Raw genomic sequence first — 144,179 nt, forward strand, 5'->3', positions numbered from 1 at the left:
ATGATACTACTCGTCATTACACAACTCCTACCAGGTATTACTCATACCAGGCCTCTTTATTGCCGAAACGAAAGAGAATTTGTCATTTGACGTAAATGTGAAGGGTTGTATGGGAAACTATGAGCAGAAACAGTAGCATTACAAATGGGTTCAGAGGGATCAGCTTCGTTTTATTAACGGAATTCCATTTCTACTTCAGTACAATGTGAGCATAAATTCCGTTAGCATTTTTGGTTTCGAAAAGTAGCCAATCGAGGGTTCCAACCAAGGACTTCCGGTTCAGTCGCTCGCCTCGTGCCTCCCTCATTCACCCACAGCATTTTCTCTCCGACTGCAAGGGAGGGCGCGAGCGAACGGAGTTTTTTGAGGGGGCGAGTGTGTGAGAGGGAGGGAGGTTAGAGTGTGGGGAAGAAGGGGTGTGAAGAGGGGTCCGGTGGATGGAAGGAGGTGGAGGGATGAGGAGGAGCCGGGGGAAGGAGGCGAGGGAAGGAGACGCGAGCGGGCTAGGAAGGGGGAGTTGGGAATCGAGCGGATTTCAGCCATTAGCATTCGCTTCCGTCGAAAGAAAGCAAGGAGTCCTCCCACCCTCCCGTTCCAATTTTCACGCATACCGACTCACGCAGTCTCCCACTCTCTTCTTTCTAGCTGTCAGTCGCCTACGACCCATACGGAAAGAGAAACGACACCGGCCGGCATGCGAATGCAAGTGCGTCATTTCATTAGACCACTTGCAGACGCCCTGGAAGACGCTAGCAGTCGTCCAACGCATTCAGCGAGGACTTCGCCTGATTGGATTCACCGTCGATTCAACGAATTTAATCTGATGAGGATTCTATGTCAAAGTAACTTGTAAACTGGTAGACATATTTTCACGCGCCTAGTTTGGAATTAACGGATTACTTCGCCTGATAATCCCCCTATTACCACTTATTATAGCTCTAAAATATCACCTCAACGATTAACCAGTCTATAGCTACAAATAGAAATGTATATTTACTCATTACTCGGTGAGCTGTCAAAAGCATGCATGGCGGGGGGTGATGGGGTATCAGCCTTATATACAGAAATATTAGTTCGTGCATTCGTAAATATATGTATCAGCTCATTTTGAATGCACTCATGAACATACACACCGACATGCGCACATTCACAAACTTTATGAATTAGGGCTGCTGGTTCACATAAGCGATACCAGGAACGAAGGAAAAATAGACGTTATTAGTTGTAATCAATTCCTCACATCACTCATATAACATTTGGAGAATTTAGTTTGTATATTAGGCGCCCCAAATGTGTTAAGTAGATTTGCTCTTGCGCAAAACTTGTATGTTCACTCGCTTAAGCAATGAAAAAAATAATTGGGATTTTTTTGTGTATTTTAACGGTAATTTATAGTTGTAATAAAGATTTATCCAAGCATAGTTAATCGGCGTTAATTACTCAGTACGGGATTGTATGATCCAAGGAACATAACGATAAAATAACTTAGAGGCGATTGTGTTGGCATTACAATTATTGTAACAATTCTCATTCTTCCATGACCTTAGGTTATTAATTTGGCATCTACATTAAAATATTAAATATATATATATATGTATATATATACTCATTTATATAGAAACAGATATAAGGAAAAGGGATAGGAACACACATAAAGGACAAACTCAGGAGAAGTGGGGAAGGGGGAATCAGGCAGGTCACGAGTGAAAAAATATTTCCTGTTTAAATGGAAAGATCCGGAGTTCAAATCCCGGTCTAGGAAATATTTTTTCACTCGTGATCTGCCTGATTCCGCCTTCCCCACTTCTCCTGAGTTTGTCCTTTATATGTGTTCCTATCCCTTTTCCTTATATCTGTTTCTATATAAATGAGAATTTGTTCGCCGTTTCGCGGGATTTCGTGCTTGAAAAAAAATATATATATACATATATATATACATATATATATATACATATATATATACATATATATATATATATATATATATATATATATATATATATATATATATATATATATATATATATACACGTGCATACTCTAAATCAGTTAATCCACAAGTAATGGAGCTGCTATGAATCGAGACGCGTTTCTATTAGTTGAGGTTTAAATTTAATTGCTCACACCGCAAGAAAACAATGTGTCACAAATACTAGGCCCAGGAGAAATAACCATTGTGCCCAAAATTTCGTGCGGAATAATATTAATATAGAATCACATTCGTATCGTATCTTTTTGACACGATTAAGACCAGTGTAAATGTTTGTTTGAATTTGTGAAAGTTTGCCAAAAAGTGAATCTGGAAAAGTTGATGAAGTTATTAGAAAAATTGGCAAAAATAAATCTTACTAAGAGATAAGGAAAGTGAACTAAGAAGTACACGCATAGCCTGAAGTATTAGTACCTGCCCTAACATTGACACCCGATATGACAAAATCGTCTGGGCGATAAGGTCAGTTGACGGAAAATAATTTTAACCAAATATGCACGTCTAATATTAATACAAAATTTAAAAAAAATTAACACACGTTATTTAAAAAAAAACGAACCATGGTTTCGATTCAAAGTGTTATTATCATTATTGATTTGCTTTTCATTTTGTAATAAAATGGAAATCCATAATAATCGTCAAGTGATGCCGAAGGCAATGCCCTACGTTCTATTATGTACTCATTAGTTTCAGTCTTCAACTAATGCTTAGAATCTGATGTATCATGGACGTGTGACTGTTTTTTTATGAACACTTCCTTCGATTACTTTGAACAGATGCCGTTACTTCTGACGGAACGCTTGTTGACTTTCTTCTGATCCCAAAAGAGTGCATAGTTTGAGTGAAAGCGACAGTCGAGTTCTATAGAATTTGCCCCTGACCCAACACCTAGGACTTCGCAATCACTTCGGCAGGAAAATATGCCCGAACTATGTCGAACGAAGCATCTCTCTTCTGAAGAACTATTGACGCACAAAGAAAGGTCTGTTGAGCAACAGATAAGCATTTGGAAATTATTCCGGTGACGCGATGGAAATCGATGTGCGAGGGAAGTTTCGCCGATACTCCTTCGTGAAAGCGCTTCCCGAGAGCAGGAGTGGGCGACACTTCTCTCCGCCCATGTTAGGGGACTGACTAAGATGGGGGTCGTGGGAATGCCGTGACCTCTGACCGAGACGAATGCACTCGCCACCCTTCCTCCCCAAGGGCGGTCGCTTATTTTCGCATGATCCCGGACCATTTGACCATCGGGATGCACCTCCGTCTGCAGGACGGACGAGACGGCGGATAAAGTGGTCGCTCGAGGTTTCGATTCGGTATCGTAAAACCTCGATCGACGCCCGGTGGTGCTCAAACCCGTATTTTTCACCTCAGCTTCGTGTGATGGTAAGTGGAAGAAAGTGAAAGAGGCGGAGGGATGAGATGGTTACCATATATAGTGTCTCGGGTTCAGGTTGTCGGAAGGAAAGTAAAAAAAAAGAACCGTAAAACCCCACTCTCTCTTTCCGAGGCTTCTTTTCACAAACCCCCACAACACCCCGCTTCCCCCTTCCTCTCTATCTCTCCCAACCACCAACCGAACCCTCCCACGACCGCGTGAAACAAGAGCGAAGAATTGAAGAAGGGGTGGTGGGTGAGTGAAAGATTATAATGGAGAGGTGAGTCTGGTTGCTTATTCCGGGAGGGGGGATTGGGTAGGAGGAACTTTCTCCATTCGGCGGGCGTCGGGTGTGGGTGTTCGATGGAGAGGTCCTCAACTCTTGTGTGGGATGGACGGATTTATGTGCCCGGACAGCTTTCACGTCGGGCCGCTACGAAGGTCGGGGCGCCACACTAGCGTGGGTAACCCTCCCCCCCCCCCTCACAAGCCCTGCCTCTCCCTTTCTCTCCGTCTCACTCCCGACCCATGCGCGTATGAGTGCCCTCATTGAAGTCAATAGAACGCGATGAGGAAGAGTTGAAAGGGGATTTGAAAGGTTAGTTGGGGAGGAGGTGGGAAGGAGAGGATATGCACCGCGGTGTGGGGGAGGGGTTGGGAGGATGGCGGGGGAGGAGGGTGGGGGGAACGAACCGAGGGGGAGGGTGTGGCGGAGAGGACGACGGGAATTGTGAAGAGCGTCGCACTGCCGGCTCGAACATCACACATGCACGGGACTGGACTACACTCGTCAGCATGAGAATCATGTGGATCTCGTTTGATCACGAAACTGCGTGTCCTGGCATCAGGTCCACGAAATGAAAGTGCGGAACCCATCCAATGTTTGGAGGGTCTTTGAAAGTGTAGGAAATACAACATTTTCATAATATTGGTATTTTCCTATGGCTAAAAATAACACCCATTTAGAAGGAAGAAGTTGATACACTGCCACGCATTTTCAATCCTGCATGGGAAAAATATTCGTAATCTCCCATTCGCTTCGAATGCATGAGCGAACAAAAATCACTCTTTTCTAAAGCTGCTGGAGGCTGATTTCTCCAAATTATGCTCTGATAAAATATTTCTCTCTTGAACTTCCGTTATTCAAAAACCTCTCACTTCGATTTCTCATGTTTCCGGGTCATTAGCTTCCGAATATTTTTGTCCTTTTTATCTCTGCGAAAGTAGGGATTGAAACTAATGGCGCGTGTTATTTTGCTGCGAGAAATATTTTTAAATGAGCTTAATTTATCCGTATTTTGCGTCGAGAACGCCGAATCTTCATCAACATCATTCGCAAAAGTATACGTGATGCGTAGTGTTTTCTAAACTGACTATATATTATGTATGATAACGAAGGAAAGAGTCATATTTTCCACAGATACAAATAAATTAAATGTATCAATTTTATACTATGCATATAGTACTGGCAGGAGAAATTTGTAATGAAAACGTCTGAAAAAGACAAAGCAATAATTGATTGAACAGAAAAGATGAAGTGATTTGTATGACCTGTGATAACTACCATCATTTCTCTACTTATGAATTACTACTTTCTCTACCTTATGAATATCTGATATGAATTCATAAGTTGCAAAAGTTTTCAATCAACTTGATTCAAATGAAAAAAAAGTTGTTGAGCATACATATTACCTTTCGTACTGTATCTGCAGTATCTCTTTAACATGCAGGGGATAAATTAAAAGTACATCATATTTAATACAAAAAAACATTTATTCATATTTTGAAATATGCGCGTAAAAATAACGCCCATGCAGACAATCAACAAACAATAAAACATGGTGGGTGGATACCCAAACTTAAAAATAATCAAGTTTCAACAAAACGACAAGCGGAGAAACGATTAAACACACAAAAGACTACTTTGTACTCAGTGACAAAATCGGTAAGATATATACAAGTTGCAGCGACGCGTTATTAAACGGCGGATAACGAGTGTTAGGTCGTGAACGATGAGTTCCGGAAATAATTTCTCTGAGGAGAGATTGAGCAAAGCGAGTGTCATTTTCATCTTTCAGAAAATTATCCGGGGTACTTATTTTGCTTCGATGATCGATCTGTTTTTCTCACGCGGGAAAAACGACCCTCTTTTTTACTCTGATCTACTTTTTTTTGGCTTAATTGACTGGTACAAAACATTCTGTAATATTTTCCTTCTTCCGCCAAATTGAGTAATTTTGGGAGCCCGAATAAGCAGGAGAACACAAGAAAAAACCTTTTTTCAGTCGAAGGATCGTAATTTTAGCCGTGAAAATGACGGAGAATTTTCTTTCGCGGGCAAAGACTCGTGATCGAGCAAAAATAAATCTCCGCATTCGCATAGAGAGATGTACCTAATTATCAAAAGTCCTTTCAATTTCCTCGAGGAAAGGAAATATTCGTTACGGACGACTAGTCCGTCACTGTGAGGCTTGCAATGGTAACTGCTGCTCCGCCGCGGCGGGCTCTAAGGGGGACGATGCTACGGGCCCCGGCCACGCCACAACTCCCGAAGACTCCTGCTGCTCAAGCGACCTTTGTATCCTGAAGTACCCTTCATTTGGCTGCTGTTGACTCTGCTGGGGCTGCTGGTCGGGCAAAACTGACTGCTGCTGCTGAGCGGCATCGGGGAAGGCCCAACTCCTCCTCCTCCCGTCGGGAACGAGCGGCAGGGGAGGAGTCAGGTGCTCGTTGGGCGTCGCTACTGTCTGCTCGCTGCCGGCTGCGGCAGAATCTCCCGCGGCAGCTGCGTCCTTTCGATCCCAGCCGTGCTCCTCATGATGGGGATGGTGGTGGATCTCCTCCGACGGTGGGGGATGGTCCTTCTGGATCAAGATCCACTCCGAAATCCAGACGGGCTTCCAGATCTTTTTCCACGCGGGAACCCAGATCTTCTTCCATGCCGGAACCCAGATTTGCTTCCACGCTTCCTTCCAGGCCAACTTCTTGTCCTTGACCCAGACCAGTTTGGAAGCAGGCTTCCAGATCTTCTTCCAGTACGGTTTCCAGATCAGCTTCTTCTTCCAGAGGCCGTGCGAAGTGTATTCCCAGCCTGCGTGATCAACACCGTGGGATTTCTCTCCGGGGACCCAGACCTTGACCAGAACGGGTTTCCAAAGCTGCTTGTAATCAACCTTCCAGATCTCTTTCCAAATGGGTTTCCAGACTTCCTTCCAGATGGGCTTCCAGATCTTCTTCCATGCTGGTTTCCAGATCAGTTTCTTGGCTGGCTTCCAGATCTTTTGCCAATCTGGTTTCCAGATGAGCTTCTTCTTCCAGTAGCCTTCTGGTTCATGATGATGGTGGTGGTCATCGTAGTGGTCATCGACATATCCTACACGGGATTGGATCTGTTTGTCATTCTGCGATTCTGCAGGCTGCTGGTCGGCATCAGACTGAGCTTGCTGGGCACCTGGCTGAACTGCAGTCAGCCTTTGAGAAGAAAAGATGTAATTACTTGCAATTATTTACTCGCAATGGTTTACAGAGATTCCAGAATATGGTAAAAGCTTTCATTATTTTGGCTTTGCTCAATAAGTGTTAGTTGAATATTGCCTTAATATGCAGGAAATATATGATTCTCATTAGATATTTGCAACTAGAATTGTAGATATGTTGTTTGCCTAAAAGGAGTTTATTTATAATTCTGCAATAAATTATAGTGCGGAATTATTAAAATTTCCCTCGTATGAGCATTTGTATGTTTAGCCAAACATTTTCCAAGAGTCTAGCCTAGTGTCTCTTTCTAATTGGCAGCAGTTGGACAAAAAGTTATTAAACTAATTCCTAAAGAACAGAATGACTGTCCAAACCATGAAAAATGTTTCAATTATGTGGAAAACCATGAATAATATAATGGACACATATAATATGCGGCATAAAATACTGAAGTCATAGTAATTAAAAATATTATGTCGTTCATAATGAAAAACAAAATGAATTTTGATTTATTGTTTGATGCTACCTTTACGTTCAGTAATGTATTGTTAATCGATCAGTTCAACCTTCACCTTTCGATCTAATAAAATTTGTGAACAGAATGTGGAATTGGATTGGTGCGGTGCCCAGAGTTCCAACATCCTGCTTAGAGAGGACGGCATAAAATATTTTAATTAACATTCCAATATATGCTCTTTTGGGTGCATTTTGGAAAGCATTTCAACTGCAGTAGATACTGCCGGTCTGTAGTGATGGGTTTGTCGTAAAGCAGGTTTATCCATGTGATGCATTTCTCTACGAGTACGCTAATTCAGACAAAGGATTTACCTCCAGCCTTCATACGTTCATTATAATCCTGCCTATTTTAAATATTCGTCTGTTCTTAGCATCAGTACTCAGATGCGTCACATAAAAATGCAAAATCTCTGGATGTAATCAACAACATTGAGTACATGAAACAGGTGATAAAACAGAATAGCTCTGGCTGACTACATAAACATTGTACTTAGTAGTGTTTTTTATTTCCCTGTAGAATATTTTTGCACCGAGGTTAGATATATAGTTATCCTATTTATAATGTGAATTTCCTGAAACGATATCACTTATTCAAAATTTTTGCGAAATTGGGAAGGCGTTTGAATTAGTAAATTGAATAAATTACGAGCTTGCGGAATTAGACAAGCCCAAGTAAAAGCAGAAGCTTTATTAATCAGCAACTATAAGTTGAATAGATAGGGTGTTGCATTGAACGAATGATTTATATCGGTCAATTTAGGTCTACCGTAGATCCAAGTGTTCGTGAAACATCCGATAAATTAAATGCAAATTGCATAGGACGTCTGCATAGAACGATTAAGATAACAATTGTGAATACCACAGAAGCATAAAATCCACCTTGAATCTTCAAACTCGCACAACATAAGAAAAATATGAGACTATTTTCTAATTCCTTTCATGGTTGATATATGCTAACAACGAAAGCCTATCTTATCTATTTAAATTCTATTCTTAGTTACATTGGCGTTATAACATGATGACGTTCTGTTATGGTTACATGGTTTACATTAAGGTTAAACAGTGAGAAATTTTCAGCTGATTCCTTCATCTACTTGCGTGTACGAAGAAAATACACATAAAGGTATTGGTTTATGTGCTGTTCTATCATATTCAGTATTAAGTAAGTTTAGCGTCAAGTTATAGCCTAACCATTGAACAATATTTATATTTTTAGCAAATGAGTGTTTTTGGATTTAAAATTTACTGCAATGCAACTTTTCTCCAAGAATCTTTCTTGGAGTAAATTGAATTCTTGAAGGATGGAAAAATAGACTTTGCGTCATTTTACATATTTATATCACATATAAAGTTAACTTTGTGCATACCGAGATTACACATAATTTCTCAAATTAATAAATTATCAATTTTAAATTCAATTCGTGGAAACCCTTTTCCAATCAAACGTGAGTATTCCAAGTCACATTTAAGCCACAGTAATTCTTATCAACTATTATGCCACATCTAGTTTGAAGGAATTATAGATATGAAAGAGCAAACGTCTAATACACAATGCCTATGAAATTCATTATAACAATAGAATTTGACTTAATGTGAATATGTTTTAATTATAGCGATAGAATTTTTAAAAATCGAACTATCTTTTAATACTTATAGTAATGAATTTCTGTAGGACAAAAGGAAGGAATGCTTGGGTTACCAAATAAGGTAAACAGTTAGTAAAATAACAAATTAATGAGAAAAAATTGGAAGAAAAGTATCAAAGGTTTCAAGAACGTCGGCAATCAGTAGGCCAACTGCCCAACTGAGGATAAGGTCAAGAGATGAAAGGAAAAATAAATTTATACTTACTGCGACTGTGGATCTAACGCGTAGCTCACGACGAAGGCACATAATAACACCCCAAGGGTAACCTGAAATAAAACACGTGAATCAAATTAGTCTGAGGGAAACGATTCTCTTGAAAGGTAAGCATTTTTAACAACTTAAAAATCTCTAATTATTGCAGGGCTTGATTAAAAATGAATAAAATATTAGTGTTGTGGGTGACTTATTCCAAAATTGATTGAGGGGAAGAAAAGATACGGGAAAAACTGGATCAAAGAAATTCAGCAAAAGTGTGAATTTCTTATGGCAAAAGTCGGGAACTGGATATAAAGTAATTTCTTGTGACGAGAAAATCATTGACATACAAAGAGAAGTCGCTCTAAGCTACATTTGCAGTGTTCAAATATTATTTTGCGACATTTTTCGGTCGAGTAAAGACGCGGAGACTTCAACGCCCGAAATATGAATTCATTCGTGACCTTGATCTCTCGGGAGTTTGTGCCCTCTATCCGTGCACGCCAAACCGGTTTAACCTTGACCGTTCAACCGATGCTGCCCTCGGGCACGTACGAGAGTGGAATGAAATGCAGAATAATTATGCCCTCGCGAAGTTACTCCTTATGAGGTGAAAGCTGGAAGGGCTTATTCATTGCCAGTGCAATTAATGGGGAAAAGAAGGAAAGATCCCTCGTTAATGGGAACCGGGAAATCAAAAAAGAGGAGAATGGAAAAAACACAACCTGCCCCGAAAAAGTAGCACGGCCTAATTCCTTGGCTCGTGGAGTCGGATCATGGAGATATTCCTAATTTGCGGCTTGGTGGAAATAATTTAGATGGATGGCACGGTTTGAGGAAATGAGAAGACGAGCTAACTCGGTAATGTGTATTATTGGGCTTACTATTTCGACGCGCGAAATTGGATGAAAGAATTCTGAAAGAAAATATGCATGTGCTGGTCAAAAAAACTGCCTACTTATACGTAAGTGCCTGTTTACTCAAATCTCTAACTCAAAATATTGTCATTACAACAATTGCAATTACCTTAAAATTTGAAGGTACATTTTGAACGTCATTACTGTTCAAGCCAAAACGCTCCAAATTATTACAAAGAGAGTATTTAATTTTATATTTTTCAAGTTAAATTGCAAGTATTAGGACCTCTCAGTACGACCAAAAACCTGCTTTTGCATGAATGACAATTGTGCTTCTGCATGAAATGACAACTGAAAGTGTATTAAAATATAAGTGGCTAAAGAACATCGAAAATTTAAAAAAAAATTTTATTCACTTAATCCTTTGGAGGACAGCTAACGGAAATGAAATCAAATGAAGGAGGGACATTAAATGCAAGACACATCAGGTTCGGCCTTGGGAAATTGTATTTTGAGGGATCAGAATAAACTTGCTGTACTTAATTGAGGTATTTGGTGCCACAATAACGGTTTGTGGAATCTGCAGAGATTTTTCTGATTTCTGACAGGCATTTGTTTAAAATATTCTCAAATAAAGAAAGATAATGTAATGAATGGGAACTTATTAAGCGGAAAAGACCAATTTACAAAGATCCAGAAACCTTTACTATGAAAAATCCCTGTGTACTCTATGTTCTGTAATGAAAAATGGAAAAGTGTAAACAAATTGATCTGAGTGTTCTGATCGTAAGCAAAGAGTCAGTGAAAAAGTGTCAATCTCGCTTTACACAAGATCAGAACCCCATATCCGTGTATACTCATGGTCGATCGGCCGTCGGCAGTCATTTGTCAATGTCCTTGTAGCCACCGTCCCGCAGTAGACTTCACCCTCAAACCCTCGGCCAGGGTGTCCAGTGATACCTGTCTGCAAAACGAATCATTTGAGTGAGAGCATAGTTTATCTGTGGCGGTAATGAAAGTAAAAGGCCAACCAAATGACGGCCTACGTAGGTCGCAGCTTGAACTGGGATTGAAACCAATAATTGCATCCCACCAAACTCGATCACACGTCCAACGGAACCATCCCGGCAAACAAATCAGCATCAGCGAGATATTTTGAAAAAAAACAACTGAATCTGAGAGACTATCACGGAGAAAAAAAATAACATTGGGCAGTGAAATGCGCCAAAGAGTCGAGGAAGAAGGACTCTTCCTCGTCCAAGTCCGGGCAGTGAGTCACTAGGTTAAAGTCCAGTGGGTTAACGTCCCGAGGGGTGGGGCGCGTAAGCGGGTGCTTGGGTTGTAATAAAATCCGTGTGTGTCGTCGGGTCCGCTGCGGAAATAAATAAACCTTCCACTGACCAAGAGGCGGTTGGTCCTCATGGCTGTCTTCTCCGGTTAGGACTTCCCCCGGATGGGTTTCTTCTTCACTTCAGGGGATCACTCCACTGACTGTGCCCTCCGTGGCCACCGAGCCGTGGTTATATAGGACGGCGGACGCCGTGGATGTTCTCAAGGGGGAGAGCAAGCAGGAAGGGAGTGGGAGAGTGGGCGGTGGTGCGGTTCCACCTTCCTTCGGATGGTGGTGGCTGCAGGAGAGAGGGAGAAAAGGGAGGGACACGGAGGAACGGCACTCCTGGAGAGGGGAGAGAGACAGAAGGAGAGAAGAGGGAGGGGCGTAGGATTTTGAATCAGGAAAGTAAACCCGGGTTGAAAGAAGGGGTAAGAGAGGGAGGACAACGAGCAGGGTGAGGGAGTGTGTGAACGAGTGGGGTAATATTTCGAGGGGGTTCCGAAGGTGTAAAGGGACGACGCGCGCACTTTCCCTCGCCGACTTCCACTCGCGAGAGATCCGCGAGTGGATCCCCTTCCAGGAGCACGCCCACCGGCGCCACGGGGTCCGCCGTTGAAGAGAGTGGCTCTCGTGGTGTGGGAGGAAGGGAGGAAGAAGGCCTGGGGTGGGAGAAAAAGGATCAGGTGGGGTGAGGCGCGAAAGGGGAAAGGGTGGATGGGGATTCCCTCTCCTCCTTAGATGGCGTCCCCGGCCCACCACGGCAACACCACCCACCCGCCTGGAGTCGCCGCGGCGTGCTGCAGAGGCGAAAACTTTCTTCGTCAGTCGGGGTGGGAGAGATGTTGGGAGGGGGAAGAGGGGAGAAGAGGAGAGAGGGAGTGAGGAATGGGAGAAAGAGAGACAGAGGGAGACGAAGAGTGAGAGCGATCGTGTGGGAAGCGGAGGTGGGAAAAGAGGGGAGGAAGGGGTGGTGGATATTTGAATTACAGGGGTGGGACTGGGGGGCACCAAAGAGGGAGGAAAGTGACAGCACGGGCGATCTCATCATCCCACACGAACCTCGCGGAGCGTGACGACAACCCAGGATTGTGTGGGAGGGAAGATTTGGGAACCGATCCCCCCCCCGCCCCCGAACGGTTATTTTCTCCCTGCTTGCCTTACCACCTCCTCCCGACTTCTGAAAAGAACTTTCACATGGGCGGTGAATTTTTTTCGCCATGTAGACGTGAGAGGAAGGCGCGAAGAAGGGTAGATATAACGGTCGTGCTTTTAGGGACAAGGACGGGAGTTTGGAAGGGGAGGACTCCCCAACTATTACGCGTATTCGGTGGAGGTGAAAGAGAGAGGAAGAGAGTGCGCGGGGGAGGAGGATGTTATTCCACGTTTTTGACGCTGTGATGAAAAAAAGTTGGGTTTGCTAGGCGGGAGGTTTGAGGTGCGTTTGTCATGGGAGAGGAATTGTGGGATGGGAGGCGAGGTCTCCCTCGACCATCGCGCCGCCGAAATAACAAATGAGTGGAGGGAAGGAGGTATTACGGAAATTGGGGTGGAGGCTTCGCGCACGTCTTCGCTCGCACTCTGTTTGTTTATTTTTTCCCTTCAAGTTTCCGCCTCCTCCCACACCCTTCCATGGGCCAGTTGCGTCACGGGGGCGTAAAATTGACCATAACTTATTCCTTAAGGGTCTACGGCGCGGGTGGATAATATACGTGAGCTGCCGATGGACGCGTAAAACCGAGCGCTCCTTTCTGTTTTGATGCAATAGGCGAAAACATATGCCAGATTTGCTTCATTCTTTTCAAAGTCCGTGCGGATTTCAAAGTCAGTACGGATTGGATGGTGAGGTCGTTGCGTTCTCAGATGAATACTTGATACGACAAGAATGTGATTTGTTTCCCACTTGGGTTCAATTCACCTACTTTCCTCACAATTTGGCTCAAGTTGTATTCCAAATTATGATATTCGCATTTAAAACTATTAAAAATTACGTGATCACATTCGTAGTCGTTAAGCAATCACTTCTTGGTATTAAAAAATTGACGATTAACATTGAAGCCTACCACAGGCAATGTAGCGGTTTCCCACCATTAAGTACCAGGATTAAGTTGATAACCAAATGTAGCTTATCCGTTCATTTGCTCGTTCATATCGTAAGAGCGTGATACGATTGCGGCTAAGACTCTTATTTTAGGAGATAAAATATGATTTATACCGAAAATATACTGTTATCATAAATTATTTTCAGTGGGTTGCGGTAGTCCAGGGGTAGAGCGTTAGACTACTGACCCGGGTGAGGGCCCGGGTTCGATTCCCAGGCAAGCCTCTATGGGCACCTGCAGCTCCACCCAAGCTATATGATTTTTCGGGTACCAGATCTCCCAGGGAGACCATGAGCGGCACAAGGAAAGGAACTGGCCCCCCTACCCTGATGTGTGAACTTCACACACCGTCGGGCTTAGTACTGGGTGAACTCTACCATCACCTACCAAACCGACCTTCTAGTTGGTAACTGTGTTTATGGTTTATATTATTTTCAATGATGTTTAAATGAATAGCTGGTGTGTCAATCAGGAAATATACGTCAATTCGCATAGTAGTCAATGTATAGTCGTTCGTTAATGACGAGGATCATTTCAAAATATGGTCTTTGAGATTGCATGTGCTCTAATTGGAGCTCGTGATATATAGATATGGAGACGAATCGAGAAAATACGTAAGCTGTACAGAGTGATAGACTACAAACATAGTTCAAAACGTGGCACCAGAAGAAACGAAATTGTTATGTGAAATACAAAGAACAATGAGCAAGTGACTGGAGGAAATATTGAGCGGTACGTTAGCGATATATTGAGTGGGATATTATGGGCAGTAACAGGAGCTTGAATATTTGATATATAGGGAAGAGAAGGGTTTTAGGATGGCATGAAGATAGGAAGAAGATACGAAGAACTGAAGAAGTAAATAACTTTGAACAGAAAAGGAAGTCTCCATATTATATACACGTAGTTATAAATTTGTCAGAAGTCGTAAAAACGTATCCTTAACAAGTAGATTAACTTTGAATGAACTCTTTGTAAAATTGATATGGGACTACTCACTTGCATAATATTAATGGTAGCCCATTCTTTTATGTGTCGTCGAGGTGACAATGATTTGGATTTTCTCTCACGGTGGAATGCTATGAATCACGGTGGACATTCAGCTCCCGGTGTTCAGTTTTTACTCAAAAATACGCATGCGCTCGTCAATGTGAAATCTCGGAGGATCGGATAAAACTAAAGACTTTATGGGTCAGCTCTCTTAGAGTTTGGATTGAATCGGTGAAATAAATATGCATTCATCCCCAACAATTCCACCGATTTCCTCCTATGGCAGGAGTGGGATAGAAAAATTTCACCGCATCTGGGAGAGTCAAAGGCTTGCATAGGGACAGACGGGTAAAAGTGAGAGGAAGTCAGTCCATACATGTCGAGGGGGAGACGGGGAGGGGGCATCCAGGGTGCTAGGGCGAGGAAAGGTTGACATGGAAAGTGAAGACGGAGGAGGAGGGAAGCGTTGTCGACGGCGAACGCGCGTGAGGGATGAAGTTCCGTCTTGCGGAAGAAAGCTTTTTCCGGTTGAAGCTGGGGGGATGGTGGTGTTGGACGTCTTCCCTTAGGACCCCGTTCTCCATGGGGCACATCCTTCCTCCCCATCCCTCTTCTGTGACTCTCCGATGTGCCTCGAGAGAAGGCCGACTGACTGCGGAGGTGGGTCTGGGGGAGGAGGGGGAAGAAATAAGAGGTCGCCGGGGTTAAGCGCTCTTTCTTTCTTGGGATGAACTCACCCCCATACCCCCCCCTCCCATGGATGAACGGGGAAAGCCGTTTAGTGGGGTGGAGATGCCGACGTTCTCGAGTTCGTGTCGGGGCGAGTGGGTGGGAGAGGAGAATGTGGATGCTCTTTCTCCCGCCCCGGTTGGAGCGCCGCTTTTCCACCCCCGTTGTGCAGACCACCCGCCTCCCCCCTTTCCCCTCCGCCCCCATGAGCCACCGTTGGTACGCGAATGCAATCGACGAACAGAGGAAAGTATGATATATCATCAAGTAGGGTTATTTTATCATCCACTCCAGAATGAAAAATGCATTAACTCTTTTTACATCTGGTACGGATTTCAAATGAAGAGATAAAATATGCGGAGAAACGGAAAATATGGATCATGATTAGGGAAAGATCAACCGGATGGATTGGACACACCTTAAGACAATGGATATTCTGGGAACCTATCATAATGGTTCCCCGAAGAAGACCAAAGGTTAATTACGTAGGGCAAAAAATATGATTGTTGGACGGCAGGCCTATCAGGGAGTCAGTATTATACAGGGAAGAAAGGAGGGGTGCTATCAACTAACCTTGGAGTTGAAATGCTAATTATGACACTTGCTATGATAGTAAGTATCGAGAAATTCAAAAAACTATTTATCTCTCTGAAACCATACTAAATTATTAAATCGTTTTATGACTGAGACCTTTTTAAATTAAATGAAATGCTCTAAGAATTAATATGTCTAAGTAAAAACACAATTATGGAAATAGTTGAAAAATATATACTTTAATTTATTGAAATTTGGTCGCATGTAACCTTTTTCATTTCCTAACCACAAAAGTTTAAAAGTAATGCTTATGTTTTAAAAGTAATTTTAAGGCCCAATGAAGGTTAAGGGCATGGGAAGGGCTGGAGCTGGGAATAAAAGTCGTCGGCGGAGTAATTAAGCAAATTAAATTTATAGATGATCTAGCAATACTGAGTCAAGGGGCCAAGGGACTGCAGTTTTTATCGAGTGCTTTCCAGGACCAATGCAACAGGCATGGGTACAATTAATTTCAAGGAAAAAGTGATGAGCCTATTGAGAAATAGAGGAGCTAAGTTAAATATTAAAGAGGGAGGGAAGAAACATGAGCAGGTGGAGCGATTCACGTATTTAGGCAGGAGTTTAGAGGAAAACGGGGATTTGAGTGGGGAATATAAAAGACGATTTGCGTTATAATAAGATACATTTGCAAGTAGAAAAGAATTAATGCCGGGTACGCTGAGCTAAGATGTGGAAAAAATATTAGTGAAGACTAAGTAGTATTTTATGGATTAGTGTAGATTGGAAGCTTTGAAATGGGATTGTGGTGGAAATGGGAAAAATAATTTGGAAGGAGAGTATAACAAACGCTGAGAAAGAAAATAAGGTGGGAGAAGAGAACAAGTTTTTCGTGGAAATCCGAAAAAAGGCGGAAAAATTGGATGGGAAATATTGTTAGAGAGATATATGCTGAAGGCCGTGACAGAATGGAAAACATTGGAAAAGCGGTGTAGTGGAAGGAAGACAACTGTCTTTTTACACAGCATGAAGCCTAGTAGTAGAACATCTTGATTGATTGATTGTGGGCCATTAGAGTCTCCCCAAATCCTGGGACTTTAAGTGAGTACAAGATCAAAACATGAGTTTCATATAATTGTAAAAATAAAAGCAATAAATCCAAATTGAGGGATTACAGGATAATTTACAAAAATACTAATTAGATGTAGACTAGCATATAAAAGTGGTGAAAGTGTGTATATTCAATTCGTCAATTTCCAAGGAATTTTATTCATCTATATATCTACGTAGAGCCATCACCTTTGACTCCTATGATTTAGAAATATTAAGACTTGAGTGCGGAATACATGTGGATGGAGCAGTGATTTGGTGGATTATGTTTGGTCAAACAATAACTATAGGATAGGATAGGATTAATACATTATGTTAGTATAAAGGTGAACCACCAGAGTAATGAGATTTCTCAATAGGCAGGAAGAATAAGATAAATATTAAAGCCAGAAGAAATCAATTAGAGCAGATGGAATATTTCATGAACTTAAGCAATATTTAGGAAGCCACTTAGGTAAGGTTTTGCATTATACACACTATAAAGAAGCGTTTGAGAGGAGAAGATGTGATAACGAAATGTACGCTTACTAAATACCTGAAACCGGACCCGAGACCGGATCATTGAGGCAAGAGGATGAGTGCTAATTAGATAATTTGAACGTTTAAGTGGGAAGGAAAATTGAAAAAAATATGCAGATAGAGAGGAAGACTAACGGCGAAGTTATGAATATGTTTGGTGAAGAGAGGAATTTGTTGGATGAATGGTAGAAAAAGTGGGCGGATGAGATATTGAGTGGTTGTGGAATTCTAAAAGTCAAAAGCAGGAAAAAGGAAGGAAGAGAGTAATCCTTTTGGACGATATGAATGGGGATAGGAGGTATGTAAAGATAAAGATCAGCAGTGGAAGAGAGAGTAGTGAAGGAAACCGTCCAATTGAATCAAATACGGCCGTGGGAATAGATAACATCCATCCTGAACTATTTAAGTGTTTACAGAAAGGCGGACGGGAGAGATTTTATGGGCTAATTCGTCGAATTTATAACAGAGGAATTTGTCCGGAAAATTTCGTGTGATGAGTGTTAGTTTCTATCCAAAAAAGGGAAAGGTGGCCGTATATGGGGACCCCAGGACGATAAGTCTGATTTTCCACGCAACTTAAATGATTCTAAGAGCCATCATTAAAAGAATTAGAGTAGGGAAATAAATGCTTGGGGGATGATCAATCTGAGTTCAGGAAGGGGAGAGGCACGTGTGTTGCATTGCAGTAGTAAGTTCACTACGAGAGGAGAGGAATATAGAATAAAATCAGGATGTATAATACTGTTTCGTAGATTTCAAAAAGGCCTTTGATGGAGTGACTTGGGTAGAATTAATGAATGTATGGTAGAAAATCCCTCCCGTGGACTACAACCTTGACGTGGTGGAAGGACTTGTATGTTCCGATGACTCCTAGAGCTCTACTGGCGGGAGCAATGATAATTGTTTCTGGTAGGGTCACCCATGCAATACAGGTCGAAGGTTAAGAGCCAGACCAAAGGTAGTCTGCGCAGCGTCTGTTCCTTAGTGAAGCGGCTGTAAAGGCGTCTGACCCCAGTGGGGCGGCCAGTAAGATGGTGTCACGTTAAAAACACTATTGAGGAAGGCAACGGGAAACCACAATTATCATTCCCATGATTTAAATGATGGACAATACAGGGATTTTGAGTCCTGGCAACTACGGGGCTCGGCCCAATCGGCCGTGTGTCGTGCCCGGCAGCGGGGGAGGCAAGGCTTCCGCGGTCGTCATCTAACTAAAACCTTGAAAAGAAAAACCGACATCAGCAGAACAGAAGATGCAGAAAAAAAACCGAATTAGAGTGAATTGGAACTTCGAATGTGAGGACAGTGTTGAGAAAAGGAAAATTAGAGAAAATTAAGCGAGAGATGGAAAGGAGAAATAAAGATATTTTAGGTCTATGCGAGGAAATAAGTAATTGGTATGGATTAAAGATCATTGGAAATAAAACAAAAGTTATGGCATTTTCGAGCAAGGGGAAAGCTACATTAAACGTTCAAATAAGAGGGCAAAAACTGGAGCAGATAGAAGAGTTTACCTATCTTGGAGGTAACTAGGACCAAGTTGGCCACATACTTGTACAGTACAAAGAACATAAGATGAAGTAATGTGTTCGGCAAAGGAGCTTTCACATGGAGGAGGTAATAGATGACAGAGACGTTGAGGAAGGATGTTAAGAAAGGATTAATGAAGCCTTTGAAATGGGGCGTGGTTTTGTACGGTGCAGAAACACGGTCGCTGAAGCAAGATTATAGAATTGGATTGGAGGATTTTGAAATGTAGGAGCAGAAGGAAGGGTGGAACAGATAAAATAGATGGATAGATGGAATGAAAATCCAACGAATAAGTATTGGGCATGGTGGAGGAGGAGAGAGCTTTGTTGGGAGAACTCCAAAGAAAGCAGGATGATGGAAGGTGAGTATTTTGAATAATAATGGAATGCTGAATACGGTAATAGAGGGGGGAAAGTTAGGTAAACGAGGTATGGGAAGGAAAAGGATAGGCAAAAATTGCAATTAAATTAGTGTAGATTGTTTGATGGTGTCTATTTAGACGAAGCTAAGAAATGTGGAGATAACCAATCTGCCTCCATCCGAAACCTAATAGATAGATTGCTTATGATAATATCAACAATCACAGGATGATGGATGTGCATTTTGAAAACGTGATCGAATAGTGTGAATTGATTAACTGAACCACTCCCTGAACAAAGAGAAGGAAATGAGTCAAGAATGATTCTGGAAGGGTATGGTAGGTGAGGTTTTTGACTCTAAGAATGTGGATCGCGGCAACAAATGTCGTTCTGGAAAAATCCAAGGAATGTGGCGAATGCTCGAATAAAAGTAGCTCAGAGCAATCTGGCTTCGGATTGAATGGAGTCGTCTTTATATCGAAGTTTCCAAATATCTCCGGTGTGTTCATTTCACCTTTCCTTTAGCTAAGCCAAAAACAACCCCGAAGGAACATAAAATACAATTTAACAGCTTGTGAACAGTTTAAAAGGTGTGTTGATAATCCATTAAAGAGTAAAGGGCTAGTAGTAACATAAAGCACGAAACATACCTTATAATAAAAATTTGTTCTCTCTCTACCTATTTTTTTAAAGTTTGTTTCCAATTGCAGGTTTATCTGCCAATTACATTTTCATTAAAAAACCTGTATGATGAAGCACTTGATTAGAGCGTTTTTAATTGAGATATGCTAGCCTAAATTCAGTACACTACTTATTTAGGTGAAAATTTGGCCAATCCATTCATAATATGAAAAACTTTGACAATATTTCATTTTTCTTGGTTGGAAAGAACACTCGAAAGCTTACACTAATTTAATTACTGAATAAATTCTTTTATCAGAAAAACCTTTTTTGAAATTTTGCAGAGAAACTTATTATCCCGTTTTTATTTTTCCTTGAACTTCATTTTCATCAATCTTTTTAATAAACCCTTCATATATAACTCTTAAAACAGTGTTAAATATACATTTATAATTAGGTATGAGATGATGGAACATTGCCATGGCAACATAAAAGAAGTCTTTCACCCACATGTTTTAACTGCGACCTAAACTCCTATTTTCAATAAACATATTTTTAAATGCAATGTGGAAGCTTTAGTTTAAAAATGATGTGGCATATCAAAATTATAAGCTATTGACTAAAATTAAACTTATCAATTTGTTCACGCTGGACTCTTTAATCAACAGAACCGTACTAACTCTTACTTTATAGATCGTGTCGTGTTTGGCTTTGAATCCTCACGGTGGTCTGAGCTGATCTTATGACGACAACTTAATTACAGAAAATGTTCCTCTTATTCAAGTGAGAGACAACTCACTCAGTACACCTCAGGCTGTCAGTCATAAGCTATGCAGATGGAAGGAATGTGTAGTGGGGAAAAAGTCGGCGGGTAGAGGAATGTTATGTCGCCCTACTAGCGTGTCCCCTCCTGCGGAGACTCAACTAATTTGGAGTCACAATGAAAGTGAGACCGTTGCAGCTCTTGGCAGCCAGGAGTGTCACACCCAGTACGGACGTAGTACACGCAAACACGCCATTGCCACCAACAAACAGTGATCCGAATTTCAAGCGCGCACGCGAGAGCGAGAGAGGGAGGCAAATTGAGAAAATAACTCTTATTTTTTTATACATTGATTGTGCCCTCGGAGGGCTTTTGTCTCTTTCAGAGTGAGGTTTCACGGCGAGAAAAGTAGTCGGCAAAAACCTTTTCAAATGATGTCAATGCTTTGGAAACCCGAAAAGAAAGAAATCTAGAAAAGAGGCCGAGTGACAGTGTAAATGAAGGGTGGTAACTTTACGTCGAATTTTCTCCCTAATCGAGTTTTTTGTTCTCACATATTCATGTTTACATACTCATAAATTAGTTATTTAAATGTCATATATGAATTATCTAGTCTTCCTTTCTTCTTTATTCAGCAGAAAGTACGAAGTAACTGGAATTATGAAATACGGTAGTTTAAGTATGGCATAGGCGTGTGTGCTAAACGCTAAAAAGTGTTTGAGTGTAACATGTAAGAAAACGCACAACAGAAGAAGGAAAGTCATGTAGAAAATGTAATCTATTGCTTTGTTGTAATATAATCGGAGCTTTTATTATCTTCAAGATAATATTTATTTTCCTGTTAGGAATTGATTTACGAGTTCTTCTTATATTTCACAATTGTAAAAAGAAAAAAAAGTGAAGTCATTTGGACAATAAGAAAAGGATATAACGCTGTGATTCATATTATGGTTCCAGAAAACTATTTGAGAAATATCATCCGATTTTGATATATATGTCTTTAGAAGAAATCAGCGTAAGAAAAGAAATAACAGGATTGACCGGCAACAAGATAGATGAAGCCAATAAAATATCGGATTGATAATTCATGATGATGAAGAAAGCAGAGCTTTCAGGGAGGAAGGGAAGAGAAACGGCGCTGCATAGGACAGAGTATACGTCAACTAAAAGCCTTTGGATGGAAAGACTAATGATGGCTATGTTACTTAGATGTGTTTGCAGCTAAGTCACAAGCGTGTTCAGCTGAGCTTTTCATCGGCTGCTGAGTGTGAAGACGGAGGCATAACCCTTCGTGGGGGGCCTCAGAGGGGAGCCGTTCAGTTCCCCGGTGGCTAGTAGATGAACTGGTTTCACCGCCCCCGGGAAGGTCGCAATGCCCGTGCCTGCCCCTGGCTCTAGGTGAAAAAACTATTAATAATGGAGTGGAGGAGTAGAGTGGGCGGGGGATGGGAAGCAGAGGGATTCACAACGACGACGTCGCAACAAAGCCGGGAGATTTGAACGTGCGACCTACTTTCAAGGAAGGATACCCTTGCAGTTCTCGTCCCCAGCGGACTATCTTCAGACATTTTTTACGGAGCAATCCGTCGATATGTACGATTTGCGGTGGACTTTCCTTCGTGACAATGAGGAAAACAAATCACCCCACGGAACGTGACATTGAAATGTCGACCCTACAAATCGAATGGGGATTCTGAAAATTTTACCTAGGTGAGTTATTTACCGAATATTTTTATAATTGCGTTTTCCATGCAAACCCTTCCGCCATTCTTAAAAAATAAAACGTTGTTAAAATGGGCTTTTGGGGACGATACTGGTATTGTCAGTAAAAAATATTACAAACTTGAAGGAAAATCCTGGTTTTTTTAAAACTAATATTTACTGGATAAACATTGAATTTTCGTTTTTGTGAATAACTATACATGACTTCCTATGTTATCTCGAGTGTTATCAACTATCAAAATCTCAATATATTTGGATTTCTCGTAGTGAAGGGGAAAACGACCTTGACTACATAGGCACGTGTGGAAAATAGTCAACTGAGTGCGTTTATTAGTCTCAAGTTTAGCTGACCACTGATTATTAGCTGACGAAGAAATATAATATTTTATAATCGAATAAGGAAAAAAGTTCATTTTAGGAATACATTTAAATATGTAGTAATGGCATGTAATTTGTTAATTAACTTAAACAAATAAAAAAGTATTGATCTATTTCTTCCCTAAAACTTAGCCTTACTTCTAAGAAACCATGAGCTAGTTTCACAATATACAATCAGTATAATCGTATTTTTTTCTACCTTTTTGGAACATAAGTGTTATCGTTAATCAATGATCACCTAACCATACAAATGGAACATTGATGATTTTACAAATGTGGTGCCACCGAAGAATGATGTAAATGAAATGGACAGGTAAAGTAACAAATAAAGAAATACTTCGAATGGGGGTAGGATACATAAAAGGATACACCGGAGTCAGTCAGATACATAACAAGAAGAGAGGAAATAATTGAGCACATCCTTAGGCAGGATATATTACTGAAGACCATAACCGAAGAACACTAAGAGGGGATGAACAAGATATGAAGGCCAGGGGTCTCCTGTAATTTCTCCCCTTCTAAGTTTGCTTCGTGGTCTTTAGGTGACTAGGACACCTTCCATCGCCTACGAGCAGTTGGTGAGGGGGAACGTCAGTTCTGGAAGCCACGAGGGAACGAAGAGAGTGTGGATGACATTATACGAATGTAGAGCCGTAACTTACCAATCATTCGAGTGATAGTCCGTGACAATGATGACTGTAACTGTCAGCCTAAGGCTGAATAAATTTAATTTGGCTGATAATAAATCAACTTTTTAAGTTTTACAAATGAAAAATTATTAAAAGCCCCATCGTGCTACGGTATAAGGGATCATGTAAATACTATTAGAGAAATCAACACATAAATCTGTACCTGAAATGAGCAGTAGAAATAAAAGCTTTTAAAAGCCAATTTTCCCACGAAAGATAAAGGGTCAGAATAACTGGCAAAAATATCACTAAGGAAAATTTTTTAATGATAAGTAGCTTAGTGTGTGTGGAATTATTTTTTCTCTCTTTAATTGCTCTTCTTATTAACAGTGCATCTATCATGCATGGAGAAGAATTTTACCCATAGATATCTAAATGCGTTGATTTGCTGGAAATATTGTTACCATCATTGGGATTTTTTAAAATTTCTTTTAACGACAAGAATATCAGTAACTTTGAATATTGATGTTCCATGCGCGCCGTAGAATCACCACCTATGACATACCCTCTCGATGGCTTACAGCATACGATTTATATGCAATTAAAGACGTAGGTGAAGACCAAACCACCTTACACGGACCTCATTTCCTCCAGCGCTGCGTGGGAGGGGACTTTTGGTCTGTCGCCCTGGAGTGAGCACATCTCAATCCCTATCCGTCGACATAGACGAAGGCTCTCCAGGGGCGGACTAGGATCAAAAGAAAGGCATCGTAGGCACCCCTCTGCGGCGGAAAGAAAGCTCTCCCTGAGAAGGATCGAACAACACAACTATTCCCAGAAGGACGAAGAAAGGAATGCGCGGCGGTGGAGGGGATCGCGATCATGTGTGGGGTTCGCCAAAGTCGGGGGAGGAGGGAAGGAGGAACGCCATGCTTTGGAACGAAGGAATGGTTGAGGAGGGTGAGAGGAGGCGGGCGATGAAACGGGGGAGTAGGTTCGTTTTTTTTTTGTAACAGTCGGCGTGTTGGACGATACAATGAGTCGGTCAGCGGTCGGGGAGAAGTGGTGCTTTACGTGGCGGGAGTGGGTGATGGGAGATTGAGAGGAAAGAGCGATGGCCGGGGACGAGTCGGAGCGACGGGTGGGGTGGGAGGTGGTGGAGGAGGAGAAAGGTGCGTGCCGCACGCGGGGGACGTGATGCCACAGACGGGAGGGTGAATGAAGAAGTCACGAAGGCAAACCTTCTTCACGAGCTTCCCCTCTCCCCTTTTCCCTCAAGACTTCTCACCAACTCCTTTTGAGCCCAAGTTTGTAAGCAGCCTCTTGACCGTTTGGCTCGTCTTTATACGAGACTACAATAACTGTAATCTTCTCAAACAACAGACTTTAGAAAACTCACATTTTTCCCAAAGAGTGCCACCAGTGAGTTCTCATCGCTGTAGTTTGCACCGAAATACTACGATGATGGGTTTCCAGGGGAGAATGAAGATAATACGGATGAAAGGAGACACACATGAAGGATACTTCAATGATCAGGTGAATAAATGGATCCGTGGGAAATAATTCTAATGACGAAAAGGTCTGACGTCAAGTAAGGATTTGGGCCACGCATGAGAATTCTCGATGAAATGACATGAAGTAGATGGAAACGAGTAAGAGAAGGATGAGCAAGTACGAACACCAAGAATGATAAAGGCTTTTAAATTTCAATGGAAAATATTTTGATTTACGCAATTTCTATTAAAAGAAACAAAAGAATTGCGAAATGATAAGTGGTTGGATTTAATGAAAGATGGCATAAAATAAAATAAATCCAATTTATATCAATATCACACGAGTTTATTTAATGTGTGTTTCGATACGCGATCCGATTGAACCCCAGAGGAGAATCCCAAATGTCACCCAAAGAGTCATGTGGGTCTGTGAGACATCAAGAGGACCGAAATATATTTTCAATTAGAAGAACAGAGTAACCTCAATTAGTGGTGTAGGCAATTGATGCAATCAATCTGTCTCGGATGGACTAAGGCCACACCTGTGTAAATATTATACAAGGAACCAACCACTCAAGTTTTTTCCACACAAAACTTTTATTTGTTACCGACCTTGGTCTAACAGTAATCCGCTAATGTATGAAAAGGCGGTCAAAATAAGTTTGTGTGAAAAAATCAAGTAAATGATAAACTCGTATTTCATAGTGTGCCTGATTAAAACTTTGTAATATGGAATCGGTTGGCCATCTGCTGAGACACGAGGGGTTGAAATATACAGTACTGGAAGACGTCATAGAAGAAAAAAAACATAGATATATGTGAAATAGATAAGGAAGGTATTGTATGCAGCAGGTTTTCTGGACTAAAGATGGCAGAGGACAAAGGAGAGCTGTCGCTAATCAATCTGAATTAAAAACTGAACTTCTGAAGATTTTGATTTTACTAAAACGCTCATCACTGATTTGATTAGGGTAAAATTCATATGGGTTACCATGCAATACTTTTGGCGACGTGGTGTTTAAAAATCCACGGCAGATTTCTCCGTTATACTTCCCAAAGGGACATCAAAAACCAAAATCATTTACACGAAATTTTACCAATGCTTCCCCGGTTGAAGTCGGTCCCTAGGATTGATGTGATAGAGTTTTAGCGAACGAATCCAATCGAGAAAACGCGAAGACAACTTTGATGGGTTCCTCCCTGTCCCGAAGGCCTGTTTGATGGTTTCGTTCATGCCCAGAAGGCCTGCTCTCCCGAACTAATTCATTCGAGGAAATTTGAATAATGCTTTGAAGAGTTTCTCCCCATGGCCTGCTTCCTCCCGTTGCTGCTCCGACTTCTTTCTTTCGGTGCAAGAGGCGATGGCCCTCCCTCGTAGCAAGAGGTGCCCGAGGTGGAGGCGTGATCGTGCCGACTAAATGACTCGGCGTCGATTGCGAAACGTTTTCCACTCGGACGGTGGAGGAGAAAGAGACTTCCCGCAGCGGAACCCACCCGGAAGGAAGGAAGGAAGAAGGCGAGGAGGTGAGGTAAGGCGTCACAAGGCAATGGGGAGCACATTTGGAGCCAAAAGAGATAACGTACCGACGTGAAACCCAGTTGATTTCTCCACCCTACTGACGACAGGCAGTGAACGGGACGGAAGGAAGGTTGAGTGAGGTTCTCGAGGCATCTTGATGCCCCTTCAGAATCTTTGATTTAGTGAAGTGCCTTATGATTAAATGAAAGCGCTATCTGAAGCGTAAAAGTCTGGGGAAGCTGTCTACCGAGGCGTCTTTCGCTTTTGGTCAGCATTCCGGTAAAGGTTATGACATATGTAGGTTGACACGACGAAGTTATTAATACTTATCGGAACAAGGATAGTATATGAAAATATATCCTATATCCTGTTATCTCAGCAATATCTTATCCGGTGGAAAGGAATAAAGAAACCCGAGGATAATCGAATTCGGAATAGAGTTGTGGGAGAAATTATCACATACTGCTTACACTTCTGGCGATGATAATAAAAATTTTGATGGTTTCGTCCACGCGTCACAGTATTCACTCTCCTCAGAAGATGTATTAAACCGCTCGGAAGACAACTTAATTAAGAGAGTACTTAAGTACCTGAACTTTGTTCAACTAGAATAATGGACTTCCCAAGCAACCTGATTCGAGTCAATGATCAATCTATAAAATGCTTAAGAGACTTTTGTGAAGAGAAAACAAATGAATCCTTTTGTCTCTTACACACGTACCCGCCCCGTTCCTCGGAATAGCCCGTTTCAACCTCATTTTAAATCTTCCAGGCTTGTCTAGCATCTTATGCCCTGCTTTCGGAAGATGTATTTGACTTCGTGCTCCAAGGTTTTTATTCAGAATACGAGGTTTTTACTATCGTATCCGTTGCCAGGTAAGAGTTTTTAGAAATTATCGTGACCGACAAAACATTCAAAACCAATCCGTCTCACAAGCAAAACCATTCCAACGAAGAAGTCACACGTCTAATTCTATATATTTCTTTCTCCAATAATTAATTACAACAGCTGTGACTTTCTCACACCTATGATGAGCATTACAGCGAGGATATGCGTATATATTGTTAATAACAAATATTTATAAGGATTTGATAGAGAAGCGGAACGTTTTTCGTCGTTACATATTATTTAGCCCGGAACTTGGAAAGGGTCAAAAAATCGTTGTTTTTCTCTGTCAGTCTAATTTTCGTACAACAATATTGATATGAAATACCTTTTAACTACTATTGCATAAAAATGTTTCAAGAATTACTAGCATAACTATATTTTTAATGAGACAATTTAAGAGTTTAATGAGCATTGTTCATACATTATCGGCACCACCTCTGTCTTGAGTACCTATTACTACGCATTAAATACTAAATTTTTTAAAAAATTTACTTCGATTTTTTCAAGCCACAACAAATATTCTATCTCATTATTATTGTAATTAAGCTATTTAATGATTTTCAGATAATTTTGTGGGACTGAATGACGCGCAGTTTCCCCAATGAGGTAATTTGCAAAGCCCAAGGAATTCCACCATTCATGGCTCATTTTAACTTTCTACGCTAAAGTAGCATGCCAAATAACCTGAAGGTTTTAAGCTGGACATTTGAAATGGATCCTAGGCACCTTACCTGCCGAGCTTCGTCGTAATTCACAAGGAAAACGTGATCTTGGTCACTTATGACACTTGGAAAGCGAGTTTTTTTTCATCCGCAGCTGTGCTTTCTCTCGTCGCTTGCCATCACGCTTATCCCAAAGTGGAGGTAACATAACGGTTTCCGCCTCAGAATTTCGTTGAAGGGTCGTTCGCATACTTTACATTGCCGAGGACGCAAATTATTGGGTAATTCATCCAAGTTATCGCGAGGAAGGATGTGCAAATCTCCGAATTTTTGACGGCCATTTTAATCCCAGAGTACGGCAGTTTCTCAATAGCTGAATTAATCACTTCTCATGGGCAATACCTCAGTGAAAAGCTAGTGCAAAGCACTGTTGCCAGGGCGCTAAACTTATCTCGGGTGTGGGTATAGTTTGAAATTATTGTATAATGTACTCGATTGCACGTGTACCCCAATGACGTGGCAATGACCCAATTCTTTCCAGGTGTAGAAAGAATTTGTAACGAAGTTTCAACTGCATTACTCTTCCCACTCGTGTCATTAATTATTTCCTCAAGCACAGGAAAAAGTCTATTACTGAAGATGAGACAGTAAATGTTGGCAGCCTATCTGTCTCTGTCACATCTCGAGTACAGGTGTCGCTTCCCTGTTTTCTTACACACCTTTTCTAGCCCTTATTCATTCCTCAACTTATTTATCCTCCTATTCCTCTGTGACAGTGTATAAGGTGTCACTTCACGGAAAGATTTAATGTTTGTGGATATTATAAATAGAATATATTTTCCATAGTAATAATTTTAGCACTTATAATCGAGGTATAAATTTCTTAAAATTGTTCTAAGATCTGATGGAGGAGATCCCTCGTTTAGAAATAAAGTTCAAATTTTTGGCTGTATGATTTGCTCGGGATTTTCTGCCATACATTCGACAAGTATTCAAATATCTCATCGTTTCGCTCTTCCACAATGCGACATCATCGTGTCGACGTTCTGGCAGCATTGCATCCTTAAAATATTAAACAGCGGAAATACTAATCGATACGAAAACCTTCCATCAAAGATTATTTCTTAAGTTGTTTTTTGTGTTTGAATAAGTTAACGCAATATAGCAAAAAACGTAACAAGAGGAGATAATACTCAGCAAAACGCAACCCAACGTGCTGGAACTCAACATAGGCACCATCTGCCAAATACGTTTGCTCCTCCACTTTTCACTTTCTACTGTTTATACAATGGGTAATCGTGCCATTTGAACTACGGCACTAGAAAATATAAAAAATCCTTTTCTGAATTTTGATTCACGACTTAGTATTTCGTAGCCAAGCAATGGGTCTTGACTTTTTTGGATGCTGTGTAATTATGCAGGTAAGTAATTAATTTTTTTTCGGGGCAAGCCACAGGATTGTCGTAATTTTGAATCAGGACGAAGATGATAAAATTGCGTTCGTTCATATCCCAATGGAATAGTTACGGACATACGTCATTAATCGGGTAATGAACTATCCCACCTCGGAGGTAAACGTCATGCAGATTTACACCGGAAGAGAGTGAGGTGTGAATAATCAATTACTATGGGTACAATGCCGCGATACATTCGTTCCCGGAGAAGCGTGGGTATAAGAGCCAAGAATGAGTAGCATCACGTGCGATTGATATCGGAAATCACAGGGAGCACTTGTGAATCGTTTCCAGGAGGCAGGTTGCGCAATTGAACGCGGAGAAAGCAGCTAACAGTCAATTCAGTCCGTGTGGCGACGAGCATCAGGGTTCCTCAAGGTTTTTCGTCTCCTTCCCAGAGACGATTGGTATGCGATGGGTGCTCACTGTTGCTCGCGGAATATAATGGCTCAGAGGAGAGAGAAAAGGGAAAGGTGAAACTCCTAATCCGAAACACACGAAATATCTGATTGATATCGAAACATTCGGATTGCAGCCATGCAGATATTTGAGTTTGTCCACGTATCAGCATCTGTCGAATCATAAAAATGAATCTCGCCCATAGTATTCCCAGAGGAAACATATAAATGGAACACGGCGACGCATCGAAAAGACAAATTGTGGATAAATATTGACCTTGGCGGCTACGTGACTGTCTGATAGGATGCGCTTAAGTCATTGATGGCGAGTGGAAACGGAATCCTGGACTCATTTCACGGAAAACGTTAATGAACACATGATTTACGCACAGGATACTGATGCAACATATACTCTTTGGACCGTGAGAAACGAGATAGTTGGAGATATTTCAGAACTATACGAAGAGCCCTTAGTTTTTATTTTTAATTGCTCTTCTTAGTTGATATTTACAGCAAGTACAGTTCAACGAGTGTCGACCCTCGGTCGCCAAGGAAGGGAAAAATTTTCCCAGCTGGTTTCTTTCGAAGAAACGATATTTTTTAATAAAATGAAATGAAAGAATTGAAAGTCAATTGATCTCTTAAGACTGAAAAAGTGTACAATTTTCCCAATAAATGTATTCCAGTTCGTGAATGTTAGATTAAATGAATATTTTATGATCGCTTTCAAGTAAATTAATATAAAATACTCATGGAACAACACGCGACACGCTTATTTTGTTCCCGGTACTTAATACGAAATCCGCCTCTTACTAGTGATTCCATTACTGGGGAAGGATAAATAGATTCAACTAGCGAGCAATTCAAGAGTTGTTCGCCCCTCGATTACTTCATTCCAACCAAAGACCCTTGTAGGAGTGATTCATATCTTCTCTAGATTCCCTCTTGGATCCCTCCAAAAACATTCGTGCTCAATAGCACGATTTTTAATTTGTCTGCTGCTATCATAAATAGTGTTGCAGTGCAGAGCCCGAACCGTTGGCGTATATTTCGGAGCCATGGTATTTTGGTATCGTCCTAAGATATGCTTGCCTTAAATTTTACTTTAAATGATGACTATATAGTATTTATCGTTTCTATTACGTGGCCGTGATTTTTTCTTTTGATTGTATCAAGGACTAAACGTTGTTTACTTGGCGTCGTGTTATCTCCTCATCTATGATCCTATTTATCAATTAAATTTTTAGGATTTTGTGATAACTCAAACTCTTCGATTTTCAGCCATGATGTTTCAGCATGCCACCACGCTTCAGTACCATTAAAAGACATAAAATTAATGACCAGATTGCAGCACAGCAGTTGAATACATAGAGGAATAGGAGAATGTTAGCCAGACTTTTTCTCATTTTTAGAAACGAATAATTTTGAATGATCCATCCCAAATTTAATTTCTTGGGCTAAATATCGGTTTTTGATGACGCAGCAGCTATGACGGCTAAGGCGTTGAATTTCAGAGTAAGTACAATTATACGAGTGTTCACCGAAGCTCAAATATACTATTTCGTAAGAATGATAAGGTTTGCAATTATCCCTATACATGTGTATATTCTAGTTATGTTGTGAATAAGATATTATTTTAGATCACAGAACAATAATGTTTGAACATAGTACAATCCATGCATAAACATTTTTCATACGATTCAAGTATATCACTTCGTCTCCAACCTCCTTAGCATTCGGTGTGTTAATGTGTAGTTTATTAGCCACTAGACATCTGCTTTTTTCATACTGAGTCCGAGAGCCAATCGCTCGCAATAGTTTGCCACTGCTTTGCAGAGCATTAGTAACTCATCTTTGTAGCGGCTATTAGGACAATTTTATGGCATATCAGGATCAATATGTTTTATGCAAATACCCTCAATAAAACAGAAAACTCAGTTAGAAAAAAAGAAGAGGCTAAACTAACAATCAAAGCAGGAGGAAAGGAAATCCATGCGGAAAAATCTCATCATCTTGCCGTTTGGTGGGCGGAAAAGGGAGGAAGGATCCCATCGCTGTACATATGGAGTGATGGCAGCAATAAAAAGTGAAAATGGGGAATCCCCGCTTGGGTTGAGTGCCGAGAGAGAAGGAAGAAAGTAAAAGTCATCTTTTTTCCGGCAGTTCCTTGCGCGGTGGGCGCGCACAATCCTATGCAACCCTTTGTCCCACTAAAGCCCATCTGTGACGTCATGGAAGTCGGTCAGGAATGCCCAGACCCACTTCCTGAGAACACGGCCGAGAGGTTTTAGGGTCTTAAACCTGGGCAGAGTGAAGTATGATTGAAATCATTCTCTATCGACGATAAGCACGTGAGTTTGATATATATATATATATATATATATATATATATATATATATATATATATATATAAAACATATATAAACATACCCATGCTTATAGAGAGAGATGAACTCGAGTACGTTATTACATTAACGTCAATTAAATTAGCGCTAATTAATGTATTATGAATTACATTACAGATAAAATTATATTGACTACTTTATTATTATTATTTGGTATTTTACCGGTTGAAGTAGGTTTTAGATGGACACAGCCTATACATTTGCACGCTGTATTTACTTGCCTCACCTTACCACAAAACATAACCCTAAGTCCTCCAACTCCGTATACTCCTTTCCTCCCTTCATTTCATCCAACATGCCCATTCTATTCCTTCCCCTTTCTCGTTTTCCCAATATTCTCTCCTCAATCACTGTCTTCAACACTCAATTGCCGATCAAAATGCTCTAAATCCACATTTCTTGCCTCCTTTCGATCTCTCTCAACAATCCTTTCTCCTCCCCACCATGCCCAACACTCCTTCGTTTGTTTTCCTTTCAGACCACTTCACCTTTTCCATACTTCTCCACACCCACATTACAAAATCCTCCAATATATGCCTATCATCCTGTTTCAATGACCACGTTTCTACGATCCATATCAAAGTTTTTACTACCACATTCTTAATATCCCTACCAAAGGTTTCCGTCATCAGCTCTATCCTCCTTGAGAAAGGTTACTTGTCTTATGCAATTTTTCTTCTTATGTCCCTCACCATTTTGGTCCAAAACACTTTCGAGTTAGGTTCACTGTCCCACCTGGTCTATTTTGTACTCTCATCTGTTAACGTTTACCTTAGCTTTTCCATTTTTGGTAAACTGTATAATCTTTTCTTGTTTACATTTATTCTCACCCCATGCCTATCGCGCTGACCTTTCAATGCACCCAGAAGAGTTGGCGACCCCTTGGATGATTAACAAAAGCTTAGTTATTCGCGAACCCAACTGATTTTAATGAATTTCCTGCCGACTTTCATTCCCATCTCCAGTTTCTACCATGCCTATTCTATCAAATCCTCCAAATATATGTTGAACAGCACTGGTGATAATGAGCAACCCCGCCTTTCCCCTCTTTCTAAAACTGCCCATCTGGACTCCCACCTGAGCAGTTCGAGATATGAACTGGTTGCGGATAAGTCGTAGTAGTAGTATTTAGGGGAGGCGACCGACTGCTGAGGTCATTTACGCCATTAGGGATTGACAGGAAAGGACGAAGGGTGGAGAGAAACCCGGCGTCAGCATTAGCTTTCTCTTAAAGAAAGGCGCCAAGGGGTCCGCAGTTAAACGGCCCACCCGACGGACAGCGTACTCACTCAAAGTGCCCTCCACAAAGCACCTCAAGTAGGGATCGAGATACCACTGAAAAATATTCAACACCGCCGGGATTTGAACCCGGGCCCTCTAGGTGGGCAGCCTGTACGATAGTACCCGCACCATCTCGATCCCCACGGATATATCTCCTATCCATCCAATCAAATCTTATTTTCTGTAATTCATTCATTCATTCCAACCAGTTCATAATATATTCTCATATTAACATCGCCCTTTATGATAGCATTTGGATTTGCGATGTTCGTCATTATTCTGAGATAAAATCAATTGTGATTTTAGGGACTAAAATGCTACTTGACAATATCTACACAAAGCTTTATTTCAATGATAATAACATTGTGGAATGTTCCGAATTCTGAAGGGGGAGAAAGCTTAGGCAAATCATAGGAAAGAGGCGGGGAACCCAAATTTTATAGGCAGAAATTATCACAAATTTAAGGTAAAATGCCGGGCACAGAGAACAAATAAAAAAAATCTTCTTTTCTAATTAGAACAATTGTTGATTGGAACACCTTACCTGCAAAAATATTCTAGCCCTTTCCTAACAGAGTGTATACTTTTAAGAATAGATGTAAGGTATATATGTAATAATTTGATTGATGCGTGGTGTATTGTATTATATGTAATAACTTAATTTTTTTAATTTATCTTTTTTCCTTGCTGATTAATGGTTGTAAATGGGATGGGGATTCACTTGTTTTGTTAAAGAGATTTGTGTTTTGAAGTCTGATTTTATCTATTATCTTTTGCGATTATTTGGGACTTGTGTGCCACCTGACAATGTCTATCAGCACATGTGTATTTTTAATAATAATTAACATAAATAAATCTCAAAGAAATTCACTCCTGGAAGACACTCCTAACGTAAGGTATTAGATAAATACAGATAATGTATGCTAAATGTTATATTAGAAAATTCGAATAATCTACATTAATAAGCTTAAAGTTTTTAGTCAACTTGATTATTCATTCAGCATGATGGGGGCTTTACTACAAGGTCGTAGAGGGAGAAGCTTTTTGCTGACACTTGTTGCTGACTAAAGCCGTCGGGTGAGTTTTCTGCATGAAACCAGTCCTAAACCCATTTTAATGTTTTACTAACCGGTTGTTTCCCTAAAGTTTCTAATATGATTAGCAATTAATTTTTCCATAACTTTTTCCAGACATTGGATATCAACAATAATTATTAACATCTGTTTGGTTTCCCTTCCATGTATACACGTAGTATGCGTAGTGATTACTTCCCAATCCACTGATTATTTATGTAGGCATAAAATACTCAGTCACTGAAAGTCAATAATTGTCCGCAGTTTAAAATTTCACGCGAGATCTAATTATCACAATTAAACTCATCGAAGTTCATCTTATGAAGCATATGGGAGATACTCTTATTTCTCGTAATAAATATTATATCAGGAGCATTACACGGCATTTTTGGAAATATGGATATATTTTAGATCAAAAAATGATAAAAATCGTATGCGAAATATTATCGGGAAATATGGCGGAGATTGTTCACCATACTTGATTTTAAACTTCCGTTTGATGGTTTATTTACCTTCTAATACTCTCAAAAGGATATAAAAAACGTCGGAAACGGTCGAGGTTTTATTAAAAGGAGTCAGTTATGGCGAAGCTGTCTCTTAAATCGATAATCACGCAATTACAGGCAATTTTTCACTGAGTTGGTAATGGATTGTTTTTAAAAACCCTCCTTATAGTCTAACATTTGTATCATTCCAAGAATGAGAAAAAGCGGCATATATTCCCATAAACTAATCTATACCAAATAATTCATGGACTACTTGACATAACATTTTTTCACAATCAATGGAGAAGATGAAACAAATTTTTTCACCAAAACCTAAAGATAACAAACACATATTTGGAAGAAGATGTTTCCCTCGGTCTAAGGGAAGAGAGGAAGTAATAATGCAGAATTGAAGAAGAGTTTATTTCAGAGTCGCATATCAGGTTGTGTTTTTTAGGGAAGGCTAAGGGTATCGGTGTATATTCTTTGTGCATGCAAAACCTGCCTTAAACGACAGACTATTACTTCATAATAATTGTAATTGAAGAACTATGCATAATTATAATTTAAGAATATTTAATATTAAAACTCTCAGAGCAATAATATGAAGGTGATAACCTAATAGCTTCGGTATTAGTTCATCGAAATAGCAATGAAAATAGTTAAGTGCTTCCAGAAGCGGGAAGCGGAGAAGTCATCCGCAGCCTATAGTTCTTCGGCGATTAGAGCAAGTTCTACAAAACTGACTGCACCCGTTTTTATGCGTGGATGGTAAGAAGATAAATTGAACTAAATTCGTTCACATATATCTTATGAAGCTCACTTCTTAAGACGAGAGAAAAACCCTTATAATCTATTTGACGGCTCCGTTGTTTGGAAAATTAATATCTGATAGTTTCTTCCCACCGGTTACGTGCAAGATTTGAAAATATGCACCATAATAATTCGTGGAAATAAGATAAAATGTCCTTACGGCATTCACTACATGTAGTAAACTCTCCACTGCTCCGCACAACTTCCAGTTAGCCGCCAAAAAGGGCAGATACGAACGAACGGGAAGTGAGATCGCACGCACCATTAAACGTCCCTGGAGAAAAAATGGTAAACATTGAGCACAGGTATTAAGATCCAATCGTTTCACCAAGACTGACATTTAAAAGGAGTAAAAACCCTAGTCACTTCAAATAAACAGCGGACGGAAGGTACAAGTCTCTTCCCAGCACGCAGTAAAATTCGCCATGCCGGGTTACGAGCTTAAAGGAATTCCACCAGCCTTGAACATTTCGTTTCAAACCTCGGATAGTTTCTTGGGCATTCCTCAAACGCATACGACGGCGGCAAGAAGAAGGCAGAGACATGATTTTAAACGACAGATATTAAAAAAAAAGAATGCTTCAAAGGGTGAAAGCGAAGCTAAACGACACTGAGTCATTTGCAGTACTTCAGCGTCGGCCTGGGATTCGATGAAAGGTACCGAGAGCTGCTTTGAGGACGGATCGACTCGCGGACGAATACTTCATGAGAGATGATGGAAGGTAAAGGTCATCTCTCGAGCGTATACGATTAGCCACCGATGACCACGGGTGAGAACCTCCCGTTCCTTGCCTCGCCCCCGATGATGTGTTGAACGCGAGGGCAAAACGTATTCATTTGGGTGAGGAGGTTTGGGAGGAGGTGAGGGATAGAGAACCGCAATTTTGCGGCGGACGAAGAAACGCGAAACGAAAGGGACCAACGAGAGTGAAATTTCCACCACCCAAATTTTTACCGTTGGCAGTATGATTACTATTTCCTTTTTTTTCGCGATCATCGGAGATCGAGAGTTGCGCGCGTGGCACAGGTCTCCTCCTCTGGATTCCGACGTGTTTTGTTTCACCTTATTAGGGATGGGGGAAGGAGGGCTTCAGCTCCGTTTTCTCTTATCTGGCCAAGGTGCATTGACCATGATGCGGCGGCGGAGGCCAAGCGGAGGGTGAGGTGGTGGGAGGGTGGAACGGGAGGGAGGATAGGTAGAGAGGGGAAGAGGCGGAAAGGGGTTAAAACGGGGCGTCGGATGGTGAGAAGTCGACTTCTGCGAAGACGTGGGAGAGGTAGAGGAAATCTTCCCAGAGGAAAGTGAAAATTAGGATGGAACGAGTGGCTTCGAGGTGATGTGACGCCGTGGGAAGGAGAGAGAGAGAGAAGCGGCGAGGACGGCGAATGGAACGGGGTAGTTGTGGATAACTGGGGTGGAACCACGATAGGGGCCCACACGGATGCTCACACCCACACCTTAAGCAGAGGGCCAAAGATGTGGGTGACGTGCAATAAATAGAGGTCACCATCGCTGGTCGATGGCCGAGAAATGTGGAATGTATGTGACCGATGTTCGAACCTCTGTTATTTGTGCTTTGATGATTCACCTTAGACAACGACGACGGAGAGGTTCGGGATTAGGTTTGCGACTGGTCACCTTCGACAAATAACATTAGAAAGACCTTGGTTATCAGACACCACAGGGCAAACTGGAGTAAAACTGAAGAAAATTGAATTTGGAGGCAAAATGAAAAAAAACGAGAATACAAATATATTTATAAGAAATTAAACTATTCACCTTGTTCATATCCAATAAGTGGATACATTTTGGTTCTCTTTTAAATTAACACTAACATCTTTGGAATACCCCCCACAACACATAATTATGGTTGGTAACGTAAGTGATTTGACACAGAATCACATTAATTCAATGATTATTAAAGTTATAGAATGATCACAATAATGAATTAACACATCAAGAAAATGATTCCACGAATACATTCCATTCTAATCATTCTCTCTGATATTAAAGTATCAAAACATTATTGTTGAGAGATTGATAGTTTTTGTTTCTCTGATGAAGAGGCGATGTGTTGATGTTTACGGTGTATAATGGATTCATTATTCCTAGTCTGTATTAGCAAAATGCGGATCGGATTAATGCTGTTCATAATTTATGAAGGTCTAGCTGATAAAATGGCTGTTATAGAATGAGCAAATAATTTTCTTTTCGCAACTTTGCATAGTGCTACCCAATCTTGAGCACTAGCCAATTGACGACCATCCTCCAGGCTTGTCCTCAGTCCTTTATCGCTATAACTATCTATGTAAAAGCCTAGAATAATGTCCAGAATATAGAATACTCTCTTGGGAAAGACAAGAACACTCCCAGGGATGATCTCACTGTAGTATTACAAAATAACATTTAATATGATACTTTTACTATGATTTTTACAATTTAGCTAAAGATGGAAGTCCACATAGCGTCGCGCTACTCATACCGATATTACAGAACTAAACAAAACAACCTTTGCACTTAATTACAAGAAGATGAATTTTGAAAATAAAAAATGATTATTAAAAAAAAGAGATTCAAGGTAGAATAAATCGTCTAGAAATAAAGTTTAGGGAAGATAAAAGCCACTTAAAATTCACACTACAAAATCGATGAAGATAAATTATGCTGTCGTGGAGGAACAAAAAATAGCAAACGCCGTAACATTTATAGATTTGTCGAATTCAAAAACATTTCCAGAGGGTTCATCTAGGTGGAACAAAATTTAAGGGGGCAACCGGGTTTGAACCGGTGACCTCTCGATCTGCAGTCGAATGCTCTACCACTGAGCTATACCCCCACATTCAAATACAAGTGAGGAAAACAGATAAAATTTGAGATATAATTTTGAAGGCCATTCACTTCAGCTTGTTCCATGCGGTTGGGAGGAATTGGCAAAGGGGACGCAAAGGCAAAAACTTGAGCATTGGTGGGAGAAAAGTGAAAAACATTGTTTTCGAATTGCAAACTGTAGAGAATTTAGAGGATTAAATAAAGAGGGAGAAATATCTGAGAATAGTCAGAAAGGTGAACATGGGCTGGAAATAGTCGCAAGAAAAAACAAAAAATAATGTAAGAATGAAATCCAGAGCAGATCGTCAGAGAAAAATAACTAGAGCAAGTGAAAATATGCAAAATATACAGTTAAGTTCGCGTGCTGCACAAGTGTGCAGAAGCGAAAAGAAGGATCGAAATGTAAAAAAGAAACTCGTTCAAAGAAAAGATGAATTTTTGCAAAATTTACATGGAATCGGAACGGAGAATGAAGATTTCGATGGGCTTGGTTTGGAAGTTTTTTGCCATATGAACGTGGAGCGTTTTAATTGGTGAAAAGTAAATGGAAAATGAGTGGACATTGTGTTTGAATTATGACGTATGCAATAAAAAATAAGGAGGTTGTAAGATAAGTGGGAGAGAACGGGCATACCCTGAATAATGTGCACGACCTGAAAAAAATGAGGATGGGAAATGGAGTAAGATGGAAAAGCCGTATGAATTGATGGGTACCGTAAATGGTAAAGCTGTAAAGAGGAAGGAAAACAAAGAATAATTCGAAAGAAGAACTAGGATAGGGGAACATGAAGAGGAGAGCGGAGGTTAGAAAAGGGTTGAAGGCACCGAAAACTTATGTACCGGGATAATTGAGTCATTTATCCAGGTAATCGGTAACCTATATTTCTGATGTTCTTATTTTGCGTGGTTTTTCCCCAAATTAATAAAACCATACCGGGCGTAAATAAGGGAAGAGTAACTGCAGATTCCACAAACATTTTTATTTTGCACAACAATGGTTTCATTGCAAATTTTCCATCATTAGGTCCTGATGATGTTGCCTTGCAATGAAACCATGTCAACATTAAGAATTTCGTGCTGCAGTAGCAGGGGACTTGCTCCAAGCTTCAAACGATGACCCAGGTTTTATAAAAAAGGTAATAACTGGATATAGGCCGTGAGTCTTCCTACGGCTATCACCCTGAAAAAAGCCTAGTCTTCCCGATTGTCGGTTTACGAGATAAAGGAGAATGTGACGAGGCACTGATGACCATTCCGAAAAAACACTTAGCCGATTATTTTGAAGAGTGGAAGAGACGCTGGGAAAAGTGTGTGTGTAAGGTCCCAAGAAAAGTACTTCGGAGGGGCCTAAGGCCTCATTGTTCTATGTGGGCTATTTTACTTAAAATATTACATGGCTGGGCGGATTTGGTTTTGAATATGGTTTTATTCTGCCATATATTCTATTCTGGTAGTTTACGGGTGGTGACTTAACACCCCCCGTCACGCGCCCTTGCGGTGGCTTGCGGAGTATTTTATAGATATAGATGTAGGTTTCGAACAGCCCTTTTATATATTAAATGGTAGAATTGCAGTATTTTTATTTGCATGCATAAGTACATTCTCCATGTGGCATTTGGCATGCATTTATAGTAACGATATTAGGCTCATGTATCAAAATTCTGATTTTTGAAATACGAGACTCTTCCGGAACTACGAGCGTTAGATATCACCCGGGGAATATGGATGAATGAGACCTCTTTTAAAACTCCGATATCTCGGGGACTACCATGATTACAGCTATACATTTTACTCAAGAGGTTAACGGAACTAGTTTAATGTTTTTGGAATTCCTGTTGTATCCTTGGAAGGAAATGGCCAGATGTTTTGAAAAGTGAATATGTTGTGAAAACAGTGAACTGGTCACGAGGGAGGGGTAAAGGGACCGGAATTTCCAACTTGCCACCTTTTAAGATTCTAAAAAAACTGTTATTTAAGCAGCGGTTTCAATTGAAAGAAAATTAGATCAAGTTCAATAAATTCGACGGCCACGAAGGATATGGATCGTGGATCAACAGGCCACTCAACAGTTAAGCTGCCTCTATCGCTTTAGGCTTGGGAAAGATTCGAGAGTCGAACTCGAACGGATGAAGATGGTGCTGGAGAAGAAGGGGGGCGTTGGGGTTGGGAAGGAGGAAGGGTATGGGGAAGGGGAAATAAGAGAGACAGAGAAGGCTTCGACTGGATGAAGTATGCGACCGGTGTAGGTGATTAATTCGACGTTTGGTATGGTAGTCGGCGTGTGCCCACGACGAGAAATGCAATATAGGTCGCGCATTTTGTAGGCTCTTACTCGGAGAAACGTTGAAGGATTTATCCACCAATGTGTGCGTCGAGTGGAACGCTTAATCTACAAGTTATTCTTCTTCCTCGTGACTCCATTTGGTTTAGGAAGAGTGGCAATCTCCCAAGTTCTCCCTTCGCCTTGATAGATTTTGTGAAAAGGTGGCCTAGAAGGAGGCCCATTTGTATCTTTTCCCACCAAAGGTGAGAGTAAACATGATGATAGCGAGGCACGATTCAGTGTGAACCGAACGTGAGCATTTTGGGCAGAATAATGGATTTAGACTGCAGACACTGAGCAATATTTCATTCAGTGGATGGATTATTTTTAGGTGATATAGGAAAGCTGGCAAAGGGAAAGTCAATGATAAGGTATGATACATTTAATTGCATCGATATTCCCAATGTCATCCATCACAATGAATATTATAATGAAAAGGCGTTATTTTTTTAGTTTAAATGTAGTATATATGTAATGTAAACTAACCCATTGATATATATGTGTATATATATACACATATATATCTATACATAAACTATAAACACAGTAATCAACCCGAAGGTCGGTTCAGTAGGTGATGGTAGAGTTCACCCGGTACTAAGCCCTATACGGCGTGTGAAATTCACACATCAGGGTAGGGGGGCCAGTTCCTTCCCCTGTCCCGGTTGTTTTCCCAGGAAGATCTGGTACCCGAAAAATCACTTTAGCATGGGTAGAGCTGCAGGTGCCCAGAGTGCCTCGCCCGAGAATCGAACCCAGGACCCTCCCGTCATCAGTCCAACGCTCTACCCCCTAGACTACCGCAACCCACATACATATATATCTTTACATATATATATATATATAAATAAATATATATATATAAATATATATAAATATATATATATATATATATATATATAATATAAATATACATATATATTATATATATATATAATAAATATATATATATATATTATATAATATATATATATATATATAATATATAATAAATATATATATATATATATTATATATATTATATATATATATATATATATATATATATATATATATATATATATATATATATATATATATGTATATATGTATATCTATATGTTTAAAAAAATATATATATGGGAAAGGAACTGGACCCCCTACCTTGATGTGTGAATTTCACACGCCATCGGGCTTAGTACTGGGTGAACTCTGCCATCACCTACCAAACCGACCTTCGGGTTGATTACTGTGTTTATGGTTTTTTAAATAAATAAATGAACAAAAAAGAAATGTATATTGTATGTATATGTATGTGGGTCGCGGTAGTCCAGGGGTTAGAGCGTTGGACTACTGACCGGAGGGTCCCGGGTTTAATTCCCGGCCAAGGCACTCTGGGCACCTGCAGCTCCACCCAAGCTGTGTGACACAGCTGTATGTTATTTTTTGGCTACCAGGTATTCCTGGGAAACCATAACCGGTACCGGGAAAGGCACTGCCCCACCTACTCTGATGTTTGAATTTCACACGTCAGACTTAGCACTGGGTGAACTCTACCATCACCTACAAAACCATCGACCCGGCAAGCCCCGTGGTTCCTCACCGGTCAAGGAAATATTTTTACGCTTGTGATCTGCTCGATTCCGCCTTCTTCCCCTCTTCTGTGTTTGTCTTTTAGATGTGCTCCTTTCCCTTTATCATAAATGAAAATAATTTCCTCGGAGACATTTTTACTATTAATTTTAGCGTAATTAAGGGGTGAGGATACAAGCCACGTAAAGTAGGGAAGACATTCTCCGAGTAAGATCAGATCAAGACAAACTGGAACAGTTTGGAAGAATTTTAATATTTGTGGCTTCCAATCATAAGAAACAACTACCAACAACAAATACCAGTGTGTAAATAACGAAGTACTTTTAAAATTCCCGGCAAAATTCATTTTAAATTATATGGAGTCTTCGTTTCTACGGGCGTGAGACGTGAGTGGTAGGGGTGGCATAGAAATGAAGATTGAAGGCCATTGAAAACGTGGTGCTACAGAAGAATGATAAAAATGAAATGGGGTAACAAATGAGAAAGTAATTCAAAGAGAGGTTGAAGAGAGAAGTCTATCGAGGGCTCTTACAGATAGAATAGTGAAACTAATTGGGGCCATCGTGGGACGTGATAGCTCACGAACACAATCATTGAAGAAAATATAAAAGGGAAGAATTTCAGCGGAAGGTCAAGAATGACATGAGATGCACGCAATGGAGAAAGTCAGTGCAAGGAGTTATGAGAGAATGAAGAACTTGGCAAGGACCTGGATGAAGTGTGGAGAGCTGCTTCAAATCAATTTTCGGCGTGATGGCTCATGAAAATGATGATGTATTTAGGAAAGGCAGATGCTCCCATTATGAGCAAAAAGTCAAATGACAATTGAATTGATTAAAAGAAAAATTAAAATTAAGTTAAAATCTCAAAGGAAAGACCCTTAATATTTTCCCTTCTATAAAATAATTATTATTTCTTTCTTCCTCCTTCGTTGATATATTGTTTTACACACGACACGGTGGGTATAGTACATAAAGATGAAATGCGAATTTATTTTCGAGTCGATTATTTTACTCGACTTGATTGACTTGTCGATTTTCCTTTTATAATGCTGTATTTTTGTGAAGTACGAGGATAGATTTGTTCATAGAAATATTAATGGAGCAGTTTATTTCTCAAAATTACATTAGAATAATAAATACATGTTGAATCGATTGCCCAAGCTGCAGTCTTTTAGTGTACTCTATTCTCTGAAATCCCTCTATAATTTCAATCATGAAGACGATACCAGACGGCTCGGAAAGCAATATTTTATTCATTCACTTTGTAGATAAAAGAAAAGTAATTTGAAAAGAAAATCATAATGACCTGGGGAAAAGTTGACCAGTGCGCGAGTAACTTGCAGGAAACGCTACAATTAAACAGGATGAAGGTTATTACCATTAGAAAAAATTATTCCAGATTGGAAACTTTTAATTACCTTGGGGACTCCGCGTGCTGAAATTCACTTAACTTTACGCGGTAATTTCCCACAACAAGGTATTCTCTCCCAAATGATATTGAGGAAATGATATTTACCAACGGAACTACTTCAGCGCGGTAATTTACAAAGAAACTGCACCGTCTCGGGGGATCTACGAAGGGTTTGTTCCCATAAATGGGAAATTTCAAGCGGGATGGTGGGGGGAGGGAAAAACGTTCCGCGTTCCCTTTCAAAGAAGTGACTTTTCTTCCATTGCCGAGAGTAAAATTGTGGTTAGGGACGGGAAAAGAGGGTGGGGCTGGAGGGAGGGAAACGTCCGACGTCTGGAAATCACTCGCTATTTCACTTTCGTTGTGGAACCGGTCGAAGAACCTTCTCATCCAGGATCGTCCACTTCGTCTTCTTCCTCGCCGGCTGCCGTTGCCCCTGGACCCGTCCGTCACTAAACAAAAATATCCGGTTTGATCATATTGCTGCCACCAAGAGCTGCAGCCGCCGGAGAAATTTCTTCCATCCCCCTCCTAACACCCCGCACCCCCTTCATCCTGGCGAACGGAGAGAGGGGGTTAGGGAAGGAAGGAGGAGAGAAATAAGGTCAGCAATGAGGGAAAATCGATGGAAAGTTATGTATTTACATTTGTATCAGTAATAATTTAAATGGGATATCGTTGATGCCGAGGGATTTGGCGGGGAGAGGTTTCTCCACGGGAGATGTTGCGTTTGCGGGATTCGCGGGAACGCTGAAGTCGAGTCTTCCGCCGACTCGAGCCGGTGTTTTTTTTGTTAGCGTGCGGAAGAAATGAAATGGAAACCTATCCACCACTATAAAGATCGGTGAAATCACGATGCTATCCGCTCTTCATGATGTCTGCGCAAGTTTTATCGGTGGTTTTGTAACTTACGGTGGCAAATACTTTCACGGTATTTTTTCCCTCCCGCCGATCGCTTGACAAAGTTAACTTTCACCGAGAAATCACGCGGAAATCTTTACATAAAGAATTCCCTTTTACTCTATTTCCTAAATTATTCTTTTGAGAAAAAATAAATGTCTCCTTATCAGAATTTTTGCCGAGACGTTTTGGCGTCTAAATTTATGGCTTGCACATACGCCCTATGCTCTACAGGTATGTAGGAAAAGAGAACTTTCAGCAAGTCTATTTCTTAAAAGCAGAAATTGTGAGTTCATTGCCGATGTCAAAAATCAATTGGGCTACTGTGTTTTTTTTTAATTTTTATGATGAATTGGCAAGGGGTGAAATACCACATGAAATTACTGGCGACCGTGAAAAGTACCTCGCGAATGTGAATTGCTTGGCAGCCGACACTGCTTCATCGCCCAGGGAAAAAAAACGATTATGGCATGACTTACACGCTATGTATGGAAAGCTTGATCGATAAAGGGCAATGTTTTCCATTTAAATCCTTAATCCTCTGCCCGAGGAATACCTTTTCAAGATCAGACTACTTAGACGGCGGAGAAACTGAACTTGCTTTGATGAATTTTAATTTATAGCCCAACTTCTACCATCCGCGTCTAATCAGAAGCAAACCTGAACGGAGATTTGCTTTCACTTTTTGTGAAAAACGATAGTGCTGGGAGTATGACTCTCTGTTCCATTTTCATCTCGACTGAATGTTTGTGTAAAGTGCCAACATGATAACTAATCAACAGGTAAGAATTTTCTCTACTCATGCTCAGCACATGAACGCGTTTTACTAATAATTATGCAATGCCATCCTAATTCGGCGAGCAACCAGTTATTCATAGGTCAAATACGGCACTAAGTTGACGATAGAAATGTGTACGGCTCTACTAACAGATAGGTGACATTTTTGATTACTTTTATTGGTAATCAACTGGTCAATGTAGGTTTTTGAAGGACAGCCAAGGAGAAAGTCATCAACGGTGCAGCGACAATTCCCTTATCTCTCTTTATTGGTTTTTGATTAATGCTATTGAAATAATAAACCCGGTAAAGAACATTTTTATATCACACGAAGGTACAGGATCAATAGAATATAGGATAACGATGAATCATATATAAAGGAAAATAATGATTTCAACAAGAATTGGAGAGGCTAAGTGAAATGTTGAAGTATGAGTGAATAGCAACTCGATTGAAAAATGTACTTATTTTAACAGATTTTTTCAATGACAATGGATACATTAGTGTAGAAATCAGCAGAGGAATTACTTAAACAAATCAAATATTGATAATAATAAAATATTTCACTTGTCCAGCGATCAAGTTATTACAACTGTAACACTTGATATAAGACACGTCAGGACGAGGTAACAAAATACATACAATGGATACAAGAAACACAACATATCAGACGTTATTAAGAAATTCAGCAATGGAATAAAAAAATGTTTAACTTCAAGAACCTAAGCAGATTGGCTTTAAATGCAGCCACACTTTGTGGAGTCTTAAGCTCAACTGGGAGTTTATTGCAAATTTTAAGGTCCACATACTTTGGATCAGCACCTGCATTTCTTGTGCGTACATCTAAAACTTGCAGCTGGTCATTGTGCTCTGTAGAATATTTACGAATATCATACTTTTTATTATACTAAGATAGATTTGTTTGTATGAACAGGTATTGCTGTATTACTGTATGAAAAATATAAATACATGGCACTGGCCATATATCCAATTTTTGAAACAGAGTGCAGTAAGGGTATATAACAAGGGGTAGCACCATTTATGCGTTGAAAACCATCTACAAGATAAGAAAGGAAGAAGACAGGCCCGAGAACAGAGCTTTGAGGAACACCTCGATTTGGAACCTTACTCGGGGAAACGAAAGGTTCACAGTTTATAGAAATAACCACGTGTTGAGTTCTATCAAATAGGTAGGATTTAACCCAAGCGTTAAGCATCCCACGAATACCCATCCTATTGAGTTTCTTGAGAGGCATTTAGTGGTCAACACTGTCGAAAGCTTTCGAACTATCGAAAAACATTGCAGCAACTTCCATTTTTTTATCCAGAGCGTTTAAAGTCTGGGTTATTAACTGATAGGCAGCAGAAGACATAGATTTCTGTTCCCTAAAACCCTGCTGAGATGGTGGAAGGAGATTGGAAACCTCTAGGTAAGAAATTAACCTAGCATAGAATGCCTTTCCAAATATTTTGCTGTATTGGTTCAGCAGAGGAATTGGATGGTAGGAGTTAATGTCATGTCTATCACCCTTGTTTTTATAAAGTGGAATGACTCTTGAAACCTTCAGAGGAGATGGAAACACTCCTAATCTGGAAGATTCATTTATGAGAAAATGAAGAGGCTACATAATGAAGTCAATAGATAATAGCTCACTGATGTAGAGATTTACAGAATAGATTAGACCATTGCTCAAATGTTGAGAGTAGTGCCGTATGATTAACCAAACTATCCTTAAGAAAATCAGACGAACGTACATTGGCGGCTTTTTAGATGTACGAGGGTGGCCTGAAAATTTTTCGACCTTACAAAGATACAAGGCATATTTTCTGAAATTTTCTGAGGTTTTTTGAATTGTTTCTGAATTACCACCCTCGTATATAGGTATGGGGAGTAGTATAATGGAAGGCACCACAAGTAAACCCAATCACTATGTTTTCGTCGTGAGAGTTTCGCTTTGTCATTTCGAGAGTTTCCTTCAACTAAAAAAAAGGAACTAGGGGTGATATTTTCCACCAACTGAAGGACTGATCTTGGGACAATAAATTTTTCGTCAAACGTTTATAAAATAAAAGCTGGAAAAGTATTTGAACTTCAACTTTGAAATTAATAATTTTAATAACTTTTTCAGAGAAATAATTAACTTTCAAGTTATACGGTGCGGATCATTTAGATCGCAAATTAATTTCTTCCTCCCATATTCTGTTTCAGACGACGTGTCTCTTGTTGAAAACAAAATGGTGCAACGAGACAAATATGGGAGAATCATCTCTTCCTAAAACAAAAACTACATGGAGAATGGCGCGAGCACATGGTTTACATATGAAGTTTACAGTGATCGAGGGAGAATACTTAAAATAATTAACTTCCTTGGTTAAAAGTTATAAATTATGGAACAAAATGTGATGGTTAATGCCATAATTCGAATGATGACTGAGTCACTGGACAACTGGCCATGAGGAATACCACCCATTATGCAGTGATATTATTCGATTTGACGGGTTATGTAACAGGCGCCTAACGAAAAAGTAGGTATGTATGATAGGTGAGGGTATGATCAATCTAATACAAAGGCAAAAGGCCTGTAAAATTCACAAGTTAGAGTGTTGTGGATCAGTTCCTCTCCCTGTGCCACCTATGGTTTTCCAGGATGATCTCCGTTTAGTAGTCCAGTCCTCTACCTAATGTACTATCATTCTCACTTTTACTTAGAAAATCGTTTTAATGGCGGTACAATGGGGTATAAAAAGGTAACCGAAACATTAACAAAAGTGGTAAGTTTAAACCAATTAACCCTAAAACCTGTATATCAAATTTGTTGTGAATAAATTACTAAGAAAATAGATGAACCTGAATCAAATCGTCTTTGTGATTTTTAGCGCAATTGGCAGCTAAAATTTATGACCAAGGGCTATATTAAGAAAAGCGTGACCCTTCAATCAAAATATTCTAATCCGTTAAGTTTAAAGGCTGACGCATAACAAACGCAGCAAAAAAATTTTGAATATTGATCTAATATTTCATTTTTAAATCTTAATTTACATCAATACATGAGGTTCATGAACAGTACAATACGAGTAAATTGAAACTTCGGCCTTATATCATAAGAGTATTGCACGCGTACCAGTTTGGTGCGCATTTTGAAAGGGTGGATCTAAACTATAGAGCTAATATTTTTGCCAAAATCTTCAAATAAAATCTAGGAGTTAAAGAAGTATTAGAATATATTACCCTTATGTGCATAAACCAATATGCAAAGTATGGGCAAAGAAAGTCCCTAAGAAATCACCTAAAAAACGTATGTTTCGCACATGCGCATTCCTTTGACGAAGCCCTCGATACTGATTGCCCTATCTACATTTTCCATCGGAAAAATTTATCGTCTCTGCTATACGTATCTACAAAATATTTAAATTCAACTGCTGAAATTTTTATGGCGTAATAGTATAACGCGAAACTGTTCCACCCAGCGTGGTCATATATTTTCTTTTCTTATGATTTGATGTGAAAAAATAAATTTTATATTATTAATTTTTATACTAGTTTTTTTGTATTATTTTAAATGTTGCTAAAAAATTGTTGCCTGGTTTCAACCAAGTAAACTTTCAAGAACTAAATTTCAGTGGGAGGGCCTAGCATACCCTAGCCTAACTCCCTAATCTTCCTCCCTAACCTAACCTCCCTAACTACACCGCTATCCTGAAGGATTTCTTTTACTTCCAAAAATAAATATGATAGATATATCTTCTTTATAATCCGAACGGATAAGGGCGGGTGAAATTTTACTCTTTCATGCAGGTTCATTGATCTATTCAAATTTGCTCAGTCTTTTTGGTCGTCGATGGAGCGCGAGGAAATCTCTCTGGGTCTTTTGGCACGCGCTGGCGAAAGACAAGAGGGGGAAAACAAATTTTATTCGGCCAGAGATCCTGTTCCAAATATTTTTGTATAATAATGTGAAATGGAGCATAAAAAAGAAACATAATAAAGGTTTTTTTCGTCTATTTTGGTCCTCTGCGATTCATTTTAAAGAAGCAAATAGAATTGCTGAATGAACTCGCCGTGATTAAAAAGTGATCGCATTTCTATAAATGACTTTTTTAAAGAGGCATGTAAATTGGCATTTCGTTCTGATACTTAACACCTTCCTTTGCAGAAAACGATAGAAGACCCGATCTTGAAGTAGTATCCCAGAGTTCCCCTATGAGATATTGTTTCAAGATGCTTGAAATTGACTACGGATTAGAAAGCAGGCACAAGCAAGTACTCTGTTCTCGTGCTCTAATTTTAGCCCGTCTGTCTTCACGACGTATGGAGAAAACGTGCTGCTATAGATCTTGGTATAGAGGATTTTAAATACGAAAAGTCAATACGGGTTAGTGAGTTAAGGTGGTATAAAAATAAAAAGCTGATAATATATTATCTTTTACTGAAATTTTTAAGCGGAACGCGTGCTACTTCTCAGCGATTTTTTTGTCAGTTTTAAATGCTTGCTTGCGTCAACTCGTAGTAAGTTTTCTCAACATTGACCTGTGGAAACTTTTAAAGAATGATTTATACTTTCCTTCACCTCAGTCACTTAAGGGTGGATAAAATACTCTTTCGAGGAGTGGGTGGCATTGTAGCTTTACACAAAATATGCGTAATCATTAAATAGTTAAAAAAAAATTTGCTGAATATATTTAGTTGATACTCTAGGATTGGACTGACACATTTTTAACCAACTCATCTCAATTATTCTATTCCTGAGAGGGGGCTCAACAAAATTTAATCTTAAATAAATTAACCCGACCCAACAAAGAAAACACAAAATATTTGGAAAAAATGTATATATTTTTCAACATAATCTCCTTTCTGCTCTGTACACTTTTCCCAGTTAAATAAGTTTGATACCCTTTTTACAATAAGAACTGCCTTGCTCCTCAAAATAGCTATTAACTGCCATCATCAATTCTTCACGGTTGGACAATCTTTGACCACCGAGCCATTTTTTCAAGCTCGCAAACAGAAAATAATCCAATGGGGCTAACTATGTCGAATAGGGTATATGAGGTAGCCATTCAAACTTTAAATCATGAATTTTGGCCATTGAAATAACGGATTTGTGAGCTGGTGCATTATCTTGATGAAAAACACTTTCTTCTTAGCCAAATGTGGCCGTTTTTGCTTGATTTCTTCGCTAAAACGTTGCCATAAGTTCGCATAGTACTCCCCGTTTATAATTTTTTCCTTTTTCAAGATAGTTAATGACAATTTTCGCATCCCAAAAAACTGACGCCATGACCTTGCCTGCAAATGAAACTGCCTTTGCCTTCTTTGGAGCTGGTTCTCCCTTTTGAATCAATTGTTTTGATTGTTCTTTTGTCTCGCTTGTGAAGTAATGGACCCATATTTCATCCATGGTTATGAAACAGCGCAAAAATTCTGCTTTGTTGCTTCGAAACTCTCCTAAACACTCAATTGAAATATCTTCACGAAACTGGTTTACCTCGAGTGAGAGCAAACGCGGCAACCATCTTGCACACAGCTTTCTCATGCCCAAATTTTTTTCCGCATTTTCAGTCGACGATCATCCCGAATCACTTTGTGGATTTTCTTCACCGTTTCTGGAGCCGTCACTTCATTTGGTCGACCAATGCGATGCTCGTCTTGAAAGCTCGAATGGTCTCGTTTAAGCTCTGCTGCCCAATATTTTACTGTTGTAAACGGAGCAGACTCACCCAATATAGAATCCAGTTTAGCTTTTATATTGGTTGGGCTGAGGCCTTTCAAATAAAAGAATTGTATCATATAACGATGACCGATTTTCTCCATTTTCACAAATTCACTGAAAACGTTCACTATTGATGGCTGCCAAACAAATACTTAACAACATTGCATCTTCAAACTTGAAACAAATGCTTTCTAGATTGTGTGCTTTCTAATACAGTGATATTTTTTAAACAACTACCGACATCTATAGGTCAGGCCGGGTACTTTTGGGCCTTCCCAAGTATATATGTATACACACATATATATATATAGGGTATATGGGAAGAGAAGTCATTCCGTCCTACGTTGAGCGGTTATGGCAACATAATAACAAAGTAGTTAAACATTTTCTTATTTTTTTAAGGAATGAAATAGCTGAAAATACTCGAATATAATAGCTTCTGACGTTATAATGAAGAGTTTGGGCAAAATTTTCCTTGTAAAATTACATATAAATATAAAATAATAAGTATTATGATGAACTATTTTCAATACATGAATTCGATCTGGAACATTAAGGGAAGGCATTTTCTCTCTTAGCTTTCGCATTAAATATTTACCCCGCCATTTCTTCGGGGGAGCGCCTATCTATATGTATCCGCCCCTGCAGTCACGAAGAGAGCGAGAGCTCCGCACACTCCCTCCGCACTCGTCTCCGTTATCTATCCCATCCATCTTCGACGGACTCCCCGACTTCGGGCCAACCGTTCCTCACCCACATTCCCTTGCCGGCACACCCGGGATCCGTCGAGGCGAACGAGAAACCGAATAGAGGAAGGAAGGGTTTCTCGTCACACACCCACCACTCACGCTACTCGGCCAAGGACATATCACTCACCTCTTCCGTTATGGGCTCTCAACCGAGACGTAGGTTTATGCGACCTTTGGAAAAATGCTGCCGCACTAGGAGTTTGAAATGGCAATGCACCAGCGGCCGAGTTTTTAAGCGTCATCGTGCGGAGAGTGAGCTTCCATTGTTCTTTCTCCCCACTAACCCAGAGGCTTTCCTGACGTCTGTTTAGGAGTGTCTTTTTAACTACCCGCCTCCCGCCAGCCCTTTTAAACGTCTTGTTCGTTCAAACCTGCCGACTTTAAGCGCTCAATCCTCACACCGTCCTCACCTCAAAATCGGCGATATACTTCTTACGGTCGCTGTAATTACGTTTCTCAGTGCCGCGACTGTCAACATGCCTCTCACCCGTGCATAGTCAACTCTTATTCATGAACGGCGTCATGCATCGACTTTTCCAGTGGAAAATTTATATCAGATAATGAGAGTTGAACCGATTTGTAATGAAAAAACTTAGGTTATCATAGATATTGCCGAAATTATCAATTTACCGTATGTACATAATAAAAATCCAGCTGTTCAATATACTCACGATGATAGGATGTTGAAGCTATTACGTGTTACTGCATATATATATATATATATATATATATATATATATATATATATATATACATATACATATATACAGTAAAACGTAATATCGTTATATATATATATATATATATATGTGTATATATATATATACACACACACATAATCATGATTCTGATGATGACGACCTTGCCATCGAAACGTCAAAACCACATATCTATATCTACTTAATACCCCGCAAGCCACCGCAAGGGCGTGTGGCGGGGGTGTTAGGGCACCATCCGTAATTAAGAAAAAACTGCATGTAAAAGTCACAAAATTATACAGTCCACAAACAAAGCATGGTATACATTCAGGCAAAAACGCTTACACCCCACATACATGCAAACACACAAACTACCAACTAACACACATATGCACCTACAAATATACCTGATATCTTTGCAATTGTTAATTTTGTTTCCACTGGTAAATTAAATGTATTTAATATTTCTAAAGTGACTTCGGTTTCTTACTATTATGAGTTCTAGTTGTTCAGGGAAAGAATGAGTATTTGTATCTATCTCCCTTTTTTTATCTTGGTGGTCTGATCTACCTAAGTAGTGTGGGGCCATTATAAATTCTTTAGTGTCATCGTTAAACTAGTTTGTTCTGAACCTTTCTGCTTGTTCTCTTCGTATTTCAACTGGTTTCCAGCCTAAATCCCCTAAGAGACCTGTAACACTTGTGCTCTTATTATAACCATTTTTAACGAATCTGGCGAATTTTCTTTGGACTTATCTAATTCTTTTTGCCACATTTTCTCCAAAGGATCCAAAATACTTTCAGCATCTCTGTGAGTGTGTCCTTTCTATGTGTTTCTGTCTTTAAATGTCTTAATCAATGTTGTTATGTATTGGTAGGTCTCCAAATAGAGTTATGTTTCGAAGATATTAATATATACGCATGTATATATATATGTGTGTGTTAATATATTATTAATATATTAATGTGTGTATTAATATACACACGCGTGTATATTAATATCTTCGAAAAAATGTATTATATATATATAATACATTGGACAACAACAAACAATATAGAAACACATAAAAAGATCACTCACACGTTATTACTTGATCATTTCGACGGAATTCTGCTCCGTCTTCATCGGAAGATAGAGAAGTAATCACCTTACTTCACCTAAGCACCTTAATCACCCAGCACCTTACTTCTCTATCTTCCGATGAAGACGGAGCAGAATTCCATCGAAATGATCAAGTAATAACGTGTGAGTGATCTTTTTATGTGTTCTTATATTGTTTGTTGCTGTCAAAGTTTGTTATATATATATATATATATATATATATATATATATACATACATACATAAATAAGTTATGAGATAACTTAGGTAAACCGGATTTTGTCTTTCATGTGCATACTGCATTTCAATCTTTGGAACATTTTATGAGCTAAGCCAACTCCAATCGGGGTGCGTGCCAATACTGACCTAGAATGTAAGGTTTTGTTTTGTTTTTCTTTCGGAGTTAATTCGGACGAAAATTAGTATTAATTAAGATTCTTCGAAATACATTCATGTTCCGTTCTACTTAATACTCATTTTACGTCAATGGAATTCAGATCGTGGAATTAAGTCCATCAACTGTTTACGATATTTCGTGTTGACGCTATTTCATATTTGTATGCAATGCCAAACGAAGAAATGAGAAATTAATGCTTGTTCCAGTCACTACGAATTGAAGCAAATCCGTGTTCATTGGCAATGAAAGAAAGATGAGCTCAAAATAATTTTGACTTCTCTTGAAAGTTTTGTCAGAATTTTATTCCCTACTCCTGAAACTTTCCGGATTGATATTACATGCATCGTTTGCATTAATTTGTCGAAACATTTAACATTTAATTCATAATTTTGAAAAATTCTAATAACACGGAAATATACTCTTAAGACTTTGAAAATAAGACTATGTCCTCCTCACGACGTTCCGCATCACTATTTTCTCCCGAATAACGCCCAAGGAGTAATTGAAATAAGACAAAATTATTTATCTAACTATTGAAAGAAAATACTTAAATTTTTAGGACTTTCAGGGCCGTTGCTTGCACATTATTTTTTCGTATCTTTACAAAAAAAGACGGTCAGCTGGAAACGAGCTAGAACTGTATCCTTGGAGCGCATTTTACATTATGATCTACATGTATACCATCGAATTAAGCAAAATCAGGGATGAATGAAATCTAACTTGTGTTTGGAAACTGAAAAAATTCATACGGATTATAATGACTTAATTCGAATTAATTTAAATCAAATTTAATTTATATATACTCAAAACTTTCCTTCGTAGCATTGTGCGCCGTCTTTACGCCGGAGGTGTAACCTGGCACCAGGAACAGAACAAGTAATATAATTAAGAATGACTCCAACTCGATTAGAAAAACTGGTAAAATGTCGTTTCCACGTGAAGGCTGAACAAGAACAGCTGTTACTTTCTTCAATCGTCTTAGTAATGAACCTGAGATATGCGAGAAATAGATTTTCGACATTAAAAAAGCATTATGGAGTGCTTAAAATAGTTTTGAGACCTTAAAGAAATCTCGGGAGAAATATCTTACGGAGTAAACAGGAAAGAAAGGATATTGAGAAAATTCCTCTCCTTTTTTTCGACAGCTTTCACCCAGCCCCTTCCTCACGAAAACGTTAAAAAAAAGCATTTGAACCGGAATTGGGTCGCCATTGCCCTTGAGCCATTTCAGAATAGAAAAATTATAATGATTATTATTTGAATCATTTGATAAGGGTGTTCAAACAAGAATTTTCGTCCGTGTTCTTTGTTATTAGAGAAAGCTTTTCCGCTCAGCAGGAGCCATGCTGTGAAAAAATTCGCAGCTATACTTTTTCCATGATGCACAATTGTTTCATATAAAATTTCGTATTCTTGTAATTCCAAGTTCAATTTTGTAATAAGGGACAAGTCGTGCCTTCGGGGTGCTTTGTACTCACTTTGGTAACTTCCGTTGAGTTTTTTGGGCGTTGTGTATCGTATACGATGCAAACGGGTTGGAAAACTCATGGTGAGCATCAATAACATTTTATTATTAGCTATCTGGGTTTTGTTTAACGATTTAATCAATAAGAAGTCACCTTTTAGAGTTTTATTGCAACTAATTTCTGAAGACAATTTAAGCATTATTTGTAAATACATGCCCGGTCACTCAGCTCCGTCCTCATGGACCGAACGGAGCTTGACGTTCAAAGTGGGATGAGGAAATAAATTAATTGACATGGTACTGTAGAAGGAGCAATATTTAAAACGTGAAAATTTTAATCTAGGAAATATTTATATTCATCCGTAAACAACTGACATCACATAATTTTCGACAACTTTGAAATGATTTATGTGATTGGTTTTCAACACGAGCGTCGTAGCTACAGTGACGTCGGTTTTGGAAAATCCTGGTACCGAAAAAGAAAAACCGTCAGTTATATTGGTGATAAATCAATTGTTTGCAAGTTATTATAACATCAACTGTAGAAAACATTCATCTTTCCTTTTGCTAAATATTATTTGGGGACGCAAATAAACTGGTTAAAACAGGTTAAATTTTGCAATAAGAAGATATATATCATTATTATATTTGTATTAAGATAAGAAATACTGATTTTGAAGGAATTCGATTCTGACGTCAAAATTAAATTAAAACTCTCAACAATCATTTGAAGAAATATTTCCATAAACAAATTTTAGTGATAAAAATAAAAAATACAGTAACAGGCGCGACTCCATCAGTTTTTCTTAGTGAATGAAAAAGGTAGAGAAAGATGGAGGAAATAATATTTGGCACAGAGTTTTGGAAAAATAGTTATTCTGAAAAATTAAGATCGAATTTATCAATCTCAGTTTGTTTTTTATGTCCAAATCGCGGAATTTCATCACCATTCTCGGTCATAATTAGACAGAGGACGCGCTAAACTGGAATGTTGCATCTATGATTAAGAAAAATAGGAATGAGAACTTTGAGAAATACATATATCTGGGATTCATCCGGTTTCATATTTATTTTTGTTTCAGCGACCATGATTGAAACACCCAGCGGTGAGGTACTGTGTTATCTGATTGCCTCGGAGTCGTAGCTCTCGCAGATTTTTCAATGTGTAGGTGTAGACTGATTTATTTGCTGTCTGGTTTGAAAATGAAGGGTTAGATATATAAGTGTTCCAGAGCCTAATTAATCGAGTGCCTAATCTTTCCATCACACAGGATTTCCTTCGTAAATCTTGAAAGAAATAATATTTTTAATGCAAAAATATTCGTATATAGTCTCAGCAAGATTCATCAATCTCGGAGGAGGTCATCTTTTCAAGAGAAATACCGAACTTTGCATACACAATTAATGACCAATCATGAATTAGGGAAAAATATTATCTTTAATGCTATCTTCAGTCCATGGCCCAACTTACTGTCGTTACACAGCTTTTAGGTCAATGCTTTATCATCGCTACCCAATCTAAAAAAAATTCTTTCATTTTTTAGTACAGGTCGATGGCCATGAAATATATTAAAATAAGTATTCCTTAAAATTTTTTCCGTAAACTCACACTTGAGGCAGGAGTTACAAAGTTTATATTCAGAAATTTCTCTAAATTTGCTAACGGTATTCTTCGAACGGTTAAGAATGGAAGTAACAATGGAAGAATCGAAATTATTATACCCATAATGATGGCCTATAATGCTTTTTGTTGATGACCTATACGACGCGGCGGCGAAATTTTAATGTTTAGATACTGCAGGTAGAATTACTACGAATATAAGTTTTTATGAATTAAAAAAAAAACGATTTTCATGATAATCGGGGAGCATCTTGACACGATCCTGATCTCTACTTATTGAGGATTGTCAATATAATCCGAATATTAGGACTTCTTGAGCTTTCTCTAAAAAATAGAAATTTTATGGAAAATATTTGCAAAAAAATCATATCGAGCGATTGCGCATAAAACCCTGAACTTCAACCCCCACTCGTGAAATATTGGCAACAATCAAATGCGCTGTCCCAATTTTCTTTGCTCAATATACAATGCTGGGATTAGCAATTCATTTGAAATTCCTGACACTGCTTTTACATCAAAATTAAATTCCCCACAAGACATAACGCGCGCCGGCGAGGGACCTTCGCTCCCCCTCATGAATTAAACGATCAAATTTTAGATTTTAAATGCGTTCCATGTTTCCGGCGCCGCAAATTGAATCGTCCCTTTCCCCCCCCCTCACTTCGGCGGCGGGCGGAATGGTGAATTATACATTCGAACGACGCTGGTTGATGTGTGTGCGCCTTTTGCTGAACTGGAAGGAGGGAAAGAGAGACCCTTCGGATGGATGGGGAGCTTTGCGAGTAGTTGGTGAGCAAAGCAGGTGGAAAACCTCTCTCTCCCTCCCTCTCTCTCTCTCTCTCTGCTCGATATGCCACTTTCACCACTGGAGGCCTGGCCTCTCACACCCTCCCCATTTCCCTCGCCCTCCACCGCGCAGCCCAAGGAAAACACACGCTCGTACGACCTTGCGAGCTCCGCCGCATTGCCCCCTGAAGGCGGAAAGGCGGAAACGGTCCGACTTCTCCCCCCTCTCTTTAATTATGGAGAAGAGGGATTGGGGTTCATTTAAAAGGACTTGGCATCCCTAAACTATAAAGACTCGCTCCGCCGACATTGAGGCCGCCTTTCGTCGGAGATCTCCTCATACGGAGGCTGTGCCATCCCTACGTGGATGTTGACAATGATCCTGGAATCGCCAACGACCCTAAACTGAGAAAGTTGTAAATACGCAGCAATGTATGTTAAACGTAGTCAGAGATTTTCTAAAAGCGCCCATGGCAGTCATAAATCTTCAGTAATTTTGTGATGGAATTTTATGTGAAATTTTTGCATTTAGCAACATGTTCCGAGTGGGAATCGGGATATGGCAGAAAATTTGCGCAGAAGGTACTTGCATATTATGCTTTAATTGGATGCTGAAGGTCATGAGAGAAAGGTGAATGCAAAGTAAGAAGTGGGAAGAACATTATAGGCAAGAAGTTAAACCGTGCGAAAGAGGGTAGAAACTTTGAAGGGCAAAATGAGGAAATAGTGCAAGAGCGATGGTATTTACTGTTTGGAAGTGATATGAAATCCATGGAAACTTCTGTGGTGCGGTTCTCTATGAGTTAGTGTGAAAATTGCAAGTAAAAGTTAATATACTTCCACTAATCTGCAGAATATCTATAAGCAATAAATAGGATATGTTGACATACAAGGAGATATTAGGCCTCGCCATGCTGCAAAAAATCTGCTTTTAATTAATTTTCACCTCGGAATATAGAAAATCAAGTACGCTTATTGCTTATTCTCAAGTTCTCAGATAATTGCTGAGGACCTGCTCGGCAAATACATCAAAATCCTAGAAATTGATCCTAGGCGCTCGAAAAAATTAGCATAAAAACTAAAATTTAAGAAATATTTTAATAAAGCACTCGGCCAGAAATAGAGGGATCCAGGTTCGAATCCCGGTCAAGGCGAATGATTTTTACACTCTGAAATTGTTGCATTGAAATGCATATTAGCGGATGACTCCGTTAAAAGTTAATGTTGCGGAATCTCCCGCAGTTTCTTGGAATCAAAAATATCGCTTATCATAATTCCTTTGGGTTTAGTGTCTCTTCCTTTTTTTTCTAATCTAAATGTTCCTGAAGCGACTTAAAAGAACTCTTTGAAAGGATTAACTCGGAAAACTGGGCGTGGCACTTAAAATGATACTTCTCGGATGGAGGATGTCGGCCTGAAAGTCTTCCAGGATTATTCTTCGGCTTCTAATAACTTCGAAGTGCTGCTTAATGTAGAAACATGACGTCTATATTGATTTGGAAACGAACTGATAGTTATATGCTTAGCTCGAGAACATTTTATTGAGTCGAAAGAAAACTGTAAACCTAATACCCGATAGAGAACTGTCAGCTTAAACTCTGCCTTATATTAAACTCATTTGGGGAAGTCGAGTTTCATTAATATTGTGTGAAACTCGTATTTGGTGACAAATTTGTGCATGTGAGGTAGACAATAGAATTGAGTAAAATATTTTTGTTGAAATGAAAAAAAATTGTTTATTACAACGTGTGGTATTGGGGTTTTTAGATCCGTGTCAGGAGAGACTTGGGTTCTTAGGTTCAATTAAAATATAACTTGACCTTAAGACGATTATTAGTAAATAAAAGATTCATTACGATTTATCAGCTACAGGAAACGTTTCAAGGAAGACATAGCTGCTGTAATTTGTTGATGAACCTGTTAGCTAAAGTGAACGAAGAGCAGTTTATATTCCAGCTGGAATTCGAGCGTATTTTTTGCACGGTTTAAGTGTTATACAGTTACGAGGGCAGGCGTGTGCGCGGTCGGGGTTTCAAAGGAAAAAATAATGAGAACCGCAGACTCTACGCTCTGAAAAGCGCGGAGCAAAAACCCGGTAGGGCTATTGCACCATGAGTACTTCCGTGGATAAGTTTACGAGGATAAGGAATGCATTTCAAGGAGATAAACAAACGTTTTCATTCAATCGGTACGAGAAGGACGCAAATGCGGAAAAATGATTTAAAAGTCTAGTATTTTGCTTAAAATTATTGCAATTCGTACTGACATCATACCACACATGCGTGGAATATTGCAGTTCGTGGTACTGTTGTGAAAATGTTTTCTTTATATGAACTAGTTACCTTTTTTACTGGTAACCAATATTTAAGGAATGTGGAGCTCCCTACCACTGACCCTAGCATGGTGGCCTGCAGGTTAAATGCAGATGAGGACACACCCATAAATGCATGATATAGACAGGCATACATTCAATAAACACCAAATTGACTTATGATTATTTATGATTCACATTGGAAAAATGAGGGAGGAGTAAGAAAAGAGTATTGGTATGCAGGACTGAATGAGGGGACGGAGAAAGTACACAAAGTACAGAAGAGTTAAAAAGAATCATGTATTGTAATTTGGAGTATTAATTTAGGGTCATGTTAAGCATGTATCATAAAGGAATCGGTACTTTTCGAGTTGATTCTTACTTCGGCCGGTAGACTCTTATTAAATACTGATTAACACACGGGGGCACAGTGATTTACATAGGAATAAGAACTTCGACAGAATGAGTGTTACCCTCTAACGATTCAGACAATACATCGGAGTGATGTAAGAAATGGAGATTAGAATTACACATCAGAAAATGTACAGCACTGAAGTTTTGGTATAGAAAAAGTGATAAACAAAGCGTACATTATGACATACAAGGAATCAATAAAATCATCTGAGAATAGATTAAATACTTGGGTTTGCACTGAAATCTAACCATTCATGGGGAAAATACTTCAGAAGACTATGCAATTTGCCCTTTAAGAAGTTAGGTTTAATTAGGTTGCGGGAAAATAAATAGATAAAGTTTCAGTAGAGTTAGTTAGCAGAGTTATTACTAAGTTTTAGTTAGGTTTTATTTAGAATACGCGGGAAATATTTGGGATCACTTTAAGAAAACGTTCATTAAGGAAATGAAATATTAAGAAAAAATCCGATGGTTTGGTTCGGTTTGTTGAAAATTGCTACGAGAAGAGAGTAAGCGTGCTGGGCATGTTGGAGGAATTACGCCGTAAACCCCTTGATCCACAAAGAGAGTATGCAAGACTTGAGAATTTTAAAAAGGGAAAGAACACCTGAGTTTTCTAGGACACCTAGAGGGGTCCTATGTCTCCAAATTTTATTGATAGATTCGACCACAGAGATAAAGTTAGAAAGATAACCTCGGTCACAGGCAGATTCAAGTACTCGACTTTTCATTAAACTCGTTCTTTCCTCGCATGATACTCAATTCTCGTAAAAATAAAATCAAACATAAGTGCTCAAATGTAATGAATTAAAGATATACATTTAAATATTTGGTCAAACATTCCAATTGCTTGAATGATGTACATGTGTTTATTTATACGAGTGTTGCTGCATCTTTGCTAATATGAACTCCTACATGCACTGGTTCATATATATTCAAATTCCTGCATGAAATAATATTTCGGCATACATACTACATGCAGAACTATTAGTTTACTAAAAACTATTAACGTATACCTATATACGACCTTTTCCTCTCCCGCCACAGACTCCTTGAGGCGGCTTGCGGGGCGTTATGTAGATGTAAATAAGTGCATGGCATACAAATATGCTCTGTCAACAGATAAAACTGTAATCTAAATAAATAGTAAACGGCATTCCTGTGTGAATTCAAAACACATGGAAGAAACGGATGAGGTAGATTATGATATTTCTGTCGAAAGGAAAGACCACGGTTCGCTCACAAGATCCGTCTAGCCCTCAGTGGCAGGACTGAATTTCAGCCGGCCTCGCACCCGGATGTAGTACGGGTATGCTGTGTTCTGCGATATTCCGGAATAAAAGCAGAACTACGTAGGGTCACGAGTGCCTGTAGGCTGCACCATCGAGTTTTGCATCTTTGGCCAAAGGGCATATCGTTTGTGTGGTCCGTCGAGCAATTTTCAAATTTTAGGTTGCCAGATTAGAACTGGCAGATAGAAGAATAAATTATCATGGATTAACAAGTGCCACGCGCGACACGTGGGATTCACGTTTGCGAGAGAGAGAATGGCCAAATGGAATATTTGGAGTACCCTGTGAAGGGACGGAGAGAGTAATCTAATTGTAAAAAAAAATCTTAGTGACTACTCATAATTATGGAGGACCTGTGCAGAATTCGTGTTAAAGTTTTAACTTTAAACACCAATGTTGGAGTAATGATTTTTGACACTATGTTTAACATTTTACCCGACTCTGACTCCCTTCCTTCAAGCAAAGTTCTGTGTTTTATACCGTTGAATTCATCAGATATCATCATGAGGAAATTGTAATTTTTTTGTAGATTTACAGAGCAATAATTTCAGCAGCCATAGGAAGTAACCATCTCATTATTGACTCCAGGAACCGTAGACGTGATTTTGAATAGTCTCAAATGGTTACGAACAGATGGATTCACAGCTCAAATAATAATAATAATGACTTCGATAGTTTCTGGCTCAACTTTGTGGAAGTTCATGTTCATTAATTGAAGAAAACAATTTATTTTTCCACTTTTATTTGCTCATTAGAACAGTGGAAAAATAAATTGTGTTCTTCATTTAATGAATTATAAAGACAATTTTTTATCGAGGTCAGGAATTATCCGAAAAATACAAATCGGTCAAACACTTTTAGGAAGACTTAAGATGTGAATTAATAATTCCATTTAAACTTAATTTTGTTGCATTTTACTAAAAGGAGGTCGTGCGCCTTACCAAGTTCAATAGTTTTTTCCTGAATTTTTTCAGTCTCATCTCCAGTTTTCACGAGAGATGAGGAATCGATCTTGGAAACGCACTACAGCACATAAATTCAGTGTTTTATTTAATGTCCCTCACTAGGATCAAATCAACAAGGCCTAATTCTTGTACTGAGCAATTCCAATCAAGGAAATATTTAGGAGTCACCACGTGATGCAAGGCAGCTGCTGAAACGTATTTCAAACTGCTCCTGCAGTGTAATTCAAAGTTCGACTTTACTCATTAATATGATGTAACCGGTATTCAATGATACTGAACTGTTTTTGATCTTATTATTTAATTACTTATCAATTAAAATAGTTTCAGGGTCGTCAGTTTGACAATGCCGACTTGGATAAACTCCATTCTCTTGTACCGTTGTTTGATTAAAGTACTTTCAAAGTATGGGCATGAAAAACTAACGAAAAAATTCCATTTTTGCTCAAAACAGCTTAGTTGATGGACAGGTCCATAATGAAATTTCATAATAAAACGAACCATGAATGGCCATCGGTAAAGTAATTTGATACTGTTGGGACTATGACTAATATGTGTTCAATTGAGTCTCATTGACCTCACGAGTCATCGATATAATCTTCTAAGAAATAGTCAAGTCACCATCAATGAAAGCAATGACCTTTGATGTCTAGCTCCAGAGACTAACCGTAAGAGTCAATAAAGGGATTGTGATGGAGATAACATACGTTGATGGCCATTATGAAGAGTATGTATATTATTTTCGGATTTCATCATCATGGTATACAAAGGATACAAATAAGGCAAACTAAGATAATAGCAATGCAATTCATACTGGAGCAACTAGAATGCAACCAAAAGATGATTGGTAAAATACAACTGCTTAAGAAGAAGATGGAGGCTGAAGAGCGAAGAGAACGAAGCATTTCCTCACTCGGAGAAAATATGAGAATCATTAAAGATTGAAAAAGAAGCCAATAATGCAATAAATAGGTACAGAAAAAGAGAGTAGACGTATGTAGGAACCAGCAGGGAGAAATGTAGAATGAAGAATAAGCTGCTCAGCAGTATGAAAGCAGACTTATTTGAGAGTTCGAAAGTAGCTCATCATCATCATCAGTATTTCAATCCTAAGATTGTTTATTACAGTCTTCCATTCTTCTCTATTCAGTGTTAATTCCTTAACCCCCTGATGTATTCTCTGTTTTACGTCCTTCTTAATTTGTACAATATACTTTACTTGTCACTTGTTCTTCCCCGCGGGATCACCCCTTCAATTTTCCCTTCTGTTACGTTTGTAACTTGTTAACAACACTGTCTCTCAAGGTGTGTTCAATCAATCTAGTTCTTCTTCACCGTAGAGTTCTCCAGATGGTCCTTTTCCTCTCTCTTTCACTCGTTTATAAATTTTCTCGTTCCTTACTTCGTCAATACATTTCATCTTCAGCATTCTCATCCAGCACCATGTTTCGGAGGCTTCTTATCTTCCCTGATCAACTTTTCCAATGTTCCAAAAGTGTTTAATATAAAAAATTAAATTGTAGGCATAATTGTGCTAGATAAATGGCTATGGAATTCTGATCCTTATGATGGCATCCTTCGTATGAATAAATTAATGATTTGAAGATTACAATGTATTTTTATAAATGAAATTAACTAATGGTAAGTGTTGAACTTTGTTTCAAAGATGGGCCAACCAGAAAAAACTAATAAGGAAATCCTGTATTTGTAACTTGTTTTCATAGTCAATAATGTAGTAGCTTTGTTAAATCAACGCTCGCGGTTAGGGTTAAACAGATCAACCCGTTCAATCGAGGTTACTCCTTGGATGGCTCATAAAAAAAGAGTAATTCAAATAGGGTTTTACTGCTTCAATTGAATGGAAAGAACTTATAAAAATTGCGCTATTCACAATTACCGATGACATCATTAAATTTCGGAAGAACATATTTGTGGATTTCAAAGTCACTGTTGCCTTTGAGGATTGTGTACGATTGTATAATATTCATGATCTTCATACATTCTTTCGTAATACCTTCCACCGTGCTATCTTTACCAAAGTCCGTCGGAGGTCACCGGAGCGCCGATTTTTGTTGAAAGGTGAAAATGGTCGTCACGCAACGTCGCCTTGTTGAAGTCAATGTGTTTAATGCCTAAGAGGCACCCCAACCTCTCAGGGTGACGTAAAACTGTGTCAGCCCAAGTTCCTTCCAGCTAATAAATGCCAACCAAACAAACGTTCGCATATTTTCTCATTCAACTTTTCAGTCAGATCTTGTCCCCCAGTCAGGTCTTGAAAATAATAGCACATCAGTCAATGGATACTCATAACAAATTATGGAAATGTGCTCTGAAGCCTTTGATATGATCCCGCAGAATATCACATTCATAACCCCGAAGGACACGTGATGATTTTTGAAGGATTAGGGCAAGAGCTGTATACAAGGTTACCAGATTGAAGTTTCGCTGAATCCTCAGTTCAGTCGGATCACCTAAAATTTTAAGTTTATTCGAAAAATTGAATTAAAAAATAAATAAATAAGCACGAGTCGTGATACTTAATTTTCTTTCATGCACAATTATCAGTTGTCTGACCGTGGTAGATGAAGAATAAAACTGCTTTTGAGCCATAAGTTAATCAATAAAAGTTGAACGTATAAAAATGGAGATTTAGAATTCCGCGTATACCAACGTAAGAATTGAATTCTTAAAGAATGGTTTCATAAGAAGAAGAATGGTTTCAGAACCGTCTATTATTCGACTGGTCGTAAAAAATTACTTTTCACTCGAAAAATGAGTTTAGAATCGCCTAAATTGCCATTTATTGCCCAATCGGGCAACCTTGCCAAAAACCCCCGGCCAGATTAAAATCACATTGGAGAGCATGGAAATAATTATGGTCATCTTCAAAGGTTACAATATACATGCATCTATAGTGACCGCCACTTATATGATGCCCACAGATGATTTTATCAGTAAACCAGAAATGGTAAAGAATTTCGAAGCCCATAATCGATTGGTTTTTGGGCCACGGTTCTAAACGGAACTAAACTATAGGCAGCATTCTATTCAAACACATTGGGGATCCATATGTTTAACTTTTCTGCCTATTTCCTCCCGTAATTTCTGAGTTCAGTTTGATATGATCTTCATTTTTCTCTTTGGTACTTTCAAGACTTATTCTCATTTCCTTGGTTAAATGCAGATATTGTTTGTAACTTACTCATTCGATGGCTCATCCACGTTAGTCATAAAAAGCGCTCACTTGCGAGTCGAAAGGTCGAGGCTTTGAGTCATCCTCGTCCTGTGAGTGTTGTTTTGGCCACTGGGATTTCTGATTTGTGGATAACTAGAGTGTTACTGGAAATGTAGGAGCTGATTGGATGCATCATACGTCCACAAATAGAAAATAATTTGATCGTTGTTTAGTCCTGGTGTCATACATTTTGCGCCTTCCGCATAACACGTGATGTATGCATTGAGCCAATGAGGTTAATTTTTATTACCTGGCAATGCGCGTCTTGAAACGCACCTACTCTTTTTGGCATTGTTTTACAGATTTCCCTACTACCCTTGCCTTTAGTATTCTCGTCCATTTATTTGTAGGTGGATTAAAGAGCTCCCGAGCGCCATCCCATGAAAACCAAGAATAGTAAGGCAGCCAATTGGAAGTTCCTTTCCCACCGTTCCTGGCATTTTTGAGACTCTAACACAATGGGATTAAAAATGGTATATACTACGAAAAATAACAGTTCTTTCGAAATTCAAGAAAATTTTTTCCACTGATGCATATTTTGAATTTTGTGCACAAGGTATATTTTAAATGTGAAATTATTTCCCGCAATATACAAAAATGAATAGTATTTCATGAAAAAATTATATCGAGAAAATAATAAAAATGAAATTTAAAGGTCTACACAATAAACCCTTTTCCCAAAAATCGGATTTGATTTTTTATCCACAAACGACTTATTCCATTCTCTTATGTTGAATTTGTTTTTGTCCCTTGCTACCAATCAATTGCATTGATTTTGACGTTTACTGGTGGAAGAAAACGAAGAACATTCCCTTGGTAGCCAACATTAATGTAATTCGCAGCCTGGTCGAGACTAACGAGCGGTTTCCACTCCGGACCGGTCTCTTTCTATGACCACTCGAGCCTTTTAAAATGGCTGTAAAATGTTTACTGCCGTGTAATTCCTGTCCTAATGTAGGTCACCAGCTGGACCTCCCGAAAGTCGGTAATTTGACAAAATGCGAAGATATGTTTACGACCGAAGTACTTCGTAGTGAACTCCAGACGAAGTTCATATTTTTTTTGGCACTGGGTATGTCCGTTGGAACAACTCGGGTAGTAAACATAAAAACCGAGATGCCCTATAATTGTGCCTTTCAAAAATTAAACTGTAATAATTTTTATCCTAAAAAAAGTCATTATAGACTGAAAGCTAAGTGAAAGCACATTGGAATGCGGTATACATTACAGATTCAGGTATGATGTGGTGGAACTGTTCTATAATAATGGAGACGGTAATTCTGTGGAAGTGGAAAATTGCAAAAGTTTTCGTTTCCGTTATTTTAGAATTTGGTATTTAGGATACTCCTAAGAGAGTGGCGGGTACTAGAAAATAAAATAGGATGTGGTTATGTACACACCTTTCCTCTCATCACAACGGATCGTACGATATTCTCAATGGATTTATTTACTTTGAACTTTTCGTTACTTAGTTTACTAAAGTTACCTCAAAAGTGCGAAACTTCTTTTGCTTTATTCTTTGAGTTATGCTATTTCTATGTCGAATGAATTCCAGAAAATCAAAGTGTAATTGTACTTCTGGGAGTTTACAAGTTCGAGAAAAAGAAAACTAATTACGATGATGTGATGCATGCACTCCGCTTGATATTTTAGGAATTATCTAGGAATGCGACCTCTAGCGAAAGACTGAAAGATTGAAAAGATATCAATACAAAATAATGGACAAGGTCTGATACCTTGACATAGGGAGAGGGCTTGCGCGCTCCGTTGACACTAAGAATTACACTGTAAAGGGCAATGACAATAACTCCCCGTAGGGTCACTCAAACCAGATAGGCCAATGGGTTGACGTCAGACGAAAGGCAGTCCAGACAGCGCCATGAACATCAGTGAGACGGCTGACCCTTAGTGCGGCGACCATTTAAAGTGATAGTGTTACGTTAGAAGTACTATAAATTGAGGAAGGCAACTAAAAACAATCTCAATTATTTTTCCAATGATCATATGAATAGAATCGCACAGAGTAAAAATGCAATTGTGCATAATAAATTGTCTTCAAGACCCGAGGATTTTTGAAGGATATGCATATTCATCATTTAGATCAAGAATTGTCAAAAAACATGATCGCAAAAAGAGTTTCAAATATATCCATTATTTCACTTAGCAACCATGATATTCAACTAAAATCGCACAATGAAGATTTGTAACCCATCGACGTCTACTTGGCTGGTAATCTCAATAGTCTAACGCAACTTGCCGTTTAAATTGAGCCGAGCTAATGGGCTCCACTCGCGGACGCGAGGAATGACATGAAATTACTGAAAGTTGGTGGAAATAACTGTGTTGTATTGGCGATTTCACTGTAGTGGGAGAAAAATAATACTCCCGCCCAAAATTTTAAAAATCATGGCTGAGATTTACAGTATCACATCAGTGGATGTCTGCTATAGCACTGTTGCACGCACGTTACTGCGTCACCTCCAATGAAAATAAATATATGGCTGATAAAATTTTCGAATTCAACAAATGCAAGAATTGAGTTCATATTTATTAAATATTTTCATTTGAAATCATATAGATTCTATCGAATGGTATTATTTGCGTGGAATAAATTGTCATTTAAATTTTATCCCGCATTAATTGATGCCTTGCAATCTGACTGTGGTAGATTTTTAATGCTCAGGTTTACAATTTCTCGGTAAAATACATTAAAAAATCTGTATCTGTTAGTTTTTTCATTCCTGAAATACCTCTTACTTCTAATTGGAGGATTCTTAAGCCACTCCTTACTTTATTGACGGCTACTTTTGACATTTTTAGTCCTCACAGTTATTTCCATATTTTAGGAAAAGGTCGAAGATGTTAGGTGGAAACTTCTGTCATCACACTTTACCCAATACCTAAATGTACATTAGACGGAAATGGGTAAGTGCTGGAGAAATATTTAGGAACATACAAGTTACATTCCCTCTCAGCTCACTTCATGGCTGGCGTCCTAACCTCCCCCCCCCCGCCTCGCACACTTGTGCCGGGTGGAGGGTTGTCGTGCAGATAATTGAGCTTATGTACTCGTATTTGTGAATTACCCTTCTTGTGGGTGTAGAATTCAAGGGCAGATAATATATGACCGCATTGCATGTGAACCCGCCCTTTTAATAAGTTTCCTTATTTACCTTCAAAGCAGCCAGTGGAGTAGTTATTTACAGCATAATAATTATAATACTTATAACGAGTATTGCACGCATATACGTTTAGTCGTTTTCCTTTCACGTGCCTTTTCGGTGAATCGTGAGGTGCCATGAGTTTGTGCATTTTGTGGAATAAATGTATTACGTCTGGCGACCTAACATCCACTGCCACACGTCCTTGCGAAGGCTTGTCAGGTAGTGTACAGAGGTAATTTTACCCTCTGATGAATGTATTTCAATCATTGTGGTAGGCTTTTATTGAATAAATATTTTTAAATCGATATAACCGATTGATATCTGTGTATAGAACATTTATTCTTTCACAGAGCAGTGTTCAGCAAGTTCTCGATTTTTATACAAAAGACGAACTTGGATGACACAACAACAACTGCAGTGATAACTGCATAATAGCTACTTGAGGCGTAGAGCGTCAATCTACCAATTAGTCTGTACTCATTAATTTTTATGACAATAACATGCGAGTCCGTGGAAAAAAACTGCAGATCTTTTGGGTTAAGCAGCGATTTAGGTGTTTACCAGATTGCCGAGCGAAAGCTTAAGTGCCCCTTTTACGAGGTCAGGCTTTACTCTTCCCCTGGGTGGGGCGTAATCTTACACAAGAGAGATCTTCGACGGTCAATGCAGCAATCCTCATTCCTCATACCGTGAGTAATGGCTTTGTTTCATAACCTCGATGGTTGGTTGAATCCCTTTCGCTCCAATAACCTTCGGAATTCTCTCCCTCTCTTCAACCGGGCCCGCGTCTTAAGCCCAGTCTCATGAGCCAAGTTCATGGGACCTGATACTGACCTCATTTCCCCCCTATTTATTGCAGATTAAAGGGTCTGCGGGGTTATCAATGTGAAATGATGAACGGATCGTGTTTGGAGAAATGTTCCAAAATACTCTTCATTCCATAATGGGATACTGTGAGGAGATGCCCTCGAATGTGATTTCTGCACTAGTTGTTTGACGTCTCAACAAATCGCGCATTGAAATTTGGGCGGATTTGCTTGTTCCCCGTTGACTGAGCTGAATGAAATTACGTCAGGTAAATCAGCACCCTATTTACCATTTATTCTCTTTCGAGTAGGATATACTATAGCTGTTTGTGATATAAAATGCGTTTTCAATTACTGAAAGAAAGATAACCATTAATTGGAATGACAATACCTTAGATAAATTGGATAAAAATACATACGATCATACTATTATGTAGATAGAATCCAAATAAAATAAAAGTAGTGTGTATTAACTGATATGGTCGTTGATATACTCGTATGTCAACATTGTTAAACTTGTGTATACCAAACATAAGAAACTTAAAAATAACGGAATTTTGATGTACATGTTGAACAAATTAGAGCACTATTATCCAATCCGAATTAATGTCTCTGACACTCAATGTAAATTAGTGAAAATTACACGATTTTACCCGTCAAATTTCAGATTGAATGTTGTAAGGGCTACAAAAAACTCAATTAGGTCAGAAAAACAAGTTTTAATGCCTTACTCAGTGGTATTAAAATTATTCTCGTGGGGGTTCGGTGGAAGTGATTTTTAAAGAAAATTTCACTGATACAAAATTGCTGAAAAAATATATGCATGGAATTTAATTATTTGACCAAGATTTTGTGATGCTTTCATATCGCTTCGCGATTAAAATGTATGCATGTAAACATAAGCTCTGGTTAACCAAAGAATGTTATTCATTTAGGTGAAACAATAATACGAAGAACCATACTCTCCTAATATTTTATCGAATAAATTCGTTCTTATCCTCAGCTGGGGGAATGGTGGGACGAAAAGGGAGATAGAACGAAGAAAAATAAGAGATTTTTGTCACTCTTCCTTCCGATTTCGAAACTTTCCTTCGATTTCATGTAACTCTTTGGCCTGTTTTTCTGGATAAACCACTATTGATGCAATGGAAAACTAAATGCGAAATAGCAATTAATCATCCGAAGAACTTTCTTTGCTTTCACCATCACGTTACCAGACAGCCAGTGATATACCTCACCTCAAGCTTTCTTAATCGCTTATGACTACGCCCGATAGTTTTCATAATAAAGATGTGTATCATTATCGTTAATTCGCATTTTGAATACTTAATGGAATTTGTTCCATTAGATTCTATCCTCCTTATTGACCAATTTCTCAATCATAAGACTAGTTTCATTAAGCAAAGGTAGAACTAACTCCTATCAATCTCTTCTCAAACTAATCTAAACTGCCAGCGAAATGCGTACACTATTTAAGAAACGGAGTCCGCGAAGCGTTCCAGGTGGACCAACATAATAAACCGATGCAATTTTTTGTCTGCATATGTATGTTTAATTTTTGTAGAATGTAAATGGAACTAAAAGAGACATAATTAGTCGTAAAGTACATTTTTGTAACAATAATTAGAAGTATGGACGGAATTTTAAGGCCAGCTATTGAAATAAATAGCGATTAGAACTCCGGAAGTATACTTTTAGCGCGATAAACATTTATAAATGATTTAGAGCAAGCGGGCGATATTTTCTCTCCCTTTCTCGAGGAAAAAAGGAGGGATTTCAAAGTGGAAATCGTCCAGAGACCAAACGAGTTCTCAACAAACCCGACAGCTGGCGCTCGGCGCAAAGCATCCCACTGCACTTGCGAAATTCTCTAGCCCAGTGGGTCAGTGGTGTTATAAGGACCGCGTTAAAATATTAGGACACTGAATTTTTTGTGTGATGAGAATTACAATTCTGGACATCAGTACGCCTTCGTTAGTAAATAATAATGTTTTATTTTACGCTAGACTTAACGAAAATATTTTTATACGAGATTAAAAAGTGTGATGTACAGCAACGCTGGGATCATTTGTCTTAAAATTTAATGAAAATAATTAAACTGGGGACCCCCTTCCTCCAACTCATTTCTAGTCCCTTCTTCCATTGGGTTAAGTGTTGAAGGAAATTGAACCAAAGTTTTTCGTGCCTGTGGTAAGCATCAGTAGAGATTATTGCTTACATATACATACTTCCAAAACATTGAGATCGATCAATACTCCATCGCCAGATTAAAGGGCAAACATGAAGCTCCAGTTTGGTTCAGGATTGACGATTATACGTTTTGTTTCGGTTGTCAATTTCAAAAGCTAATATCATCTGTACACCTGTTGGTTTCATTAAAAAACTTTCTTGCTTTTCCGGCTTCAGTGCTCACTGACCTAAGACAAACATTTCTTTTCTTCTGTGACACTATTAAAAGTGATTGAGGAAGTATTAATTGGGTGAGTGCACAGGAAAACGTGGTTAAGTTCGTCCTTTTGTAACCTTTCCTTTACGTGAGACTCTGAGAGTTTCATGTTTCCGTATTTGTTAAGTTATTCGAAATTATTTACATAAGTCATCTCCTCGAGTTTTCCGTCCGACCAGAGGAAAAAAATGAGCTAATGGCTGGTGGACAAATAAGTTTTACGATTGTGCTCAAACGGATCGAGATTAAAATTTTCGAGTCACGAGAAATACGGATAGGACGTTTCTCATGTAAATTTTACTTCTTTTCGCTTTCTCGAGTGTGTTAACGAGGTCGTATTCCTTGATTACTCTATTTATATTACTCAATTTCCCCACAAACATTTGCAAAATTATTTTCTAAATAGTAAGAAAAGTACTTCAAGTTCATACTTAGCAGAATTATGAAACAGTTTGATCAAATACGCCTAAATGAAGCAAACCTACTTTTGAGATTTCGATCCTCTCAAAACAAGGGTTGACCATAATGGATGCAGTTGTATACATTTTCCTTAACTTATAATTGAATTTTAAGCCTATTAATTAAAATGGTCTTAATTAATGCCCGATTGAAACATACGGTAACTGTAATTTAATTTCCATATTTTGATGACAATCCGACATGAAGTAAGCATCTATTTCATGCATGTAATCTCTTATTAATGCGTCAGTTTCAATGATTAATATCTATAATGCAAGACAAAATTCCGCAGAGTTCTTCATAGAAATTCACGTCTTCGAATAAGCTTCCCTTCTTTGGCGATACAATTTTGACTTACGTATTATTAGTGAAAGACCTTATAGTAGTGATGTAAACGTTAAAAGACAATGAAACATGAAGCAAAGCTTTGGAAAAAGATATACTCATTTAATTTTTTACCAAAATATAACACTCAATTCTAATCTTAAAAATATTTGACAGCGACTTAATCTCTGTCGTTTTATTTTTACTCTCAACTAACTACCAATGTGATTTATTTTTTAATATGATTATCAAAGATAGATGCCAAAAATCTTTAGTATTATTTTTTCATAAAAACATGACATTAATGCTTACTTCTCAACGGCAGGCAAAAACACATCATTAACTAGTTTAAAGCTGATAACGGAAGCTGATCCTTGAAAATCGGAAGGTTTTTTTTTTTAATTTTTGAAGTGTATCACTTTACATGGCTCCCCATTTTAGTATTAGCCCTACGAAATTTGAAATCTTATTTGTTAGGACGTTTTTTATACATAAAATATCGTGACTAATCCACTGATAACCTTACACTTATCGCGGATTTAATGATTTGGCCTCCTTATTCGAAGTCGGCTTCCGACTTTAAATTTGCATATCAGTTTTCGGTGGGTGACCAGCCGTGTATGATTATTTGCGGTAGAATCTTTGTCAATATTAAATCTCTACTTTGAAGGGACCGGAATTTGGTTGCGACGGAAATGATTCGTTCCAGATCATTAAATCTAACTTTTCTCAATGTCAAAGGGATAGAGGAAATGTCTACTCAGTTGACGTCAATCACATCTAGCCCTTATGATTGATCTGGATACATGATATTGAGATTTCTCTTGAGGGAATTTTATTTTCATTCCGGAAATAAATGAAAAAGAATGCAATGAATAGATCAAAGTATGGCTAACCGGGTTTCGAAGGCATATAAAGATTGCATTACGTCGGAAAATTTGGTCAACTAAAACGCTTTCTAGTCACCCATACCATCTTGATCTTTGAGATAAATAATTCTTCGTTTCCTAGGCAATATAATCTAATTTTTTTTATCAAATACAAAAGTATTGTGTTCAAATTAGTTGCATGATTGTTCAATCTTTCTCAATTTCGTCTTAATTTCAAAATCCTCATGACTCTACGTTCATCAATTGAATCCAAAAGTTTTCTCAATAAGAAATTTAACTATCTATAATTTAATCAGTAATAGATTAATTATTACTAATTAAAATAGTTGATAATTGCATTATAAATAATAATTTTTGCATATTTTCTCTGCTGGCTCTAATGTAACTAGAGTCAGAAAATAAATGAGAGGAAATAATGGTCCTGATCGGATAACAGCAATTCTCAATTTTCGTGTGTTTCAGTTTTTTACTTCATATGTCGAGGAGAAGAAGAATATGCAAATAGAATTCATATAAACAAAAACCAAATGAATTAACAACACTTAAGGTGTGCTCGATAGGTGGGGACAATGGCCTCCTCCCACTAAGGCGTGTAAACCCTAAAAAATGTTTTTCATTCATCATGGTAAAGAAGGCCTATTTCTCTCCCTAAGAAACCTGCGGTTCCCCAGACATGACTGCTACCCAAAAAATCACGTAGGTTACGTGACGCTGGCAAAGACATCAGCTATATACGAGGGTCATCCGGAAAGTAGTACCCGTTCGTGCCGCATGAAGTGCTGACGACGCGAGTAGCCGCTGGACGAGGTCAGATAGCTTCAGTGGCTTGTCTGCCTTCTCTGAGCCAAGTTGCGTGACGCTAGCATTGCCTGTGTTGTTTCTGTGATTGTTTACAATGTTTAAAAAAATTGAGAACGCCGCCAGTTGTGAAGTGAGGGCAGTGATTAAATTCCTCAATGCAAGAAACGTTCGCCCATGTGATATTCATCGCCAATTAAAGGAGGTGTATGGAGACAATGTAATGGACGAGTCGTCTGTTCGGCGGTGGTGTCGCAACTTCAACATGGGGAGGGGGAACACACACGACGATGAGCGTTCGGGGAGACCGTCTGTCATTACAGACCAACTGGTGAGCTCAGTTGACGAATTCGTGAGGAACGATCGGCGCGTCACAATTGATGACATCTGTGAGCATTTTCCCAATGTTTCTCGAACAATTGTTCATGAAATTGTTAAACACCATCTGCATTATGCAAAAATTTGTGCAAGATGGGTCCCTCGCGTATCTCAATGAGCTGGCGGCGAAGGACTATGCAGCAGGAATACAGAAACTTGTCACACGTTATGACAAATGCCTTAATTTGCTTGGAGATTATGTTGAGAAGTAGTTTAAAGTATCCTCTTTCAAATAAAATTTTTTATGTTTGTTAATATTTACTTTTGTATCTTTATTTCACGAACGGGTACTACTTTCCGGATGACCCTCGTATTTTACTCGGACACTTGAGCTCAACAGTTGAACGCTCTCCACATTCTCTCTCCATGATTTAAACCTTCTTCAAAACTTCTGCGGGTGGAGAAAATTTCCCTTTTTTTTTTCTATCATACCTTCCAAATGCCCGAGCTTCCAAAATAATATTATCTTATTCAAAGTTTTAGTAAAATGACTTTCACCATTTTATCAAGTGAAAAGTCCAAGAGGGAGATCCAAACGTATTTTATACTGGTTAACTGCCGGAAACTGACGCTCTCTTCCTCAATTTGCCTCCGTGCTATGCCGAGGAGAGTGTAAGGCGCCTAGACCAGCGCCGTGGTCCCTCCATTTAACAACCACTTGCCAATTCAACGCCGAGTGACGCCTTCTTAGGTGAGGATCCGATAAACGTTTTTATAGCCCCGATATTATTTATATGGACCAAAATCTTTCTGTGGTGGCATTTAGGAATCTTATTACAAGATCAGCGTTGTGAATAGGAATGTTTGTGGAATGAATAAAATTTTATTAATTCACACTCCCTCGAGAGCGCTACCAGGGATGAAAAAAAGCACATGGGAAAAATTATGAGATAAAGAACAGAGCGATGCGTAGAATAATGGATAAATTTTCTAGTGATAAAATAAATATAGCGATGTTCTCGGAGTCCGGGAATCATTTTCGGACTGGCGCAGGTAATTGATACCGAAGTTGAAGACGCTGCTTTTGCGCGACGTATAACGTGATGGCTATTTCTGTCCATGGCATTACGACTTCTTCGCAATTTATGGCAATTTTTGTGCGAAAATTCATGATTCATTACACGCCACGATTAAATTAAAAAGATCTTCGGTGAGTAACACCTGTCTCCATTGCCGAATTGCGTCGGATATCAAAGAAGCTGAGCAAAAGTGGTCAAACTGAGATCGTCTTCAAAGGAAAGGTGAGTTCTTCATGACCTTCATCCATCCGTAAAAAATGCATGTTCACTTGCTTATTAACAGTGGTTATTTATCACTGACACGCCCAGGAATTCAAGTACAGCGAACACCTCAAATGACTATCACAAATTCGATAAATTCTCATTCCTTCTAGTCATGTATCACAAAATTTTCACTCCGCTTTATCTTCTTGGGCATAAAATTCGGAAAAAGGATGGGCGGGGTATAGTTTTACCTGCTACGCTTTTCGACGGACCTGAGTTTTTGTCCGCCCTTATTTGCCTCAGTCGCCATTGATTTTTGAGTGCCGGCCTTGTTTTTTTTTCGCCGGTTCTGTTTTACCGCATCCTGTGGGGACTTTGAAAAAACAGGATTGGTGCCCAAAATATGAAATGGCTGTGAAATGTAAAGAGGTTTAGAAACTAGGAATCAAGGGCGGCCGAAGAAAATCAGACCCGTTGGTCGAAAAAGTTGTCACAAATATTTCCAGCACGTTTCTCTCTCCCAATTGACTTCTTAGAATTAGTTCAAACCTTGTACATTTTTCTCCTCAAGCCCACGTTAATATTCCTCCATTTCTTCATTTAGTCTATTTTACCACCAATTATCAATTTAATTTTGCGTTTTGTCACCCATCAGCAACTTTCCTATTATTGTTTTAAAGTCATTTCCTGTTCGGCTATTTAAATTATTAAAAACTTCATTTGCATTTATACAAACTTAGTATTCCTGTCTGTGATTTCCAATTAAATTTTCTCTAATTTTCTAAATTTTTTGCGCTTTCCTTTCCATTTTCAAACGTTTCTTGGCTTTATTTGAGTCTATAAACAACTGAATTACGACCCTAATCCGTCTCTTTTGTGAAGCCGTTGGCTATAGACAACGCTGTATCTGAATCAGTATCTAGCCATAGTGAAATTTAATAAAAAAACTTCTGTTACTTTCCATTTCGCATATGACATGTAAACATGATCAAAACGTGATTACATTCCGTAGCTTTATTAAAAGTGTGAGAAAACATATAATAATGTAATGTAGCTTGATTTCATCATCAATCAAAATGGGAGAAATAAAATCAAAATTCGCGATCACTCCCTTCCAAGCGAAGGGATCGAAGAAATGAATAATGCAAACTGCAATCAAAGAAGATAACTCTCAATATAAATGAATAGGTGGAATAAAATTAGATCAAATGGCAAACCATGTCGTAGCTTCATTCACTTACCCACTTAACCTTGTTGATTGCGACGAATGAGCATTGAAGCCGGGACTCCCCGGGTTTCTGTCAGTGAATTTGGGCTCTCCCCCTTCAGTTCAATGTTCTTAAATACGACTAAAATTTTGGAAAACAATTGGCGAAGATTATCGTCATCTAGTTCAAGGAGCATTAGAGATAGTTAAAAAACCACCTAATTTAATACAGATTATGTCTATCGTCAGTGTTGTGTGGCCAAGACAGATAAACACCAAAGAATGGGCCGATTGATAAAAAGAATTGAATATGTTCAACGTGATTCCCAGAAATGTCGGGAGATGCCGCGACCGTAACTTTTGAAGTTGTCATCCGCTAAATGTGCATTGCAATGCAACAATTTCTGAGTGCACAAATCATTCGCCTTTACCGGGTTCGAATCCCGGTCAACACGAATAATTTGTAAACTCTGAAATTTTTGCAATGTAATGTTCAATATGAATCAACGGCCGTATTAGCAAAACACATATCAGGGGTACGAATAAAACAAACTGTTCTTAAAGATCCTGACGACGTTCTTCATAGGAAGGACGAAACGCGGAGCCTTAAAATGCTCAAAATTGCGAAAAAATGCTAAAGCATTAATGGCTGCTGCTAAATTCTTTGAATCGACGATGTTTGAAAAAGGTATTCAGAGTGCAACATTTATTAGTATTAATCTTATTTTTACTTATTGAATGATCCAAGATCCTATACCACATCTTGAAATAACCTTTTTAGGGAGATGATGAACCTACGTCCTTCATGCTCTTTTTCGTCCTTCATGCTTCCACCTGCCATGCTCGAAATCGATGCGGGGATTCAAGCGGTGGAAAGAAACTGTACGAAACGAGATGAATTTACTGTCAAAATTCTTCAGAAAAGGTCAACCAAATCATTACGGAAAGCAACCAGTGAGTATCGCCCAATAACTTCATCATCATACCAGCATGCAGCGGCTGCTTGCAGGGGACGGGGACAAGGTATCCACGTCGGAATGGATGAGGCTGTGCTGCCATCCGGTGGCTTTCGCCATGAACTTACAAGTTGAATTTCTCTCGCCGGCGGACGAATTACCTTCGGGGAAATATGGTTCCAGAACGACTATCAAGATATTCACAAGAGTACTTTTCTCTTTAATTTTTAAATTCTGACATGCTCCGCAGAATGTGAAGGATTGATGATAAGATATGCCCATGAATTAGGGCACACACGCGAGTTGGCTTTTGGTCTCACGCATTGCTGATCGCGAAAGCAAACAAAATACATTTGTTCTCGAATCGTTACTCACCTTTTGTTCACCCTGGCAGCAGGCTAGAAACTAGAGCTAATCAAATTTCAACTTCTCATATTTACTCTAGTTTGCCAAATTTCTCCGTGAAATATGTGACGGTCGGAACTTAAAATTCAGGAGGCACGCGACATTTCGCGTGAATAATACGGACATTATAAGAAAGCCGCTTAAACAAGCAGTCTTACTCGATTAACCGTGGGGGCGATAGGTGACCTTTCATATCTACGCTTGGAATTTCATATGTTCTTGATCGTTTGTAATTTAATTCCAGGAATCAATAAGGCTATCGTCAAATCGCATTCGACAATATTAAAAACAAAATGGATAATTTAAAAGAAAGTAATATTAAGATGCTGGATGTATACCGTAATTTCATAGGCCTGTTTCATACAGCTCAGAGTAGCACTGGCTGAAGAGCGAATACATTTTTCTAAAATATTTGTTCATCAATGTGCATTCACTATGCCAATTGATGTGATGCCAAATGCTCGCTGTCTTGGAAACATACGGAAGCAGTGTACGTTGAAATTCAGTTACCAGGCAATGTGTAATTGGATTTCTGTGAATTTGTATTACACTTGTTGAAGTGTTCTAAAAAAATAATTGGTCAACATTATTGCGATGGAAGAAAGGTTGCTAATCAGATTGAGAAGGATATTTGTAATCAGCAATTCTCAGCTTATTAGACCACAAAAGCGGTTCAATGTCTCGTTGCTGTTATGTGATTTCTAATTGGCTACAGTAAGAATGCATTTCTTTCGTTCACTTGGCGTTTACCTTCCCTTCAAGTGCCTTTACCGTGATAAATGCACCCATACAATACCAAAACCTAGGAAGGCCTTCGAAGATTCTCGGCCAACAACACTAACCAACGAGATGAGTATTATATTCTTCTCCATTTCGACTGTTACTTTCATTAGATGTCTTATCGCAAATTTCTCGTGCTTCTTGCGATTTCCGGACAGGTTTTGTTTGCACACGATTGGGATGAGATAAGACAACAATGCTTCGTCAAGACCCTTTAGCATCCTTGCATTCTGGACAACAACAAAAATGCTTGCAACGATTCAAAATAATGGAACTGGGTGCCAAACATTGTGATTCTTCTAATCATAGGTGCTAATGGCGGTAACATGCAGACAATGGAGGGATGATATAATGAAGATTGAAAGGAGACAAGCCTTCAAATGAAAAACTGGCCGATTGATGAATTCTTAAATTTCTGGTTTTAGAACAAACTTTTCCTACCCAAAGTTGTTTGGGTTTCCACACATTTGAAATTAGCACTTAGGTTATTATATTTATAATGCTTTATCTCTAATTTAATGTTAAGAATAAGGTCAAGAAGTTAAATACTATGTTAGTATTTGAATTCATTACACCAAATATTATCCTTTTAACTACTTCAAGTAGCCTTTTGAACAGTACACTGTGCACATGAGGATTTCATGAGAATAGGTGAGTTAATTTCAATGCCATACAATTTTATCTGCATATTAACACTTAATTATGCTTTCATTTACCTCTTACTTTTGCTTCATGACTTTCTCTCTCTCTCTCTTAGGCAATATCAGCTAAAAAGGAGGAATGTGTAAGGATGAATGTGACATACGGATGAGGAAACCGGATTACAGATGATGACTTAGGCCCAAATCCATAGCAACCTTATCAATTGATGGATCTCAATCATCAAACTTTGATGAAATAATGAAAAGTACCAAGGAGGTCTTTCAGTGGGACGTTGTTTGTATTTTACAGAAAGCCTTCTGCTACTTTCTACTTCTTTTCTATTTATATCCTGGTCTTTATGATTTGTTGATGTTAGCAAACAACCATTGAACTAGAAGTGACCAATACTACTCAATTAAATAAACATATATGTATGAAAGCTTCTAGAAAAATATCCCCCAATTTTGCTGAATGCTTCTTTTTTAACTATAAAAATGTATAGCACCCACTAATGAAACCAAGCAAAGGTATAAGAATATTTTTGATAGGAGGAGGGTTTGATTTTAAAATAAAAAAATTAAGCGTGAACTCAGAAATGGGGTCTCGGCATATGGTGCTAACCATAAGGCGGATCGAGTTTCACTCATCCTGAAAGGTGGAGTGAAATTTTGAGAGGGACTGTGCAAATGAAGAGAGAAGGTAAGCATGTGGAAACGGCCTGTGCCCTTGAAGTAGATCGAAAAGAAAACTTGACTGTTATATGTTAATAGAGAGAGACTTGTCCACGAACTAAGGGGACGTGATAGTCAATAACATAAGGTACACACCGGGATCACAAAGCTGAACGACATTTCAGCATGTCTTCGGGCTAAAAAAAAAATTTCTCGCTCATAAAAGAGGTTGGGGGAGGGGAAAGGAAGTTCCATCCGGGAAATTTCGTTAACATTTCTCGCTCAGAGAACAAAAGGAAGTGAGTCCATTCACAACTAAAGTGGGATGATCGCGGAATAAAACGAATTGAGATGGGGGGAAAACCAGACCGACTTACGCAACGAAAATTCTTTTGGAAGGAAAGCTCGATGATGATAGCTGACCAACGACTCCTATTCCATTGTGGCGGTTTTGCGTATCTGAGTTGGTGGGGAGGGGGAAATGAGCAGAGAGACTCAGGAAAGAATGGATTTCTTCCAAGTCTGAAGAAGAAAAGAACGAGTAAATTGAGCGAAGCCAACGAAAGCCTCAGGAAAGAAATTGCTCTTTTCACACATGAGCATGACGCCCATCACCCTTGGATATGAACTCATCCCCCACCCCTCCAGCTCTCTCCCCCCCCTTTCCGATGACAATGGATGATTATTGCCTGGGCTCACCACCGCGAGCGGAGGTCTCGATTTTTTTTCTTTAAACTCTCAGGGAAAATCACCTTTCACGTCCGTCCTACAAAGGCGGACGCTAAGTAATGGATGAGTACGCGTTCTATCCCACTGTCCCCGCGTGGATCCTCCGAGGGGGGTAAAATGCAACTCTTCGCGCAACTTAACACTCCCTCAACTCTCCTCCACTTTTTAAATGGAGATAACGGAAAGCGGGAAAGTATGTGAGGGGCCGACGGTAAGGCTCTCTTCCTCCTTTGCCTGCCGAGCCCCGCTGCGTATCGCGTAAAAGGATCGGGATATCCGGACTTGGGTGATGGAAGGAGCAAAATATCATCAAGGCGAGGAGATCGCGGGGATGGATAAACTCAGTGCAATTGCGAAGAGGCTTGGGGTTGAGTAGGGGAGGGGGTTGTGGCCGCGGCTAAAAAGAAAGTCGGAAATGGAAAGTCATATTAATTTCTGCGCGAGGGAATCTCTCGCTAGCTGGGTTTTTAGACGAGACGCGAATTTTTGATAAGAGGGCTTAAATGGGAATTGAATTAGGGCAGGCACTTGCTTTTTCTCGATTCATGGGGGTTGCAGATGGGATATTTCGAGCGGCAAAGTTACCGTCGACGCACTCAGGCGTCTCTAATTACGATGTGGTGGGAATAAAAGATCAAATTTTTCCGAAGAAGTCCGAGCCACGCTCCTCTCTCAAAGGTCCCTCAAGAATTTTTTAATTTCCAGTGTTTAGCGTAGTAGCGATGATTAAGGTCGAGGTTTCCGGGAATCATTTTGAACTGACTGAAACATTCATAAGTGGCACAAATAATATGCGATAAAATGACATATGAATTAGCTCTAAATTTCAGAGCCTAAAAATATTTGAGTAGAGTCTTGGAAACTATTGTCATACTGAAGAGGGAACTTAACAGCCGATAACAAATTTGAAAAACTTCCTACCGAGATCATTGCAAAGCAGCCAAACATTTCGTTCGCAGTTTGGTTGCTTAATCTTTATCACGCGTTAAAGTCACTTGGGATTTCATGATTTCCGTGAAAGTATTCACGTATGAGGTAAATTAGCGAATTTAGTAGACATATATGTGCAAATATTGTTTGACGCGTGCTATGAAAATTGTTTTGGACGTCAATTGAAATTGTGGTGACTAAACTTTCACCACCAGGTCTTCCGACAAATATATATGAAAAAAATATGACAATGAAAGATCGATTTTAAAAGTACAAATAATGTTTACAGGCGAAACGTCGAAAAAATACGGCAAAAAAGTTGGAGGTAAAACGTTTCGGCTGAAGACACCCACGATGGAATTACAAAAAAAAAATAACCCAAGGTGTCTTCCGGCTCCGCATCTGTAAGGAAGGTGACCTCTTACTTAAATAAATGGGAGTTGTGCGATTTCACGAGTGTAAGAGTGTTTTTCCTCCTGACCCTCAAAAAGGAAATGATGACATTTACTTCCGGCGATTTTGTTTAAACGCCGGGAGAGGAAAATATGCGCAGGTAGATTAAAGACCATTGGGCAGGAACGAAGTCGAGCTAGGTTTGACTGGCAATATGACCCACCAATTGGTTGGGAAAATGGGGAAAATATGCAAACGATCACGAGGGGTTCGAAATTAGTGAAAGCGAGCGACGGCAAAGTGTGCGGGAAGGGTGGGGGGGGGGGGTCAGGAGGGTGGCGGTGAGGTGCGCTAAGTGAAGGTCCCTCCCCCGCCTCGCGTGGAGACGGCGGTGGGAACACAGAGCTAATGTGACGAGGAAGGCAGGGGAGGAGGATCTCGAAGAATGCTGCTCTCTATGGCAAAGCATATCTCTCTCTCAATCGGGTGAAAGGGTGGATGGATGGAGGAGGGACCAGTAGAAAGCCCATTTTGTCGGGATGATTGGTCGATTGTGGGTAGGGTTAAGAAAATGAAGTCACGGAGGGAAAGGGGTTGATAGGCGACTCGCGAAATTCACAAGCGGCGAGCATTTAGAAAGGGTCGGAAGAAACTGTGTGCCAATTTTTTCAAAGGAAGTTTTTAAAATTTACGCGATATCCGACGAAAGGACGGGCCCCGCAGGCTGTTTTGTTCGCATGGTAAAGAGAAGGATGAGAATCTACGATCGACCTTATCCCTCACTGGATCAGACTCACAAGAAGGGATGCGAAATTTTACGAGGCGGAACGAGCTTCGTAGATGTCGTTAGCGCAATCATAGAAGAATTTGAGTGACTGCATTATTTATATGTCAGCGGTATCCGCATTTTTATTTGGACGAATAAAACGTAAATAGACGATGACTGCAGTTGCTAAGGGACGAGAACTTCATCTAGAGATTCACCGCCTAAGGCTGCAACGAGAGACCTGAGAAGGACTGTAGATTTGATTAAAGATCGAAGAGATTATTGATAGACGTGAAGTACCTCATCCTGAGGCCGTCGAACTTAATCTTCAAATGCGTTCCAAACAGTCTTGTTTTCTCCCCACCAGCACTATCGACACCGATCGAGGAAATAAACCATAATCTTGTCCTGAAAGGCGAATTTGGTATGCCGATAGAGAAATTTTCCAACACTCTCACATCGATAGGAGGTTTACGAGACAGGGTTTCGAAGATGGAAACTAGATGCACGCAAAGGTGGACGGAACGGGTTTTTACCTCTCGTCCCTTCCGGAAAATCGAGGGGAAAACTGCGGGAACCACGGAAGGACACCCGATTTAGATTTAGCAATCGATCGGACTGGGATGGAATTACTAGATGGCATCACAGGTGGGTAATCAACCGGGAAGAACCCGACTGAGGGCACGCGTTTTCGGTGGATTGAGATTAAAAAAATAGACTAACCGAAAGAGAGAAGGGAATGAAATTCAAGTGCACCGGAGAAAGGCGAAAGGCGGCCGCCGCGATAATGACATTGCATTAGCCGGGCGGCGTGGTAGGAGAGGATTGGTCAGGGGAGTGGGGGAGAGTTGAGGAATGGCGTGGGATTGGTCCATGGATAGTGAAGTGAAGGAGGATGGATTGCGAGCGGTCTCCCGAGTAGGAAGACAGCGGAGAGAGAGAGGGAGGGAGGGTGAGTGGGGAAAGGTAAGGAGGAGAAGTTGGCGTGGCGGGGGACGTCGTGTGGATAGGCGGAGTGGGAACTGCCCAGGGTAGGGGTGGCTGTGGAAGAAAGTCTAACGAGGAGTGTTCCTCCGGGGAAGGGCGGGTGGAACTGGGGGGGGGGGTTCAGTCTCCAAAGGGAGGAAACGAGGAATACATCTTAAGAATGACTCGGTTTCTTCTTCCTTGTCCGGGAGGAAATAGAAAGCTCACGAACACCTACTCGCCGATTTTTCCCAAACCATTCATTCATAATACTCCCAAACCCCCCACCGACCAGTTGCATGAAGAATAACGTGTTGGAAAAAACATATAATTTAAATATACACTCGGTCTACACTCGTGGTGTGGTCGCATCTAGTTCTCGATAGGAGAAGTCTAGTTTGTTATTTTTCTCCCGACCGAAATTGGGTTATTAACCTCCCATCGCCTCTCTCTCTCTCCCTCCTACATTCTTTCCACTCGGTTCGGAGTCTTCTTTTTAAACCGAAGATTTATCCGCAAAGCCTTTCTTTTTATGACCACGCAAGGTGATCGTGATTCTTTACCGTTCAACCAAACTTCCCCCCGCCCACATTTCTCCTCACTCTCTCTCTCTCCTTTAAACCCCCCCTACCTCGTCCTTCATCTCGCCAACCAAGAACCCATCCGAAGGGGCATTTCCCACCCCCTTCTGCTTATCCTCCGCCCCATCTGTCACCCGTTGATCCGAGATAAAAGGGAAAGTCGAGGAAAGATGGGACGTTTAACAAGTAGTTGGAGTCGGGGAGGGAAATGGCCCGCGTATAAGGTGCGCGAGGAAAGTGGTTTTTTTACACACACACACTTGCACACACATGGGAGTCTTCGGGAGGAGAGAGTGGATGAAAGTACGTGACATGCTTTAACTCACAACGAAATTCAAATTGAGGCGAACGAAATTCCATTTCATGCCTGTCCCCAGTACACAATGCTCGGGGCTTCCCCGTCAAATCGCCAAACCCCATGGTCAGTTTCACAATGAAAAATAAAAACCGTCCGTCGTCTTCCTCACCAAGAGTCGTCTCGTAGAGATAATTTCGATTCACGTCAATCAATTACGATTAACTATGATAACGCACGGTGGAAACGGAAACTTGGATCAACAATCAATGAAAGCAGGTTTTCTAAAATGAGAAGCCAAAATGTTTTTAGCGTATGAGCGTAAAAAACTGGTTTACTTCGAAAAAAACCTTTTACAGAATTCTTCATTGTAACAAATAATAACATCAGACTTATAAAATGCGTGTATACATATACATATTTATATATAATACAATATAAAAACATTTAAAAAATAGGCAACATGTCAGCACTCATCCTTGCTTCGAGGGCGTCGCGACGCCGACCGATGGGCGCGAGGCTCCGCATCCACGAGGACGAGACAGCAAACGACCCGTTGAAAAGTTCTGGTGTTTCACCTTCTTCCTCTCTTTCTCTCACTCACTCTCATGGAATGTGAAATAAAACACATGGTAAAAAAGGTACGCAGGCAACGGCTTCTGTAAAAGGAAAAGCACGGAAGCGCACGGGAGGACGGGACTATAATATCTACAACTGAACAACTACATTATAGGTAGTGAATACTTATCCCACACCTCCATTTTGACGAGGATAGGGAATTTGAGCAAAAGTGTGAAGTACCTTCACGGAAGTAATAAAATAATATGGATTTGAGAAACCATGAGCCAATATGGGTGAAAACATTTGGGAAGGGAGGGAGCTAAACAATCCCTTCAAACTCTCTTTTTGCGACCCGTACGTATTGAGGACAAGGCGAGCGGGGCACCGAACGTTAAAAAATAAAATAATTTTTTTTTATAACGCGATGAGGGAATGTACCCAAGAGCAGGGCACCTCCACGCGTTTCCCTTAAATCCACGGGCAAGAGGAAAAGAAATCACGCGTTGAAGATCGAAGTAGAAGAAAACGCGTGGAGTGCCGTCGCGGACATTCTCACCGAAGGCATGGATTTGTTTTCGTTCGGACGGAGGCCACGGGGATATCTTTAATGCGGACCGACGATGATGAGTGGTGATGCGTGGTGATGGTGGTCATATGCGGGTTTGGTGCCCGTGCGAATGGTGCGAGTGCCTCTCGTGCCGAAAGCGGTAGAGCGGAGGAGAGGTCGCGGGGAAGGTCCAAGCAAGGAGAGCCGGGGAGGAAGGGGAGGGGTGGTTCAGCAGGTGCTCATCTGAGGGGCGAGGGTCGTCGGGAAGGGGATCTAGGAAAAACTCGGCTGACGGACAAACACACACACTCACGCAAGCAAGGAGGTGAAAGTTGTGGAAAGCGATCCCCGCACACAGGAGCAGCCCTCTCTTCTTCATCTCCTCCGGGTGGGGAGTTGGCGAGGAAAGGAAAGGGACTGCCTGAAGAGGAGATGACGAGTTTGGGGTGAGTCGGTAAGGTCAGGGGATGGGAAGCGGCGGGTGTACGCGTGTTGTGGGGAGGGAAAGGGCCGAAAAGACTGGGAGAGGTCCTGGGGGACGAGCGGGCTTTCTCTGCGGCGGCATCGGACCCGGCTCGAGGGACACTCGAGTTGAGTGGTTTGGGATGCGAGGGGGGAATGTAAAGTCCGCGAAAAATGAAGCACGTAAATGAGAGATGGAGTGAAATGGAGACGAGTGATGTGGAAATGGAGAGACATTTTTTTCTTTTTATCCAAAAGGCCCGAGGCAAGAAACTCGGAGCGAAAATGAACGAACACCGACACATAGTCGGAAAGAAGTCGACCAAGAGTCTTGTCTCGCACGAGGCATTGACGCGTATTGAAGGCCAGCAAAGTTTTCAACGAAGGCTTCAAGTATGAAGTGAAAACCAAAATATCACGACGTCCCAACCCGTATGATCCCTACCACCCAACCACGAGGAAACAAGTCAGGAAGGCGGAGCGAGGCAAAACCAGATTCTGTGCTGTGCTGCCGCCGGCTTCCCATAATTCAATTTAATGAACGCTCTCCCGAAGGTTTCCACTTCCGCCGTGGCCTCTATGATGGTGGGCGCTCCGCTAAACGTGATAATCTCGGCTCGAGTCCCTGTCGCCGTAGCGATAACGAAGGAAGTGAAGTTTATGATGCACAAACACCCACCCTCTATAAGAAAGTTTATGACATGACTCCACATTGCTCATGGTCTCTAAGATCCTTTCCAGGGCCAACCGACCCTATCAAAACATTACAATTTCAACTCTTATTACGCTTCAGCATTAGGGAAACGATATAGACGTGGAGCGTTAAGAGGACATTTTTGGAAACGCGAGCGATGCCAGTAGGAGAGGAAGAGAGTACAAGAGAGGGAAAACAGGCGTAGTCGAAGGGGTAACTATCGGTGTGGACGATTGGGGTAACTGGTTGTGGAAGAAACTTAGAATTAGTTGGAAGAGATTTGTACTCTTCAGTCCCACCCATGGTGTTCTTCGTGCTTGGGGATGGGCACCCAGACTTTCTCCCAAACTGGCTTCCAGACCTTCTTCCACGCGGGGACCTCGTATTTCTTCCAGACTGGAACCTGGATTGACTTCCAATCCTCTTTCCACACGAGCTTCTTGTCGGTCTTCCATACGAGCTTCTTGTCGTTCTTCCACACCAGTTTCTTGTCCGTCTTCCAGATCTTCTTCCACACAGGCTTCCAGACGAGCTTCTTCTTCCACACTCCTTTGGGCTTGTGGTCGTCCCAACCGTGGGAGTCCCAGTCGCTGTGTTCGTCGTGGATCGGTACCCAGATCTTGGTCCACTCGGGAACCCAGACCTTCTTCCAATCTGGGACTTGGATCTCCTTCCAGACGGGTACTTGGATGTCCTTCCAAATGGGCACCTGGATTTCCTTCCAGATGGGCTTCCAGATCTTTTTCCACTCCTGCTTCCAGACCAGCTTGGATGCCGTCTTCCAGATTTTCTTCCACTCCTCCTTCCAAACCAACTTCTTCTTCCATACGCCTTCGGGCTCGTGATGGTGGTGGTGGTGATCGTCACCGCCGCCCCCGTACCCTCCATCGCCACCCCCGAAGTCACCGCCGCCTCCGTAACCACCGCCCCCGCTGCTGCTGAAATCTCCACCGCCACCTCCATAGCCACCGCCTCCGCCCCCACCCCCGCCATAACCGCCGCCCCCGTGGCCTCCGGAGTCACCACCGAAGCCTCCGCCGTAGCCACCGCCGCCTCCACTGCTACTGAATCCACCTCCACCTCCGCTCCAGCCTCCACCGCCGCCTCCGCCGTAACCACCGCCTCCGCCTCCACCGTAACCGCCACCTCCGAAGTCTCCACCGCCTCCGAATCCGCCGCCTCCGCCGTAGCCTCCTACATCACCTCTCTTAACTATCACTTTCCCCACTCTGATGGCAGGAGGTGTGCGGGCGTTGCAATGGCGGGAGAAATAGGACTCGATTAGCAGATTTGAATAGAAGTACTACCATAAATTACTCATAAAATAGTTTTGTACCTTAGTGATGGAAGGAGAGTGAATTAATTCTTCCCATAGTTATAGCCATTCTATTCCGTCAAGCTTAGGAAGGCCTCGCCTGTTAAATCTCATTTGAAGGAACGGAAATCACGGAAAATGGAGGGGGCTTTTGCGACATGTCCCCAGAAAAGACGCTGATGACTCTTCCAATAGGTGCAAAATGATGACAACGTTTGCAAAGTTCTGTAACATACAGTCGTTTTAATTCCCAGGCAGTATAGAAGTAAAGTATAGGGGATATATAAACACTATATTAGCTACTAAAATATCTCAGGAAATAATTGATCGTAGTTCTAACAATATCCAGAAAAGAGGTATCAGTTTCATAATTCGTTTTATTATCGCCCTCGTCAATACTCAACACATACGGAATGAAATGTAAACTTTCATGGAGCCCAAAAACGTCGGGAAAAGAAATTATAAAGGAATTCATAAGCCATAAAATATATCAATACACGACTATGCAAGACAGAACGCGAAATAATGCAGGTAAAAACAACAGAGGAAACCAAGTGACTCAGCTGTACGATACGAAACAAGGAAGACTCAAAATTTAGGTATTCGTATTCTCCTTAAGACATATAACCGCTTTAACTGCTTAAACTTCGTTCGAATTACGGTGCATTGGCTGTACGATATCTGTAACAGATAACCATGTACCAATGCCATCGTAGACTAAAATATGTACACCTTTCAAGAGTCTCGAAATTTCTGAATAAATACATTATTTATTTTGCTTTAGGCACAGAATGGGCTAATAGACTATCCGGCGTGGAGCATGAACTACACTAAGCCAACCCTAGTAAGATTGGTTACTGAAATAGGCGAACGCTCCAGAATGAGTCTTTCATCGAAGTTGTGATTCTGTTTACATAACCCATCATTCCATTTTATTCCTTTCAAAAAAATATCTGATGTCGTCGTCGACACATTTTTTCAATCGCGATGCAGAGGAGTGCACAGCACAGCTGTGTCACAGATTATGAATCGCCGTTCAATAGGTTGAGAGTCAACCTACATCGTCACTGAATCTCCTGGTACCATTTTAGAAAGTGGAACAGGGACAGATATTCGTCTCAAATTGAGAGAACATGAAATATCTTCAGAAAAAAATTACCTCCACTTTAAAAAAAATCCAATTAATATTTTCATTATAAATTTATTGTGGAATTTTAGGTTTTTGTTGCGGGAAAACCAGAGAAACTAACTTCTTGAGTCTATTTTCTCCTGCTGCGTACCAATACGATTGATGAGTGTTAAGTTGGACGTAACAAATTATTCACTCTGAAAATTACCATAAAAATGTTCTCCAATTCAAAGAGCAGCGAGATATTCCGCAACAGTTATTTCAACGGTTCGCTGATGAGCATCTAAATGCAGAAATTTCACGTTGTAAAAATCATTCGCTTTGACCGAGATGTTCCCAGTCCCGGTGAAGGTGAAAGATTTTTGCACCGTGAAATTTCTGAATTACGATACATTTTCTCTTATCAGCTCAGAAAACATTGAGGAATATACTATGGTAAGTTGAATGAAAATACTATCGATTAAATCAACTAATAAATGGAAATACTTGGAAATTACATCCTAAACTCTGATGCATGACTAAAGATAAAAAAATAAAGAAATATTATATGACCTTGACGTTCGAACTTGGAATAATAGGCTCGGCTTCTAGTAGACGGAATAATTGATTATGGAATTTAATATTCCTGAAGCAACTAGAAATGAAATGAAAGCTGCGGAATTTTAATGGAATGAACGCTTTGAATCGAACAATCGTATCGGAACCGAAGAGAGCCCTTATGCAATAGCTCTCCGGTTAAAGTGAAAACCTAAGAATGGTGATGCATGAAAATCTTTATCCGAAAAATTGCTTATAAAACCTTAAACTTGAGATAGAATTCAAGGGTCCCTTTACATATTTCAGAACTAAGAAACATTCCTACAAAGTTAATGCCAATATTTCCTCAAGAAAGACTTTTGAGAAGATATGAAAGAAAAGTAAATTTACAACTTTCGCGGATCAATGGGGTGACCTTAATGAGGCAAAGTGAAAGGAACCTTAGGGGCATATGGATTCAGTGATGCCTCTATCACTGTGAAAGTCCACTATGCGTCAATGACGTACTATTGATTAAATTTAAAAATTATACATCGTGTTTAAATTTTAAGAGCCGTTTAACGAAGACTTTTTACAGAAAACTTAACTTTTTTCAATTCGTATTTCCGTTTTTTGATTCCCCGAGGGAAATAGAGTAAAATATAATGATTAATTTTGTATAATGGTGGGAGAAATGAACGAAAAATAGGAATGCAATAAGAGAGAACGCGCTTAAAATTTTCTAAATCAAACGTAAGATTGCCATTGCCTTGCATTAAATCATCTTTAATGATTGAACACCAACGGAAATCTATGCAATCTCTCCGATGGGACGTAGAAATGTAATTCTTGAACATATTATTTATTCTTTGAGCAATTCAGAAAATTCAAATCAATCAATAAAAGAAGGCATTTGGGTATCCCTATGGACCCATTATGTGCTTCGAACCTTACTGTGCTAGAAAGAAAAACGAATTCAAGTACCGTAAAGAATCAGCTGAGGAAAGTGATATTTTAAGAAATTCAACCGGGACATTGACCAGAAGGTGAGAAGCATGAGGGCGAGGGTATGTACTATATGTGTGTGCGAAAGAGAGAGAGAGAGAGAGAGAGAGAGGAATGGAGCGAACGGTAAATCGTTCGCTGAGTATAGAAATTAATTCGGTTTTGGATTGAGGCATCCATTTAGCAAATACCGAATAGACACGTTCATCTTGGAATCGAATGTATCATTGAACGTAACAAAGATTAGCATATATTGTATTATATGAAAAGAGTATTAATATTATTCAACAAAGAGGACTTTCTGAGACTAAATAAATAAAAGATTCTTAGATAAATATATAAAGACTAAGCAACAGCACGTTATACTACAGATGCAATACTGCATCTGTAGAACTGAATTACTTATATGCCAAATGTCGGAAATAAAGGAAATATTTAATAAATATATAATGTATCTTTGTTAGTGATACTATTGCTAAGGAATAGCTTAGCTGATACTCACTCTTTTTTCTCTTCCTCGGCACGGGCTACCACAATGGCAGCGGCGGCCGCGAAGACCAACTGCAAAGGAAAAAATAAAGAAAATGTTACTGCAATAGTATACTCTGAGAGCATTTTATAACAAAAATACTTCATTTGAAGTTAGTATTAATACATTTCAGATGAGAAATAGGAAGTGACTGCTTTAAAATCCGAGTTTTACTACACGGAAATGCTTGAATGTGAAGCAATATTAATTTAACGGTAATGTTTTGATCGATATGCTAGCATAAAATTATGGGGTTTGAAAGGCCTATCATAATGTTTTTAGAAAATTTGCTCGTTCGCAATAGAAATTGAGCCAATTACTACATAAGTTGGATAACTGAACGGCCTGTGCCCTGAACTCCTCTACGGCTGATGTAGTTGATGCCAAGAGCGAGGACGGCGCGAGTCGCGGTGCTTGTTCGAAGTTACACATGGCGTGGTGCTCAGTGTCCTAAATCGTAATAATACCGAACCTACCGTTCTGGCAGATGCATGATATTTCTAGCAGAGTGCTGCCCTGGGATATCCTTGGCATTGGCCTCGAGGGAGCTGCTCCGTTTTAAAACGGAGTGAAAGTGAAAAGTGCTCGCCGAACGAGTTCTGAATTCAGATTCCGCAAAACAGAAGACGTTATTTGAATAAATCTCGGAAGCTCGTTTCATTTTCCAACACATGCTCTATTTCATCACCGACATTAGCCAATGAGTTACATAACACGAATGGAACTGAACTCATCAATGAAAATTTTATACAATCGATAAGAGGCTAATATTTATCAGAGAATTTTTCGATAGAAAGCAGCCAATTCCGTACTCGCCAAAAAGGGAGAAAAAATCACGAGGATTAAGTACTAACGTGGCTACTCTATTAAAACACCGAACCCGGTTTTAGCCTTCGAAATAAAAGCCGAAAGCACACAGTAGTACATAAGTATAAGAAAATTAATGCGAGTAACTTTGATTTTCAACTCAACGAAAAAGAGCATGTACTTCTTATATATAAACTTTAACAGCCTCAGATAACGGTTTTGATTCTATCTCTCTCCATTGTCGATGTCTTCCAGTCTTTCAAGGTCAACGCAACTATGAAAGGAAAATTTGGCTCCGGTATAACGTTAATTCCATGGGAAAATTGGTATTTGTTTATGAAAGTTGTATTTCAGATAAAAAGAAAAGAATCGAAAGCGCACGTTATTAGGAAGAATAAAAGGTTATCACGAGGATATACGCAGCAATTATTTTATTCTGCAAGATAAAAATTGTTGCAATTCTGTGTAAGCCCTAGAGAAGTTTTTAATAAATTATAGGAAAGGTTGAATATGTACCAGAAATTTGAGTCAATCAGAATGATTTTAGGATGGTAAGTCCACGGATTTGATCTGTAATTATTGCGGATATAATGAACGGCGTAAATGAGGAAGAATAGCAAATATATTTACCCCTAAATATTGGTATATTTTTCTAGGTATTAAAACGTACTTCGATATTTCTTTAACGTTAAGTAGAGAAACTACTTTCTGAAGTAAAAAAACGATTTGTCCAACAATACATGTTTAATTGTAAAATAAAATGAATAAATACTCTTCCAGATTTTTCCCAGTCACTTCTGCATAGATTACTACAAAAATTAAGAATTGCTAGGCACGAATTAGAAAGACTAAGCATAATTCATTTACATTGAACGAATCATTTCTTTCTCGCCAGCCCTCTCAGATTTGCCTACTTTAAAAAAAATGATTTGAAAGTTAAAGATTTCAATACCCCTGACCGGTTGTTATTAGGTCACGAAAAGGATGAAATAGTTATTCAGCACGGTCAAAGCTGGAGGATAAAAATGCTGAATGTGTACATTTTTGCGAATAGAAATGGCGTAATTTTTTTCTTGACGCCTCAATTAGGAGCTGGTCTTTAAGAAAGGGGAATGGGTGTGCGCGCGAGAGAATTCCTTTCGGTCAAGACCAGCGGGAGGAGAGGCAAAAATAATCTCGAAAGACCCAGACCTGAGTATGTCGGTCGGAGAAAGGTCCTTTCTTCGCGAAGTAAAAAAACAAGCGAAGAGGAGATCCCCTGAGGAATAAACAAAGCAACTCTTTTTTTCGCTTCGCTTGCGTCAAGCTGAAGGGAGCCAACCGGCGGAACAGAGCCAGCTGAGGAAAATTAAACGGAAGGAACAACGTGGTGGAGAACAGCGGTGGAGAGAGGTCGGAGGGGGAGTGTAGAAGGGGAAGGGTGAAGGAACGGAGCTCTGTGGGACGCCCTCCACCTGTTTGAGGTAGGCAGACGGTGGGCTCGCTTATGCAGTATTTCAATGCCATTCAACAGCAGCGCCGTTTGGAAACTCCGTCGTTTACCTTGGCGAGGTCTACTATAAAAGTTTCCTTGATTTTGAAAAGCTTGGATTGTGATGGAGATATTGCACGCGAAACAAAAGAAGAATGTTTATGGGAACGGTGGAGGGAGAGAATGTTTTGAAGGTTCACGCCGGATTAAAATACTTGGGAGGAAGGCGGCAAGAATTTTCCCATGCTCATTTTTTCACAAACCTTGATTTTTTCCCCTCAACTTCCGTACTAACTTATTAATTTCTCAGAATAAGCGCTAGGGAGCAATTATCTCGTTCACAATGTGTGATATGGTACCTTTAGAAGTTTCCCCATAATATTTAATTGGCGGATTAAAATAGGCTGTTCACGGTCATAGTAATCATGAAGACTCATACATTTTAATTTCCGTGGATTATGGCAGAACTGAAACGAGTTATTGCATCTGGGTATCCTGTGTAAATGCACATTTTATTTTGATACAATGCACACCCAAAGAAAACCACCATAAACCTCAATTATCAACAAAGGCTTGAGGAAGTTGATAATCAGGTACAACTTAACGTACCTTTATATTATTATTATATTATGAATTGGTATTGCGCTATCACGACTTAAAGACAATAGCCTGAGATCGATGCATGTGAAAGCAAAAAGCAAACCTTCAAGGTTTCAAGAAATTACGTAGTTCATTAAAAATTAGAAGATTTTCAGCATTTTATAATTTGAAACAAAAAAGTTTCTTGACAGTTAAAATCATTTTTTCAAAACCATTTTGATTATCTTATACCCTAATAAGAGGTATGTCTCGTGGAGTGCATGCATGAAAAAGTTGAAATAATATTAATATTGCTATTATAGGTGATTTCCAATATTAGCAGCATGATTACCCAGCAAATCATAAAAGGTTATTAATTTATACCAATTTAATTTCGACCTCTTGACGTGAATAAAATTGGAATTAAACGAAACTAGGGTCACTGAAAATTTCGTTGGGATTAAATTTTGTATGAAACTCTTTACAAATAAGATCCACTTGTTAAGCAATTACACCACACAGACGATTTGGGAAGGGACGTTAGAACCTTGAATATTATAGTCAAAATGCTTGAAGGAAAAAAAACTCCAGCTCGTCGAAAATCCGAGTAAAGGTCCGACGGTTTTTCGATCGCAAAAAAATAAACACGAGATAGTCTATTCCATTTGGGGCCTCATGGTAGATGAAGTTGCACTGACCAGTAGTTTGGTGCCGCTCCTCATGGCGACGGTCCCGTCGACGGTGACCCTAAATCCTCTCGGGGTGCAGTGCTCCTGCTTCCTCGTGAGTTGCTAAGTCCCTCTTCGGCTTAGGAATCGGGGGCACGACGCTCTTCTCAAAGGTTTGCTGGGGGGAGGGCGGGAAGGTAAAAAAACAAACGGCGTTCCCTTTTGGGAGGGAAGAAGGCGTGTTGCTGCAGAGACTGCAGATCTGCGATTGCTGTCTTGGGAGACCACGGCACCGAGTTTTATACCCACGGGAGAGAGAGAGAGAGGAGGAGTCAACTGCGCGAGGAGGCGAAGCCCCGGCGTACCCTTTCCCTCTTCTCTCTCTTTTCTCTCCCATAAGATGCCAAGCAACGATGACCCTCGGACAATCTTCCGAAGTTTACCCCTCCCCAACCCACCGGCACCGTCGACAACACGGCCACCCCCGCCCCAACACTGGTGAGAACGACTCCCTCCACCAACTCCTCCCACATCAACCAACCCCCTCACCCCCCACGAACAACACTCTCGATCGAAACCTGTGGAGGAGTGGGACCTCCTCCCCCTCCAAACATGCCCCCCCCCACCTGAAACACCTCTCCTTCGGAGGAAGGCTCTGAAATCAGCTGCACCCAGCCAGAGTGAGGGAGACGGACAGCCAGTCGGGCTTTGAGGGAGGGAGGAGGGTGGGAGATGGGTGGTCGGGGAGGTAGAGGGTGGTGGGAGTGAAACGCACTATGGTTGTGCGGCCGGAGCCCGCAATGGGCCAGTGGGCCGGTGGGTCGACGGCGGGGGAGGGGGAACAGCCGCGGAGAAAGGGGAGGAAAGGAAGGGTGGTGGAGAGGGGGAAGGAAGGAGAATAAGGAAAAAAAAGAACTTCCACGTGAGAAGAAGTATTGTGGGGTATATATCTCTTCACTTTCCCTACTTCTGTGACTCCCTCCCCCGTCTCTCAACCCCTTCGATCTCCCCCCTTCCCTCTCTCCGGGTAAGAACACAAAAAGAGGAGCTGTCGGGCGCGTGGTTTGGGGGGTGGGGATGAGAGGGTTGCGTCGACGACGGCGGGAAGGAAAGAGGTTCTTTTGGAGGGGGTGAGGAGGAGGAGTAGGGGATGAGGGAAGAGGTGAGGAAAGAGAAGAGATCTAGAGAATTCTTTGCGGGGGGGGAGTGAGAGGTGGAGGGGAGTGAGTGCAGAGGGGAAGGAAGAACGGATTTCATTTGGGCCGAAGAGTGCGCTGGTTGGCTGTGCAGGTGGGTTAGAGAGTCGGGAGCGGGGAGAGGGTTTGGAATCACAAGCAAGTTTTGGATTGTAGGAGATACACGTATTCTTCGTTTAGGCTCCGGAGGGCGTGTCTCGGATACACAGGATGTCGGACGGAAAGAATAAAAATGCGCGAATGATGCCAACGAGGATGGAAAACGTGACGCTTCACCTACAAGCTTATTTAATAATCTATAAATTTTGGTGATTCAGCGTTAAATTAGAATGTAGCGGAGTAGCAGCCCACACGCAAGTGAACTAATGGACCTGGAGTGACATTCCCGAAGGGAAGATATATCAGTGACCAATCCTCACCAGATTTTCTACACTTAATGAACTGGGGGTAGAAAACAAATTTTCCTCGCAAACTTCTGCCCTGTTCTCCCTATATATGCCGAAAGTGATCAAATAATAAAATCTTCGTAAATGGTGTGTTTATAATAGTTTTTTTCGACAAAAAAAGCTTAGGTAACGGCAGCAGCAGTGGATGTTTTATTTGGACAGAGCTGCCAACATAAACATCGTGCCAAAGGGTGAGCAGTCAGAGAATATCAATGAATATAATGTCCTTTCGTGCGCTGGTACCAAAAAACCTTCTCCGTAAATTTTCTGGCTAAGGTGACTTGAATGTGATTCCATAGTGGCCAACCATGGACATAAATTTTAATTTTCCAAAACGGGTTCACTATTCATGTGAGAATATTTCAGTTTTCAACGTACCGACGAAAAATAAAGTATACTGGATGTATGCCGCTTGATATATCACCGTGATAAGTATATTATCCATGCGAGTGAAGTTATCGTTTTAAGCCGGCAGTGATCGATGGGTACTAGGACACTTTTGATTTAAAGTCGACGGAAATTTGTGAGGACAATCCAACGGTTCGAGTACTCTATTCAGAAATTAGAAGAACGTGTTGGAGAACCGTGGGCCTTGCGGTGGGGAAGAGGTGCTCGTTCTATTCATTGCGGCTTCGGGGGGAGTGGTGGGAAGGAGGTGGTGGGGGAACTGGAAGAAGACATAAAACTTCCGAATGGCGAGAGAGCAGGGACGTACACGAAAGACAGTTGGGTGAAAATATTTGGGATGATAAGACCATTAGGGTCACGGAGAGAAAGAGATGACCAAATGGTTGGGGACGGAGGGGAGTAGAAACGGTTCATGTGGGGAGGGGGAGAAGAAAATGGGGGGGTGGTGAGAAGCCGAGGAGACTCGAAGAGAACACGTCGTTCAGAATGAAAAAAAATACGACAGGACGCTGGTGGTGGCTTGAGGGAGAGGATGGATTTGGGAAGGTAGACCCGACTTTTACGACTCAAGCGGAAGAGGCGTCAAGAGGGAACGGTCGTCGTTGCCGAGGAAAGATGGGAAAAAATGAACGAAATATCGAGGGATCGTCATTTTGAGTCGCAGGAGACGGAAACGCGGGTTTTTTCTTTATTCGTGCAGAAGAGGATATGTAAGAGTAAAATATGAGCGGCAAAGCATGGTGAGGGAGAACGAGAAAAACCAGTTGGTCGTCCGGCCCCCGATGGCTCGTCTGGCCCACAAAACGGAAGATCAAATTCCTCCTCAAAGCGTTTCCGTGTTCGTTGATTTCGTCGTGACTTACTCTGCACATGCGGGGATTTTGATTCGAATCGTCACTCGCGGAGTCCATTTCCGAAGTCATATGCAGTGGTTCATAAGTGCACTTCCGAAATCTTACGTGTCCGCGCTCAACTAGAGATTTATCTGGCTGGACCAGGGGAAACTTTCTCATGACTTGAAAGGGTGCTCAAACGAAAGCTGACACACGATCACGATCATAATGGAGGTTGCTTGCAAATAGAAAACAGTGGATAGTTCTGGTTGAATTTAGAATGTTACAATTATTTCAAAACAATACAAATAACGGGATTAGGAAAGAGGCGGTTACATGAAAAGTTAATACGGATTCCTAAAGAGACCCGATACTCTACGCTAAAATAGTTAGGTGCCTACGCAAGTGACACTATAGTATTAGGATTGACTAAGTGGAAACACATCTTCAGGAATGAAGAATACAGGATATTTTTCCACTTTATTTTATTTCAGGTATAAATAAATACCTGTAACAAAATCATCTTGTTAAAATGTGTGGAAATATTGACTCAAAATTTCTAAAGCTCAAACTAATCCGCAGGACTGAATGGAATGTTATTAGGTAAAAAGTCGTTCCAGGCACTTATGTATCCTGAAAACGATTAGCATACTCTCGGATTACGAGAATATGCCATCTCCGGAGAAATGAAGAGAGTCATGGAAGCAATTTAAATTCGAGACTTTAATCCGCTGGGAACTCTTATGTCGGCGGGGCAGCCAGAGATCAAATTACACTTAGGACCGCGACGAAATAAGACATATTTTCAATATAGCATCAAAGCTCGAAGTTCTCATCGATGTATGGTGAAGAGCATTGAAAAACGAAAGAAAAAAAATTTCGAACCGCCCTAATGCCTATCATTTGCAGCGGCAATTCCAAAAACAAGAGGCATTTTGTCAATAACGCGGGCGCGCGCTAGGCCAGGGAAGTGTGGAGGAAAAAAAATATTCCCTGAAATACCTTCCTCTATTAGATCGCGACGCATTTTCGAGTTTCCTCGGCACCCATGAATTTCGCTGAATGCGAATGCTTTCATCTAGCGCCTTTCTCCATCTCGTCCCTCGGGCAGGTGGCAACCACCGCCCTAAAGAATGGAAGACGCCCCTCCTCGCTCCCCCTCCCATCCATCGCCCCAGTCCTCGCATGCCTCCTATCTCTTTATGATATTAATTGAGGCGGGGAGGAAGGAAGCCGTCTGTACTCTCCTGCCCTCCCTTTCCATCGCAAGAGAGTTTTTGCATGACGGATATTTTGTACCACCGCCCATCTTCTTGTCTCTCTCTTTCTGTCTCTCCGTTTAAAATAAAGGCATGATGGCCATAAGCGTTAAAAAGTGTCTATCACTCATGAATGTGCGTAGAAGAACCCTTCGAACCAAAAGTTCGGTTCAATAGGAGAGCCAAGAGTTCACCAAGCACCGACCGCGCGAAATTGACACATTTAGGTTATAGGGACCAGTTCCTTTTCCTGCCTGCATTTTCTCGCGAAGTTTTATCGCCTATAAAGTCGAATAGCTTGTGTCCATCCGGGGTCGCCTGGGGACATAATAGCCTTTGAGGACGGGAAAGGTGGAGCTATTAACCAACTTTTACTATGGTGCCCGAAATGAGTATAGGCAAATATCATTTGTGCCTGCATAATCTATTTAGGGTGCCCATACCTATTTCCACCTTTTTAACAATAGCAGTCTAAAAGTGAAAATTACGACTCATAGAAACGCGATTAGAGGTTACCTCCACAATATTAAGCATCCTGACAGTTTTTTCATTTGCACATGCTAAAATATACTTACAATATACTTACCATATAATTACAATATATTTACAGACATATTAACAATGTACTTGCAACGTACTTAAAATGCACTTCTACATCAGTACATCAGTTCCTTCGTGCGTCTTCGAATGACCTCTGAAATTCTCCATTCTAGGTAATTTATTTCTCGGTCTGAGGGGGTTGTCCGGGGTTTCTTCAAGTATTTTATAGAGTTAAACAACAAAACTTCGTATATTAAGCTCCATAAAAATGTAAGTCGATGTTTCGAAACGTGTAAAGATCGGGTTACTCTCATTCATAGAATTTTCTTAACATTGATATTTAATAGGAAACGATTCATCTGTTCTCATGTATGCGGTAATAACCAGCACGATTTATCTTCAGTTTCTTTCAATCTGTGTGGTAATTAGGTTTTATTCACATCCTATTTAGCGGGGGGAGTTTTTCCATGTGGGCCGCGAGGATGTACCGAAAGGCATCTCATACAGATCTCTAAAATAATTTAGTGGGATAATGCCACGGCATGTTTAGACGCCTGCGCGTCGTGAATATTGCCAAAGAAGGGCGGAAAATATAATAACCATATGAAAACTTTGAGTTTGTGTATGCAAGCCCCGTATAGTTATGGACCAGAGTGATTTAGTGCATTTGTCCCCGAAGTTTTGGATTTTGATTGGATTCGAACAGTGATACCTTGTATTTAATAGATTAATGAAGGCTGTGAATAACGTGTCAATCGTAAGAAGACAGTCTTATGTGAATATTGCGAGTAAACAGAGGACCTTTTGTTGCTGAGAGGTGGAAACATCAAAATTTAGGAACATGAATTTGCCGCAGTACGTAAGTATTACCTACCATACGGTAAGATTACGCATTCTTTTTGTGATTCTGAGAATATTAAAAACCATCCCTCTTCGTATCATTTTACACTGCCTTGTTATCTTGAATTTTTTTATATGGTCAATATTTCAGGTCATTAATTTCTCATTACTGAGCCATTTCATGGACATTATTATTTTCCTTAGAAAACGTTTTCCTCATATCACCCTCACCCTAACGTTGATATACTTGGCTACTTCTCTTGGATGAATAATACTTTTATAACTTTCGCAACCATTGGTCTCTTAAAAGAAATCCGGCTTGTAGGACCACCTCCGTTTTTGAGATCATAAATTTATCTCGCAAGCTTTGGGCATCTTTGAATGGTGGTGATGATGAGGTAACTAACAGCCATTTATTATATTATCATGACCTTTTTCCTACTGTGCGAGTTTAAGCTCGCAATGCCAACGTTTTATTGCCATCTTAAAAAGATTTCATTGGCAAGGGCCGGGCTTAAATACATTGTGAGGGAGATTCATTCAAGGTAAGTGGGATGGCCTAATAGATAACGTCTGGTCCTGGATGCATAACTGAAGGGAAGAGATGGCGTATCCAGCTTCAATCTTAGGTGCCACGCTCGCTCCTAGTCACCCAAGATGGAACATCTAAGGAAACGCATCTCCGCTTCGCTTTCCCTTTCACTTTTCCGACTACTCCTTGTATTGATGTCACCGGTCTTAGATGAAACAACTTCCTACCCTCAAGCTGTGTCACGCTAATCAAACGACTCAGTAGCCGTGGCCCTTCCCAGCATTAATGCACCTTATTTACTTCCTACTGAGGATGGACTCCTATTTAGCGAGCGGAAGATTTTACTCATTTTCCGGTCTAAGGGACGATTTTATTTTTACGCCCGACACGTCCGACCGTAGTCTTGGCACGTTTTAAAAGCAAGGGTAAATTTATTCTAGTATACATTCGCGGCCATTAGAATATCAGTGCGGATCGTATAAGAACGAGGAGGGTATTCAATCTCGAGTAACTTTTTTGTGGAGAATTGATTCGTTGAGCAATTTTTACAACCTTTCGACGGCATACCAAGAATCAATTGAATGGCAACGCGGAAGCTATCTTTTATCGTGGGTAATCGATCCATTCAAACCAAACCACAATATTCACCCCGAGGACTGGTTGGATGTTTCAAAAACATCAAACATTTCTCGAGAGCAATTTTAAATTTAAATGGTATTCCATCATTGGCTGGTAAGGGAAAATCACCAGTTAAGGAAAATACATTCTTGCTAATACCAAACATTCACACCTAAAAAAAATCGGGAATGATGAAGGTATTCCATAATAAGAAACTTCTAGGGACACCATTTTGGCACTCCTTATTTGTAAATTGAGATTAAAGGATCAAAATTATATCTTTCACATTTAGGAGTCCCGGGTTTGGCTTCCGGTTATGTCAAATTTTAATTTTCACCGTGGATATCCACCCTTTCACGCGATATTATGTTTCCATCTCGCGACTCCCCTACGCCCTGACCCGAGAATACGTCTTCTTGGCATTTTACTACTGATACTCGTTTTGAAAATGTTAAAATTTAAACTCACAATTCCATTCAGATGTATCGGTACTGCTCTATTCGGCTTTGCGCGTGACATGGTCACGATGGATTAAACGGTTTCTGTTTTAACTGTGCACAATCATCCCTTTTTTTTTCCTCACGAGCACTCCACACTTCCATACCCCTAACCCCTTCCTTTCCCATCGCACACCCCCTCCTCTCCCTCTCTCGCCCTCTTCTCCCCTTCTCCTCGCTCCCCTCCCTCTCGGCGGTTGAAGTTTCGTCGGCCATCGGTGGACCTCAGTCACCTACTGGGACCGCCTCGGCCTGCAAGGAGAGGTCCATCCTTCCCTGCTCCACAAACTTCCTCACCTGGATTCGCTGCGCAGGAAGTGGGGGATACGCCATTTGGGGCTAGCTTGTGCAGTCAGTCCGCTAGCGAACGGGTTGCAATGGGGTGTGGTCACATATAAACTGTCTCTCGTTGTCCCGGCGGACATAGTCCCCCGGGTCGAGGAGAAAGAAACTTGCGTTTCCGCATTATTTCCTAAGTGCCACTGCATCCAGCCTCCTCGGATTCGTATTCGCCTCATGCCACCACGTCCTGTATTCCTGTATTTTTTATTTTTTCGTAATTATGAAGAGTATTACAGTTCTATATAAATCGATTCAAATTCGAACACTCGCCGCGAGGAGTTGGTATGTGGTGATAAAATGATCAATAGCCAATTAGGAATTCGACGAGAGTCAGACGGCAGCGGTTATTGGTAGAATACGAAGAGTTTTGCGAGCGGAGGTTTTTGTAATAAATGCTTGAAGTTTGTGAGGGAAAGCAATATTTAGTTGCAGTGAGATCAGCAATATTTCGCTCGTTGATACAAATCTCACGAAGCCACAACTTTCTCAGTTATCCGCAGACTTACAAATAATGATGAACAAGTTTCCTGTTTCAGTTTAAATTGTCGTAACTGTCTTATAAAAGCGTTAGGACTTCACCTACATTTCCTATCCCTTATATTTATAACTGTGAAATAGTTTTATATCGACGTTACGGCGTCGGAAAACACGCGATGAGGCTGAATGTGACGGCGATAAAATGATTAGAGACTCATATCCCATCGCCTTGAGGGGAAGTGGGTGAATATCTAGTAGATCAATAAAAATGGGGAAAGGGTCGAGGAAAAACATGAATTTAACAACTGGAGCGTGATTTTGCGTATCGAAGTCTTGTGAGATGACAGCGGATAACTGCCATGCGCTGCGAAACACAACATAAGATATACCGATAGCGCTGAGAAATGTGTCCATGCTGTTCCACTTTCTTAGGGAACAAGAAACGGGTAAAAAAAACAAATTTCTCTACTCATTCCATGATTGGCATTTTCATTTAATTTTAAAGATTTCTGTCTTTATGAACTCTTCCCCTTAGGTATAGTTTTCCGCGTCCACTGGAATAGCAATAATGTCTATATGAAATGGCTACAGTCAAAGTGTGCGTATGTGTGAACACAAAAAGTAATATTCTGAACGCCATTATAAGAACTTCTTCTCGTTGATTTTCATTTCGTGGAAATGGTGTTAAAAGTCGCAGTTCAAAAGTATAAGTAAGGTTTTACTTTATATATATATATATATATATGATTTCGTAGACGTAACACGGAAGTGCCGAATAGTACATTACACAGTAACAAACAATATAGAAACACAAAAAAACAGTTATTACTTCTCTATCTTCCGATGAAGACGGAGTAGAATTCCATCAAAATTATCAAGAAATAACGCGTGAGTGTTATCTTTTATATTTATATATATAACCCAAAAATAAAAGAGACTTGGCCTCTATTATAGATTTTTTGAAGCAATATCTAACAAAAATGTTAATAAGTGACAAAGCGGTAAAAACAACCAAGGAATCCAACTCTTGACTTCTAAATTAGTAGGTGATTGGGCTATCTGGCCGCTAAAGATACAAGCATAACATTATCAAATTTAGAATTTTTTATTATTAAATTAAAGCTCTTTGTTTCACAAATGAAAAAAATTACTAATATATTTCAATTCCGTCGAGTCGTATTAACTCGGAATTACTGCGGGCATAACGCACGCTCAACACTGTGAATGCACATTGAGATGATACAAGATTTTCAGTAAGCTGAAGATGGCAAAATTAGAATGCTCAAAACTAAACTGTAAATTAAGCCAATAAGAACAAAATAAATTAATGAATAACGTCAAAAATAGTCATACATAACAAAATCATTACTTATGTCGTATTCTCTGATAATTTTGAAAGCGGATTTAGATCATCATACTAGTCAGCATCATGTCCTCTCTTTCCAATGATAGAATTTATTAGTAAGTATCGCAATTTCTTTAGGAATGCATATTGCCAAAGGTGCCATGGTTTATTCCATAACTATAGAACGTTTTGAAGCCACGTATTACACAATCACGTGTTTTATTTTTAGAAAGGGGGAATGAGGATCTTAACAAATCATGTTAAAGTGTGTATATTTGGGAAAGCTAAATTTGAGCGAATGGCTCAAAAATTTCGAGGAAAGCTGTAGCTATTACGGTTAGTTAAACGCTGAGGGAAGCAAAAATTGCCCGCTTTCATTGAAAGCAATTGTCCACGTCTTTTGAAAGACCAAAAATCCTGGAGCAAGAAGCAATTTTGAATAAAATTGAAGCCGTTCCCAGTTTTTTGTCTGCTTAGCTGTCGAAAACAGTAGAAAATTTGTTAGGAAAACACTCTGGATTCCGTTCCGTCCCAGTATGTGCATTCTTTGCGCAGAAGACTTGAGGAAGAGCAACTATGTTAGGCGCTTCAACTTAGTGCGACTTTCAATTTCTCCCCATTGCCGGGAGGATTACATGGGAAACTGGTCGTACGGAAGCGACTTTTCTAATCTCTCGACCGCCGCAAGTAGATATCTTGGCTCGCACTGCTGTCTAAACATTTTTCAATCGCGAAAAGTACGCAATGGTGCGTAAGAAGGAAAGCATCATCGTTGCGATGAAAGGGAAGGTGGAGTTGATTTCGAAGTAAGGAAATGCAGCGAGTCTAGACCTCTTGGATCTTTGGCACCGATACCGACAAAGGTCAAGTCAATTGACGAGGGTCAATGCATACACACAGGCTGTGCATCATCTCAATTTTCATGGAGAAAATTTTGAATGCAGCCGGATAGTTTTCTAGTTTTCACCGCATAGAACTGGAAGGAAACTGCAGTTTCCTTCTCAAGTATACATAATTTCTCGACGGCCGCCATCTTACATCAGCGTACGGGATGGAGTAAGGAATTCAACTTTTTGCAGAATAATCCACGACAATGTCCGCGTTTCAGTAGGAGAGTTTCACATCGGCCACAGAGTTTTAAAGCTCTTTCTCGGTTTTTTTCTTCATCAAATCTGTGTGAAATATAGATGCTGTGATTGCAATACTTGGGTTCTCGAAAAAGCAATTCAAGTAGATATAAATAATTGGACATGTTTCGGATGCATATAGTATATGAAAATGTATATCACTACGTATGTAAGAGGTATTAAACAATTTCGCAGCCTATACATTTCAAGATGAAGATGAAAAACAACTTTCACGCCTCTTTAGAACGTAGGTGTTTTAACAATTAAAATAAAACAGTATTTGTGCCTTTCTTTTAGTCATCTTGATGTTTTACAGCTATTTTCAAAATAAAAGAATAAGAATGTAAAATGTTTAGAATGGATACTGTTTATTACATTCTTTTATATTGAGAGATTTTTTTGATGAAAAAATATGAGTCAGTTTTGAACGATTTAACTTTAGAAAAAAATAATAAATATGATATCATGTACGATAGTGTTTATCAAGAGTATTTACATATGTGATGTCATAATCTAAATCTAATAATCTTAACACCAAATGGTGTTAATTTTATTGTTAATGTTATTGGACCAAAAAGTAAAATTACTTGGAAAAGTTTGTTATTCCTTGTGTTGGTTAGGAACCAACTATGTTAATTTTACTACTTTAAATATATAATAATAGTCACTATCATACAGAGAATCAGCTCATATATAGTTTTAATTTTAGAACATACTTCTAAATAATAAGATTTCAAAATAGAATCCCAATGAAAGAATCCCATATGAATATTAGTGCATGAATAGATGAAATAGTATCGCTTCTTTCCTTTTAATAAAATTCGAATATCTTTCACGTGCGAAAATACCAATCTTACTGCTTTTGGGATTAAATCGATGATTTCATTAGGATTAGAAAATTAGAAATGGTAGAACTGGCATAAACTTTTGTTTGGCCCTTGGTGTACCTGTTTATGGATTAATGTGATGTTTTACTTTATTCTATTTGGGAAAACTGAGATGTAAACAGTAAATTAGAATAAATAGTTCTAATGTATGGTTTTCAAGTCTACAAAATCTAATCAGCAGAATCATCAAAGTCTTCACGCGGATGTTTACTGTTTTCTTGGAGAATTCAACGCTAAGGGAAATGATGAAGAGCCTGGAGGTCACCAGACACTTTTGGGCGCATAATGGGCAATATCTTGGACGATGAAAGTGGAAGTCAAATATTTTGGAACCAGTGAAAAAAGTGACCGCCTGGTTTGGTGATGAAATATGTTTCCAAACGGCAAGGAATTTTTCTTGAGGGCGTAAGAGTGGGGTCCATTGTTGTGCGACAGGAGTGAGCTCCAAACACTTCTCTCAAAGTAGCCTGAGTTCAAGTGGAAGAGAGGATATCCTATTTCCATGAAATGCAAACTGAAAAAAATGAGGTCTCTCCACATGAGTTGAATTGCGCTTAAAAGATAAATTATATTTTTAAGAATGTCACTGTAAGCGAAGTAGATATACGTGCAGATCACTCATTTTTATATGTATATATTATTTCGTAAAATCATATAAGGCCATCGATATCAAATCCAGCTACTTCTAGCCCCACGTGCCTAGTTGGATAAACTATACCATTTTAATTTATAGAAGGATTAGATAATATGAACTCTCATGAATGCTTTTTTTATCATTGAAACTGAGTTATTTTCCAATAAAGTTTGATTAATCTTTAAATGGATTGTAATACATATGTTCTAGACGATTCACAAATTTTTATATGACAATTTATTTTCTCATATAATTGTTTGTCTTAGTAAAAAATTAAATTTTAATAATTTGGTCGTGAAACAAAGACTTTAATGATTTACAGAATCATTATATTCCGATAGCTCCAAAATTTTATTGTTTCTCCTTCTCCAGTGTTCCGAGAGGCAGAGCAGTAGAAAAGAACATTTACCTACGCAAATAGAAAGTAAACACTTTGAAGCTAGATATTGGCATAGGCATATTGCATGCTAAAGCTAATTCTCTCTCATATGTCACCAATGTACTTACCATTAAAGGGACATGAAAGTAAAAAAATATTATGCCCAAACCATCGAGGAATAGAGCCCATAAGGTAACTGACTCCACTGCTTTTACGATTTAATCAAAAATTCAGATCTCATCTCCTGCGAGTGATTTTGATCACCTCGCCTTGAAACCTTGGCTGGGTTGACTTTTTTCTTTTTTCTCCCCATTCGCGTATTCTCGACCATAGAATCGGAAAATCTATTGCATTATAGCTTTTTCTTCCCATTTGGGTTCACGCTTTCAAAATCCGTGCAAGGAATTTGACGACATTTGCGTCATGGATTTTGGCACTCCTATCTCAACCGTCGCTTCCAGACTTTCTTTGGTTGTGTTAAACCGTTCGCTCCTTTTTATCTTAAAAATACAATATTACTGCTTAATTTTCGACGAATAACAATAATTCTGATGTAAAAATCAAATAGTCATGTGCATAATAAAAACTATTGCGGTAAAAGCGCTGAACTTAAGAATATACCTATTTTATTAGATAAGGTTTCACATTGATTGTTCTGAAATTACATATGTAACTCGGGTTTAGTGGCGATAAAACACTGAATGCAAATACCATTTTATTTATTTAACATTGAATTCTACTATATCATAAGTATTAATAACTAAGTATATGAAATTGTCGAGGCGTTTAGAATTTATAAATCCGTACAAAATGTTCAAAATGCAATTAAATGAAGAAGAGACTTTTGGAGAGTTGTGGTTTACCTATTTTGTGACCACTTGAACCTGAGTTGAAGTAGGAAAAATTATTCAAATGACAAAAATATCGAGATGTAGACATAATTTAACACTTTTCAGTTTAGTCAAAATAATAAACCCGGAAAATTCATTCCTATGTGCCTACCAAGTGTGATCAATACATTTTTTAATGTTCTCGATAATTTTTGAGGGATTTACTCACTAAGTATTGAATCGCATAGAAGTAGACATTTTTTCTGACATCACATCCCGTTTATTTGGTACAAGGCTTTTCGATGACATTTCTTGTGTTCTTGCAAACTGCCAATGAAACCTTCCAGCAAAAACAAAAAATATTCTTTTGCTTAAGCTATTTCCCGACCCTAAATGGGGTGTCTTTGTATCTAAAAAATTGTAAACTCATTGGAGTGATTGAATCCTAGAAAAATTAAAGCGTGTTAGTATGAGCTCTTTATTAAAGGTCTTGCGCCGAGGCATGACACGCCAGCTGGTTATTTTTCAAAATTGAGTATTGAGTTTGGGTTTACGGGAAAAGTCCAGATACACTGCTGATATTGAATGAAAGTAATTTATACCTATTGTCTTATGTTATGATTTTTATTGCTCCAAATAATTTTTGGGGTCTATTTAACTTCTTGATCCCGATAACTCTCATTTTATTTCCCTTTTCTCACAGATTCAAACATGAGGAATTAACGCGTTATCGCTTTACAACCTGCCCAATTCATTGTGCACCTTAAATACCGTTCGGGGTTTAAGGTGCTCTGATGACAGCGTTTATGTCGGGCTTTGGAAATAACTCACCGAAATACATAGCGTTAATCAAAAGTAAAGTGTTTCCCGAATCGTAACCAAAGCAACAATTTTGACTATCTGGTAGAAAGACTCTCTAGATAGTTACTTAACATTAACTGAAAATGTTTAAGATTTTACCAAGAAGATGCATCCGGAACCTTCTTCGTCGCTTTTATGAGTTATGTATTACGGGAAGGAAAAGATAAATGTATGCATATCCCCAAAATTCACACAATCCATGGGCACCAAGATTTCTTTGGTCAATTGAGCCAACAAACATTTTATCAACTAATATGAGCCAGTAGAAAGCCGTTTACATGACCACTTCCAAGACGATACTAAATTTTAGAAAAATATTTAAAATAATTAATAAATTGTATGAAAATTATCAATTGAGTCAATAAACCGAAAATTTTATACGGTTTGTGAACAGGGGATACTTAATTTCCAAACCAACCAAACTAGAAAACTCTTCAAGGATTTAGGATTAGAATACATAGTAACTATTTTTTTAATTTCACAGCAAAATTTTTACAGAAAAAATTTTAATGGAATTTTTTCAATCCCATTAATATGTAAATAATTCAATGCATATAGTTGTGCCATTAAAAGCTTAGTATTTTTTAGAATATGTAGTTAATCTTCTGCCCATAATTGACGACAATAACTCAAGAGTTATAATTGTTGCCAGCAATGCTTATAATGAAAAAGTGTGTAAATGGTTATAATAACCCAGAAATGTGCACAATTTATTTAATTAGATGAGTACATTAGAGTGTACATAATAAATTTGGGCACAGATCCTACAATTATAGTAACATTTTCATAACAAAATAATGGAGATGATTGAATCCTGTAGTATAGAACCCATAGAATCCTGTAGTTTAGAACCCATATTCTATAAACACGATATTTTTATCAGCGTTTTTTCGGAAATATTTTCATGGAGGTAAATACTTATGAAGCATATTTTAACTGATCAATTTTCAAGCTTTATAATTCAACGGTTAAACACCAAGGCCTTTGAAATATTTGTCATACATTAAAATAATTAACTTGAGGATAACAAGGAGGAGCAATCAAAATTAAGAGCAGTCATTTCCTGACTTTTAAAAATCAAATTTAAAACAATTTACTCTCCAGGTATACTCGTTTACTCTAGTGTTTAATAGTAAAATTAGCATTAATGGAACCAATTTCTTCGTAACGATAAATAGGAAATAAGATATATAACCTAAGAATTCCCAACTTCGAATTCATTGTCAACACTTTACGACGAAATTCTGATTGTTGGACGTAGTTCGAAAGCACAAATTTCCGCGCGTCGAACGCGAAGATTGCACCGGCCAAATCGATTCCAAGTGAAAATAAGAGCGAGCGCTATTTTCTCGATTTGCCAAGGAATGCATCCACAATTACCACTGTAGAAAACCCCACCTGCGGAAACTATGCAAATCGCGATTAGTATCTCGCAGCGCGTGCTACATATATTCCCCAGTGTTGAAAAAAAGGCCTACTTAGTATTCTATTAGCACCTCTTTTCCACCTCGGCCAGAAAAACTTCGCTACCCTGTCATATTCTTCGGTGGTGGCAGCGGCTATCAGCTTCCACTCTTCTAGCTCTTCGGGCGCCGGAGACTTCAACGCTCGGCAACATCAATACTAGGCTTGACATCCTTTCACCGCGGCCGGTGGCGTCTTCAAGACTTCCTCGCGGAGAGAGATTACTAAATACTGCAACCTTTCACCGTCAAGGTTTGTCCACGCTCTCCCCTCCTCCACGCATCCCATTTCTCCCACAACCCTTTCAACCTTCTGCCACGCGGGATGCCCACTCGAATCTCTCCCGAGGAATCTTTGGGTGGTGGGGTGTTTTCAGTTTCATCATCGAGCCATCCGAGAGAGTGCCACGTTATCGAGAAATGGATGATGACAGAGCAGAATAAAATATTCTCAGATATTTTATTAGCAAATAATAAATTTCTCATCTAAAAGGAATGATAACAATGGACAATGGCGGTATATACCAAGTTGAAGATGATTCATCTACATCTACTTAATACCCCGCAAGCCGCCGCAAGGGCGTGTGGCGGGGGGTGTTAGGACACCACCCGTAATTTAGAAAGGAAAAAAAAACCGCATGCAAGAACCACAAAATCATATATCCACAAAAAAAACATGCCATCCATTCATGCAAGAACACTTACACCCCACACACATGCAAACACTCAATCTACATCTTTTCAAGAACAATGATAACTTATCTCACACAAGCTAGTGAGAGAAGTTCACTTTCTAAATGAGTTTATCTCCATATAAATTGCCCCTTTGTGGTGTTGTTTTTTGCCATAGTGGAACTGGATGCCACGGAATTTATTTGCCTAATCGTTATTAGGCCGTTACTAAAATCCGTGACATCCAAACTGTGTCTTAGACCTGCGTATGATATTTTCCGTCTCCACCACTAAAAATAAGAAAGTTCTGAAAATATCGAATTTTTACTTAGGAGGTAATCAGCAAAGAAACCCGGCGTTGCCAAATATTTCCACATTCCTCTTTTCAACATATATGTATGGAAATATTTTAAAAGAGAACCATTCATCTGGTCCTTTTTCACAAACAATTTATTATAAATAGAAATTGTACCATTATTATGAATAATATTATTCCATAGCAATCGCCAAAAGGTTGAAAATAATAGATGTAAAGTTCTAAGACAAAATAAAGAACGGGAATTAATATTCTTTATCTGACTACCGTTGAAATATATATGAAAATATTTAGAGCAAAATAAGACATGAAATGGACTTTAAATGCCTTGTCTTGAATCCACTTATGTCTGAAATTGAAACTAACTTAATATTTTTAGCATAAAAGATCACATGTCAATCTTATTTTCCTGTCAAAAGAATTAGCTCTTCAGTTGGACTGATTAACCCATCTAGATCTTCTCCTACTACAGAGGGTCTCTAACCCACCCTCTTTGTAACATTTTCTTTCGCACAAACAAAAAGTTACAAAGTTAATTTTCGGCGGCCAAAGCATTTCTTGCTCAAAAGAGCTTCTGATTGTGTATTAATACGATGTTATGAGAATTCTTCATGGTTGAAACCTCAAATGATTTAGAAATGGATGAGCAGAACTAATTCTAAATTACTCCATTTTAAAAACCAGCTTAAGAAACAGTAAATAATAGAGCTACGAGTAAATAGTTTCGAACGTGATTAATGTCAAGGAAGTCAATAAATGAACAATGTACGTCAATACCACTCCTAAAATGAATCATTCACACAATGGTGTATTATATAGCGGAGGCTATTAATAACGGCAAACTATCGATCACATTGGCGTTTGCTTGATGATTTACCTTTAATTTAATGGGAGAAGTAAATATTTTCCTGTGGTACTCTCTGAATGTACGCATAGGCATTAATTTAATGGGAGAACTAAATAAAAAGGCGGAATGATATAAAAGTTATCACTTAAGTTCGATCTTAAAAAAATCCTGCAAATGCTTAGTGAATTAATTCAATCACTTCAGAGTCCATATATTTACTGAATTATTCAAAGAGTATAACAATTGGTAATTATCCACAATATATAAAAAATTGGCATACTTTAATATGATTTCCGGAATAGTCATGCATAATTTCCAATGGGGACGTGCTTTTTTTTAATTTCAATATTTACTGACTGACGAAGAAGCCCCTTCAAGAACGTAAATGCCTGGTTAAAAAAATATCCTATTAAACGAAAAATAATTTAAATAAACGCAGTAAGTGTTCGGAGTATTAAAAATGTTCGGTTTTTTAAACTATTTATTAGTAATAGATTTTTGTTGTTAATTTTACACTTTCCGATTATATCCATAATTGCGCCATGCTTGTTTTAGTAATGCTTCACCCTCTGATGATGTTCCCCAAATAATTATTTTCTCATAAGAGATAGAGATTTCTCATGTTATTGAAATTAACTTTCGCATATATATTTTACGGATTACAAAAGTAAATATATTTTTTTGATAAGTACTAGCACGCGCCCTTATAGCAAAATGCTAAAAAATATCGTATTATTATATTTTATTCAATCTCAAATGGATTATACGTTAGGAACTTCATCATAATCTTCTTATAAGACCCTATTATTTTCCGTAGATAATCTCTAAATGTCCGCACCACTCGTGGCGGCCGATTAAAGTGACCCACGGTTCGTCGAAGAAACCTCAAGCAGCCGCTGACTGTGCATTCACGGGTAGACCCAACCGCGCTTCACTATCGTTGCAAATAACTCAAAGATGAGCAACCAACTCGCCAGAACGGAAGAGAAAAGCAGGATTTCACAACGGCTGCGAACCGTTCCGAATTTCTCGTGCCGTCCATTTGAGAATACTTTATTCCAGAGACGCTCGCTTGCGGCGCAGCAGCGGGGTGTTTGGACGTTCAGATGAGAGGGAAAGGCGCCCTTAGCAGAACCTAATTAACGCCTAGAATCACTTCCATAACGATACGGTAATTATAGCCTTTAGTCCAAGCGTCCCCTGAAGGCACATTGTCGAAACTCCTGATGACTGCGAGAAGCTTTTGAGACTCCAGTCATTGTAGGACCAAAATGAATGTATATTTTAAAGTCAGTAAGTTTGCTTTTGTTTCCGCATGTTTTTCATGTTGTTCTTTAACTATATTTTTGCTGGCAAGTAGCTTATTTCAAGGTGTCTAACTTTGCTAGATTGAATGTTTGAACTAATATCTGTGTAGATATAGATTTAATGATTATTCATGTATATCTGGTAACCTACCACTCCCCGATACACGTCCTTGCGGCAGCTTACGTTATATTGTCGTACATATGTAGATAACTCTCCCAGAGTTTTAATGAAAAGGGAGTTTTACGAGTAAAACTTTGTACTTCTATTTACCTTAATCTATATTTATATATTTTTAAAATGTTTTTCCTATCGGATTTGTAACAAAATAATACCGATTATATGAATCGAGATCCTCATATATCTTTTTATTTATTATTTATCTTGCATTAGTCGGAAAACAGCACCTTGACCTGAAATCGGACTTCAAACATCGATATAACAATTTGAAAATTACATACACCCAAACCCTAGGTGGAGGAAAAACCACCTAGGCGGGAAATGAACCCAATACTGCTGGGTTGGCATACGAGGAAGTTACCCCGCCGCCACCGGGGCCGGCAAAAAGTTTGTCAGAAGTGGGATTCGAACCCACGCCCTCTTACGAGGACCAGAATTCACAAGACCCGTCAATCGGGCAAGAGTAACTTGAGTCTGGCGCCTTAGACCGCTCGGCCATCCTGACAGCTACACATGACTGAAAATCCACCAAGTTTCAAAGCTACCTGAAGGCACCTCTCGATAAAATATTTAAATACTTTTATAATAAGTATATTAATAGGGATTTATCTAATATATCATAATGAAGGCTTTAGATCATAATGAGTAGGCTTTCTTAGAAAGTCTACTCATAAACTAATCGAGAGGTAAAGGCGTGCGAAGAAAAATTAGTACTTTGGATAGGAGCTTCGATGAGTTCAAAAATTGATGATCTGCCTGCTTTTGAATTTTTTTGCATCTGCCAAATAAAATGCTAATCATGTTAAGTTTTCATTCGAAGTTGTGTATTACCACCTAGGCGGGAAACGAACCGAGGAAGACAGACGAAGTTACCCCGCCGACACCGGGGCCGGCAAAAAGTTTGTCAGAAGTGGGATTCGAACCCACGCCCTCTTACGAGGACCAGAATTCACAAGACCAGTCAAACAGCCAAGAGCACCTTGAGTCTGGCGCCATCCTGACATATAGGCTTTCAATAAATACCTTACTATAAGAAAAATTATAACTTTGGCTAAGAGCTTCGATGAATTCAAAAATTGATGATCTGCCTGCTTTTGAATTTTTTTGCATCTTCCAAATAAAATTCCAATCATGTTAAGTTTTCATTCAAAGTTTTAACACAGGAGTTATCCTTTATGCTTCCACACACTGAGCGACATGCCTATTCAAAGGTTACGAATATTCTCCCCGCAATTATATAGCTTAGGGTTGTTCAACTAAGTGTGACTAAAGGAGTGAAGTCCCAAGTCTATTAAAATATTACGCATCACAATTCTCGAATTTGGGGAACCTCTTAATTGGGTTTTGGAAATTTAATTGAAATTTATCTATTTATAGGGCAAATTTTTATTCATTGTTACCTCCCGGTATTTATAGTAGGTCCTAGATTTATATTAGGTGTAGACTCATTTGATGTTACTGTCATTCCATTGATTCTGTTAATCAAGTAGAAATACATCAAGCTGAATTATTTATGTGTAATGAAGTTATGAAGAAGGGAACTGAATGGTGTCCTAAGCGCTTTCATGAATGGTTCCTCATTTCGATTCACAAGCTCGTGATGAATACTGAAGAATTTGTTTTTCTTTCCAACAACATCAGCGGAAGGCACCAAGACAAAAAAATGCTAATGAGACAGAGTAAGTCATGATTCTATAGCAGTGGGCGTGAAACAGGGCTGCAGTGCTTTGCATAAAAAACTCAGATCTCGCGAAGAAGACTCAGTGAATGAATTGCGTCCTCTGGGCTTTCTGAGCATGGTGCTTTGTATTCAGAGAGGCAAGAAAAAAGCAGGCCAAAAATTTCATTCAAGACAGCAAATCATTTCTACACATATGAAGGCATTTTTCTCCTACTCCTGTCATTAGGGCAACTGTGACAATAGCACGTTAACTCGCTATCTCCTGCAAAAGTGAAATGAGAGAAGAAAAATCAGTTCTCCAGCAAGCGTTTTGTTATGTAAAATATTCATTTGCTAAATCGGACGGGTCCACTTTAGGTATGCTGTCTACTGGAAGTAGACTTTAAATGCATCATTCCTAACGACGGAGGTATATTGCTATTTAAGGAAGTTTTAAAAAAATCAACGTTGAAGCATGTGAGTGAGATGTCTTTAATATAAAGTAAACTATTTTAGTAACAATAGTGTTTCAGAAGCAGTAGCAGATGTCCGAGAGAAAATGTCATTTACACCATTAGGAATACACCATTCAGTTCCCCTCTTCATAACTTTATTACTCATAAATAATTCAGTCTGATTTATTTATAATTAATTAACTTAATCAATGGAATGACAGTAATATCAAATGAGTGTCTACCCCTAATATAAATCTAGGACCTACTATAAATACCGGGAGGTAACAATGAATAAACCTTTGCTCTATAAATAGATAAATATCAATTAAATTTCCAAAACCCAATTAAGAGGTTCCCCAAATTCGAGAATTGTGATGCGTAATATTTTAATAGACTTGGGACTTCACTCCTTTAGTCACACTTCGCTGAACAACCCTAAGCCATATAATTGCGGGGAGAATATTCATAACCTTTGAATAGGCATGCCGCTCAGTGTGTGGAAGCATAAAGGATAACTCCTGTGTTAAAACTTTGAATGAAAACTTAACATGATTGGAAATTTATTTGGAAGATGTAAAAATATTCAAAAGCAGGCAGATCATCAATTTTTGAATTCATCGAAGCTCTTAGCCAGAGTTATAATTTTTCTTATAGTAAGGTATTTATTGAAAGCCTATATGTCAGGATGGCCGAGCGGTCTAAGGCGCCAGACTCAAGATACTCTTGGCTGTTTGACTGGTCTTGTGAATTCTGGTCCTCGTAAGAGGGCGTGGGTTCGAATCCCACTTCTGACAAACTTTTTGCCGGCCCCGGTGTCGGCGGGGTAACTTCCGTCGGCGGGGTAACTTCCTCGTCTGTCAACCCAGAGGTCGTGGGTTCGTTTCCCGCCTAGGTGGTAATATACAAGCTCACGAGACCGAGCTACGCAAGGAATGCTGTGTGTGTTGATTAATCAGGGAGGCCGAAAGCTGGGTGGGTAATTTTGTAGGGGTAGGATATTCAGGGAATGGGTAAAGGGTGGAGAGAAATCAGACGTCACCATTAACTCACTCTTAACGATAAGTGCCAAGGGGTCCACTATTCAGCATCCCATTCGACGGACAGTGTACTCAACATGAAGTGCTTTCCTCGTAGTACACCTAGTAGGGATCGGGATACCACGGGAAAATTATCCCACAACCAGGGTTCGAAGCCGGGCACTCGGGGTGGGAAGTCAGTACACCAACCCGATCCTCCGTCGTTAATTATTTCATTTTCATGCAGCGATACTAATAGGACACATTAAAAGCCTATCCGAAATAAAATTAATGAATTGCTTCCAAACGGAACTCGTTTTAATTTTCAATAACATTGTACGCCTATTCTTCGTTTTGAACCTTGAATAAATTACTTTAGCTAGCGTTAATGAAATAAAACCTCTTAATTCTTCAGTAACTTTACATTGTATTACCACCGCAGTAATTAACCCGAGGGTGGGTGGCTTTTGATAGGTGAAGATGGGGACTCACTTCGAACAAAGCCGTATGGTGTGCGAAATTCACACCTTGAGCGAAGCGTGTGAGAGAATTTCTTCCCCTGTGCCATCTGCAGTTTCTCACGTAGCTCTCGTAATTTTTCCACGCTCGGGTTTTAAATGGGGTTGTCCACACGCATCAACTGAGATTTCAACCCGCGACCTTCGTTCAATAGCCGAACGCTCAAGTCAACACGCCATCACGCCGCACCGTCTGCTATAAAAATTGCATGAAAAAAAGCCATGTCATTATGATTTTTCAATTGCGCGTTAGAAAACAATCAGTACGCAGAGCATTTTTTTAAATAGCACTGCAAATTTTTACGTAATGTAAACAAAACTAAAATTACAAGTTAAAACAACTTTAGTAATATCGTTGAAATTAGGTTAGATTTCGGATTTCTTTTTTGGGATAAAAGAAAAGAACGAAAAAGAAGGAATTGTTAATCCATCGAAGAGAAGAAAAAAAGTGAGTAACAAACTTATGTATCACACAAGCGCTTAAGACTCGATTCAACACATTTTAGGAATACGAATGATATTTCATACCTTGAACATATATAAACTCACTAAAATCTATTATCAAACCTTACAGGTAGAAAAACAACATATTGGGACTACCTTTTTTGAATACCATTTTTCCAAAAGCAAGCAAATCTGCTATGCATCATTAAACATAACTAAACTCAAAATTTTCTCAAGGAAAAAAACCAGTACCACTTCTTGCCATTCCACTTTTCCGGAAATATTTCGTCAAAGTGCACGGTATTGATTGCCTTTTTATGGAGAAAAAAGTTTCCAATGTTTATCCCTTACGCAGTTTATGATCACGCTATTAAAATGCTAAAAAGGACGCTCTCATTCTATTTTTACGTTTCCGCTATTTATTGCGGAGAGAATCTTCCTGGTAGATGAACATAATAATTAAATGACCACTGGAATAATTATAATAATGGGTTATGAGTTGATGCCTGATCAATTCACACCCTATAATAAAAAATATTAATTATGCTAAGCTAGATTCAACTTTTACGGAAAATTAATACTTGGCTGTACGTTCTATCAACTGCAACAGAGTAAAATTAGTTGTGTGTTCTACAGTTCCTTGAAATTTTCTCAATAAAAGCCTTAAACTCTCTATTTCACCCCTCGTAGCCTAAAAAATGTTGCCTTATGTCCCCCGCCCTTAGGTGATAGGCCTGGCAGCCATTGGAGGGTGTTTTTCACAAGCTTGTGGTATCAAACGACGGTCACGTGGGGGCAGGGAACGGTGGGGGCAAGGCCTTAAGTCTCGTTTTACAATTCCGCCGCTTCGCATCACTTGCGACTTGACAATGAACGTTCCACGCTGTGATATTAATTCAGCTTTCGGCCTCCCTGATTACTCAACACACATAGCATTCCTTCCGTAGCTCGGTCTCGTGAGCTTGCACTAGACACAGTCTTGAGCCAAGAAACCATGCACAGGAAAAAGATCCTCAAGTCCCATGAGTGATGGTCGGCTGAGCGCTACTGACGCGTTGGGAATTTCTTCCTTCTGCGTGACAAATGCGCAGAGGGAGATGAGCCATTAAAAGCAATGGCGACTGGGAGGACGCGATGGAAGTCATAGCAAGCGGAATCACACAGGTTTGTTGGCGCGAAGAAGTCCCGGTTGGTGTCGCTTCATGCCCTAGGCCACTAATGTCTATCTGCGTGCATGCAATGACAAGCAAGGACGTAGGGAAGGGGGTGTTGTTATGGGACAGTAGCCACGAGGAGTGAAAAATGTCTTTAAACGGAAAATATGCCATGCTGGGTTAGTTCCCCTGCAGACTCAGTGAACTCGGGGAGAGGAAAGCGAATCCGTGGGTCTATCTGCCACGGAGTGTAAGTTCATATACAGATTTACAACGTTGTCACCATATTTTTGCCTGTGGATGTATTTTTCCATCTGAACTTAGATGATAACCCAAAAGCCACCGCAAAGGAGTGTGGCGGGGGGTGTCAAAGCACCAGTCAAATATGCAAAAATATGAATTCATACATTTGCTCACATACTCTTTACCTTGCTCACAACACTTCCACACACATTTCTACGTTTACACTATACACCATACCGTCAATCGTCGCAAGGCAAGGGGCTGTTAGGTCACCAGCCATTTTACTTCGACATATCACCACTTCCACTTACACATGGCACTTTACCATCTACCGCAAGGGTACGTGGAAGGGGGGAGGAAGGCGCACCAGGCACCATTAATGAAACATCCTTCGTGCACATGACAAATATTATTCTGATAGTAACTACTCCACTGACTACACTAAGGAGAATAATAAGGAAACCCATTAAAAAGGGCCGGCTCAGCAAAATACGCAGTCAAAAATTACCATTTAGGATTATACTCATGTAAGACGGATAATTCGCAAGTACATTAGTTCTATATCTTTAACTACAAGAGGGGCCACCACCCGACCAAGGGGAACGTGGCTGGGGGCGTTAAGACGCCAGTCATAGCCCTCCTGAGATCGTCGCGCATGGGCGACTCACATTTTTGCGGCCTTGGCTATTTCAATTTGAGCCCTTATCGGTGGAAAAGAATTGTATTGGAAGCGGGTTATCTTGCGCTAGGAGATCGGGCAGAGAAAGCAACCCCAAAATCGAGGGTTATTGTTGCTGGCCAATAAAATGATTCCACCCCTATCTCCGGCTCCATTGGCGGCGCTGGAAACACTTGTTTCGCCCTCGTGGACGACATCCTTCTCTCCTCCTCTAGAAATCCCCTGCCCACTGACCTCCACAGCAGACGCGATGAGTGACTCTGATTGGATGAGCAATGCGGGCGGCAGAAAATAGAGCGGTCGTCTCAATGGGAAGCCTTGACAGCTAGGTCGTCTGCTCACTCGGCGGGGGGAGTGAGATGGGCGTTATGTGGTGAGGGGGAAAGGAGAGGAGCGCGAGAGTTGTTTACGAGCGCTTATCCCGCTACGAGTGTGTGAGAGAGGGTAGGGCCCTCAATGGTGGATTAGCAGTGGGCGGTGCAGGGTCGGGAATGCCAGCGTGGGTCGGGGATGGATCATAGGCGGGGAAGAGAGGGGGGGGGGGTACCGCGCCGGTACGGAGTGGGGCGGCGATACTGAGGAGCGGCAAGGTAGTGGAGTTCGATGATGCATGTCGGCGCTCCGATTGTGTTTCAAACGCTTTGAGGAATTACTGCCATCGTCGCAAGCGACGCCGCAGCTTGTATACCTCGACCAACTCGCCTTGAGGAATTGCATGACAAGACCCTTCAAACCAAATAGAAAACTTCATTTATTTATCGCGAGCTGAAGGAGACATCCACGCGATGATTTATTGAGGATTCTTGAAAAGCACAAAGTCGTTTGAAATTTTAGTTGATGATCGTGATTAGAATTTTTGAAAATTTAAATTAAATTAAAGATATATTTAAATATTTTAAACTTTAATACGTTTTCCATTCTTCAATATCAAAGAATTCCGGCTTCGTTACCTTTCACCATGTTGGATCCTTTTATTTTTTTGATGCACGCATAAATTTAATTGAAAAAGAATCGAACGGATAAGTTGAAATGACTAATAATAAACTCAGTCAACTAGACTCAAAAGAATAGTACTTCTTAAGAGGTCGGTTTGCTTTCAGAAATAGATGCGATGCAGTGAATAGAAGCTAGATTTGTCGAACGATCTCACGATAAGTTTTGTCGTGTGACAGGAATTACAGAACTAGGTTGGAATTATTTATAAACCGAAAGTTAAACTATAGATTAAAACTTATGCCAAAAAGGAGAAAGTCTATTTTGTGATCAAAATGTATACCAAATCAGAGACTTGCAGTAGGTTACATCATGCCAGATAAATTAGATTATCTGTGGAACTGATGGGTTTAAATTTCAATTTTTCAACACATAATAACGGTGTAGAGTAATTTTCATCTATTTGTGTTAATTGTGAGCTAAATAAATGCTTTTTTTAGAGGAATGCATACTAGTAACCTATTAGTTTAATCTCGCTCTAATCGTATTCTAACTACTAATCGTATTAGCAGCTCAGCTCTAATTCTTGGAGAAGCAATTGAAACCTAGATCCTGAAGTTACTGTCGACTTTTTTGTAACTCCATTGATTCCCGTTGTATGAATAAATAACTTCACAGATAATTGCTTAACCTAAAAAACCATGAAATGAGAATAGTACATTCCTGGAATGGAATTACTCCCAGTCTCTAACTAGACTCCAGCGATGGCTTGGAGAATTCCATATACTTAAATATTGGTAGTAAATTCACATCTTGGCATATATTACCTTCACTTTCACTTTACATTACTTTTCTTCACAATTCACATTATCTTCCCATTAAAAAATGTGGAGATATGTAAATTCCTCATGCATGAGGTAATTCACCTATTCCATTCCTTTAAAAGAAAATGCATGAACGCATTAACCCGAAATACATGTCTCTTTTCCTACGGATGTGAGGCGTGGACCATAGGAGGAGTAGAGGAAAGGAGACTGAATACGATGAAAAATGTTGCATAAAAATGATGCAAATAATTGTATAAACAGAGTAATAAATGAATAATTACTTCAAAAAGTGGGTGAAGATAAAACCAACGGAGGAAACTCACGAGGAAAGAGAATCTCACTGAGCATACGTTTTAGACTCGGTGGTTCGCTGAAGATTGCAATTGAAGGAAAGAATAATGATAAGTATTAGAGGAGAAGGTCAAGGATGAAGCAGGTAATGGAAACTGTCGTCGTAAGGAACTGTGAGGGAATGAAGAGATCATCAAAGACCAGGAGAGTTTGGAGTGCTGCCAAAGCTCTTCAGACTTTCACAGCACGACGGTTGTTCCTCCAAAATACGAAATCCTACATTGGTATCCGAAAACGGCATGATGCAATTGTGTTGAAGGGATATCACACACGCGAAAGGCCTTTACATTAGTCGTCATTCGACTCCTGAAATTCCAGGTGCTTCATATTGACCAGTCACCCTAGGCACCTCCAGCGCTTTGTCATCCTCTGAGCATCTCGATGAACCCTGAGGACTCATCCAGGGGCTCAGTTAATTCGCAAATAAATTCTTCTTTACCCGACACTTCAGGCATTTCGGAAATCTACCCTTGCTCTCGGGGAATTGAATATCAGTAAGTTATGCATAAAAGCAAGAAAACATTAGGCGATGACCCTGAATAGTAAGTAGGACACTCATTACCTTATTTGTTGGAAAATCACAATTGATATGATCTTTTCTTGTTGTCCGACAAGTTTGAAGGTTGAAAGGAGACTTGTGAGATCAATGGATACAGTCAAATATTTGTCTGCATCGATTAGGTGTCTAAGTCTTACCGGGACTCAATGTGGCCATGATAATTCAACACTTATTTTCAAAGTTTGACTGTCCCTCAGGTATTAAAAAGCGAAAAAATGGCCGTATCAAATTCGCCCTTGGTCGCTAGCTACGTACTTTACATTTAATGAAAGCAAATAGCATTCTGCATAAGCATTTTGAATCTTGTATTACAAAAATCGCGCTAATACCCCCTTTTACTCGTGCTTCCACCGACTGTTGACATCAATTTCGCGAAATGAGGCGTTTGAATTGACCGATCGGCGCAAATAAATAAGACGGGATCACAAGTGAAGCGAGCAAATGGCATGCATAATGCATGGTGCGCTCAGAAGATGAGCCACCCCTTTCACTGTGGTGGCCTCCTGCTGAGCCCAAAGACGAGGAACTCGAAAAGGCTGAATCAATTTGAAGTTCAAGGAGTGGAAGATGAACAGAGCTGTGGAAGGAAATCTTAATGCTTTAGCATCAAAACGAATTCCATTTAAGATCTTTGTCCGGAGCAGCTTCAATCTTCCCCTTAAACCGTCTGCTCAGCCAGTGCCGTCTGATCACATGCCCCGTACTTTTTTGGTTGCTCGTAGAGGCACGCCCCTAATTTCTATCCGCTGCAGAGTCACCTAGCAACTTCGCTCACGATGAAGTCCGCACATCCATTGCCGAACAAAGCATGTCCTTTGGGAATGGCATCGGTTGAGAAAGTCTTTTTGAGGAAAAGTCGCCCGGTCACGATGACTCTCGGTGTGCTTAGAGTACCAAATACCAAACCATTCGAAGCGGCGAGCTTTCACATGACTCTTCGAGGGAGGAGCAAACGGAAACTGATTTACATACATCTACATATAGTAGTACCCCGCAAGCCGCCGCAAGGGCGTGTGGCGGGAGGTGTTAGGTTACCACCCGTAAGAGAGAATAAAGCCGAATGCAAAACTAACCAATTCATGCCAATCTACATACATGAAAGCGTATACATTCATGTAAAAACCTTTATAACTTACAAGCATGCAAATACATATACTATAACCTAACGAATACACTTGCACCAACGAATATACCTTATGTCTACGCAACGCTCAATCTTGTCCTGTCTTGTAAATCGAATGTATTTAATATTTATATACATAGTGATTTTGGTTTCTTACTATTATGATTCTTGATTGTCCAGGGAAAGAATGAGTCTCTATCTGTATTGGAATCTATCTCCATTATCTTACCTTTGTGGTCTAATCAACCAGATAAGAGTGGGCCGCGATAATTTGTTTGGGGTCATTGGATTGAATGTAGATGAATCCACACCGAGGGACCTGGTTCAATTCCCACGAGTCTCCCGACTTGCTTTGGCGTTGATTTGGTCCTTACTTAGATTTCATTGGGAGTAGACGCCCCTCAAACCCAGATCAACGCCGGACGGAAAGTTACTCCATTTAAATCCATATTTAAATTTGTTAAACATAAAAGATGATAAAAACTAAACTTTTATATATCATTATACGCACTGAAATAAACGTCCACTGAATCGGCTAACGGAAGGGTTAAGGGTGGTTCAAGGCACGGGGTAAGGCCGTCAATTCTTTCCAAGCATTTTCTTTCTTTGCACACACATCCCAGATAGTTTGAACTTTATCTGCAGTAGGGCGCCTCCGAAATCAGCCCCACTAATAATATCGACTTTTTGGCACATTCCTTTTGTATCTTAGATATTCTGCCTAATAAAGTCAATCTTTGCATGGTCTCTGACGGCTGTAACTTATTACGAGAACTTCCTCTTCCTTTTCATATGAGTAATTACGAGTAAAAATGCGTATCTAGATTATTAGAGGAACTTGGTTCCTCTAACCTCACGGAGCGAAGGTTAAATTACAGATTAGATCGCGTGCATAAATTGGAAGCAGGCCTCATTTGCGACGATGTTGAAAATTTATTGTTAGTCTGATCGTGCCACGGTAGGAGTGATCATAAAAATAAAGATAAAGAAGTGAAGTGCAGAACCGACATACTGAATATGTCATTTTTTCCGTAAATGATAATGGATCATAATTATAGCTAAGCGTGGAAAAAATTATTTTTTCAAATTTTAAGTGGCCTATAATGTTTTGATTGTTTTATCTGACACCCATTTTAAAGATCCTTTAATTACAACAACTCATCTAGCATGGATAGATAAGTATTTTAGAATGAGATGCCGCAGTGCATGAAGCCGTAGTTAATATCACCTCCATTATTTGAAATAATCGGCATTTTTATTGGTAAATAACATTTAAGCAAAACTTAATTTTGATGTTTCATACCTGGTGTGAAATCATTCCCAGCCGCAAACCCTAGCGATAGCGCGCAGGGCACTAATCAGACATAAGGATACGTGTAGATGATAGGCCGAGAGTGACGAATAGTGGACTATGTACGTACCTGTTGTCGAAATTTACTCCATTATTCAAATTTTTATACACATTAATTGTTGACTGACAACTAAGCAAAATTTAATTTTTGAAGTAATATGTCTGGTGTTGGATCACACCTATTGGTACACTTTATCGGTAGCTTGCAGGGTACCATGTAGAGGAAAAAGGCTGAAGCGCACCCTAAGGTTGTAATTTAACTAAATTTATAATTGTAATTTAACTAACTTTATAAATGTAATTGAACTGTCCTCACCGTAATTTAACTTCCTTCACTAATTCGCGACCCCCCTGTCCTAAATAGCACATCCCGACGTTCAGAAGCTGAAATAGGCTCCGATGGTGTTTTTTCGCTCGCACTTTTAAAGACCCACACGTGATTCATCATGCAAAAAAAACACACATCCCCCCCGCGACAGGAAGTCAATATAATAGGCTTGTCCGCTGTAGAGATTATAACCTACAAGCCTATTAAACGATCCACTCCTGCATCCTCCGATCCCGCAAAACCTGTATTCAAATCCAAGACAATCTGCATGGACAATGAATTGAAAACATCACCCCATTGTTCTCAGTCCTCCTCTCGAGAGTTTTGTGTATTACGCGCGAGATGACTCACGATATGGGTGCATTGCTCCTTCATCCTTAGAGCTTCTCCCACACTTATGATTCGAGCTCACATGTAATCCCATTCAATCTCCGCATCTATTTTCACGCCCTTGCGACCGCGGGTGTCTTCGCTGCAAGGACGAAGCCGAGATCTCCTTAGAGGACTTCCTCTGTCGGAGGTGAGGAAGACGCCTCGCAGCCCGTCGAGGGTTATTGAATCACTTTTGCCTCTTCGGGAGGCAATTCTGTTGGCGGCTAAGATTGCCTCGTGATGGCATTTAAGCATCAATGAATACATCGCGAAACCAGAGAGGATTTTGTTCATCGCGCCTCACAACTTTGAAGCGGATAATTCTGTTTCGCTGTGCCATAGCTGCTGCGAGCTTTCCTCGTGATTAAGTAATTGCTTTCTAAAACTGAACTTAAATGCTATTTATTCCATAGTCGCCATAGTCGGTCGTCCATTCCTGTTCATATCCTCTGTAGATCTATTGCAGTCACCAGAAGTTTAAACAGGGACATAAATGCCGAAGGCACAACATTTCCCGGAATAAGTGCCCAGCTTTAATTTCCCCAAATGTTTTATGTAATAGTAATTAATTGCAATAAAATATAACAGTGCTTACTTATCATTGTCTTTTATGGAAGTAAATCATTCAATAGTGTGTGGGCCTTGCAGTCCAGGGGTAGAGCGTTGGACAACTGACCGGAGAACCCGGGTTCGATTCTCTCTGGGCACCCTCATCTCCACCTAAGCTATGTGATTTTTCGGGTACCTGATCTTCCTGGGAAACCATAACCGGCACAGGGAAAGGAACTGGCCCCTCTACCCTGATGTGTGAATTTCGCACGCCGTCGGGCTTAGTACTGAGTGAACTCTACCATCGCCTACTAAACCGACCTTCGGGTTCATTACTTGCGTGGTTTTTACAGCAATGTATTCTATGACTTATCATTGGAGGAACGTTTGAATGAAATGAAAGATATTTAATTTTTGACTGAACACCACATCAAACCTGATTCCGTGTGTTATTTTTGGCTTTATTTTGCCCTCAACATTTCATTAAGAAAACCTTCAATGTTGTAATTTTATTTAATTGGATATCACATACACTTGAATTTATCGACAGTATTACTCACTTTCGCCTTTTGATGAACTTAATCTCATGGGACCAACCCTGCAAACCAAAGTTGGACTTCGGCATTCCAATGATTTTCTCTGTTACAATACTGAATGAAAAATAAGGTACTCACGGTTTGCCTAACTTCGCAATTCCCGTGATCCGTGCACAATTCATAGACAACGATCACTATAGTACTCTAAAGGGTTATATTTACTTATTTTTGTCATGCCACAATTTTAACCGAAGTTTAGCCAAATCTCGGCACGTTTTTCACATTAAAAAAGTTAGCATTCCTCTGAGACGTTCGATTTGATATACAACATAAAAATAGCCTGCGCTCAACCACTGGGAAGCAGGAAAACAGGTATAGTATAGTTTAGTGGTACGCCAGGGGTCCAAAGCTACTACTAGTCAATTTACAATTTCACTGAATACATTCTTTAATGTATCATTAAACTCATAAATTCGTATAAAATGTAATGCGAGTAACAAGATTTGCATCATTTATTTCCACCGGAAGAATCCGTGGTTGCAAATCACGCAGGCCTTCTAAATAGCCATATAGATTGGAGAAACGGATACTAGGACCCTGGAAAAATCTATGAAAGCATTGGGCAGCGTGTAAAAAATTGGTAAAAGACGGTTATTTTTTCTATCATTGCCAAAACTCAAGCTTTTATGGCACTATTCAATCCTACATGGAACGGTGTGAAGGCGTATTTAAGGTTGTATCACTTGGTTCAGATTACTTGTTAGATTATATTGCTTCATCAATCCGAGTTAAATCGCTCAACTTCGAATTTTGTCATCGCTGGAATTTAATCAACCGTCATCGCGTTGGCAGATGAGACTTGAAATCCCCATGACCTCCATGAAGCAGGGTTAGAAGTGACATTACTCAGTTCCGAAAAATAGTTTGCCTTTTTTGATTTGACTCTGTCTAGCACATGTATATGCCGACCGATCAATTTGTTACACATTTAAATGTGTTCTGATGTGGGTTGATATTACGTAAATTTATAGATGAAAGAAGAATTTTAATATTTTGAAACATATTTTACATGTCAAATGTCTCATGAAATACATTACGGAAACATAAAAAAACTCTTAAAACTTTGAAAGTAATTTCAACTTTGAGAAATAGCAAGCCTCATAGAAAGTGGGTGACCATTCCGCAGGCAAATTACTGAATTCCTCACTAATTGGGGAAGTTTTTCAATGATTCGAGTTGGAAGACAAACAGAGACCTTGTATGAAAAGGAAGAGGTCTCTAAAGATTCATCATATCCGCATTTCATCTTCATAAGGAACGGAAGTCGTCAGGTTATTTTTTTGTTTCTGGAATGAATGCGCAACTTAATCAAATTAGTGATTAGTAGCTACCCATTACATGCATCAGGAGAAACAGGGAGGCTCAAAGAAAATTAGTAAAAATATTTCCTTCGCACCGGATGAAAATCGCAGGAAAAGTCATTTTCAACACCTTGAAACGAATTTTAGAATAAATCATTTGATAAGTCCATGAAATGAGCCCTTAGGTTTTTGGATAATTGTTCAGGTGGTATCAATTTCATCACGGGGCAACATGAGCACTGGAATTGTCACCCAGTTAGCACCATTTTCACACTGTACGTTTAAATTTTCTGAGCTCGTTGACCTTGAAAATCCAAGTAAATCAGTTATCAAAATAAAAAGCTTGAATATTTTTGAATGCTTGTGATACATACATAAAACGGTAAGATATTTGTGCATACAACGCTTGTGTTTTTTTCCACGAAACTCATTTCTCTAATCAACTACTCTTGAAGCATGTCAACTCGGGGATCGGGATAGTGAGGTGGCTTCCTATCCAGATGAACCAGGTTCGAGTCCTAGAGGCAGACCTTTTTCAATAGCATCCCGATTCCTGCTTGAGGTGCTTTGTGCAGAGTACTCCGAGTACGCAGTCCATCAGATGGGACGTTAAACTATGGACTTTCGTTAAGAGTAGGCTAATGCCGATGCCGAGTGTCCCTACATCCTTCCTCCATTCCCACCCATCACTAATGGCGCAAATGACCTCAGCTGTCGGTCGCCTCTCCTAAAGCTTCTACCACTACCACTACAAGACAACTTTCTTTCTTACTAATCACCGGTGATTATGAGTGGTTGTTCTCGTGATTTATGTGGTATTGTTCGAAGGAAATAAATTGTTATAGAAATTGAATATTAAAAAATACATTTATGTTTGAGAATTACAAGGAAGCCTGCTGATCATCTAAACTGAATGCTACAGCTTCTTTCTTGACTCGGTGTTTGGATATTTTCATCGCCATATAAATCTCAATGCACAGTTCCGTGCGGAGCTTAACACAACATAATTTAAAAGAACCGCCCAAAATCTTCCTTTACATGTTTATAAATAATGATAATGATCCTAGATATTACTTTCAGAGGGGATCAGGTTTATCCCTAGGGTCCGTGTTCGAATCCCTGTAGTGGCAGAACGTTTCGGAGGCCACCCGATCCCTACTTGGGATTCTACGTGGAAAGCACTTCCAGTTGGAGTACATCTTGTATATCGTATGGTACGTTAAACTGTAGACCTCTTGGCGCCTTTCGTTGAAAGCAGGTTAATGCCGACGCCGAGTTTCTCTCCACATTACCCACCTATCCTTAATGGTGCAAATGACCTCAGCCTTCGGTGATTTCTCCAAAGGACTTCTACAACATTGCCGCCGGCCTTATACCTCTCCTGATTATCTTTTTCCAGATACATTTTATATTCTTCGATATTACGAAATTTTACATTATAATGAGGTCTTAAAGATGCAAAAGATTTCCCTTGAAACATATTAAAATCAATTTAAAGTTTTATGCAACAGTTTCAACGACGGAAAGAATATTTTCGCGTAAGTACAAAACGGGCACACGTGCACAGTTGGATAATAGCCATTTCAAGTTATTTATCTCAATTAAAATTAATTTAATTTTTTCTTCATCCTCGATGAAAATAAATTTAAATACATTAATCCCGTAAGTGATATGAAATATTCCCTCTGGGATGAAAACACTAAAGTGTTTTTCGGTGGAGTTGAAGTCGAGGAGGCTGTAAGGGTTTAATTTGCTCGCTAAACATCCGGAAACATTTTTAAAGCACCCAATTCATCATAATTATCATCGCCCCCACCATCTGCGTTATGCAAATGCATACATTATCGTCCTCAAACATCAGGCCTCTCTACCGCATCGGGAGTTTCACTTGCCGAATCGGTGCCGATTAACTTAGCCTTGTCAAGATGGCTGATCCAAGGTAAATCCTCCCCTTAAAATTTCCTTCGGCAGGTCTGGTCGACAGATGAACTTAACAAGTCCCGATGTTAAGCCTTACTCTTCGTCCCGTCCGCGGGCCACGCCTCTGCCCAACCTCACGGGTAGGCCAATCGTTAGCCCCGAGCTCTCCAAAGGATAAACGCATTAGATTGTGCAACGTCCAGGAACTTTCACATATCGTAATTTGTTCCCGCGACGCCGGAAGATGGACCTCAAAACAAGCGCTCTTTCACTAGCAAGGTGAGCCCATAAAAGATGAAAAAATAACACCTTTTCATGGACCATCCGTTATATCTAGTTTTTGGGGGAAGCCGCTCCCATGTGTTCCACGTTGTGTTCGTAGGTGGGCAGGTTGCTGGGGGTACGTGTTTTATAGTTTCTTTTCGAAGAAAAAGAGTCAAGGACGGAGAAAGCGGTAGGGGTGGGAGGATTTCGGGTTATTGACTATGCCGTGGGCATGTCAGGTAACTGGAAGGACATTCGTGAAGGGAAGGTAGCAATATTTCGGGAGAAATGAGAAAAATAACGTCATTCCTAGCGGAAAAATGTTCTGAATTATCCTCCGGCTGGTTTTTGTAAGAACCCGTCTCCCCTCTGAACGCAAATATTATAGTGCCGCAAATATATATCTACATATATATGAAGATAAGCACCGAATGCCTTCCTCTAATAGTCACAGTGTTCTAATACAAGTACTCATGGATATCATATATTTTTTCATGCTGCATCCTGGGGTGCAGTTGTTTGTTGGTTTATGGTGTATGTGTTTGCATGGGTGTTGGATGAAGGGATTATTGCATGAGTGTGCACGCTACTGTGGGTGTAGTTTTGCAAGTATGTGTTGATTTTGCCTATGGTATTGTTCCTTTTTACGGTTGGTAACATAACACTCTCCGCCACACGCCCTTGCGGCGGCTTGCGGGGTATTATGTAGATGTAGATACATTTTGGTTTATCAGCAGGGTCTCGTTCACGTGGTGATCTAAATCTCGATTGTCGCCTACGTGCGTGAGGGTTGGCAGCCCCTTTATTTGGAAATTCATGTTTGTCAGAAGCAAACACATTCGCAATACGGAAAATGCTTCAAACAAAAACCTACAATAGGGCAGGGTGCGAACTTATTAATGCCACATCTCCAAATTTCAATACTTTTTTCAATTATAGGGGTTTTGTGATTCACCGTGGCCTCTCTTATGTATTTGAACCACTCAACGCAATGTGGACGGCATGCCTATGCCAATATACTTCATTCAAACTTCTGACACAAGCATGCATGCCGTGATCATTTTCAGGCTTTGTAGATATGCCATGAGAAATTTTCTCAGTCTTACAGCGCACTTCTTGCTACAGTCTTCGATATAACTGGGCGCTGACCAGTGGGGTCAATGTTCCATTGGCTTGGAAATGGTACACATTGGTGCGATTATCTTGGCGCAGCACATGCCAACGCGAGCTCTGGTGGACATGATACCGACGATCGAAATCCGTTTTCTGACCATAAAATCTGAGCATCTGAAGGCGTGACCACAAAACAAATTCAATGACAGCAAGGAATACGTAAGTAATTTGTTGGCTGTTGAGAGTAGCACCTAGTCGGTGAAAACTCTGGGATTTTGAACCGTATAAGGCTTAACTTTGCGGAAAATTTCCACGCTGAAGAGAAATGATAATGACCAATTGTGATTTCCACTAAAAATAAACGTGTGATTAATTATATAATAGTAGAAATCACAATTTTTATTTGTCATCTCTCTTTCATTTTGGATATAAGTTATGCAAGAGCTATGAAAATAGGTACATATATATAAATTATATAACCTGCGTAGGTATAAATAATATTTTAATATGCAGCTCCAACGCATGGAATATCATATAATGTTGGCCGTATTTGAAATTTTTATTTGAATTAATTTCATTGATATCCTCTCTGCTGAACATTTCAAAATGAAAATGATGTCTTCTTCCCTACCTACTCATTATTGAAAAAATATATAATGCTAATTTTTCTGTTATCTTTTAACGTTCCGTAGGGCAACAGAGCAAATTTTTTCTTCATTGCTCACATCAGATTACGTGCGACAAAAGGCCAATGAATCCATCAGCTTCCTTCGTCACACGATTTCAAGAGAATCTAAACATAAAATTGAGATTTTTCCTTTGAAAAAGAGAAATATGAACAGACGATTTCAACATTCAAATCTGTCGTAAATTGTTTTTTCAAAGTAAGATTTAAAGGAAATACAGCATTTGTCATAAGGCCCTACCTCGAGTGTGGTTTTTGAGCAACACCATTCTCTGAACAATATGATTTTCAATTGGATCAAGGCGATGGTCAGGAGAATGCAGTCTATGGGCTTTGATTATCTCCATTTTAGTGTTTATGATACAGTCTATAATTAAATAGAGTGAAAAGTAAAGTGCTCAAAACAACTATTTGTTTGAATTAACTGATTTAGATGACAAGTCATATAATGACATATTATATATGACTATCATCCGGAAGCAATTAATGAACTCGGGAGAAAATCTGTCAGGAGCAAAAGGTCAGATTTCAATAAATGTTTGCGCTATGTGATCATTTCGGCCGCTGAAGGCGATTTCACTTTGGTCGGCAGATGTGGATGTGGATGTATTAAGGAACTGTGTCCCTGTAGCTAGGAATAAAGGCGGAGGGTCTGCTGTAACGATTTTATTTAGATGCACCGAAAATGTATCAACTCGCATCTATTGCACTTTGGGTGGATCTTTGAATTATACATTAAAGAGGGAAGGGACCCTGAAAAATATACTACTAACATGAATTACCAGATTTCCGTTAAAAACGCATAATTGTTTTAATGGAACTGTTCTCGAAATATTATTTCACCAAATCTGCCAGTAAATTGTAGATTAGCTAATATATTAATTAATTGATACAATTTTACCATAGTTGTAACGAGCAAAAATTCAATTTAGTATTTTTTTAAAATAAATTTGAAAAATTAAAATTCATTAAGGGGAATGAGGGAACATATCTACTCGTCCCACTGAGCATACCCGTAGCCCCCCTCGCCACACTAAGCAGACAAGTTGGCAGACTTGAAATTATATTATGTGTACATAGACAGTAGATTGTGAGCCATTTTAAAGTAGGCGTAACTTTTTCATTCAAGACTGAATAAAAATGACGTTTCCTGGGAAAAAATGAAAAACAATAATTAAATCTCTAGCGTAAAGAGTTCCTTTGAAGAGCCATGGCGTAACTTAACGCTTCGCGTTGTTATATAGCGTAATAAACCACGCTAATCGGTGCAGAAACAATTTGTTCAAGCCTAAGGGGCAGTCATGTCAAGAGCAAGGAATACTCATTGTTGACGCATCGCAATGACTCTAGTTTAAGTTCTTTCTGTGCCAACTTTCCAAGTTGTGAAATAAGAACACTCAGAGACGCAACATAACCAAATCGATGATGAAAAACACCTGTCCGAGTCCATGAATTGATTCAATTACCTTAAGCCATTTACGTTGCTAACAACTTCAAAAGATTAACGATGTCAAATTAAGTTATCACAGTAACGCAATTAAAATGTAAATTTGGAAAACCACCAAGAACGCTAATTCGCTAACTTGCCTTTAAAAGTCTCAAACATTATACTATATGTCATAAAGTCTTAAAATGTTATAAACTAAAGTGTCCACACCATTAAACTCGAGGATTTAAATTTAATAATCATAATCCGCATAAATTTAGTCGTTGCCTTTTCATTAAGATGATTTAAATAAAGATAAGATGTCAATTGATGTTAAATTTCACACCAATTTATTTGTGAAACTACGAAAATAATTTCTTTTCCAAAACTAAAGGGAGAAAAATAAACGAACGGCGTCCCAACATTCAATGCATGCAAATGTAAAATGTTCAATTTGATTCCATCGGCACCTTAATATTGAAATTATATTTTGCATTTAGATCAACATTCTAAAAAGGTAAATATTTATATTCAAACCGGAGATAGCTGTCATCTCAGAGGTGGAGTTGGTTTCATGACATCCATACTCTATTAGTGGTAGGCTATTCAGGCATGGCATGAATACTACAATGGTGTCTATCTGTATTGCCGATCAACACTGCACCAAACTTACGTATTCGAATCATTCAACTTATAATCTGTCTCAGGAGTCACTGTCGATTGGTATTCTAAACATGAACACACACACACACATTGATTATTTATTTAGACTTCAAATTAGTCATATTTCATATACTGCTTTCTTCACATGCTCAACGCATAATGTAGCGACGTAATGTACAAAGCAAGTCGATGAGTGCTTAGTCACTATACTACTCCTATAACCAACGACATATTTCCGTCTCATTCTTTTTGTTCTTTTATTCGCTTATCATTACTCTCTACTCTTGAATTTCGTCCAAATATGTGTGCCATACGTATGTTGTCTCATCTGCCTTTCCTCAATTCGAACCGTTTTATTTGCGGTTTATAAGGTTTAATTATGTTAGGCATCTTTCTTTCTTTGTTCTTACTCCCCTCCTTCCCCTATTTCTTTCATGATAGTTGTTCATATAGCTCCGAAAATACTATATCTATTATTCTTAATATTTAAATGTTATTCCTATGTGTTTTTATACCCTACCTCAAAACATAATATTTGCTAAGCCATCGTTAGTCTACGGGCCTGTATATTAATTCCCTTTTAAAAGCAACTCTTCTATTCATTCTGATTACGTTTTCAAGGCACCCTTGAAATAATTCTTCATTTTGTTTCACATGCCTCTTTAAAAAAAAGAAAACGCTGAGTTGAAAGCATTAATGAAAAATATTTTCCAGTCAATCAACATTGATACAAGATGGAATTAACGATACAGATAGATATTGAAATCTTAATGTTAGGAAGATGATTTTAGGAAAATAAAATTGATATGTTCCAGGTAACGTACGTATTTAATTTTAGCTCCGCTAAGACTTCCGTGAGTTACGGAAAATTCGCGGAGCGCCATCATGTCGCAATTTTGCACGGATTCAAATTAGAGGAAAGCGGAATTACAAAATGCATTCCGTTTTGCGATTTTCGCAACTTTACCGGATGCACAACAATTAGTGAACATTTAGACCCGGTTCGCTAATCCCAGCTGGAGAGAAAGTGTATTAATCAGTTTGTGTGTGTTCTGCAAGTCAGTAAGATGAATTGGTTGAGAGAGAGAGAGAGAGGACTGAGGAGTCGGTAAATAATCCAGATACTCCTCAAACTAGGGCTAAATCTGACGCTGAAGCATTGTATCATTAAAGAAACATAAAACTACTGGAGATTCATTAAAGATAATCTCATTTCCAGGACAAACTCCTGAAAGGTAACCGTTAAAGTAGAAAGGTAAGTAGGGAATCTCGAAGGAAGAGTTTTCAGAAAAGACAAAATAAAGTTTAAAGAGAAATTTTTTTAAACCTTCACTGTAAAAATATGGGTCATGGTCACTCACGATTACATAAGTACACATGCTTCACTTTGACTGGCGAAAAAAAATGTCCAAAGTACTCGTATAAAAAAAAACGCAAAATTTACAGTCTCGCTCAAAATCCTCCCACATACTACCTTTGAGTTTATTCGTACCATAATTCACGATCTACGATAATACAATTCTGCTGGTTGGTGACTTAGGAAGAAAATTATCCCACTTAGGTGAAAATGTGTAGTTTCCGAATGCTTTGCTGAATCATAGAATATGATTCACGATCACCCGAGGTAGAAATCCTTCAACTCCCACCAGAAATAATGTAACCAAACGACCATTATTCATAGTGAGCCGTACATATACTATCGAAGAAGTCAATTGGAGAAGGAGGGCAAGTAGGACCAATCCTCAGAATGGATATATGGTGCTCACTGGGGAAAATACGTGCTACTCGCCATACATAATATCTTGAGAGTCGATGGGGAATCACGCAATCCTCATTCCTTTGGCGGTAAGAGAGCACGGGATTTGAACTCCGTTCGGTGGTTCCTTCCCCACTCTTCTCAGTTAATGGGACGGGCCTAATAATTTTCCTCCTCCCACCCTCAACGCTCCGAGGCCCACGGCCTTCGCCTTACTCCCGAGCCAAGGATATGGGTACCTACTATATATCCGATCAAGGCGTGAGAGAAAGCGAGTGCGGTGGCGGCGGGAAGGGTCTTCCTCCACCTTCCACTTAGCACGAGATCATTCTAGGTCATAAAAGCACTGTAAACCTACATATTTATGTGTGTAGATATATAATATGAATTTATATTTATTTATATGTATATATAATATGAATAAATAAATATATATATATATATATATTTTTGTTATGCATATGTGTAATGATCGAAGTGTGTATACTCTTATGTACAAAACATCTACATACACTGGGTGTAGGACAAAGTAAAAATGATAAGGAAAGGTATGCGAATGAACCACAGATTTGAGTAAATTTTCATGGAAAAAATTCAGGATCTAAACCTGGGGCTCTTACTTTCCGGGAGAGTTCTCTGCCAACTAAGCTAATAAAAGCCGTGAAGGGTCATGTAAGTTTCCACGAAAAAATATACACACGCATATGAAGTACTTTGCCATTAACGTCACCTGATATTCGTTTCTTTGTAAAATAGTTCTTATGAAAGAATAAAGGGAAGAAACGTGAAACTTCCGAACTTATCGCGCCCCGGAGGCAGTCCCTTCATCAGACAAAGACTGGATTAACTATACACTCGTATAAAGAGAAGTAAGTAAATGAATACATCTGGAGCTCCAAAACGTATTGATAATTGAGACCCCTTTGTGCTCCCAAACAATACGAAACTCCTCTCTCCCTTACCAAAACAAATTCAGTTTTTTCTCGGACTGATATTTTTAAAAAAATACCATGCCAGGCGATAAATTGTAAATACCTATTCGAGTCCTAGAGAATACAGTCAGACCCGTCAAATATTTGAGATGTGGCTAGTGGTGATTCCTTTTCAGTTTGCTATTCGCAGTCTGCGGGGAAATATAATAGGAGCCAGACATTCCTAGGAGGATAAAAAAATGCACAAGAATGATTGATGAGATGGCTTCTGCCGCAGAGATGTTGGTCATGGTCTCGCGTATGCTATAATCTTGGTTTATCTGAATCGCTTAAGAAAAATAACTGATGCTCTTCTGACACTACAAATTCGAAACAATGTGACAAATATGAAAGGAAAACCATCCCGAAGATAATAATAAAAGCTCGTTGGATTCCTTTTGGATTTAATTTGATGACGTATTTCTTCTCAGACTACTTTACTACGTCTTTAAAATTGCATTTGACACTTAAATTTGACGTCGTCTAATCTTCGGCAGGAAGTCAGATATAGCCATCTTCGGATTTTAACGTTCTTAAATATGGCATCTACCATCTTAATCTAAGACTGAGGATATCGCAGTTCATTTATGATAATACAATCACTTTGAGAGTGCTCCACGAGAAAAAAGGTGATGCTTCATTTTCCAAACTGCTAGAAGCCTGTCTATCGTGCAGTATAAATTAACTAATTTCTGCTTATTCTAATATAATTCATCTTCTAATTAAATACATATTCGAAATAATATCTTAAGTCATCGGATAACCACTCAATTAATATTTATTATCAGGCTCTCGTCTGTACTTTAATTTTAGCTTTAAAAATTTACCGTGGCATGCTGTCTGTTTTCGGAACTACGTTATTTCCTTCGATTATGTAAGTATCCACGCCATTCAACTTCAGATTTATAATTCCCTTTATTCTGATGGGACTTAATAAAAAAAAAGAAAAAATTGGCCATTCATTCACAATTATAATTTTATCTGTTACCATACACTTCTCCTTGGCATTTGTCTCCTCTGATATCTCATGTCCGATGGTTTTGCCTGCTAGTTGCATTCTAAGAAATCGTTCTCCTTTATCTTTCTGTACTTTTCACTCATTTGAGAAAAAACTCACCCCCAAATGACCCAAACTCATTCACCTTCTTCGTTCTTGATATTACTTATAATTGTAAATTAAATAAAACAATTTAAATGCGGTAAAGAGAATGGTTCTAATTATAAAAATTCCAAAAAAGTTTGAGTAAAACAAGAGTAAAATATTCCACAAATTATAAATGCTCGTAATAAGGGACTCCAATCATTGAAATACCATAATTCAGACGAATAATATGAAAATTTTAGAAAGAACGATGAAAAAATCCCTCAAAGCCTCCATCACGTCACAAATTAAAGTTTGAAATAATCTCCAGGCGGGTAGGCCAGCAGAAATTTAAGGTACAAACGGCGTCATGGAATCGAATTGAAGGAATGCATTGAGTGAAATTATAAGGAATGTAACAATTTATGGAAATATGAGAAGATATGAAAAGGTAAATCTTAGAGACATGAATGATTACATAAGGGTTTGAACAATACATGCACTATGTTGTATCAATCAACAGAAGAAGCTAAGAGAAATTAAATGAATTTTAGGATTTGAAAGACGTAAGTTTTGATCGACAGCTCATCCAAATCTAACAATTCATTTCCTCACTGATTTTACACACATCCCAGTAAGCTATGATCTCTCAGAATAAAAGAGTTAGTATGGGAAATAAGCGGATAGAGTTAAACAGTTCACAATGAATACATCTATCATCCACACATCGCAGGTCCATTTGGTGTCTCAGAAAAAAAAGCGAAGAAAACGTTTCTCTCCACCAACTGGAAGTGATGGATACTCTCTCTTATCCAATGCACGTTTATTTAAATTAACTCTCTCGTTCGAAATTTAGTCTCGGCTTAGGCCACTCTTGTCTAAGCCATTGTTATCATTCCTTCGCATGATCCAGATAGGCATGTTACGGGAAAACACTCACAGTTCCCCTTTCTAAAGCTATTATTTCTATTTGTAAGGCGATTATCCCCCCCAGCTCCCCATTCTTGTTTTCACGGCTTCATTGCGGGCACATGAGATTGAACTCAACAGAAGAACTCACGAATCGAACTCACTGTGGAGCACTTGCAATGGATACACTACTTATTATACCAGAAGAGACACGCGAAATATTTTTAAGGTTTTTATCAGTTAAGATGCCCAATGTAGTTCCTGTTTAGGTATGTTTTTATGGCAACACTACCGCAAGGAGTCGTGTCTGAATGGTAGAGTTTTGAAGGCGGAACCACGTTACATACTATATTACAAAAAAGTACGGGCTAAGGAGCAGTTTCTTTCACCGTCTAGGGCAATGGAAGCGTGCGGTCAAGTGAACCACAAGAGCAATTATTTGTCCCGCGGAAGTGTGTCATAGTATCCATTCAAATCGAATGTGGGGAATATGAGGGCGATGGTGAGAGCTGATTATTTGTCCGACAATTAACTTAATTCTGATGATTGCGGTCGTACTGAACTAACAGAGCCGCTGAAATCGAACATCTATACAGCATCGTCGTAACCGACGCCCCTAATGACTATCGAGTAAGTTTCTTCTAACCATGGTCAATAGGAGGTCATTTTAACTGGTGTACTTAGATTGAATTCTCATTGGACTTTCCATCGAGTGAAAAATTCCATTTCTGCCGACGTTTCGATATTAAACTCTTCCATCACTTCTCAGTTTGCAGTGGCATATTGCCATTCCGCGTAAAAATGCAATTCACTCCTTTAGGGATATTTTTTATACTGAAAATAGCAATAACACTGTATGGTTTCCGACTAATTTGTCTACATGGAGAGATTCTTTGTCTCTTTCCGTGCCGTTACGAGCAGTGATTCGGAGGAACGGAAGAATAATATACGCTAACCTGGGCCAGGCTTGGTTTTATTTTTATTTTAAATTTATACCTGTTAATACACTATTCCACAGGAACAGGCATCCTAGTCAGCTCTTTTTTATTCCCGGCAATCATAGCTATATCGTCTGCGATGTTCATCTGTTATCGGTGTATTCGTACCAGTACGGGGATCTTTTTTTCATCTTTTCTTCAATCTCATTCATAATTAGCTTCTCGTAATAGGCATTGGAGATCAGGGTTAATAAAGAGCAATCGGGCATTACTTCTTTCATTCGTTTTTTCTTTTCCCTGTGCCCACGTAATCTAATCACTGCAGTTCTCAGGATAGATTTCGCATTAAACTCTACTTGAATCCTCTGAAAGAAGATAAGATTCTCAAAGTATTTATTCGGATTGGAGGAGACTACTAATATTTTATTTGATAGATGCCTAAAAACGGAAGTTCAAAACATATTTTTTGCCACTTCTGAGTGATTCCCTTGGGTGACTCGCCGACGAGAACTACGATGAAGGGGATCGGGATATATTTGTGTAGTCGCAATGGGGTGAGTTTTCCCTTTCCCATTGAAGAGCAAGTATTGCTTTCATTTCAGAATCCTTTTCTGGGATTTGGTAATAGAAATATTCTCGTTCCTCCCAGAGATGGTTTCTAGATTTCAATTCGTGTTGACTTGGGCTCAGACGTTTTCGTGCAGTTAATAAGAGCAGCGAAAAAGAATCAACCCATTCATTTCATTTGACATTTTACTGACAATTGATTCGTTTTGGTTACTTTTTTTCAAGATTAGCAGACTTATGAGTATTTAGAAATTTTGCCATTTTCCTCACTTTATATCGTAATATAAAAAAGTGATTCTGTTATGAAAAATGTGAAAATGTTTTAATAAAGACTCATTCTCAGTAAAAATATCATTAAATATAATAAAACGATTTACTGATGAATTTGATAGAAACGGAGATGGATGATTGCGAACTTTTTTCAGTTTAATAATTTAAACTGCGATAATTCTCTTAAATGTTCAGAACTAACAGTTAGGTTAAAATGTGTTGGTTAGAGTGGAGATCATTTATTTGTCATTCAGAAAACCTCCAAGCCTTATCTTGGCTGTTGATCTTCTCTTTGGAATGGCCTTTTCAAGACTAGGACTTCATTATTATTTACTACTTTCTAAAAGAAGTGTAAACACCAATGTCGGATATTTGCAGCCAATAGGACTGAAAGTGAAATATGAAACTAATATAAACGTGATCAATGTGAAAGATTCACACAGCAACAGGGAGTCGTAGATAATAATGAAAGGTTTTAACTGAAGCATGAGTAACTTATCATTACCCGATACAAAATAAAATCATCCATTTTTGTAAGGGTTATGGTCATTGATGTTGGACTCCCGAGGTACTCTTCGGTCGTATTTAGTGCCGAAAATAAACGCTATGCCTTTATTTCTACACGTTACGGTGCCACTTTTAAAGATCTCCTTATTGGCAACTAAGAAAATATAATATGTCAGTAGAGAACAGACATCAAAACGTCAAGACTTATCAAATATACTATTTAGTTAGAGCATGTGTGTAGCAATCATTCATTTGAATGAAACCATTATATATATGCATATCTATATGTGTGCGTAAATATATATATATATCTCTATATATATATATATATATATATATATATATATATATATATATATATATATATATATACACACATTCTATCCCTCTATCCTAGTTCTATACTTCTCTCCCTTGAGGAAGGTGGCTGTGACCACCATAAATTCGAAACCTTGTGAGTTTCTTTTTTTTCGTGTTTCTGTGTTTTTGCCTGTGTCCACTAGTGCTAAATTTTATAAATTATTATTCACGTCCGTGAGACTTTCAAGAAAGTGTTATATATGTATATATATATATATATATATATATATATATATATATATATATATATCCCCTCCCCGGACTACAACCTTGACGTGGTGGAAGGGCTTGTGCGTTCCGATGACCCCTAGAGCTGTGCTGGCGGGAGTAATAATTATTGCTCCTGGTAGGGTCACCCATGCCAGGTAGGTCGAAGGTTAGGAGCCAGACGAAAGGTAGTCCACGCAGCGTCTGTTCCTCAGTGAGGCGGCTGCAATGGCGTCTGACCCCAGTGGGGCGGCCAGTAAGTGATGGTGTCACGTTAAAAACACTATTGAGGAAGGCAACAGGAAACCACCTCAATTATCATTCCCAAGAAAAATATGATGGACTATACAGAGATTTTGAGTCCTGGCAACTACGGGGCTCGGCCCAATCGGCCGTGTGTCGTGCCCGGCAGCGGGGGAGGCAAGGCTTCCGCGGTCATCATCCTACGAAACCCTTGCAAGGGAAAACCAGCAGCAGCGGGACAGAAGACGCAGGAGAAGAAGACCAAATTAGTTAGAATAGGTACGTGAAATGTTAGGACAATGATGAGGACGCGGAAATTGGAGAATGTTTAGTGAGAGATGGGCAGGGGAAATATAGATATTTTAGGTCTATGCGAGGTGATATGGAAAGATAGCGGGGATTACTGGAGCGATAAGTATAGAATAATATACAGCGGCGGGGACGAGAGCCAACGAGGGGTTGCCATAGTATTAAATGAAGAGGTAGGAAGAAGTGTAGTCAACATAGAGTAG

The 144,179-nt window shown here is 39.5% G+C and overlaps 1 protein-coding gene and 3 non-coding genes across 4 annotated transcripts; 1 reads left to right on the plus strand and 3 right to left on the minus strand.

Moving 5' to 3' along the window:
* Positions 1-5,827: 5,827 nt before the first annotated feature.
* Positions 5,828-89,352, minus strand: LOC139692469 (uncharacterized; the record flags this gene model as incomplete). The annotated part of the gene is made up of 2 exons (XM_071590684.1): positions 5,828-6,702; positions 88,767-89,352. Coding segments are annotated over 2 exons (1,461 nt in total), but the record flags the coding sequence as incomplete, so codon positions are not given.
* TRNAC-GCA (transfer RNA cysteine (anticodon GCA)) lies at positions 38,612-38,683 on the minus strand. The gene has a single exon. It is a non-coding gene; the product is annotated as a tRNA-Cys (tRNA).
* A 26,366-nt stretch (positions 89,353-115,718) lies between the features above and the next one.
* TRNAL-CAA (transfer RNA leucine (anticodon CAA)) lies at positions 115,719-115,833 on the minus strand. The gene is made up of 2 exons: positions 115,796-115,833; positions 115,719-115,764 (listed from the first exon to the last, which is right to left on the minus strand). It is a non-coding gene; the product is annotated as a tRNA-Leu (tRNA).
* Positions 115,834-118,122: 2,289 nt separating this feature from the next.
* On the plus strand, positions 118,123-118,237 carry TRNAL-CAA (transfer RNA leucine (anticodon CAA)). Its single transcript has 2 exons — positions 118,123-118,160; positions 118,192-118,237. It is a non-coding gene; the product is annotated as a tRNA-Leu (tRNA).
* Positions 118,238-144,179: the final 25,942 nt, after the last annotated feature.

This window comes from Hetaerina americana, unplaced genomic scaffold (assembly GCF_022747635.1).
Source record: "Hetaerina americana unplaced genomic scaffold, ioHetAmer1.1.p SCAF_4, whole genome shotgun sequence".
Lineage (NCBI taxonomy): Eukaryota > Metazoa > Arthropoda > Insecta > Odonata > Calopterygidae > Hetaerina > Hetaerina americana.